The sequence below is a fragment of the Enhydra lutris genome, unplaced genomic scaffold, assembly GCF_002288905.1.
Source record: "Enhydra lutris kenyoni isolate GAN:26980312 unplaced genomic scaffold, ASM228890v2 scaffoldscaffold26, whole genome shotgun sequence".
NCBI lineage: Eukaryota > Metazoa > Chordata > Mammalia > Carnivora > Mustelidae > Enhydra > Enhydra lutris.
Window position 1 is genome coordinate 2,003,179 of NW_019154110.1, and position 118,557 is coordinate 2,121,735.

At 42.0% G+C, this 118,557-nt stretch overlaps 2 protein-coding genes across 2 annotated transcripts in view; one reads left to right on the forward strand and one right to left on the reverse strand.

Moving 5' to 3' along the window:
- The first annotated feature begins 36,099 nt into the window (after positions 1-36,099).
- Positions 36,100-92,646, forward strand: LOC111151387 (tyrosine 3-monooxygenase/tryptophan 5-monooxygenase activation protein epsilon). The gene is made up of 6 exons (XM_022509374.1): positions 36,100-36,495; positions 79,930-80,129; positions 82,510-82,616; positions 83,474-83,680; positions 86,025-86,161; positions 91,683-92,646. The coding sequence occupies exons 1-6, from the start codon at positions 36,432-36,434 to the stop codon at positions 91,733-91,735; spliced, it is 768 nt and encodes a 255-aa protein (XP_022365082.1). The 5' UTR covers positions 36,100-36,431; the 3' UTR covers positions 91,736-92,646.
- Positions 92,647-112,228: 19,582 nt separating this feature from the next.
- LOC111151510 (double C2 domain beta) overlaps positions 112,229-118,557 on the reverse strand; it is a 28,867-nt gene continuing 22,538 nt past the window's right edge. Inside the window, exons 7-9 of the mRNA XM_022509540.1 lie at positions 113,975-114,056; positions 113,044-113,140; positions 112,229-112,374 (exon numbers count right to left, since the gene is read on the reverse strand). Of these exons, the coding sequence (XP_022365248.1) occupies positions 112,238-112,374; positions 113,044-113,140; positions 113,975-114,056 (316 nt within the window). The 3' untranslated portion in view covers positions 112,229-112,237. The remainder of the gene's footprint in view (positions 112,375-113,043; positions 113,141-113,974; positions 114,057-118,557) is intronic.

The following is a 118,557-nucleotide window of genomic DNA, read 5'->3' on the forward strand; positions in this document are numbered from 1 at the left end:
TGAGTGTTGGGGTTCCTTCACATAACTTTGAATAATCATACTGACTCTTGTATTTATGACCCTGATTTTCAGATTAAATTCTATTCCTCTTACAGATATGAAGAGAGAAGCCCCCTCCATAGAAGAAAACGTGAAAATAGGCCTCTTAAGTTTGGCGGGAGGAGGCTAAGTATTTGGACCTCTATTGCCTTGCATACCCTGAAGATAAAAAGAAATGGGTGGAGGGCAAACGAGAACTAAACATCAAGAAGTGAGGTTCAGGGGCACCTGAGTGGCTCAGTGGGTTAAGCCTCTGCCTTCGGCTCAGGTCATAATCTCAGGGTCCTGGGATTGAGCCCTGCATCAGGCTCTCTGTTCAAGGAGCCTGCTTCCCCCGCTCCCCCCCCCCCCCCCCTTTCTTGTGATCTCTTTCTCTGTCAAATAAATAAATAAAATCTTTAAAAAAAAAAAAGTGAGGTTCAGGGGCACCTGGGTGGCTCAGTCAGCTAAGTGTCTGACTCATAGTTTTGGCTTGGGTCATGATGTTGGAGTTGTGGGATTGAGCCCTACATCAGGCTCAGCACTCAGTGAGGAATCTGCTTGAGATTCTTTTCCTCTCCCTCTGTCCCTGCCCTCAAATAAATAAGTCTTGGGGAAAAAAAAAATGGGGCACCTGGGAGGGTCAGTCCGTTGTGTCTGCCTTTGGCTTAGGTCATGGTTTCAGGGTCCTGGGATAGAGCCCTACATCGAGCTTCCTGCTCAGCAGGGGATCTGCTTTCTCTGTTTCTCTCCCTCTTTATCCCCCTCTGCTCCTTCCCACCGCTTGTTCTCTCTCTCTCTCTCAAATTAAAAAAAATAAATAAATAAAATCTTTAAATAAAAAATGAAATTCATAAAAAGAGCCATGCTTGAGGGTCCTCTAGGGATAGAGGATGAAAGCAAACAAAAATGAGCACTCAGCCTGGCTTTTAGTCAAGGGGACACTCCCAGTATTTCTGTGGTTGTCCTGATTTTCTTAGATTTGAGATCTGCATTAATCCTAGAAAAGTGAGCTTTAGAATATTGACTAAATGGTCAAAGGTAAACTGACTTGGACAGATTTTTTCTGCCTTCCCACTTCAAATGGGGAAGACTTTCGACATTTAGCTTTCTGGGAATGGGAGGAAGAATAGTTGTGTATCAGACATGTGGAGGTTGACTTGTTCAAAGCCTCTGTTTACTTGGGAAAATTTTACGGAGTTTCTAGCTTCATTTCAAGCTTGTGACCCAGGTAGGCTTCTCCAAGGTTCTGAGTACCTGCAAAGAAACTAGGAAAGTAGAACCCTGAGTTGAGATGTAAGATGGGCTTCTCCTCTCTTAAGCCAGGAAAGTCTGAGTGAAAATGAATTTGGTACTATATAAGGGTATAATACTGTTGGATACCTTTGGGCTGCCCTAGTGTTCTCCATGATGCAGGATTGAGCTTCCTGGAGTTGCTGTGCTACTTGTGCAGGTTTTCATGCTCAGTGCTACCTCCCTCTTGCCCTGCCTGCAGGGTTCCCATGAGTCCTTAACAGTTGGAAGCCCTAACACAAAGTCTTGGCTGCCTTGGCTGGTGTTGCTACAGGGTCTAAAGATCACCTACCGTAGGGTGACAGCCATCTTGCCCTTACTCATCATTTTGAAATTCTTTGTTTTGAGAGTGTATCACATGAACCCAAGGGTACCTCTATTGCCAGAGAAAGGGGCTATTCTAAATACGAAATATTTTAATAAATAAGTATTCATCTGTTCTCACCAAAGGGAGAAATTGACCCCATATATTGCGGCTATTTATGGCTGACTGGGTGCTTCTGTGACTAGTTTGATCAGGTTATGCAGTTCTAAGAGTGGTAGCTCCTACAGAATAGATCCTTGCCCTCGTGAATCTTATATTCTAGGAGTAGCAGGACAAAAGCCACATCTTGTAACCCCCATGGGGGCCCCTGGTGACTCTGAAGGTAAGTGTTCTGTCCAGGTCTCCAGACGCAGCTTGGTGGGCAGCAGCTTTTTGTGAATAACCTCTTGGAAAAGGCACCTCTTCCTCTATCTGGATGGGCTCATGGCTTGGCAAGTGCCAGTGAGAGAGTGATTCGGGTTACAACCCCTCTTGCCTACTACATGACAGCAAATAGCTTTGATTATTCTGTTCAAGGTTCCAGTTGCTTGCCCACTTACAGATGTGTCTCTCCCCTACATCCCCACCATTACCAAATTCTGTCAACTCTGCCTTCAAAATACTCCTTTTGTGCCTCTTACAGTGACCCAAGCAGCCATCTTTTGTGTGGACCACTGTGACAGCCTCCTTCTTGGCCATTCAGTTTTCCTTATCTGTACATCAGTGAGCAACCAGGATGGTCTTCCTTGGCAGACTTGATCATGGCATTCCCTTGCTTAAAAAATCCTTTAGTGGGGGCGCCTGGGTGGCTCAGTGGGTTAAAGCCTCTGCCTTCGGCTCAGGTCATGATCCCAGGGTCCTGGGATCGAGCCCCGCATCGGGCTCTCTGCTCAGCAGGGAGTCTGCTTCCCCCTCTCTCTCCGCCTGCTTCTCTGCCTACTTGTGATTTCTGTCTGTCAAATAAATAAATAAAATCTTAAAAAAAAAATCCTTCAGTGGTTCCTCTTAATCATAAAATACAATCTGCATTCCATAGAAGAGCCTACATGGAAGTGCTCACCTTTTCCTCAGCTTTTCTTTTTCTCTGCTCCTGGCAGGCTTTCCTTTCAGCTTTTCAGATGGGGGGCACCTGGCTGGTTCTGCATGCAACTCTTGATCTTAGGGTCGTGAGTTCGAGCCCCATGTTGGGCACAGTGGTTACCAAAAGAGGGGAGCAAATAAGCTCAGGTGAAAAAGCCCCTGCCCATTCTAGGACCTCCCTTTCCCCAACTTTGATCTACTGTCTTGGTTCCAGCTTAAATGTCACTTCCTCAGAGATGTCTTCCTGAACCCCTCAATCTCATAATCAGTCACATCATTTATCTTCATGGTGCTCATCTCATATTGTGATTATATATTTCTGTGGTAATTTCATTCCATCTCTGTTAGACTATAAGTCTGCTCCAGCAGGGCAGGAGCTACATGTGATTTGTTCATTCTATCTTGAGAGCCCAGCACAGAGCCTAGCTCACAGCAGACAGTACACATTTATTGAATGAAGAATGTTTCCTTCAGATTTTGTAGTCCTGAGGAACAGGGACCCAGATGATTACCTCTCAGCTGCTGTCTCTGGTTTTCCTGGTCTTGTGTATGCTCCAAGACTGTAGGTTCATTTTAATATGAGAGTAAAATCCGTTGAGGAATGTCCCGTTGCAGAAACATGAAATGCTTGTCAAAGCCTAGTCTCAAGGGTTTGGGTCCTTCTCTATGGCCATGTTCCTTTCCTTTTGCATAGGAGAGGTGACTGGATCACTTAGAGGGGACCTATATTCATAAATGAAGTTTTTCACTGCTTGTATCTTTTTAATTTTAATTCCAGTGTAAACATAGTGCTGCATGAGTTTCAGGTGTATGATATAGTGTCCAACAGTTCTATACATTATTCAGTGCTCATCAAGACAAGTGCACTCTTGGGGTGCCCAGCTGTCTCAGTCTGGAGAGCATGTGACTCTTGATCTCAGGATTGTGAGTTCAAGCCCCACATTGAGTATAGAAATTACTTAAAAAAAAAAAAAAAAAAACACATTCTTAACCCCATCCCCTTACCCATTTTACCCATCTCCACTCTCAGTTTGATCGTATAGTTAAGAGTCTGTTTTTTGGTTTGCCACTTTTTCCCCCTGTTCATTTATTTTGTTTCTGAAATTCCACATAAGATTGAAATCGTACAGGATTTGTCTTTATCTGACTGGCCTGTTTTACCTGGCGTTATACTCTCCAGTTCCATCCATGTTGTTGGGAATGGCAAGATTTCTTTATTTCTTTTATTTAAATAAAGATTTTATTTATTTATTTGACAGACAGAGATCACAAGTAGGCAGAGAGGCAGACGGGAGGGGGGGGAAGCAGGCTCCCAGTTGAGCAGAGAGCCGAATGCGGGGCTCTATCCCAGGACCCTGAGATCATGACCTGCGCCGAAGGCAGAGGCTTAACCCACTGAGCCACCCAGGTGCCCCAAGATTTCTTTCTTTTAAGCATCCAGACTTTTTTTTTTTTTTTTTTTTAAGAGAGAGAGTGAGTGAGCATGGGATCGGAGAGGGGGAGAGTGAGAGGGAAAAAGAATCTGAAGCAGACTCCGCACTGAGTGCATAACCCGATGCCGGGTTCAGTCTCACGACTGTGAGATCATGACCTGATTCAAAACCAAGAGTTGAACGGAAAAAAAAAAAAACAAAAAAAAGAGGTGCGCCTGGGTGGCTCAATGGGTTAAGCCTCTGCCTTTGGCTCAGGTCATGATCTCAGGGTCCTGGGATTGAGTTCAGCATTGGGCTCTCTGCTCAGTGGGGAGCCTGCCTCTCTGCCTACTTGTGATCTCTGTCTGTCGAATAAATAAAAATCTTAAAAAAAAAAAAAAGAGTCAAACGGTTAACCCAGTGAGCAACCAGGCATCCCCTCTTTTTTCAAGTGAAGATTTCATTTATTTTATTTTATTTTTTTAAAGATTTTATTTATTTGACAGATCACAAGTAGGCAGAGAGGCAGGCAGAGAGAGGAGGAAGCAGGCTCCATGCTGAGCAGAAAGCCCAATGCGGGGCTCGATCCCAGGACCCCGGGATCATGACCTGAGCCAAAGGCAGAGGCTTTAACCCACTGAGCCACCCAGGCACCCCGATTTCATTTTTCTTAATGACTGAATAATATTCCAGTGTGTGGGTGTGTGCACACACCCTGTATCTCACATCTTTATTTATTCATCAATCAATAGATACTTGGCTTGGGCTACTTCCGTAGTTTGGCTACTGTTAAGTAATGCTGCAGTAAACCTAGGAGTGCATATATCTCTTCAAATTAGTGTTTTTTTATTCTTTGAGTAAATACCCAGTAGTGTAATTACTGGATCATAGGGTAGTGCCACTTTAACTCTCTTGAGGATCTTCCATAAGGTTTTCCACAGTGGCTGCACCAGTTTACATTCCCACCGACAGTACATGAGGATTCTTCACTAGTTGTATCTTATTTTTAATTTCTAGTTTTAGGAATAGGTTTTTTTTTTCTTTTTTCAAAGAGTTTATTTATTTATTAGAGAGAGAGAGCAGAAGCAGGCAAAGTGGCAGGCAGAGGGGAGGGAGAAGTAGGCTCCCTGCCAAGCAGGGACCCCTATGTGGGGCTAGATCCCAGGGTCCTGGGATCATGACCTGACCTGAAGGCAAATGCTTAACCTACTGAGCCACACAGGTTTCTTTCTTTCTTTTTTTTTTTTTTTTTTAAGATTTTATTTATTTATTTTGACAGAGAGATCACAAGCAGGCAGAGAGGCAGACAGAGAGAGAGGAGGAAGCAGGCTCCCCTAGAGAGCAGAGAGCCCGATACGGGGCTCGATCCCAGGACTCCGAGATCATGACCTGAGCCGAAGGCAGCGGCTTAACCCACTGAGCCACCCAGGTGCCCCACCACACAGGTTTCTTTGGCAATACTTTAAAAAAGACCGAATTCCATTACCAGCAATGCCAGGATTACATCCAAATTATTTTGTCCTAAAATGCCAATTGTAATGTAAGTAGCTTAATATATCCTGAACACTAATCAAAGTAATTACTTCTTATCTTGCCATTTGGGTCTCAATAACTCAGAGGCAGCAAGTCAAGAATGCAGCTAACAGGGGCAAGGTCTTTGTGAATTCTTTCTGTAAATTATAGTAAAGAGTTGGAAGTAAAGAGAAAATTGGCCTGAGTTTGGGGCCTAAATCCTTTTAGGAGCCTTGTGATATAACAAGAAAGAAGGAGAAAGCCAGATCCCATCCCCAAAAAAGAATGTAACAAGAGGAAGTGGTTTATTTAAATTCTTTGGCCACATCTTTTCTCCCAGTAGAATCAAGTTCTTCCTCTACTTTCACTTTTTCTTTTGAATAAAAAATTGCCCCAGTTTCTCATTTCCCATGTTAGGCATGCCTGTGGGATTAGCTTTATGTTTGAACCAGTGAGTTGCTTCTTGTTTCTTAGCAAGCTCTGCCATATGATCAAGGGCAGTCTTCTTGTTGTCATGACAACCGGCATTTACATAAGCAAGAACTGGGGGAGAACATTGTTGTTTGGGATGATGTGTGGTAAATTTCATCATAATGGAAAGATAAAGCACCAACTTGGCAGGCTAGCAGCCAGAACTGAAACAACAGAGCAGACTTCTGTTCCTTTTGGTGAGATCTATTTGGTAGGTACCACTTTTGGCTATCATGAGTACTGTCATACCTGGAAAAAAAGGAAAGAATATGATCATCTTTAGTCACATTTTCAGTAGCAATCAGGATGTGTGCTTGTGGGAGGGGGGAGGGCCTGTTCTTCTAAAGCAAAGGTTATTGATCCAGAATCTTGACCCCTAGGGGGCCCAGTGATAGACCTCATAAGGGATATGGCAGAGATTACTCATTCAAATCCATGTTCTCTTCTATGCACACTGCCTGACTACATTAACTAGGCTCCCTTGCTGTTACATACAACCATGTGATTGAGTTCAGCCAATGGATTGTGTGTAGAAGTGCCTGCGTCCCTTTCTGGCCTGGCTTATAGAAACCTCCCGCAGGGACTCCTCCATGTTCTCTGTTTCCATCAGGCTGGAATGGAGCTGACACCGGGGCAGAGACTTCACCCACCTGACCCATCTCCAGCTTAGTTACCAGCTAGGTAGCAAGACATAAACTTCTGTTCAACTGTTATTTGGGGCACCTGGATGGCTTAGTGGGTGGAGCATGTGACTTTTTTTTTTTTTTTAAGAATTTATTTATTTATTTGACAGAGAGAGATCACAAGTAGGCAGAGAGAGATCACAAGTAGGCAGAGAGGCAGGCAGAGAGAGAGAGGAGGAAGCAGGCTCCCTGCCAAGCAGAGAGCCCGATGTGGGACTCGATCCCAGGACCCTGAGATCTTGACCTGAGCCGAAGGCAGAGGCTTAACCCACTGAACCATCCAGGCGCCCGGAGCATGTGACTCTTAATCTCAGAGTTATAAGTCGGAGCCCCATGTTGCCCGTGTTGGGAGTAGTGATTACTTAAAATCTTTAAAAATGTTTTAAATAAATGTTAAAAATCTTTTTTTTTTAGGGGCGCCTGGGTGGCTCAGTGGGTTAAAGTCTCTGCCTTCGGCTCAGGTCACGGTCCCAGGGTCCTGGGATGGAGCCCCGCATCGGGCTTTCTGCTCAGCGGGAAGCCTGCTTCCTCCTCTCTCTCTGCCTGTCTCTCTTCCTACTTGTGATCTCTCTCTCTCTCTCTCTCTCTCTGTCAAATAAATAAAATCTTTAAAAATAAATAAATAAAATAAAAAATCTTTTTTTTAAAAACCCATTATATGTTTTAAGGTCAAATAGTTGCAGCAGTTAACCTACTCTAATACAAAGGAGTTGAATTGGATAGGCAAGAGGATACCTAAACTCTTGCAAAGGGATAGAGAGCCCTTGTCTGTTCCACTTCCTGCTTCTCGCTCTGGCTTTAGCTCCCTTTGCTCTCCCTCCTGTACTCTGGGCTCTAGCCACACTGAATTTCTTGACCTTTCTTTACCTGACCCACCTACTTGTGCCTCTGACTCACCTTCTCTCTCATCTTCAATTACCAGTCTTACCTGACACTCTAATTGGGTGAGGTGTCTGTCCCATGTTCTCTGTTGGCTGTATGGGCTTACTGTTGTAACATCACACTGAACCGAAATTACCTGTGCATGCCTGTCACCAGACCAAGATTGCTCACTGCTATATTTCCAATATCCAGCTCTGCTTGAACATATAGGAGATACCCAGGGTATATATTTTTGACAAAAGAAAAAAGGAAAAACAGAAGATAGGCTAGAGGTCATCAAAAGCCAAGTGGGAGGGCGCCTGGGTGGCTCAGTGGGTTAAGCCGCTGCCTTCAGCTCGGGTCATGATCTCAGGGTCCTGGGATTGAGTCCCGCATCGGGCTCTCTGCTCAGCGGGGAGCCTGCTTCCCTTCCTTTCTCTCTGCCTGCCTCTCTGCCTACTTGTGATCTCTCTCTCTCAAATAAATACATAAAATCTTTAAAAAAAAAAAAAAAGCCAAGTGGGAGATGTGGGTAGTAATAACCCTAGAGACATAAGAAAGTTACTGTGTCGGGACACCTGGCTGGCTCAGTTGGAAGAGTATGTGACTTGATGGCCAGGTCATGAGTTTGAGCCCCATGTTGGGTATAGAGATTACTTTTTTTTTTTTTTTTTAAGATTTTTATTTATTTATTTATTAGAGATCACAAGCAGGCAGAGAGGCAGGCAGAGAGAGAGGTGGAAGCAGGCTCCCCGCTGAGCAGAGAGCCCGATGCAGGCCTCAATCCCAGGACCCTGGGATCATGACCCAAGCCAAAGGCAGAGGCTTAACCCCCCGAGCCACCCAGGTGCCCCCAAAGCTGCTTTTTTAAAGATTTTATTCATTTATTAGAGAGCGAGAGCATGAGAGAGGAGAAGGTCAGAGGGAGAAGCAGACTCCCTGTGGAGCTGGGAGCCTGATGCTCTAGGATCATGACCTAAACCAAAGGCAGTTGCTTAACCAACTGAGCCACCCAGGCACCCAGGTCTACCTAGCTTCTGATCGTGGGCTGGCTGGTCTTGGATGGCCTTCAGCTGACACAGTTTATTTCTGCTTCATGTGATCTCCCATCCTCCAGCAGAGTAGCCTGGACTGGTTTTCATGGCTATTGACAGAGTTTCAAAACAGGCAGAATCACACAGAGCCTCTTAAGGCCTGGCATTAGAGCTGACACAATGTTGGGGCACCTGGGTGGCTCAGTGGGTTAAGCCTCTGCCTACGGCTCCGGTAATGATCTCAGTGTCCTGGGATTGAGCCCCTCATCGGGCTCTCTGCTCGGCGGGAGCCTGCTTACCCTCCTCTCTCTCTGCCTCCCTCTGCCTACTTGTGATCTCTCTATCAAATAAATAAAATCTTTAAAAAAAAGAGAGAGAGAACTGACACAATGTCAATTTCACTGCATTCTATTGATCAAAATGAGTCTCATGGCCAGCCAGGATTCAAGGACTGAGGAAACAGCCTCCACCTCTTTTTTTTTTTTTTTAAAGATTTTATTTATTTATTTGACAGACAGAGATCACAAGTAGGCAGAGAGAGAGGAGGAAGTAGGCTCCCTGCTGAGCAGAGAGCCCGATGCGGGGCTGGATCCCAGGACCCTGAGATCATGACCTGAGCTGAAGGCAGAGGCTTTAACCCATTGAGCCACCCAGGCGCCCCAGCCTCCACCTCTTGATCGAATGAGCTATAAAGTCGTATTGCAAAGGGGAGGAGATATAGGAGGAGTGAGGATTTTGGCAATTTTTGCAATCTACAGAAGATACCCCATAAAATAAACTATTTGACTAAAATGTTGAAGCACAGATTAGTAGGAAGCATCATCACTAAACAAGTCAATACCCCAATATTTGTAGTTTTTCTTTTTCTTTTTTATTCTTTTTAAGTAGGCTCCAAGTGCAAGATGGGATTTGAACTCATGACCCTGAGATCAAGAGTTGCATGTTCTACAAGACTGAGCCAGCCAGACACCCTATAGTTTTTCTTTATTTTATAACTTGAATATTTTGCATGTGCGAGCATGATTTTTAATTTATTTTATTTTTTAAAATAATTTCTGCACCCAACATGGGGCTTGAACTCATGACCCAGAGACGAAGAGTCTCATGCTCTACCCACTGAGCCAGCCTGGCACCCCAAGCATGATTTTCAGATTTGCCAAAGTAGGTGTTTGGAGCGGAGACTTGGGGACTGTTTGAGAAGAAAGGCACATGGGAAGAGATGACTGAGAATGAAAAGACTGACAGCAAGCTTCTTCAGCTTAGAGTTGTGTCCCGTTTATTCACTTTTATCTGCAGCACCTCCCATGATTACCACATGGAAAACACTCAGCAAATATTTGTTAATGACTAATAGTAAACCTCTGCTTACGCCCATAAAGGAGAATCGAATGTCTAGTCTTACTACTCTGCTGCTGCATGTGGATATGCAGGTTATTACGCCCTCCCCAAGGACGCCTGGGGCACAGAAGAGTGGAGTTGAAACCCAGCCTGTGTTCTGCTAACCAAGACTTAGGCCTGGTTCCCGGCTTTACCTGCCTGCAGGGGGCATAGTTTTAAATCCAAACAGGGGCCCATTTTGCTTGCTAAGCCTCCAGCCTCTAAGACTGTGTGTTGGAGGGGCACCTATTTTATAAAGCTCAGGGCAGTTTCCTTTGGGCTGGCAGAGTCCTGATAATCTATGGGAGCGGAGAACTGCTTGCTGGGGAATGCAAGATGGCCCAAGATGCACAAAGCAAGAAAATTGAGCATAAAACTAGAGACACTGTTCTTAAAAATTGATCAACATAAATGAGTGAGGGATTGAGAGAAATAGCAAGGAAAATGAAAAAAGATAGTGCAGTTATATGCCTGAATCCAGAGGAGAAACCAGCAGAGAGTTAACAGAGAGACCAAAACAGTGGAGCACACAAAACATGATTTGTTTCTGTAAAAAGCAAATCTATGAGACAGAAAATAGATTAATGGCTGCCTGGGCTGGGAGTAGGAATGGGGACTGACTGTAAATGGGCTCAAAGTTTCATTTTAGTGTGAGAGGAATGTTCTAAAATTAGATGGTGCCAATGGGTATATAACTATAAATATACTAAAATTCATTGAATTTTAGACTTAAAACAGGTGGATTTATGGTGTGTAAATTATATCTCTCTCAATAAAGTTATTTAAAAATATTTGTCTTCAAAAAAATAAATAATAAACATATTTGTCTCAGCAAGAAATAACAAACATCGGGGCTCCTGACTGGCTCAGTTGGTAGAGCACGAGATTCTTTTTTTTTTTTTTTTAAGATTTTATTTATTTATTTGACAGAGAGAGATCACAAGCAGGCAGAGAGGCAGGCAGAGAGAGAGGAGGAAGCAGGCTCCCTGCTGAGCAGAGAGACTGATATGGGGCTCGATCCCAGGACCCTGAGATCATGACCTGAGCCAAAGGCAGCGGCTTAACGCACTGAACCACCCAGGCGCCCCGAGCATGAGATTCTTGATTTTGGGATTGTGAGTTGAGGTCACGAGCCCCACGTTGGGTGTAGAGATTATTTAAAAAAAAAAAAATAAGAAATTAAGAAAAAAAAGAAATAACTGTTGGTGAAGATGTGAAAGAAAGGAACCCTCGTGCACTCTTGGTGGGAATGTGGAATACAGTATACTGTATATACTGTGCATATATGGTATACACTGTGGAATACAGTATGGAGTTAACTCAAAAAAATTAAAAATAGAACTACCATATGATCCAGAAATTCCATTACTAATTACCCCCAAAATGAAAACACTAATTTTTTTTTTTTTTAAAGATTTTATTTATTTATTTGACAGAGAGAGAGATCACAAGTAGGCAGAGAGGCATGCAGAGAGAGATGAGGATGCAGGCTCCCCGCTGAGCAGAGAGCCCGATGCGGGCCTCGATCCCAGGACCCTGGGATCATGACCTGAGCCGAAGGCAGAGGCTTTAACCCACTGAGCCACCCAGGCGCCCTGAAAACACTAATTTGAAAAGATATATACCCCTATGTTTATTGCAGCATTGTTTACGATAGCCAAGATACAGAAACAATCCAAGTGTTCATCAATAGATGAATGGGTAGGGATGCCTGGGTGGCTCAATCGATTAAGCGTCAGCCTTTGACTCAGGTCATGGTTTTGGGATTGAGTCCCACATTGGGCTCCCTGCTCAGGGGGGACCCTACTTCTCCCTCGCTTGCTCCCCTTGCTTGTGCTCTCTCTCTCTCTCTCTGTCAAAGAAATAAAATCTTCTTTTACAATAGATGAATGAATAGATGAATAGAAATCTTCTAATAAAATAGATGAATAGGTGCCTGGGTAGCTCAGTGGGATAAGCCTCTACCTTCGGCTCAGGTCATGGTCTTAGGGTCCTGAGATCAAGCCCCACGTCAGGCTCTGTGCTTGGCGGGGAGCCTGCTTCCCCCCTCTCTTTGCCTGCCTCTCTGCCTACTTGTGCTTTCTCTCTTTCTGTCAAATAAGTAAATAGTCTTTCAAAAAAATAGATGAATGGATAAAGAAGATGTGTATGTAAATATATATATAGTGGAATTTACCCAGCCATAAAAGATTGAGATCTTCCCATTTGTGACATGGATGGACCTAAAGAGCATTATGCTAAGGGAAATAAGTCAGACAGAGAAGAACAAATAGCATATGACTTTATTCCTATATGAAATCTAAGAAACAAATTTAAAAAACTAGACTTTTTAAAAAAAGAATTGGTTGTTGTCTTTTTAAGATTTTAATTATTTATTTGACAGAGACACAGCGAGAGAGGGAATACAACCAGGGGAGTAAGAGAGGGAGAAGCAGGCTTCCTGCTAAGCAGGGAGCCCGATGCGGGGCTCAATCCTAAGACCCTGAGATCATGACCTGAGCTGAAGGCAGATGCTTAATGACTGAGCCACCCAGGTGCCCCAAAAACCAGACTCTTAAATACAGAAAACAAACTGGTAGTTGCCAATGGAGATAGGTGGGAACAAAATAGGTGAAGGGGACTAAGAGATACAAATTTCCAGTAATAAAAGAAGTAAGTCATGATAATGAAAAGCACAGCATAGGGTATGTAGTAAATAGTAAATAATGTGATAACACTGTGTGGTGACAGATGGTGACCACACTACCGTGGTGAGCAATGAATGATGTCTTGCCAAATCACTATGTTATATACCTGAAACGAATATAACATCATATATTGCATAATAATTATATTTCAATGTACAGAAAATTTTTTAAAAACATTGTTCTGAGTATATTAAAATTATTATTTGTCTTTTGTCAGTGTTAGCCACACTAAAAGTGAACAAGACATTGTGTGTCTCTGATGGATACAATAGGAAGCTCACAGCAAGCACCACCTCTGAGGCATTCAAATAAAAAAAAAAAAATTGAACCTGACTCTGATTCAGCTATCAGTTTGCAGGAAATGTGAGGAATACAGGAACAAGTCAAATAACACCATAAGGAAGTGAAGAAACAAATCCAGGATGTAAGATATTCTACAAGACAAATGGCCCAGTTTCTTCTCAAATAAATGGTAAGAAAAAGAAAAGGGACAGGAAGGGAGAACTGCTATGGATAAAAAGAGACTTAAGAGCTCTATCAAGTGATGTATTTTGTGAATTTAGTTTGTATCCTGATTCAGGTAAACCAACTGGGGAGGAAAAACCCATTTGAAACAACCATGGGAAATTGAACATGGGCTGAATATTAGATGATGTTAGAAAATAGGGGCACTTAGGTGGCTCAATCAGTTGAGTGTCCAGCTCTTGCTTTCAGCTCAGGTTATGATCTCGGGGTTGTGGGACTGAGTCCCATGTCGGGCTCTGCACTCAGCAGGGAGTGTGCTTGAGATTCTCTCTCCCTCTGCCCCTTACCCTGCTCATGCTCTCTCTTTCTCTCTCAAATAAATAAATCTTTATAAACGAATGAATGAATGAATGTGGGGCACCTGGCTGGCTTTGAAGGTAGGGCATTTGACTCTTGATCTCAGGGTGGTGAGTTCAACCCCCACATTGGGTGTACAGATCACTTTAAAAAATATTTAAAAAGGAATGAATGAGGGGCACCTGGGTGGCTCAGTTGGTTAAGCTTCTAGTTTGGCTCAGGTCAAGATCCCAGGATTCTGGGATTGAGCCTTGCTTCGGGCTCCCTGCTCAGCAGGAAGCCTGCTTTCCTTCTCCTTCAGGCCCTTGCCCCTGTTTGTGTTCTCTCTTTCTCTCTCTCTCAAATAAGTAAATAAAATCTTTAAAAAAATGAGTGAATGAATAAATGTTAATCTTGGGTGTAATAACGATATTGTGGTTATATTAACAAAGTCTGTTAGTGATACTGTGCAATACAAAGTAATGGTCCCCCAATGATGTCCACATCTTAATCCCTAGAACCTCTGAATATGTTACTTTACATGGCACAAGGGATTTTTGCAGTTGTGAAAAAGGATCTTGACATGGGAAGACTATTCTGGATTACCTGGTAGTTTCAATGCAGTCACAAGTGTCTTTGTAAGAGGGATGAGGACAAGTCAGAGTCAGAAAAGGAAATATGACAATGGAACCAGAGGTTCCAATGAGGTGCCTTAAAGATGGAAGAAGGAGCAATAAGCCGAATAAGGCAAGATGACTCTAGAAGTTGAAAATGTCAAGGATATAGATTTACTGCTAGAGGCACCAGAAGGAACACAGCCGTGATGACACCTGGATTTAGGACTTCTTTATCCCCCAGAACTGTAAGATAATATATTTGTGTTGCTTTAAGTCACAAAATCTGTTGTAATTTCTTACAGTAGTAATAGGAAAACATTACAAGTATCTTCATGAATACAGCCTTTGGTTCAACTGAATTATTTTTAGCAACGATTTCCAGGAGTAGGATTATTGGGTCATGGCTATCACATTTGAATATTTTGCTTTCCAAAGGGTGTTTATCCATTGTCCGCACTGCCAACAGAGTAAGCTGAAAAGCATGAAACACCATTCTGTTTTTTCTTTTCATCATTACACTAAAAAAATAATAATTTAGTAAATTTAAAAGTACATCTTGGGACACCTAGCTATCTCAGTCCATAGAACATGTGACTCTTGATCTTGGGGTTGTGAGTTCAAGCCCCACATTAGGTGTAGAGATTCCTTAAAAAAAAAAAAATCTTAGGGTTGCCTGAGTGGCTCAGTTGGTTAGATGTCTGACTCTTGACTTCATCTCAGGTCATGATCTCAGAGTCATGAAGACAAACCCTGCATTGGGCTTCATACTCAGTGTAGAATCTGCTTGTCCCTTTCCCTCCCCCTCTCACCTTCTACCTACTCTCACAAACGCTCTTTCTCTCTCAAATAAATTAATTAATTAAAAATTTAAAAACAAATAAAATCAAATCTTAAAAAATGGTTAAGACGGCTCAACTGCAATAAAAATTTTTTAATAAAAAATTAGACAAATTTCAAAAAAATTAAACGAAGTTCTAAAAACAAAAAAGGTTAATATGATAAATTTGTTGTGTATTTTACCATAGTTAAAATTTTTTTTAACATTTTATTTATCTGTTTGACAGAGCGAGAGAGGACAAGCAGAGAGAGTAGTAGAGGGAGAAGGAGAAGCAGGCTCCCCACTGAGCAGGGAGCCCGATGAGGGGCTCTATCCCAGGACCCTGGGACCATGACCTGAGCTGAAGGCAGTTGCCCAATCATCTGAGCCAACCAGGCACCCTTGCCATAGTTAAAATTTTTTAAAATTTTAATTTAAAAATTAATTTTTCAAAAAGTATATCTCAGGTACTTTATTTGTATATTTTTATTACCAGTGAGAATAAATAGATTTCCATTTACTTACCCTTTGAATTTTCTCATGTATGAATTAGCAGGTTATACCCTTTTTTTTTTGGGTTATACCCTTCTCTTATTTTACTTATTGGATTTACTACTTATTTTTTTAATTTTAAAATTATTTATTTATTTATACTTTGGGTTTACTATTTAAAGATTGATTTATTTAAGAGGGAGAGAGAGAGTTTAAGCTTTGAGAGGAGGGCCAGAGGGAGAGGGAAAGATGGTCTCCTAAGCCAGCTCCATGTTGAGCACTGAGCCCCATGCAGGGCTTGATCCCATAACCCTGAAATCACAACCTGAGCTAAAACCTAGAGTTGGACACGTAACTACCTGTGCCAGGATTTACTATTTATTCAAATAGTCAAGTCTTACTTTCAATGCTAAAAAAAACCTTCTTCCAGAGATCGGAAGATCTTTGATCTTATTTTATACTGGTATTTCTGTAAGTTGATTCTTTTTTAATATTTTATTTAATTATTTGACAGAGAGCACAAGCGGAGGGAGAAGTACGTAGAGGGAGAGGGAGAAGACCCAATGTGGGGCTCCATGTGGGGCTCAATCCCAGGACCCTGGGATCATGGTGCGAGCTGAAGGCAGATGCTTAAGGACTGAGCCACCCAGGTGCCCACTTTACTTCATTAAATTTGAAAACTAACTGACAAGTAGCATAAAGCGTAGACCTAACATCTCTCTAATTTAGTATTGTCCTCAAGCCACTTGTTAGATAATCTTCCCTTCTTCCTAAGTCATCGAAACTTGAGAGCTTTGTAACTGATGGTTTGATGGTTTGTTGGTTTTTGTTTTAAGATTTTATTTATTTGAAAGGGAAAGTTAGGGAGAAAGAGAATGAGCAGGGAGAGGAGCAGAGGGAGAAGCAGACTCCCTGCTGAGCAGGGAGCCTGATACAGGGCTCTATCCCAGGACCCTGGGATCATGACCTGAGTCGAAGGCAGTTAACGGACTGAGCCACCCAGGTGCCCCTGGAAGTGATGGGTTTTACTAGTGATTTGGAGAATAGCAGAATCTTGTTTGGAATCAGCCACAGAAGTAGAAGGAATGGATGTGGTGGATTGCTCATGTGCCCAAGCCTCTCCTTGGCGCTTGACAGGAGGACTGAAGAGAGATGGTGGGATGGAGAAGAGGGGCCAGGGGAGCCATCTGTACTCCCATCTTTCGGCACAATATAAATGTGGGTATTTTCCTGTGGGCCAAATGGACAAGACAGTAACTTGCTGGGCTGAACCCACTTGCCTATAACCTACCAAGGGGGGAAGCACTTCAGAACCCTCCCAACAAATTTACACAGGGGTCCCCAAGCAAGCTAGTCACTGGCAGGCTGCCATATATATATATAACTAAGGAGATGTTATCCCCCGCAATTTAAATATGAGTCCATATTAGAAGTTCTATTAATATAATTAACCATATTTACTCATTAAAGAAAAATAATTCATAAAAATAGAGCCCAAAAAGCATCCAGTAAAAAGTTAACACCCTTAAAAAAAAATATTCCTTAATCTCTACACCCAACGTGAGGCTCGAACTCACAACCCCAAGCTCAAGAGCCGCAGGCTCTACTGACTGAGCCAGCCAGGTGCCCCAACACTCAATTTTTTTTAAAGATTTTATTTATTTATTTGACAGAGATCACAAGTAGGCAGAGAGGCAGGCAGAGAGAGAGAGAGAGGAGGAAGCAGGCACCCTGCTAAGCAGAGAGCCCGATGTGGGGCTCGATCCCAGGACCCTGAGATCATGACCTGAGCCGAAGGCAGAGGTTTAAGCCACTGAGCCACCCAGGGGCCCCAACACTCAATTTTTTAAACTCATTCTTTTTCCACATACACAGCTCGTTTATTAGCACTGGTGCTGCCACATAATGATTTCCGGTGAAGATGCTGAGCTGCGTGGAGGTGGCAGAACAAGGTGAGGCTCAGATGGGTGAGTGGCAGGCTCCTGTTTCTTCCACTCGTTGTTGTCATCCCACTCGGCTGAGAAGCCCTGCATCGGGCTGACCTTCAGACAAGCTTGCTCTTGGTGTGCTTGGCCACCCACTCCTCTTCAAAGGTGTGCGGGCACACCTAGTACTTCCCCCAAATCAGAATGAGAGCGGTGAAGTCCATGACGATGCCCACAACCATCTTGCCTTTGTTCATGCTCCTGTTCCTTTCAGCAAAGCTCTGGTGGAACTGGATGTGGTACAACTTAACTTTCTCACTGGTGGAGAGGCTGCTCCAGGGAACCTTATTCACTTTCAAGGTCTTCTGGCTGGCTCAGTCGGTTAAGCGACATACTCTTGATCTCAACTCAGGTCTTGATCTCAGGGTCGTGAGTTCAAGAAAAAAACAAAACAAAAACAACAACTATTTCTCAGAAAATAATAGAAAATATTACTCTTAATGAGGAAATGTTAGACATTTCCATTAAAATGTGGAATTTAACAATAAAGGCCTATTTTGATCTCTTATTCAGTATTTCTCTGAAGCTCCATAGACACAGAGAAATGAGAAGTAAATAGGAGATATATATATATATATATATATATATATATATATATATATATATAGTAAAGGTAGAGACAAAATTTTCAGCAGTGCTCTCTGGAAAGCCAAGCCAGTTAACTGAAAAACTATTAGAATTGGAGCCACTGGGTTGCTCAGTTGGTTAAGTGACTGACTCTCGATTTTCGCTCAGGTCATGATCTCAGGGTTTTGAGATAGAGTCCCTCACTGGGACCGTGCTCTGTGGGGAGTCTGCTGGAGATTCTCTCTCCCTCTCCCTCTACCCCCCCACCCCACCCCGTGCTCTCTTTCTCTCTCTCAAATAAATAAATAGAAAACTGTAAGAATAAAGTCCAACGAGGCAGATGGATGTAAGGTAACTATTCAAAAATCCTTAATTCTCATATATATTAGCAGTGACGATCAGAAACAAAAAGCAGAAGGAAACCCCATTTATAATGTCAATAGCCTCCTAAGTACTTGGAAACAAAATTAACAGGAAATACATAAGATCTCTAGAGATCTGGGGCACCTGGGTGGCTCAGTGGGTTAAAGCCTCTGCCTTTGGCTTGGGTCATGATCCCGGGGTCCTGGGATTGAGCCCTGCATCTGGCTCTCTGCTCAGCAGGGAGCCTGCTTCCTCCTCTCTCTCTCTCTGCCTGCCACTCTACCTACTTGTGATCTCTGTCTGTCAAATAAATAAATAAAAATCTAAAAAAAAAAATCTCTAGGAATCTAACTATACAAAATAATTAAGATCATACCAAAGAGACTTGAAGAAAATTAGAGAAATGTGTTCCTAAATGGGAAGATTTATTTTTTAAAAGACTCCCAATTTTCCCCTAATCAATCAATAATCAATCTATAAATTCAGGGCAACTCGATTAAAATCAAAATGGATCTTGAGGGGCACCTGGGTGGCTCAGGCAGTTGGGCAGCTGCCTTCAGCTCAGGTCATGATCCCAGGGTCCTGGGATCCAGTCCAGCCTTGGGCTCCCTGCTCAGTGGGCAGCCTGCTTCTTCCTCTGCCTGCTGCTTCCCCTGCTTGTGTTCTCTCTGTCTCTGACAGATAAATAAATCTTTAAAACCCTGATTTTAACTTTCTTTTAATGCATTTTTTATTGTTTTCTAAGTATAATTGTATTTTTAACAATGCAATAATACTGAACATGTGATTTTATTTCTTGGCTTTTATACTTAATCACACATTGTGAGAATTTTTCATGTGTATCTAATACATACATCTATATTGTAAAGGTAATACATATATTTTAAAAATTTAAACAAATTCATAAGATTTAAAATAAAATAATTAGCTTATTTTTACAAATAAAAACACAATGACAACTTAACAACACACAAAAACACTAAACTGCCAGCTCCTGGAGGCAATGACTCATCGTATTTTTTTATGCCCTATTTCCTTCTTGTAGTGCTTAGTGCACTACCATGTATGGATACTGTACTCAAGACAGGTCAAGTGAGGTCTTGTTTCCATTAAAGGAAATTTTTCAATAAAGTTGGGAGAGTCCTAAGTAAGGGTGTGATTTAATGACCTGGTGATTGTTTTAAGGAATTTTCAATGGAACAGGAAGTACTCACAGAAGCTGTGAGAAGAGCAGTACCAAACTGTGAGAGGCACCTCAGTACGTCACCACGATTTTCTTTTTTTTTTTTTTAAGTAATCTCTCCACCCAACATGGTAATCAAACTCATGACCCTGAGATCAAAAGTCACAAGTCCTACGGACTGAGCCAGCCAGCGCCCTGTGCACCATGATTTTTTACATCTGTTTATAGCTCCAGATGCTATACCAAAAGTGCTTCTGCTTTTTTATTCAACATAGTACTGGAAGTCCTAGCCATAGAAATCAAACAAGAAAAAGAAAAAGAAATGAAAGGGCTCCCAATTGGTCAAGAAAAAATAAAACTTTCACTATATTTTTAACAGATGTAAACTACTTATTGACTGTTTGCCAGCAAATACTGTTAAATACATTATCTTGCAGCATATCACTTTCAAAGATTATTTATTTATTTATTTTTAAGATTTCATTTTTTTATTTGTCAGAGAGAGAGTGTGTACAAGTGGGGGAGCAGCAGGCAGAGGGAAAAGCAGGCTCCCTGCTGGGCAAGGAGCCCAATGTGAGACTTGATCCCAGGACCCTCAGATCATGACCTGAGCCGAAGGCAGATGCTTAACCAGTTGAGCCACTCAAGCAACCCAGCACGTGACTTTCAAGTTAAAATGTCAAATGAAGGGGCGCCTGGGTGGCTCAGTGGGTTAAAGCCTCTGCCTTTGGCTCAGGTCATGATCCCAGGGTCCTGGGATCGAGCCCCGCATCGGGTTCTCTGCTCGGCGGGGAGCCTGCCTCCCCCTCTCTCTCTGCCTGCCTCTCTGCCTACTTGTGATTTCTGTCTGTCAAATAAATAAATAAAATCTTTAAAAAAAATGTCAAATGAACACCAGTGTTTACAGTTCTTTTAAGGAATGTTATGTAATGACACATTAAGGCATAAAGTCTTTTGGCTTCTAATTCTTAAAAGAATAAAAGCAGTAAAAGTGATGCAAAATCTTCAGTGTGAGATTATGACTAAGCTACATTTTACAAAAATATCATATAAAATGGCGATAATCCAGGGCATCTGGGTGGCTCAGTTGGTTAAGCGTCTGCCTTCAGCTTGGGTCATGATCCCGGGGTCCTGGGATCAAGCCCCACTCTCCGGAGAGCCTGCTTCTCCCTCTCCCTCTGCCTGCCCCTCCCCCTGCTTGTGCACGCTTTCTCTCTCTCTCTCTGTCAAATAAATAAATAAACAAAATGAAATAAAATGGCAATAATACCATTCAACATCATGGATTAGATGCCTTTAAGGAAGGACTGATAATTTATACAATCAAACTTTAAAATTTACAGATAAAGACAGTTCAGTACTGCCACTGAGATAACCTACACAACTTTCAGGCCACAGCTTTGAAGATCTGAAGTATCAAGTTGGTTTGATGAATTAAACAGTTGGCAATCATGAACACATTTATTGCCTCGCCTCTTTCTTTCCTTTTTTCTTTTCTTTTTTTTTAAAGATTTTATTTATTTATTTGACAGAGAGAGATCACAAGTAGACAGAGAGGCAGGCAGAGAGAGAGAGAGAGAGGGAAGCAGGCTCCCCGCTGAGCAGAGAGCCCGATGCGGGACTCGATCTCAGGACCCTGAGATCACGACCTGAGCCGAAGGCAGCGGCTTAACCCACTGAGCCACCCAGGCGCCCTTCCTTTTTTCCTTTTTTAAAAGATTTTATTTATTTATTTCGAGAGAGAGCGAGTAAGAGAGAGCATGAGAGAGGAGAAGGTCAGAGGGAGAAGCAGACTCCCTGTGGAGCAGGGAGCCCAATGTGGGACTCGATTCCAGGACCCCAGGATCATGACCTGAGCCAAAAGCAGTGGTGTAACCCACTGAGCCACCCAGGCGCCCTGTGCTCTATTCTTTTATCACAAGAAGGAAAAGAAATATTGCAGTAGAGGAAGATTATTCTGAATTTTAGCACTGCATTTTCTACTGTAGTTGCCTTTTCAATGAAGATGGCAATGGAAGAGATGAAGAATGGAGCTTAGACCAATTCCATGGTTTCTATGCCTCTCTGTGCAGTCATGTGTCCTATATTTAATGAGCTAGAATGATGAAACCAATTCTTGGTTTCAGCTCGGGTCATGGTTTCCGGATCGTGGGATCAAGCTCCACTTTGGACTTTGTGTTCAGTGTGAAGAAGTCTGCTTGAGACTCTTTCCCTCTCCCTCTGCCCCTCCTCCCCACACATAAATAAATAAATAAATAAATAACCTTTTTAAAAAACCTTTATTTACAGAAGACATGATACTATATATAGAAAATCCTAAAGACTCCAAGACACTAAGGACTACTAGAATTGATAGGTGAATTCAGTAAAGTCACAGGATACAAAATCAATGTACAGAAATCCATTGCAGGGCCACCTGGTTGGCTCAGTCATTAAGCGTCTGCCTTCCACTCAGGTCATGATCCCAGGGTCCAAGCCTGCTTCACCCCCTACCACTCCCCCTGCCTGATCTCTTCTCTTGATATCTCTTTCTCTGTCAAATAAATACATAAAATCTTTAAAAAAAATCCATTGCATTTCTACACGCTAATAATAAAGTAGTAGAAAGAGAAATTAAGAAAAAAATTCCATGTATAATTGCACCAAAAATAATAAAATATCTAGGAATAAACTCAACGAAGGAGATGAAAAAACTATACTTTGGAAACTATAAAACGCTGATGAAACGAAGACAACACAAAGAAATGGAAAGACATTCCACACTCATAGATTGGAAGAACAAATATTGTTAAAATGTCCGTATTACCCAAAGCAATCTAGGGATTTAGTGCAATCCTTATCAAAATACCAACAGTATTTTTCCCAGAACTAGAATAATCCTAGAATGAAATTTTTAAAAATTTTAAAAGATTTTATTAATTTATTTGACAGACAGAGATCAAAAGTAGGCAGAGAGTCAGGCAGAGAGAAAGAGAGAGGGAAGCAGGCTCCCTGCTAAGCAGGGAGCCCGATGCGGGGCTCGATCCCAGGACCCTCGGATCATGACCTGAGCCGAAGGCAGAGGCTTTAACCCACTGAGCCACCCAGGTGCCCCTGAAATTTTAAAAAATATTTTATTTATTAGAGAGAGAGAATACAAGCAGGGGGAGTGGCAGGTGGAGGCAAAAGCAGGCTCCCCCCTGAGCAGGGAGCCTCATGTGGAACTTGATCCCAGGACCCTGGGATCATGACCTGAGCTGAAGGCAGATGCTTAACTGACTGAGCCACCCAGGCATCTCAGAACTAGAATAATCCTAAAATTTGTATGGAACCACAAAAGACTCTAAATAGCCAAAGCAGTCTTGAAAAAGAAAAACAAAGCTGTAGGTATCACAATCCCAGATTTCAAGACACCCTACAAAGCTGTAGTAATCAAAACAGTATGGTGGGGCATAAAAATAGACACATAGATCAATGGAACAGATTAGAGAGCCCAGTAATAAACCCACAATTATACGGTCATTTAATCTTTGACAAAGGAGGCAAGAATATACAACGGGAAAAAGACAGCCTTCTCAACAAATGGTGTCGGGGAAACTGGAGCAACATGCAAAAGAATGAAACTGGATCACTTTCTTATACCACACACAAAAATAAATCCAAAAATGGGGGCACCCAACCGGCTTAGTCACAGCAGTGTGTGACTCTTGATCTTGGGGTTGTGAGTTTTAAGCCTGACATTGGGTATAGTGATTACTTAAATAAATAAAACTTGAAAAAAGAAATCTAAAAATGAGGCACCTGGGTGTCTCAGTCGTTAACCATCTGCCTTCGGCTCAGGTCATGATCCCAGGGTCCTGGGATCGAGCCCCGCATTGGGCTCCCTGCTCAGCGGGAGCCTACTTCCCCCTCTCCCACCCTCCTCCCTCTGTTTCCTTTCTTGCTGTCTCTTTGTCAAATAAATAAAATCTTTAAGAAAAAATTCCAGGGTGCCTGGGTGGCTCAGTGGGTTAAGCCTCTGCCTTTGGCTCAGGTCATGATCTCAGGGTCCTGGGATCGAGCCCCACATCGGTCTCTCTGCTCAGCGGGGAGCCTGCTTCCTCCCTCTCTCTCTGCCTGCCTCTCTGTCTACTTGTGATCTCTGTCTGTCAAATAAATAAATAAATCTTAAAAAAAAATCCATTGTGGATAAAGGAACTAAATGTGAGACCTAAAATCAGAAAAGTCCTAGTAAGAGAGCATACGTGGTAATTTATCTGACATCGGCCATAGCATCAATGTTCTAGATATGTCTACTGAAGCAAGGGAAATAAAAGCAAAAATAAACTATTGGGATTATGTCAAAATGAAAGGCTCGTGCACAAGCACCAACCATCAAAATGAAAAAACAATCTACTGAATGGGAGAAATTATTTGCAAATGACATATCCAATAAAGGCTTAGTATCCAAAATATATAAATAACTTATACAACCCAACACCAAAAAACCCCCCAAATAATCCAATTAAAAAATGGGCACAAGACATGAACAGACATTTCTCCAAAGAAGACAGATGGCCAACAGATACATGACAAGATGTTCAACATCACTCATCATAGAAATTCAGATCAAAACCACAATGAAATATCACCTCATAACTGTGAGAATGCCCAAAATCAAAAACACAAGAAACCACGAGTGTTGGCAAGGATGTGGAGAAAAAGGAACCCTCTTACACTTTTGGGACTGCAAACTGGTGCAGCCACTGTGAAAAACAGTATGGATCTTCCTCAAAAAACCTAAAATTAGAACTACCATGAAATCTAGTAATTCCAATACTAGGTATTTACCCAAAGAACATCAAAACACTAATTAAAAAAGATATATGCAGGGCACCTGTGTGCCTCAGTCGGTTACATGTCTGCCTTTGGTTCAGGTCATGATCCCAGGGATCTGGGATTGAGTTCCGAATCAGGATTTCTGCTCAGTGGGGAGTCTGCTTCTCCCTCTGCCCCTCCCCCACTCCCTCATTCTCCTTTGCTCGCTCACACTCTCTTGCAAGAAATATATAAAATATTTTTAAAGATTTTGTTTATTTAACAGAGATCACAAGTAGGCAGAGCGGCAGACGGAGGAGGGGAGAAGCAGTCTCCCTGCTGAGCAGAGAGCCTACTTCCCCCCCTCTCTCTGCCTGCTGCTCTGCCTACTTGTGATCTCTGTCTGTCAAATAAATAAATAAAATCTTAAAAAAAAAAAGAAACGAAACAAGTAAGGGTGCCTGGGTGGTTTAGTCAATTAAAGATCCGATTCTTGATTTTGGCTCGGGTCATGATCTCAGGGTCATGAGATGGAGTCCTGTATTGGGCTTCACGTTGCACGGTGAGCCATCTTAAGATTCTCTCTCTCCCTCTGCTTCTGACACACCCAGCCCCCCAACCCGATCACGTATGAAATCTCTCTCTCTCTTAAAAATAAAACAAAACGAGGGACCTGGGTGGCTCACTTGGTTGGGCGACTGCCTTCGGCTCAGGTCATGATCTTGGAATCCTGCGATCGAGTCCTGCATCGGGCTCCCTGCTTGGCAGGGAGTCTGCTTCTCCCTCTGACCCTCTCCCTTCTCATGTTCTCTCTCTCTCTCAAGCGAATAAATGAAATCTTAAAAAAAAAAAAAAACCAAAACGAAAACTCCCTTTTTTTTTTCTTTTTTACATAGGCTCTTTAAAAAAAAAAACCAACTCTGTGAGTTTTTTGAAACTCGCAGCCCTGAGACCAAGCCCTGAGCTGAGATCAAGAGCTGGATGGGTGGCTCCAAAACACTCTTCGCTGTAGAGAACAAACTGAGGGTTAGCAGAGGGGAGGTGGAAGGGGTGGACTAGGTGATGGGGATTACGGATTAATTTACCACAATGAGCACTGAGTAATGCATAGAGTTGTCGAATCACCATATTGCACACCAGAAAATAAGGTAATACTGTGTGTTAACTATATGGAGATTAAAAACATTTTTAAAAAGATTTTATTTATTTATTTGACAGAAAGAGACACAGTGAGAGTGGGAATAGAAGTAGGGGGAGTAGGGGAGGGAGAAGCAGGTCTCCTGCTGAGGAGGGAGCCTGATGCAATCCTTGATCCCAGAACCCCGGGATCATGACCTGAGCTGAAGGCAGACGCTTAACTGACTGAGCCACCCAGGCGCCCCGGGGGGTATTAAAATTTTTAAAAATGTTTCTGTTTATATTTTTGTTGCCCTATCAATTATTTCTGTCCCTTGTGTTCTGTTTGTTGAGAGGACAGGCAGTACAGTCAGAGAATCAATCTCGGTTTAAGATTTCTTCCTTCTCAGCAGTTTCTTGGGAAGAGAGGCACCTTCAGACAGATCTCGGCCGGTCTCAGGAGACACTATTCAGGAGAGAATACCAAGTGGTTGAAAGGAGGTCACCTCAAATCTCTGCATGTCCGTGGCAGCCCTGTCATCATCATGGCAGCAAAGCTGGCTCTGGAGGCTGAGGTACGTTTTATGAAAACATGGGCCAGCTTGGCCACCTGTGTTGGCCACTCATTTCTCTGAAATGACCACTCTCTACCTCGTCACTGTTATTCTTCTCAAGAGAACTCCATACTTACCGTTCCCACTTTCTTGCCTCCTTTGCGCTTCAGTCAAAGACATTCTGGCCTCCAACATCCCTTCAAAACTGCTCTTGAAGGTCGCTCGTGACCTAATTGCTATTTCCAATGGCTTTTCATCGTGGCTTATCTCGATGTCTCTGCAGAATTTAATATGGCTGACAACCTCCTAGTTTTTGAACTCTTCTCATTGGTTTTTAATTTTCATTTATTTTTATTTAGGTTTTGTTGTTGTTGTTGACAGAGAGAGGGAGAGAGAGAGAGAGAGAGAGAGCTCAAGGAGGGGGAGCAGCAGGCAGAGGGAGAGGGAGAAGCAGGCTCCCTGCTGCACAGGGAGCCCAATGAGGGGCTCGATCCCAGGACCCTGAGATCATGACCTGAGCCAAAGGGAGGTGCTTAACCTACTGAGCCACCCAGGCACCCCTCATTCATTTTTTGTGACACTAACTTCTGATCCTCGCTCAAGCTTGAACCATAGAGACATTAATAAATGTAGCTAAACTTCATTGAGTATCAGGTTCTTTTCGTACAATCTCCCTTTCAAGTCTCATTTGTATGAGGAAAATATCATTTCCATTTTATAGATAAGAAAACAGAGGCTTAAAGAAGTTGAGTAATTTGCTTCCCTTGCACGGGTTATAGGAGCCACGGAACCCAAGGAGTCTGAGAACAGAACCCATGACCTTAATCGTTGTATTGTTTTGATTGAGCTGGAAAGGATTTCTAGGGGTCAGCAAATTCAGCCACTTTACTTCATTTCCAGAGTCGGGGGGAGCCTTGGGATTTTGGTAGGGATTGCATCAAATCTGTAGTATTGTTGTCTTAGCAATCTTGAATCTTCCAGAGTACCTGGCTATTCATTTGAATTGTTTTGTACTGTCCATTCACTACTATACAAAAATACAACTGATTTTTTGTCTTAATACTTTGTATTGAACTCTAATACATTGTCAGAAAAAAATCCAAGAACTGGGTAAATTAGAGATTCAGTGGGCGTCACACAAAGCGCCATTGTCATTCTCAGGAATTGAAAATGAGAAAGAAGCAGTCTTGAAGGTACAGACATTAAAAGAAACTAGAAAAATAGTTTGTTGTAGCTGTTAGGTTTTTTTTTTTTTATTATAAAAATAACATATGCGGGGCGCCTGGGTGGCTCAGTGGGTTAAAGCCTCTGCCTTCGGCTCAGGTCATGATCCCAGGGTCCTGGGATCGAGCCCCGCATCGGGCTCTCTGCTCAGTGGGGAGCCTGCTTCCCCCCCACCCCCACCTGCCTCTGTGGAAGTATATAAAAAATTAAAAATTTGGGGGCATTTGGCAAGCTCAGTTGGCAGGGCATGTGACTCTTGATTTCAGGTTTATAAGTTCAAGACCCACGTTGGCTGTGGAGCTTAAAAACAAAAATTTTTTAAATTAAAAAATTTGAAAGTTTCTAATTAAAAGTCATTAAAAAATACAACTGATTTTGCATGTTGATTTTGTATCCTTCAACTTTTACTGAGTTAGTTTAGGGTGGCTTAGTCATTAGGCATCTGCCTTCAGCTCAGGTCATGATCCCAGGGTCCTGGGATTGAGCCCCGCATTGGGCTCCCTGCTCAGTGGGGAGCCTCCTTCTCCCTCTCCCACTCCCCCTGTTTGTGTTCCCTTTCTCACTGTGTTTCTCTCTGTCAAATAAATAAAATCTTTAAAAAGAAAAAAGTTCAAACAGGGATGGCTGGGTGGCTCAATTGGTTGAGTGTCTGTCTTCAACTCAGGTCATGATCCCAGAGTCCTAGGTTTGAGTTCCACATTGGGCTGGTTTTTTTAAAATATTTTATTTATTTATTTGTCAGAGAGAGAGAGAGAGAGAGAGAGCACAAGCAGGGGGAGCAGCAGGCAGAACAGGCAGAAGCAGGCTTTCTGCTGAGCAAGGAGCCCGATGTGGGACTCAATTCCAGGACTCTGGGATCATGACCTGAGCCGAAGGCAGCCGCTTAACTGACTGAGCCAACCAGGTGTCCCAGTTTTTTGGTTTTTAAAATATTTTATTTATTTATTTATTTATTTGCGATAGAGAGAGCTCACACATGCAGGGGAGGGGCAGTGGGAGAGAGAGAAGCAGACTGCCCAAGGAGCAGGCAGTCCCATGCAGAGCTCGATCCCAAGATCCCGGATCATGATGGGAGCCAAAGGCAGCTGCTCAACCAACTGAGCCATCGAGGCATTCCTAAGCTCTCTGTTCAGTGGAGAGCCCACTTCTCCTCTCCCTCTGCCTGCCACTCTCTGGGCTTGTGTTCTCTCTCTCTCTCTCCCCCTCTTCCCCTCCGCCAAATAAATAAAAATCTTTTTTTTAAAGATTTTATTTATTTATTTGACAGACAGAGATTACAAGTAGGCAGAGAGGCAGGCAGAGAGAGAGAGAGAGGAGGAAGCAGGCTCCCTGCTGAGCAGAGAGCCCGATGTGGGGCTCGATTCCAAGACCCTGTTATCATGACCTGAGCCGAAGGCAGAGGCTTTAACCCACTAAGCCACCCAGGTGCCCCTCTGCGAAATAAATAAAATCTTAAAAAAAAAAAGTTCCAGCAGTTTTTGTTTTGTTTTGTTTTGTTGGAATCTTTAGGGTTTTCTACTTATAAGGCCAAGTCTGCAAACAGAAATCATTTTACCTCTTCCTTTGTAGTCTGAGTGCCTTTTAAATCTTTGTATTTCCTATATTCTCTGGCTAAATCTTCCAGTACTATACTGAGTCGCTGGGGAAAGGGAGGACTTTATCTCGTTCATGGTCTTTCACCACTGAGTATGCTGTTAGCTGCGGGTTTTTCATATATGGCCTTTTTTATGTTGAGGAAGTTCCCTCCTATTCCTAGTTTATTACCATGAAAGGTCATTGTTTTTAAAGATTTTATTTTATTTTTGGGGGTGCCTGGGTGGCTCAGTGGGTTAAAGCCTCTGCCTTAGGTTCAGGTCATGATCCCAGGGTTCTGGGATCGAGCCCCACATCGGGCTCTCTGCTCAGCGGGGAGCCTGCTTCCTCCTCTCTCTCTGCCTGCCTCTCTGCCTACTTATGATCTCTGTCTGTCAAATAAATAAGTAAAATCTTTAAAAAAAAGATTTTATTTTTTAAAGTAATCTCTATACCAAGCTTGGGGCTCAAACTTACGAACCTGAGATGAAGAGTCACATGTTCTACCAACTGAGTCAGCCAGGCACCCTGTTAAGTACTTTTTTTGGTATCAGTAGAGCTGATCATGTTATTTTTACCCCTTCATTCTATTAATGTAAGATATTCATTACATTGATTTTCTTAAAACATCTTTGCATTTCTGGTTAACTCCCACTTGGTCATGTTGTATAATACTTTTACTATGTTACTGAATTTATTGATTTATTTGAAGATTTTACTTTTTAAATAGATTTTATTTATTTATTTATTTATTTATTTATTTATTTATTTAGAGAACCAACATGGGGAGGGGCTGAGGGAGAGGGAGAGAGAGAATCCCGAATAGACTCCTTGCTGGGTACGGAGCCAGAGGCAGGGCTTGATCGAAACACCCTGAGATCATGACCAGAGCCAAAATCAAGATTCAGATGCTTACCCCATTGAGCCACCCAGGCGCTCTTCTATGTTGCTGTATTTAGTTTGCTATTATTTTGATGAAGATTTTTTTTTAAAGATTTTATTTATTGAAAGAGAATGAGTGAGAGAGAGCATGAGAGAGGAGAAGGTCAGAGGGAGAAGCAGACTCCCCAAGTTGCTGGGAGCCCGATGCGGGACTAGATCCCGGAAATCCGGGATCATGACCTGAGCTGAAGGCAGTCGCTCAACCAACTGAGCCACCCAGGTGCCCGATTTTGATGAAGACTTTTGCAGCTATTCATAAAAGATATTGACCTGCAGTTTTCTTGTCATGTCTTTGGTGTTAGAGGGCCAGGTAAAGCTGATGTAACAAAATGAGGTAGGATGTGTTCTTTCAGCTGGTTTTTGGAAGAGTTTAAGAAGGTTTGGTGTTAATTCTTCTACTACTTTTTTTTTTAAGATTTTATTTATTTATTTGACAGAGAGAGAGATCACAAGTAGGTGGAGAGGCAGGCAGAGAAAGATAGAGAGGAGGAAGCAGGCTCCCCGCTGAGCAGAGAGCCTGATGTGGGGCTCGATCCCAGGACCCTGGGATCATGACCTGAGCCGAAGGCAGAGGCTTAAATCCACTGAGCCACCCAGGCGCCCCATACACACAGCACTTCTGATACCAAATGCATGGGGTTCCCACACCAATTTTCCAGTTATCTATAGATGCCAACTTGATATCTTGCAGTGTAATTCAATTCTGGTACTACCCAGAGTTAGTACAGACCCATGAGACTGAAGTTAAGGTCTCAGTTCCCCAAGACTGTTGCGCACTTCAGATGCCAATTGTAAATAGTGGGTCTCCAGGTTATCTACACTTCTGTCCAACGTGGCTACAAATTGTGAATTATCATGATTTTTCAGGTTTAATAGTTTGCTCTGGTAGTTTACAGAATTCAGGGAAATGCTTTACTTATCTTACTGGTTTATTATAAAGAATACAAACAACCAGATGAAGAAGCACATAAGGTAAATTCTGGAAGGGTCCCAAGCACAGGAGCGTCTGAGCCTCTGTGTTTTAGGGTATGCCACCCACCTCCTGGCATGTGGATATAGTCACCAATGTGGAATCTCTCTAAACCCCATTGTTTGGGGGGCGCCTGGGTGGCTCAGTCAGTTGAGAATCCAACTCTTGACTTTGATTGAGGTCATGAACTCATGATTTGGCTCAGGTCACAATGGGCATGGAGCCTGCTTAAGATTCTCACCCTTTCCCTCTGACCCTCCCCTTGCTCTCTCCTCAAAAGAAAAAAAAAAAGAAGTGGGGAGATGCTCCTGGGTGGTTTGGTGGGTTAAGTGTCTGCCTTTGGCTGAGGTCATGATTCTGAGATCCTGGGATGAACCCCATGTCAGGCTCCTCCTTTAAATCTTAAAAAAGAAAAAAAAAAACATTTTTTTTATGGTGTTTCCATTATTTAAGGCATGATTAAATCATTGGCCACTGGTGATTAACTCCCTTCCCAGCCTCTCCCATCCCTAGAGATCAGGAGTAGTGTGGGTAGGGTTAAAAATTACATCTTCCAGATGTTTGGGTGGCTTAGTTGGTTAAGTGTCCCACTCTTGATTTCAGCTCAGGTTATGATCCCAGCATCCTGGGGTAGGGCAGAATGCTAGGCTCTCTGCTTAGTAGGGAGTCTGCTTCTCACTCCCCTTCTTTCTCTGCCTCTCCAGTCCTCTTGTGTTCTCTCTCTCTCTTAAATAAATAAAATCTTTAAAAAAAATAGAAAGGGACTTATTACAAATAACAAAAGAAGCTCCTCACCAGTTCAGGAAGTTTTAAGAGTTTGAGGAGCTCCATTCCAGGAATCAAGCATAAAGGCCAAATATGTTTGGTTTTATGTGTTTGTTTGTTTTTGTTTTAACTATATCACAACATCACAGTATGTTTCTAGGGATTTGTCCATTTGTTATCCAGTTTATTGGCATACCATTGTTCATAATAGTCATAATCCTTATTTCTGTAAAGTTTGTAGTAATGTCACCAGTTTCATTTCTGATTTTATACTTTTTTTTTTTTAAAGATTTTATTTATTTATTTGACAGAGAGAGATCACAAGTAGATGGAGAGGCAGGCAGAGAGAGAGAGAGGGAAGCAGGATCTCCGCCGAGCAGAGAACCCGATGTGGGACTCGATCCCAGGACCCTGAGATCACGACCCGAGCCGAAGGCAGCGGCCCAACCCACTGAGCCACCCAGGCGCCCTGATTTTATACTTTTTTAAAAGATTTATTTATTAATTAGGGAGAACGAGAGGATAAGCAGGGTGAGGGACAGGGGGAATCTTCAAGCAGACTTCCTGCTGAGTGCAGAGCCCTATGTGGGTCTCCATTTCACCACCCATGAGATCATGACATAAGCCAAAACCAAGAGTCAGATGCTTACCATAGTGAGCCACCCCACTGCCTCTAATTTTTTTTTTAAGATTTTATTTATTTTAGAGAGAGAGCATGAGAGCGAGTCCAGGAGGCAGAGGGAGAATCTCAAGCAGACTCTTTACCCAGCACGGAGGCTGATGCAGGGCTCAATCCCACCACCCCGAGATCATGACTTGATCTGAAATCAAGAGTCAATGCTCAACCGACTGAGCCACCAGGTGCCACTTGTTTGATTTTAATTTTGAGCTTTTTTTTTTTTTTTTTTTTGTCTATTTAATTAAAGGTTTTTTAGTTTTTCTTTTTTCAAAGAACCAGCTTTTGGTTGAGTTTTTTTTTTTTTTTAATTTTCTATTTCATCTCCACTTTAATCTTTATGTTTATTTCCTTCTGCTAATTTCAGGTTTAGTTTGTTCTTTTTGTAGTTCCTTAAGGTGTTTAATAATAGTTATTCATTAAACAAAGTTTAATGACAAAGTTATAAACAAGGTTTAATAACAAGTTATTACTTTGAAATCTTTCTTTTCTAGTGTAGGCATTTACAGCTACGAATTTCCCTCTTAGCACATTTTTGCTGCATCTCAGAAGTTTTGGTATATTGTGTTTTGGCTTTTACTCATCTCAAGGTATTTTTAAATTTCCCTTGTGACTTCTTCTTTGCCCCATTATTATTTAATTTCCACATATTTGTTAATTTTCCAGTTTTTATTTTTAGTTTCAATCCATTGTGATAGGAAATGATATTTTGTATGATTTCAGTCTTAACATTTATTAAATTTGTTTTGTAGACTATCATACAGTCTCCAGTTCTTTAACTTACAGAGGAACGCAATGTTTGCTGAAGGTCACATATTATAGAATAGAATTAGGACTGGAACCCAGATGTTTTCTCACCTTTACCATTAAAATTTTTTTTAAAGGTTTTATTTATTTATTTGACAGTCAGAAATCACAAGTAGGCAGAGAGGCAGGCAGAGAGAGTGAGAGAGAGGAGGAAGCAGGCTCCCCACTGAGCAGAGGACCCTGAGATCATGACCTGAGCCGAAGGAAGAGGCTTTAACCCACTGAGCCACCCAGGCGCCCTACCATTAAAATTTGATAAATGTTTAAAGTGTAAAGGGGCTTAGTTTAAAATGTCACCCAGTCTCCTTCACTACCTCTTCTGCTTTCACACATCTCTCAAAAGTAGGTATTCTTTTTTTTTTTTTTAAGATTTTATTTATTTATTTGACAGACAGAGATCACAAGTATGCAGAGAGTCCGGCAGAGAGAGAGAGAGGAGGAAGCAGGCTCCCCGCTGAGCAGAGAGCCCGACGTGGGGCTTGATCCCAGCACCCTGAGATCATGATCTGAGCCGAAGGCAGAGGCTTTAACCCACTGAGCCACCCAGGCGCCCAAAAGTAGGTATTCTTCAAGGTCTGTTTGGTCTTCTACCTGCACACATTCTCCAGCTGCTTCCATGGCAGCCTCCTTTCAGTTTGGAATGCCAGTCGCCTTTTCAAATTCCAAGTTTCTATGATCCGTGGGTGATCTGTGAGAACCTTAGAACTGAAACGTGCTAAAAGGAACTCATGTCTTTCTGTGGCATCCATCAGCAACTTTCCCCACCAATCTTGTTTTTTGTTAATGGTACTACCACTCATTATCCCAGGAACTCAGGGTGGGAAGATGGAAAGTCAATTTTAATTTTTGTTCCTCCTCACCAAATCTACATATCTGATCAGCTATAAGCTTTTTCCTTCCAAATCTTATTTACTATGTTTCATGATTTTTTTTTAAGATTTTATTTATTTATTTGACAGACAGAGATCACAAGTAGGCAGAGAGGCAGGCAGAGAGAGAGAGAGAGGAGGAAGCAGGCTCCCCGCCGAGCAGAGAGCCTGATGTGGGGCTCCATCCCAGGACCCTGGGATCATGACCTGAGCCTAAGGCAGAGGCTTTAACCCACTGAGCCACCCAGGCGCCCTGTTTCATGATTTTTTAAAAAAGATTTGACACAGAGCAAGCAAGAGAGAGAGAGAAAGAGAGCGAGCAAGCACAAGCAGGGGGAACAGCAGCCAGAGGGAGAAGCAGGCTCTCTGCTGAGCAAGGAGCCCAACGCGGGGCTCAATCCCAGGACCCTGGGATCATGACCTGAGCTGAAGGCAGACGCTTAACCGACTGGGACACCCAGGCGCCCCAAGTATTTTTTTTTAAAGATGTTAATTTTTAAGTAATCTCTACACCCAGAATGGGACTCAAACTCACAACCCTGAGATCAAGAGCTGCATGCTCTACCAACTGAGTCAGCCAGGTGCCCCCAGCTACAAACTCTTGCAGCTTTTCTCTGCAATACTATTCCTATTTGTCCTTTCCTTCCCATTTTCACCACAACCGCGTACTACCTTTTACCTGTATTATTATAGCCTGATAATTTAATCTCTTCTTTAATCATGACTGTGTGATCTTTTTCGTATAGTTTTTATTTTATAATCATAAACGTAACTCTGCAATCCAGCTAGACTTGGAAGGGAGTAAAGAAAGTATGTAATCTATAGAACTGCAACGAGAGCACAAAGATAGGATATTTCAACCAGATGGGCATGGAAGAGGTGCTCTCCTGAGCTACAGAAGGAATGTTGTGGTAGTCAAAACACAAGTCAAATTTGTTAGATTTGTCCACAGTCAGCAATGGTGATCATCGTGCTGATCTTGCCATTTCTGTACCCAAGGCTCTCCATGGCTTCCACAATAACCTTGCCAAAGACCACATGCTTGCCATCCTTCCAATCTCTCAATCTTGGCAGTGCAGATGAAAAACTTTGTGTTGGGTCCTGCATTTGCCACGCACAGATGCTAGAATCTATATGCTTCAGGATGAAATTTTCACCATCAAATTTTTACCCATAGATGGCCTTGCCACCATTGCCATTGATGGTGTGTGAAATCATCACATTGGCGCATACAATCCCATGAAAGCAGGAATCTTCGTAACCAAATCCTTTCTCCCCAGTGCTCAGAGCACGAAAGTTTTCTGCTGTCTTTGGAACTTTGACTGCAAACAATTTGAAGGAGGAGGGCCCAAGGGCTCCCCATCTAGAGCCTTGACGGAGGACACGGTGGCATTATCCTTCGCTGGGTGGCACAGATGGCTCTGGGGCAGCAGCTCTGCAAGGCCTGCTGTGCAATCTTTATTGATCTTTTCAGAGTCTATCTATGATGGCAACCTCCATGCAAAATCATAGAAACCTAACTCCCTTGTGCCCACAGAATAAGGTGCATCTAAGATTCTTCATAATTTGGTTCCAACCTAAGTTTTTTTTTTTTTTTTTCCCCTGGTGGTGGTGGTGTTTTTTTAAAAATAGGTTCCACGCCCAATGTGGGACTTGAACTCAGGACTCGGGATTGAGAGTTGCGTGCTCCAAAGACTAAGCCAACCGGAAGCCCCCAACCTTGTTTTTATTCCACATCTATTGCACACCCCACCACATGGTTTGTATTTTAACGTGAGCTCCAGCCTTGCAACCAATACTTTATTGGGTACAAGGTGCTGGGGATCCACTGGGAAGCAAAACAGGCCAGGTTTTTTCCCACTTCTGCCTCTTCAATCTCGATTAATCTTGGTCCCCCTCTTTCACAACTTGCGGTCCAGACTAGACTTCTCTAACTTCCTTGTTCCTATCCATGGCAGACCTAGGGTGAAAAGGAAGGCTAAAAGGGAGCAGACTGCAATATCTTTAATGTGAGTTGAGGTGCGAAAACTGCGAGGCCCCTTCCCTTACCATTTATAGCAGACCCCCACTCTTTACCCCGTGTCGAAAGGGTGTGAAAAAGGCCCAGGACTGGGCTTGGCTGAGAAAACGGGTTAGGTAGAGAAGTTGGTTTCAGTGAGGAAGGCCTGCCATTACAAAAACCGTTAGAGCTTTCTCTGCCCTCAGGTCTAGGCGTGGGCCCTCCGCACACTCAGGATCCCTCGCTCACTCTCTTCAGAATTGGTCCAGGCAGCTCCCCCCACCCCCCACTCTGTCTCCGGGCTGCTCTCCCTCCCAGCCGTCACAGTTCCCGCCTCAGCCCTCCAACGCCCTCAGAGTCCACGGAGGAGGGACGGCTAGCTGGTTCCAGCCTCTTCGGGCTCTGAGCTCCCGGACCCGCCCCCCGCGCCAGTTGCCAGGGAGCGGTTGCCATAGAGCTGAGCAGTTGTCCGCGTGCGCAGGCGGAAGTCCCGGATTGAGGCGCCGCCATTTTTGCTGCCCGGACACGGAGCGAGAGGCTGAGAGAGTCGGAGACGCTATCCGCTTCCATCCGTCGCGCAGACCCTGCCGGAGCCGCTACCGCTATGGATGATCGGGAGGATCTGGTGTACCAGGCGAAGCTGGCCGAGCAGGCTGAGCGATACGACGGTGAGTTGGGGGGGCAATAGGGGGTTGGAATTCTCGGACCCTCTGCCGCCGCCCACAGAGGCCGGGAGCAGGAGACAAAATGGCGGCATCGTCTCCGAGCTTGGCCGGGGACGTGGATTCGGAAAGTAGGAAATGCCCTGTGGGCTCCCGGAGCGGCGGGAGGCCCCAGACCCGGGAATTTGACCCCTTTGGCGTCTTCTGCTACACACACTCGCGGGCCAGGAGGCCGAGGGGAAAGGGTGGAGGAGTTGGTTGTAAAATGGCGGCTGGGGGGAGGGCGAGTCCCGGGGCGGGGGAGGGGGAGGAGATGGCGGGTGCTATCTCCGGGCGAGCGAGCCCCAAGGGAGCATCTGGGCCATGTTCGGATGTGGAGAACAATTGGGTGGGGTGATGGGGGGAAGAAACACCCTCCACATTAGGGAGAGTAGCACCAGGAGCTGCAGCGCGGGCGCCTTTCACAGAAATATGGCGGGTGGGGGCGGTGGCTTGTCCCCGGAGGCCCAGTGTGGGGCGGCGGCTGTGGAGTCTCACAAAGGAGAATCCTTGCGAGCGGAGGGCTGCTTTGGGTTTGTGGTGGAGGGCAGTCTTGGGTGAGGGTGGGGGAAGGACAGAGTGGGAATCACTGCAGTTCATCCTTGAGCGGAGGCCAGCTGAGATGCTGCGATCGGATTTCCTTTCTGTAGGCCGACACACCTTGTGTTGAGGGTTTTTTAGGCTTTCCGTTCAGCCTCGCCTTCTTCTGGGGAGGTCTAGAAAAACCTCACGGTCCCTTTCCTGGCCTTATCCTGGAGAGCTCGAAGTTCTTGTAATCATTTTCTGGCACCGTTAGCTGGAGGTTCTGGCGGATAGAGCTTTGAACAGGGAACAAGGAGACCGTGACTCTGAATCCCACAAATGCCCGTGTCTCAGTTTACCAGTGTGTAAAAATGTTGATTTTCCTATTTACACGAACCATCATGATAAATGGAAAGACCTATGGGAAAATAACGTTATTTCAAATAAGGTTTAGTAATTGTATCTTGGTCACTCCCCGGGATTGGAATGCGTGTTTGTTGTACTTCGTTGGGGGATCTTAACCTATCCCAGGCACTCACCCGACGCTTGGGTTTTTGGATTTTGAACATAGGGCATCCCGGCAGATCTATTTTCTTTTTTCTCTTTTAAATAAATGGCTCTGTGTACAGTTTTGAACAGTTCTTTGTTCATTGCTTCTTTGCCCCTCTAGGTTCTTTAGTCATTTTTTCAGAACTTGATCGAAATGTCCATTGTGTCCGTTTTAGTGATTCTCAGGCTGCTTTTTAAAATTAACCCCCCCCACTACCTTTAGTTTTGACCTAGGTACTTGAATTACCCCCATATCTGTTAAACTGTAGTATTATTTAAAAAAAAAAATTCTTAAATGTGGCTTCTGTGTTTCAGAGGCTCTCCAGGGTGAGACAAGCTTGGAATCCAGTGCCATCGATGTTCAGATTTTTTCGGAATTACTGAAGCCACTTACTTTCAAAATGCTTTGTAGGGCCCTTGCTTTCCTTGGATGCCTGGTTGGTCATGTGTATAGCCACAGGGGTAGTCCCAGTGTATCATACATTAGGATTCAGGAATTTGAAAATTAGGCCAGGGACTCAAATTGAAGAAAGGTGTAGTGCACTAAAATTTGTTTTTTAAATCCTTAAATGTCTCTTTGTATTGAACAAGATTCTTGGGAGGGGGAGGAAAATAAGATGGGGAAGTACAGCTCAAGGTCGTATTTGTCTTTATTTCAGTGTTTAAAAGTGAAACAATGTAGGTGTGCTGGTAGTGAAAGTTCTTTCTTTTTCCCCCTTATGCCCCCAGTGGGTTCCTCTCTTAATCTGTTAGTCTCCTTGGGAGGAAACCTGAAATTATATTTGAATGCTTCTGGTCTGTGAGAATTTAGGTTTTGAGTCAACTTGCTATGATAACCAAAAAGGATGTGGAGGAAGGGTTTTTTGTTGTTGTTGTTGGTTTCTTCTTCTTCTTCTTCTTTTTTTTTTTTTTTTTTTTAATTTGTTTTAAAAAGTGAATTGGAAGCTCATGGTTGTAGCTTCCAAGTGAATGACGGTTTAGTAGTAATATTTTGGATTTGGGTGTTGAGGAATTTTAATGAAACCCTTACTAGTTATTCAGCATAGCACTGTCTAGAGAGAGCCACATCGTTAATTGTATCTTCTTCAGGGTAGAAAGTGGGAGGGAAATAGGATCTACCCGGTGGGGAGGAACTCCACTGTCTGTCGGGCACAAGATAGGAATTTTTTGGAAGGGAAGAAAAGAAAGGCAGTCATCAGGAATCAGCCTCTACCTGTGTCCATTCTTTCATTGGGTACAACAGTTCAGTTTTGTTTGTGGTGACTAAAATTTCCCATAGTTTTAGTCACCGAACAGTATGTGGTGTGGGAGTGGAAGATAGGAAAAGTGAGTTTGAATGATTTGGTTTTGGGTACTTGGATGTAAATATCAGCTTTTCTTGTTTGCTGCAGTATCTTTTATTTTGCATACTCTGTTGAACTTAATACTTATTTGTAGCATTATTTAGTTATGTACTGGGGAATTGGAATCAATTTATATGGATCATTTAATGGTACTAGAGGAAGAGCTAAGCTGTGTTCAGGAAAAGGATGCTGGTGGGTTCCAGATAGGCTAGGACTGTTCACCTTGAAGATTAAATCTAGCCTCTCATCACTTAATAAGTCTGAAGTCTAAGGGATAGTTTTTACAACATTTGTAGCTGTATGATTCAAATCTACTACCTTTTAGCATTCCTTAACCAAGTCTTACCCTCTCATATATATATAAACCCCATTGGTAAAGAAAAGAGAAGATTTCACGTTTTTCAAATTAGAGGGGGTCAGCATAAAGTACGTTTGGGTTTGTGAGGTATTTGCTGGCTTTGTCCTTTCCTTACCTTTTCCCTGTGATGATTGCTCCATGTGGGGCAAGAGTAAAGTTTTGATGGTTGCTGTTGATTATTCATTCTCTCTCTGAATGCATCGATACTAGGAAGGCATTTATTTTGAGTCTACTTACTTGAGAGCTGTCCTTTTAAAACACCAGAGCCTTATCTCTAGCTTATTTTGGTAGTCAGTGAAAGGTGGGGAAATGTTTTAAAATAACTCCTTAATACATGTTATGGGGAAAATGGGTAAATAGTAAATTAACTTTATAGATTTACTTGTTTTAGAGAGGGAGTGAGAGCAAGGTGTGATCAGGGGGAGGGGTACAAGGAGAGGAGGGAGAGAGACTCCTAAGCAGGCTCCACAGCCATCTAGAAGCCTGGTGTAGGGCTTGATCTCACAACCCTGAGCCGAAACCAAGATCCCTACGCTTTTTTTTTTAAGATTTTTATTTATTTATTTGACAGAGAGATCACAAGCAGGCAGAGAGGCAGGCAGAGAGAGAGGAGGAGGCAGGCTCCCTGCTGAGCAGAGAGCCCGATGTGGGGCTCGGTCCCAGGACTCTAAGATCATGACCCGAGCCGAAGGCAGCGGCTCAACCCACTGAGCCACCCACGCGCCCCACCAAGATCCCTACGCTTAACCGCAATTGAGCCACCCAGGCACTCCAGCAAATTAACTTTAGTAATGAGTTTAAAACAGGTTGCTGTCAATTCTTTACTTAGGCCAGTAATTTTTATTACTGCTTTTTCAGTTAATGGAGTTAACTTTATTGTATATATTTTTTCTCCTGCCTAAACGTAAGCTGAATTGGATACTCTGCTCATTAAAGCAAATGCTCCTTTGTGTTTAGAAGGGTTTTTCTTTAAGCACTTCAAAAAATTTTTAAGTATACTACATCACATGTGGAGCTTGAACTCACTGACCCCAAGATCGAGAGTCACATGGTCCACCACCTGAGCCAGCTGGGCACCCCTATTTTAGACTTCCATACAATATTGTGTGTAATGAGCAAATTTCAGTTTATTTTGTTGGCTTCCCAAACTATGGAATATAATGAAATTGTAATCTGAGATGATGGGAGTAAATGCTTACTACTGTGCACATGCCTAGGTATCCTTTTCACCTTTATATGAAAAGGTCTCAACTTGAATTATATGAGAACACATAGTCTGAGCAAAATTTGGATTCAGTAAGTACAAGAAAACACACTGAAAGTTTATATAAACAAGCAGGCTTTTCATAATTGTCTAATAGTTCGGTCAAGGGAATATGAAATATTGGAAAAATTTCCTGACTTTAACCTGGTATAGCAAGTGAATTTTCAGTCTGGTAACTTAATGTACTAAATTTTACAAATGAGTTACCAATACTTTAAGTAGTTGAAAGCATGATTAAAAAAAGGCCTGTAGGCTGAATTTGCAGCAGATTTTCTTTTTACCTTACATTTGTGTATTTAAGCAGTAATGACAGAAGTAGGGTAAAGTTTAAATTTTTATTTTTTTATTTTTTTTAAAGATTTTTATTTATTTATTTATTTATTTGACAGACATCACAAGTAGGCAGAGAGGCAGGCAGAGAGAGAGGAGGAAGCAGGCTCCCCGCTGAACAGAGAGCCCGACTCGGGGCTCGACTCGGGGCTCGACGCGGGGCTCGATCCCAGAACCCTGGGATCATGACCTGAGCTGAAGGCAGGGGCTTTAACCCACTGAGCCACCCAGGCGCCCCTAAAGTTTAAATTTTTAAACTATTTAATGCCGCATTTATATAGACCTTCACTCATGAACCACTTTCACAGACATTTTTACCTATTTCAGGTATTCGTGAACTAGATAACGTTACTTCCATTTAATGGTTCAGAAACGTGAATTTGAGATGTCGTGATTTTTTTTTTTTTCTCTGCCACATGACTGGTAGGCTAGTAAATGGCAAAGCCAGAACTTGTCTGCTGACCTTTAGACGAGTACTCTTATTTTCCTAAGCCACAGACAAAAGACCTATGTGTAACTAAGTAAGGTAGTACCTTGGGAGTGTGCCTATTTCTTTAGCAGTTACTTCAAATAATATGTCTTGGTGTTTATGACTGGTATCCATCACAAATACTAGATAAAATATCTTCATGCTTTTCTGAAGAAACCTTGTACTTCCAGAACAATCCCACCTTGGGGCACCTGGCTGGCTCAGAAGAGCATGCGACTCTTGATCTTGGGGTCCTGAGTTCCAGCCCCAGGATGAGTGTAGCCATTACTAAAAAAATAATAAGCTTAAAAAAAAAATCCCATCTTAAGGCACAGTAAATGAAGTTAGAATGAGGGATTTTAGGTAATCTCAAAATGTGTGTTTGCATGCTGTTTTCTTGGTTTGTCATGGTGTTTGTGCTGGGGTATGGCTAATGAATGCATTTCTGCAAATTGCTTTTTTAAAAGCAATCCCCACCCCCCCACCGTTGTCTTGATGGATGCAGCCTTTTAGTTAATGGTATAGTCATAACACTTTCAGGAGGGGGAAATGTTGGCAAATAATTTGCAGAGGTTCCAAATATTAGCCTAGATAGCTATCAAAAAGAATCTGTTAAGGGGTAGTGAGGAACAGCTCAAAAAGTTTTGTCTGTTTCTGAAGTGGTCACGTAACAATTTGGTACAGTTAAATACCGATATACCCTAGTTGACAAATTGGTTTGCCAACATAATTGTATGTTTTGAGCTCATTAGCTAAATATAACTAAATAAAAACTAAAACATGTTAATGAGGTTACGTCATAATAACTGGGTCGTAATAACTGCCATAATAATTAAAGGGTCATCAAGATTTATCATTTGAATCAGGATGCCTTGAAACGAAGGGGTGCCAGTTCATAATAGTGCTGGGATAGCAAGCGTAAACTAGGATTGTCCTGAGCTGCAAACTTGCCTTATGGTTATCATACTTATGACCATTGGTTCTACTCCTCTCATTTGGGTTCATACAAAAGTTTTTTTTTTTTTTTTTTTTTTTTTTTTAAAGATAGTTATTTATTTGAGAGAGAGACAGACACAAGAGAGGAAATACAAGCAGGGGAAGTGGGAGAGGGAGAAGCAGGCCTCTTGCCGAGCAGGGAGCCTCAATACGAGGCTCAGTCTCAGGAAAGACCCTGGGATAGTGACCTGAGCCGAAGGCAGACGCTTAACGACTGAACCACCCAGGTGCCCCTAGATTGATACAAAAGTTCTTAAGCTTTGTCCATTCCCTCTACTACAGAAGTATCTTAGATTCAAGTCCCCCTTCTGAAATGAAGTTAACGTTTGGCAGAACATAAGAGAAATCAGAGGCAAAGTAAAAGATTTCCTCCTCCCCTCTCCCCCATTTGGGACCTTGAAAAGTCAAGGATAGTTGCTGAAAATAGAGCTTGCTGGCATACCAACTAGTCAACCTGACTGATAGTGTCCAGGCCAAGTATGTTGGTTTTATGTATGTCTACCTTGAGCTAGATCAGTGTTTAAAAATACTTAGAAGCAGTGTTTGTCCCTAAGCTCAGAACTTTTTCCCCAGATACGTGTTTATAGTCTCACCCATACCTTGTTAGGACTGTTTTGTTTAGAACACCGAATTCTGTTTTAGAAACATGGCCATGATCCTGGTTTATCTTGTTTGAAATTTAATCTTGAATTTATTGCCCCTCTTCCAGTGATCTAGCTCAGTAGTTGGGCAGATCTGTCATTGGTAGCCTTGTGATCAGGTCAGGATTTTATTCAGCTAAAGTGATAAGTATTTTTTTATATATAAAATTTGAAGGAGACACTTTATACTAAGGGTTATGGCTATTTCATACTTTGGCAGATGCAGTAGTGCAAAGGCCTTGGAATCATCTGGATTCTCTATCTTATAAAATGGCGATTCCGATAACGTGTGTTGCCTGCTGATTTACAGGGTTGTATTGAAATTAAAGGGTTTAGTAAAGGGCAGAGTATAATACTTGGCCAGGTAATATTACTTATTGTGAAAAACTCCTTCTTTCCAGTGTGAAAGATGGAAGTGTATGTTTTTGCTACTGATATACTATGGTTGTATTAGAAGATGACCTACCCGCCCCCCCCTTTTTTTTTTAAGATTCTATTTATTTATTTGACACAGAGAGAGAGATCACAAGTAGGCAGAGAGACAGGCAGAGAGAGAGAGGGGAAGGAGGCTCCCCGATGAGCAGAGAGCCCTATGTGGGGCTTCGCTCCCAGGACCCTGAGGCCATGACCCAAGCCAAAGGTAGAGGCTTAACCCACTGAGCCACCCAGGTGCCCCATGACCTACGATTTTTGAGTTATTCCTAGCAAGCATTCTCTTGTCATTTTAGTACCCAAGTTATATTTGCATAAAGAAAAGTTCTCAAAATAAAATCCTTAATTGTAATTCAGATGTGAAAATACTCATATCCTGAAAGTGAATGTGGCTAAATTAAATCCAATCAAGATAATCTATAATTTGGCCATGTTGAGCTGCTATGTAGTATTTTTGACACTAATTTCAGGTTAATATTCAGGAGAATATGCATGTGTCCCTGGCAGATACAACACTTGTTATATGTGGATTTGGAATGAAAGGTTCCATAGAATAAAAATATAAAGTAATTCAGGGTTAAAATATTTTTGTTAGCGGTCTCAGATTACTGACTAGGAACCTAGAACCAATTTGTGAATTGTGATTCTAAAGATGTATGGTAAGCCTTGGGTAGTGAATGGGTTCTGATTTAATAAAATATTACCAGTTAATACTACTTAATCCTTGGTGGTTAGTCATTTGAGGTCTTTGGAAAAGTTATTGTGAACACCTTTGTTTTGTAGAAATGTGTTCTGCTTAAGTTTGTGTGATTAATTGATTCTTTCATTAGTTGGTTTTTTAAAAAAAAATTATTTGAGAGGGAGGGGAAGGGCAGAGGGACTGGGAGACTCCCCACTGAGCAAGTAGCTGGACCCTGAGATCATGACCTGAGCTGAAGTCAGATGCTTAACTGACAGCCACCCAGGCACCCCTTAATTGATTTTGTTGTTGTTAATAGGTTAAATTTTATGTTACATAGTAAAACTTTATGAAAGTACTACCATGAAAATTTCAAAACATCTTGTGCTCTTTGACAAGAAAATATCCCTGACAGTTATGATACTATTTTTAGATTTTCCAAAAGGAATTCATTAATGAAATTTCTTTCTGTGCAGTATAGACTTCTTCCTCACAATTTTAAAACTGTTGAAATTTTGATGAGTTTTTTTTGTCTGTTCAGAGACTTAGGAAAAGTCAAATTGGTAATAAATCTGAATAAATAGTATAACTTACCTCTTAAAGTGTATCAGTACAAGGGTTATTTCTCTTCATTCCCCTCTCCCCATGTATTTCAAAACAAAATGTTAATGTTTCTTTTTTGTGTCTTCTAATTCTGTAGAAATTATGAGAAGAAATTTAGACCTTGAGCTCTTTTTTCCTTTTTCCCTAATATATCAGTGTCTTAGGTAACTTACCTGGCCAATCTTTTACTTTCTACCTCTATTTTCTTTGCACCTCATCTTTAAAAAAAATTTTTTTTTACTTTTAAGATTTTATTTGTTTATTTGACAGGCAGAGATCACAAATAGGCAGAGAGGCAGGCAGAGAGATGGGGGAAGCAGGCTCCTTGCTGAGCAGAGAGCCTGGTACGGGGCTTGAGCCAAGATCCGGAGATCATGACCCTATGACCCGAGCCGAAGGCAGAGGCCCAACCCACTAAGCTACCCAGGTGCCCCACACCTCATCTTTTTGTTTCTATCACAGCTAAACATGTCAACTGCCTGAGGGAATATCGTCTTAAACTCTGAAAGGAGAAATCTCCTGTTTTGATGGAGTAAGGGAATTCCGCACCTCCCCCAATATTGAGACTGATGGGAGAGGTAATTTTTGCAGTCAAAATTATAGAATCTGGGTAGAAGGTTGTCTTGTTTTTTACCTAACAGGATAATTGGAAGTTCTTTAGAAGGCTTCAACAAATTTTTTTCCTGTTTCTAGGGAAGTAAATTTTACAGTGAGAGGTAGTTCTGTTTAGGGTGGTACCAGAAGAAATAAATAGTATGTGCTTGAATGTCAAGATTATTGTGTTTTGAAAAGTTTTAGTATTCAGAGTATTAAAAGTAAGTTCCAAAGGCATTTGACAAGTACATATTGAGATCCAACTATGTACCAGGCACTGTTCCAGACACTTGGGATTCATCATTAAACAAAATAGACAAAGGGTCTCTTCAAGGAGCTTACATTGTAGTGAATGTTACAAATACTTTTAGAATTATTCTTCTGTTAGTATGTGTAATAGAGTTAATTTGAATTATTAACAACAGTGGTATTGGACATAATGCACTATATATACCTAATGCAGGTCCCTGTCCCATATCAAAGACTGTAGAAAACTTAAAAGTGTGCTTGTTTTCTCTTTTCTTTCTCTTTCTCTCTTTTTCTTTCCTTCTCTTCTCTTCTCTTCCTTTCGTAGGCTCCACGCCTAGCGTGGGGCTTGAACTCAAGACCTGAGCAGAGATCAAGAGTTGGATGCTTAGGGGCGCCTGGGTGGCTCAGTTGTTACGTGTCTGCCTTAGGCTCAGGTCATGATCCTGGGGTCCTGGGATTAAGCCCTGCATGGGGCTCCCCACTTGGTGGGAAGCCTGCCTCTCCTCTCTCACTCCCCCTATTTGTATTCCCTCTCTAGCTGTATCTGTCTCTCTCTCTTCCTTTCTCTCTGTCAAGTAAAATATTTAAAAAAAGAAGAGTTAGGGGCACCTGGGTGGCTCAGTGGGTTAAGCCTCTGCCTTCAGCTCAGGTCATAATCTCAGGGTCCTGGGATTGAGCCCCGCATCAGCTCTCTGCTCTGCGGGGAGCCTGCTTCCTCCTCTTTCTGCCTGCCTTTCTGCCTACTTGTGATCTCTGTCAAATAAATAAATAAAATCTTAAGAAAAAAGTTAAAAATTTTTTTTTCATGGACTTTATGATTATAAAACTCTATAATTACTACTAACGACTATATGCCAGGTGCTTATTATTTCTCTGAATCCTTAAAAAAACAAAACCCTGCATAGTAAATACAACACCCATTTTACAGGTAAGGATTAAGAATTTTAGGAAAGGTGACAGGTAATAGGTAACATCACTGGGATGCATCTGTTTTACTCCCAGGCTGATAAGACTTCCATACTTGTGTAAAATAAACATTAGTCTAAACTGCTTTTGAAGCTCTATTTCTGTTTCTTAGATTTTAATTTAATTTAATTTTTAAAAAGATTTTATTTATTTATTGTTAGAGACTAGTGAGAGACAGAACACAAGCAGGGGGAGTGGGAGAGGGGGAAGCGCAGGGTTCCTGCTGGGCGGGGAGCCCAATTCCGAGCTTGATCCAGGACCCTGAAATGACCTGAGCCAAAGGCAGCTGCTTAACGATTGAGCCACCCAGGTGCCCCTAGATTTTAATTTTATAACTTAAAAGTTGCCTTGAATGGTCTTTTGACTTCATGTCTCTTTGTAACATTTTCTTTCATACGAAGGAGACAGAAGGGTATGTAGATTGAGTATATTTTCCAGTGAAGAGGCAAAAAGAGATGGTAGAAGAAACACTGGACCAGAAGTAATTAAATTTAGGGAAGGTCTGTCCTGTCCAGATTGGTTTTCTTTTTTTTTTTTCCCCCTAAAGATTTTATTTATTTATTTGACAGAGATCACAAGTAGGCAGAGAGGCGGTATTTGGGGGGAGGGAAGCAGTCTTCCTGGAGGGAGCCTGATGTGGGGCTTGATCCCAGGACCTCGAGATCATGACCTGGGCCAAAGACAGAGGCTTAACCCATTGAGCTACCCAGGCGCCTCTCATGTCCAGATTTTATCTCAATTACTCTTCCTTTAGACATGTTACTTTCAGGGCTTGTTTTTCCCATCTGTATATTAAGAAATTTCTGAAAGTTATTTTATGAATTTGCAGGTAGATTATTTTAAAAAATATTTGCCTTGTGAGTAGTGGATGGAGAGCTATGAAATCTAAATTCAGCTCTGGGATTACATCTACGCAGTTTTGATTCTATTCCAGCTAATTTAGCTACTGGTTTGTTGAATAGAAAAGTTGCGTTCTCCAAATTTGCATTTATATTTCTACTTGTGTTGAATGAGTTATAAGGTTGAACAATATGAAATTACCAGTTTCCATCATTTTTTTAGTCGAAATGTAGTTAACATATGATGTACAGGTGTACAATGTAATGATTCAATAATTCTGTACACTGTGCAGTGCTCAGCACACATGTGTAGTTAACTGTCTCTAACCATACTAAGTTATTACAGTATATTTGACTATATTCCCTATGCTGTATGTACTTTTTATCATGGTGACTTTTTTATAACTGGAAGTTACCTCAGTTTCAGTCATTTTTGACCTACAAAAATGATCATTTTCTATGGTACAACCTAAGTTAAGTAGTGGTTGGAAGGTCTGGAAGGTGAGGCCTCAATATACCCCAAAAGGCATTAAGGTTTTAAGGAAGTACCAGGGTTATTGAGGTACCGTACATGAATATTTTCTGAGGTTGGTTTTGCTTTTTTGTAATTGTGTAATTTTTTTTGTTGTTGTTATTTTGTAATTCTGTGTTGGCTGGTTTATTTATTTTTGGTAATTGATTTTAACGTATTTTCGTTTTCTAGGTCTGCCGTCTTTTTTTTCTTTTTCAGGATAATAGATTAAATTTGTCCTGTTTGCAGGGTTTTTGTTTTGTTTTTGTTTTTTAAGATTTTATTTATTTGACAGAATTAAGAGAGAGAACACGAGAAGGGGAGAGTCAGAGGGAGAAGCAGACTCCCCACAGAGCAGGGAGCCTGATGCTAGACTCTATCCTGGGACTCACGGTTCATGACTTGAGCTGAAGGCAGTTTTCTTTTTCTTTTTTTTTTTTTAAAAGATTTTTTTTTTTTAAGATTTTATTTATTTATTTGATAGACAGAGATCACAAGTATTCAGAGAGGCAGACAGACAGAGAGAAGGGGAAGCAGGCTCCCTGCTGAGCAGAGAGTCCGATGCGGGGCTCGATCCCAGGACCCTGGGATCGTGACCCGAGCCGAAGGCAGAGGCTTAACCCACTGAGCCACCCAGGCGCCCCAAAGATTTTATTTATTTATTTGACAGAGATCAAAGTAGACAGAGAGGCAGGCAGAGAGAGAGAGGAGGAAGCGGGCTCCCTCCTGAGCAGAGAGCCCAACGCGGGGCTCGATCCCAGGACCCTGGGATCATGACCTGAGCTGAAGGCAGAGGCTTTAACCCACTGAGCCACCCAGGCGCCCTGAAGGCAGTTTTTTAACTGAGCGTCCCAGCTACTGTTTTTTTTCCCCCAAATATTTATTTATTTATTTGAGAAAGAGAAGGAGTGTATGTGAGTGGGGATGGGGCGGGGAGGGGGAGAGAGAGAGAGAGAGAGAGAGAATCCTAAGCAGACTCACCACTGAGCATGGAGTCCCATCTCACGACTAGTGAGACCACAACCTGAGCTGAAATCATGAGTTGGACACTTAACCATCTGAGCCACCCAGGCGCTCCTCTTTGCAGTTTTTTTTTTTTTTTTTAAAGATTTTATTAATTTTTTGAGAGAGAGAGAGAGGGCACAAAGGGAGAGTGAGAGGGAGCAGCAGACTCCCTGCTGAGCAGAGAGCCTGGTCCAGAACTGGATCCTAGGACCCTGAGATGGTGACCTGAGGTGAAGGTCAAGCCATCCAGGTGCCCCTACAATTAATTAGTATTAACATATAATTTGTTCTTTCAGGGGTACAGGCTTGAGATCCTTCAATTTTATACAACACACAGTGCTCATCCCCCCCCAGTGCCTGTCACCCAGCCACCCTATTCCCCTACTCCCCTCCCATTCAGAAACCCTCAGTTTGTTTCCTGAGATTAAGTGTCTTATGCTTTGACTCCCTTTCTGGTTTTATCTTGCTTCCTTTTTTCCTCTCTTTTCCTTGATCCTCTGTCTTTTTTCTCAGATTCCTCATATCAGTGAGATCATGTGATAATTGTCTATCTCTGATTGACATATTTTGCTTAGCATAATACCCTCTAGTTCCATCCACGTTGTTGTAAATGGCAAGATTTCCATTTTTTTGATGGCTGCATTATACTCCGTAGTGTATAATATACACCACATCTTCCTCATCCATTCATCTGTTGATGGACATCTAGACTCTTTCCATAGTTTGGCTATTGTGGACATTGCTGTTCTAAATATTGGGGTGCACATGACCCTTTGGATCACTACATTGGTATCTTTGTGATAAATATCCAGTAGTGCAATTGCTGGGTTGCCCCTACAGTTCTTTTGATGAATCACTTTTAGGGTCACTGTGTAGTACAACTTCTGGAGCTATGTAACAGGGACTGCAGATACATTTTGAAAATTTTGGAGAAAAGGTGGCACATAAAATTCTTCCCCTCTCAAACTGAATTTTTTTAAGAAAAAGATTTTTTAAAAAGATTTTATTTATTTATTTGACAGAGACACAGCGAGAGAGGGAACACAAGCATGGGGAGTGAGAGGGGGAAGCAGACTCCCTGCTGAGCAGGGAGCCCGATGCAGGGCTCAATCCCAGGACACTTAACGACTGGGCCACCCAGTTGCTCCCAAATATTTTGTTTTTATTTATTTAGATTATTTGAGAAAGAGTACACAAGTTGGGGTAGGGGCAGAGGGAGAGAGGGAGGGTAGCAGATTCCCTTCTAAGCAGGGAGCCTGACTTAGGGCTGGATCTCACAACCCTGAGACGATCTGAGCGAAAATCAAGAGTTGGATGCTGAACCAACTGACCCACCCAGGTGCCTGTGAAGATTTTAGTTTTAAGTAGTCCCTGAACCTAAGAAGGGACTAGAACTCTCAACTCTGAGATCAAGAGTTGCATGCTCCACCATCTGAGCCAGCTGGGCAGCCCAGAATTTATCCTTTTTGGCTAGTTGTCAGAATAAAGAGAATGGAAAAGACCATGGTGCTCTCTTTCTTTCTTTCTTTTTTTAAAGATTTTATTTATTTATTTGGCAGAGAGGCAGGCAGAGAGAGAGGAAGGGAAGCAGACTCCCCCCCGCCCCCCCTCGAGCAGAGATTCCCTATGTGGGGCTCGATCCCAGATCCTTGGGATCATGACCTGAGCCGGAGGCAGAGGCTTTAACCCACTGAGCCACCCAGGCGCCCCTGGTGCTCACTTTCAGAAGAAAATTGGTCTTAGTGATATATTTCGCAGTTGGTAAACTACAATTGTAAAAAGATATTTGGATTTATTAGATTATGCAGTAGTAATACGCTTCCTTGACTGTAACCAGTAGAATCTCATTTATAAGTTTGGAAGTTATCTTACTATTTTATTTATTTATTTTTAAAAGATTTTATTTATTCGAGAGAGGGGGGAGAGTATACAAGCAGGGGGAGGGGCAGAGGGGGAGGGGCAGAGGAAGAGGGAGAAGCAGGCTCCCCCTCTTGAACAGGGAGCCTGATGTGGGCCTCCATCCCAGGAGCCTGAGACCGTGATCTGAGCCAAAGGTAGCTGCTCAACCAACTGAGCCACCCAGTAGTGCCCTCCCCCTTTTTAAGTAACTGGTGTTCTCCCTCTTTCCCCTCCCCCATTGTGAGATTCTTTGTTTCTAGCTTTGAAATCTTAGAAATCCTTGACATGTTTCTTACCCTTCTGGCTTTCAACATGGTCATTGAATATGTTCAAATGTTATTTAATCAAGGCATAGAGAAATTAAAATGTCGAGTATAAGAAAAATACCACTGCTTGTAACTTTTTAATATCCAAGACAAAAGCTTTATAAAGGGCTGGCTAGGAAAGTAGTTCTGGGAACTTAATGATACAGCAGTATGGCCCTCTGCTTTTTTTTTTTTTTTTTTAAACTTTTTCTTTTTTTCTTTTAAGTTTTATTTATTTAAGTAATCTCTACCCAAAGCAGGGCTTGGAACCCCTAGATCAAGAATCAAGTGTTCTGACTGAACCAGCTGGGTGCCCCTGGCCCCTCTACCTTCTCTTTATGTACCTTTTCAGTGTGTGACTTTTTTTTTTTTTTTTTTTTAAAGATTTTATTTATTAGAGCGCTCGCGCGCACAAGCAAAGGGAGTGGCAGGGAGAGGGAGAACCAGGTTTTCCACTGAACAGGGATCCCAGTGCGGGGGCCTATCCCAGGACCCTGGGATTATGACCTGAGCTGAAGGCAGACGTTTAACTGACTTAGCCATCTAGGCGCCCCCCGGTATGTGACTTTTAAAGCATGTAATTTGGGGGTGCTGGGGAATGGTCAACGAGGACCTTGGTTTTTTACTAGACTAGATGCTGTTAAGTCTGTTTTTCCTCTTCCCAGCAATTGACAGATAATTCACCATTAACATGGTTCGTTATACCTTCATCTTTTAGACATCGTTGCTGCAGCTTGCTTAGAAATTTGTTGATTTTAGCCTTCCTCGTTTCAGAGTGCTGTTTGCCAACATTTTTTTTCTTTTTAAGATTTTTATTTATTTGACAGAAACACAGCGACAGAGGGAACATAAGCAGGGGAAGTGGGGGAGGGAGAAGCAGGCTTCCCACTGAGCAGGGAGCCTGATGTGGGGCTTGATCCCAGGACCCCTGGACCACGACCCAAGCTGAAGGCAGATGCTTAACTCTAAGCTACACAGGTGCCCCTTACCAGTATTTCTTGAGTCATTTCAAATTTACCTTTTATTCTTTCTTTTTTTAAAAAGGTTTTATTTATTTATTTAACAGAGAGAGAGAGAGAGAGAGAGAGATCACAAGTAGGCAGAGAGGCGGGGTGGGGGGGAGCAGGCTCCCTACCGAGCAGAGAGCCGGATGTGGGGCTCGATCCCAGGACCCTGAGATCTTGATCTGAGCTGAAGGCAGAGCCTCAACCACTGAGCCACCCAGGCGCCCCTTTACCTTTTATTCTTACCTATCAGACTGCATTAACATTGTTTCCCAATTTTCTTTCCTCCGCTTCTAAAAGCTGAAAGAGTTTTGGAACGCTAGTATATGTAGAGCAGTCTATTTTATTTTAGTTTTGTATGGCTTTGAAGATAATTAGATTAAAAGAATTCTTTATGCCTATTTTAGGGACCTTCAGATGAAGTCTAGATCAAATAGATTTATTTCACTAATCAAGATGGGATTTAAAGAATCAAAATTACTTTTTTCTCTTTTATTTGACGTTCAGGTTTTTAAGCTTAAAAATCTGAAACTGATTTTTTTTTTTAAGTTTATTGACACTTGCGAAGCAGAGGAATTTAGGAGGACAGTCATTACTAAAAATAGTAGCTGGCTAAATTGCATTAAAATTAACTTGAGCCACTTGGATATTTTCCAGCTTACGTATCTTTTCAGAATATTTTCTGTATTTTTTTTTTTTTTTTCAGTTTAGATGTATTTATATATTTGTGGAAAATTTGTGAAAAATCAAAGGTGGGAAGAAAACTTGTATTAACTGGTGTTTTCTGCACAGTAGTTTTTTTGTTCTGTTTCATTGTGGGGTTTTTTTGTTTGTTTTATTTTTTATTACATCTTTATGTCTGGTTTTACTTAATTTTGCACTTAATATTTTTTACATTTGAAAATACTTACTTAAAGTGAGCTGTATGCCCAACATGGAGCTTGACTTTAGAACCCTGAGATGGAGAGTTGCATGCTTATGCTCCACCAACTGAGCCAGCCAGGTACCACTGGTTTTACCTAGTTTAAGGAGTTATTGTTTATATATTAGCAATAAGTATTTTATTATTTATTTATTTTTATTTATTTATTAGAGAGTGCAAGCACAACAAGCAGGGGGAGCAGCAGGCAGGGGAGAAGCAGGCTCCCCACTGAGCCATGAGCCTGACATGAGGCTCAGTCCCAGGACCCTGGGATCATGACCGGAGCCAAAGGCAGCCACTTAACTGACTGGGCCACCCAGGTGCCCCTGGTTTTACTTAATTTTGTATCATGGACATTTTTCTTACACATGAACTATTTGTAAAGATTTTTTTTAAAAGAATTTGTTATTTATTTATTTTTAAGATTTTATTTATTTATTTGACAGAGATCACAAGTAGGCAGAGAGGCAGGCAGAGAGAGGAATGGGGGGGAAGCAGGCTCCCTGCTGAGCAGAGAGCCCGATGTGGGGCTCGATCCTAGGACCCTGGGATCATGACCTGAGCTGAAGGCAGAGGCTTTAACCCACTGAGCCACCCAGGTGCCCCAAAAAGAATTTGTTATTTTAGAGAGAGCGAGCAAGCTGAGTGCTCATTTAAGAGGGGAGGGGTGGAGAGAGAGGGAGAGAATCTCAAGCAGACTCCTAGCTGAGTGCTGAGCCCCGCGTGGGACTCAGTCTTAGAGTGACCTTAGCTGAAATCAAGAGCTGGACACTTAACCGACTGAACCACCCAGGAGTCCCTGTTTGTAAATGTTTTTTATTGGCTATGGATCTATCCACTAAAAAACTACTGTAAGTTTTTGGTTAGTATATTGCTAGTGATAACTGCAATGAAATACTTCTATCCAAAATAGATTTTTCTGTAATTTGGGCTATTTGCTTAGGAGAGATTCTGAGGAGTGGAATTTATTCGTCAAAGTAAATAAACCTGTAGCTTTTGGCTTCTTTGCTTTCACTGTTCTCTGAAAGGATTTTTTCATTTTACAGTACCACCAATTTATGAAGGTGCAGTGCATAATTTTTTCACTATAAAACTTCATGTATTGAAGTATTTTAAATGTTACTTAAAATGTGAAATGTATACTTTAAATTTTTGAATTACAAAATTTAAAATAAAATGTAAGAAAGTTAGGGTGCCTGGATGGCTCAGTTGGTTGGGCGAGTGCCTTCGGTGAGGTGGTGATCCCAGGATCCTGGGGTCCAGCCCTGTGTCTGGCTCCCCGCTCAGTGGGGAGCCTGATTCCCTCTGCTGCTCTGCCTGCTTATGCTCCCTCGCTCTCTCAAGTGAATAAATGAGATCTTAAAAAAAAAGTAAGAAAGTTAAATTGTACAGCCCCATGAAATAAATACTGATAGCTACTCTGCCCTGCCAGTAGTTAATATTGTTATTGCTAATGTTTTGAATATACTTTGAGAATTTTCTTTTTGTTCAAGTGCCAGTGCATGTATAAGTGCAGAAACATACATCACTTTATAGACACCAGCATGCTATTGGTTTAACATGCATTATTATTTTAAATAACACTAATAAAGAAAAATGCTGCCAATCACACCATTGACATAAAATCACTAAGAAAAATCTGGATTTCATTGATGTGAAAAAATGTTTCCTGAAACGGCTGATGCAGACATCTGTATTATATTTTTTTGTGGAAACATACACATTATTTAGCAAAATGGGATTTTCTTTTTTCTCTCAGACATTATGAATGTAAGGAAATACTTTGGGGGTGCGTGGGTGCCTCAGTGTGTTAAAGCCTCTGCCTTTGGCTCAGGTCATGATTCCTGGGATCCAGCCCCACATCATGCTCTCTGCTCAGCAGGGAGCCTGCTTCCCCTTCTCTCTCTGCCTGCCTCTCTGCCTACTTGTGATATCTCTCTCTCGTTCTGTCAAATAAATAAATAAAATCTTAAAAAAAAAAAAAAGATTCTCTTTACCCCTCCCCCCTCTTAAAAAAAAATCTTTAAAAACAAATTGGATGGTTTTAGCCAGACAACATGAAGGTTAAGGTCAATCTAATCTCTAAAAAAGAAAAACTTCTTAAGGAATTTTAGTGTGCAGCTGGGGTTGAGAACAACTGGAATCAATCGTTGTTTCTCATATGCCTCACTGAGTGTGCTTATTAAAAGTTTAAGCATTTGGTCTGTACTCTAAATTTAATGTGCGTCCTGGTTATACAGCTGGGTTTGACTAGATGACCATGTAATGTTCCTTGCTGCAGACTATCCTGTCTCGGCTGTTTTTTTCAGCAGTTAAGTAATTGCCAGGGATTGAGTTTTAGAATATTGGAAGCTATGTAGTAGTACTGCATAGCTTCTTGTCTAATTTTTGTCTGTTAAACCTTTTAACAGACAGTGGTTAATGGTTATGGATATAGTTGCCCAAGCGTGCAGTATTAAGAGTTAGTTACTGCCTTGCAAATGATAGAATGAATATTTAACATAGCTTCAGCTTTACTTTATTTTTAAAAATAAATTTATTTTGATTTTTATTTATTTATTTTAAAGGTTTTATTTATTTATTTGACAGGGATCATAAGTAGGCAGAGAGGCAGGCAGAGAGAAAGGAGGAAGCAGGCTCCCCACTGAGCAGAGAGTCCAACGAGGGGCTCGATCCCAGGACCCTGGGATCACGACCCGAACTAAAGGCAGAGGCTTTAACCCACTGAGCCACCCAGGCACCCCTAAAAATAACTTTATTTTTAAAATAGGCTCCGTGCTTAGTGTGGAATTTGAACTCACAACCTTGGGATTGAGAGTTGGGTGCTCTACTGAATGAGCCAGTCAAGCAACTCCATATAAGTTTAGGTTAAAGTTCAGCTATAAATGCTAATCAGATTTAACCTGACTTTAAAAATAGTATTTATCTTGTTTTGTGGTTGCACTGCATGCCTTATGGTCTTCTTAATGTTTTTTCCCTTCATTTTACTGTAGCTTGTTGATTTTTGTCATTTTTTCCCCCCTGTGTTGGCTTCTGTATTTTTTTCTTTAAGATTTTTATTTATTTATTTGACAGAGACTGCAGGAGAGGGAACATAAGCAGGGGGAGTGGGAGAGGGAGAAATAGGCTTCCCATTGAGTAAGGAGCCTGATGCAGAACTTGATCCCAGAATCCTGGGATCAGGACCTAAGCCGAAGGCAGACGCTTTAATGACTGAGCCACCCACGCACCCTGGCTTCCTGGCAACCCTGGTATTTTTTTTTTTTAAGATTTTACTTATTTTAGCAAGTGGGAGAGAGAGTTGGTGCCTGTGCAAACAAGTTGGGGGAGGAGCTGAGGGAGAAGAATAGAGACTCCTTGCTGAGTGTAGAGTGAGTGCAATATGGGACCTGAGCGGCAATCAAAAGTTGGGTGCTCACCTGACTGAGCCAATAAGGTGCCCTCAGTCTTGGGCTTTGTAATCAATAGGTATTTTAGTGAATTTGGGGAGTTTTCCCATTATGAATGATAAAAGAATTTATTATACCTCATGCAGAAGAGCTTACAGTCTAGTTTAAGGAAAACTGTGTATAAAAACAATGAGGGACACTTAAGTGGCTCAGTTGGTTAAGCTTCTGCCTTTGGCTCAGGTCATGATCGCAGAGTCCTGGGGTCAAGCGCCTTGTGGGGCTACCTGCTGGGTGGGGAATCTGCTGCTGCTTCTCTGTCTCTCCCCCCTGCTCATGTCCTCTGTGTCTCTCTCAGATAAAATCTTTTTTTTTTTTTTTAAGATTTTATTTATTCATTTGACGGACAGAGATCACAAGTAGGCAGGGAGGCAGGCAGAGAGAGAGGAAGGGAAGCAGGCTCCTTGCTGAGCAGAGAGCCTGACGGGGTCGGGGGGCTCCATCCCAGAACCCTGAGATCATGACCTGAGCCGAAGGCAGAGGCTTTAACCCACTGAGCCACCCAGGCGCCCCCAGATAAAGAAAATCTTAAAAAAAAAAAAAAAAAAAAAAAAAAGATGATTGCTAACTTTGTGATACAGGAATTTCAGAAAAGGGAAACTGAAGGCATTACAGGCTCTGGTTATCAGGGAAAGCTTTGAGTAATAGAATTGAATAGATAGAATGAATTCATTGGGGTGGGTAAGATTTGGGTAGTAGGAGAAGGAGGTTCTTTCAGATATAGCATCAAAAGTACAGTATTGAAATTAAGCATATGAGGCTTAAGAATGGAGTTTCCAGGGGTGCCTGGGTGGCTTAGTTAAGCGGCTGCCTTCAGCTCAGGTCATGGGTCCTGGGATCGGGCCCGGCATCGGACTCCCAGCTCAGCAGAGAGCCTGCTTCTTCCCTCTCCCTCTGCTTGCTCCTATGTCTCCTTGTGTTCTCTCCGCATCTCTCTGTCAAATAAATAAATAAAATCTTACAAAAGGAAAGAATGGAGTATCTGGCCTAGAAAGAAGAAGTGGAGTCAGATTATGCAAAAGGTTGTATTAGGTTTAGATTCTAAACTATTCTTTATGTAGCTCATTACTGCATCAAGCACATTGTTAACATTCCTCTAAAGGGCTTTTGTCCTCCTGGATTCCTCCTTCTCCTTTTTTTTTAAATCTTGGAAGATAGACAAGCAAAGAAAAGCATTTTAACATATTGTCAAGTTCTCTTATGTGCCAGAAGATTTGCCTATGCACTCTTCATTTTAACTCTAAGAACCCAGTGAGAGATGGGTATCTCTTAAGTTGTAGATGAGGAAACAGGAAACAGTCTGATAGAGGTTATGTGACATAGGTCAGATAGCATGTATGTAATACCTAAGCCAGAATGAAAGTCTCATCTAAATCTTTCTGGTTGTAAAGGTGGTGTTTTCATAGCATGCTGTGTTTCTCACAGTGTGTGTGTCTTTTGGTTCACCTAATAAGAAAGAGTTGAAGTGGTACGTATATTTGACAAGAACAGTGAAACGTACTGGAGTACTACCTCTTTAGAGAGGCTTCCCAGTCCTCCTATTTTCTGTTTCAGAAATCTTGTTTCGTGGTACTCAACACAAAGTATGCTTCTTTTTTATATTTAAAGTCTTTATTTTATTTTATTTTTTTAAAGATTTTATTTATTCATTTTACAGACAGAGATCACAAGTAGGCAGAGAGACAGGCAGAGAGAGAGGAAGGGAAGCAGGCTCTCCCCTGAGCAGAGAGCCAGACGCGGGGCTCGATCCCAGGACCCCGAGATCACAACCCGAGCTGAAGGCAGAGGCCTTAACCCACTGAGCCATCCAGGTGCCCTAAAGTCTATATTTTAGAGAGAGCACGTTGGCCGTGGAGGGGGAGGGGCATAGGGAGAGGAAGAGAGAAACCCAAGCTGACTATGAGCTGAGTGCAGAGCCGGATGTGGGGCTTGATTCCATGACCCTGAGCTGAAAGGGTGAGTTGCGTAACGGACTGGGCCACCCTGGTGCCCCCCACAAAGTGTACTTCTGAATCAGTTTGTAGTCCTGTCCACCTTAAGCCATGTAAACATTTGCTTAGCCGGGCGCCTGGGTGGCTCAGTCAGTTGGGAGTCTGCCTTGGTTTCAGGTCATGATCCCGGGGCCTGGGCCCGAGCCCTATGTAGGATTCCCTGCTCAGCGGGAAGCGCTACTTCTCCCTCTGCCTGCAACTCTCCCTGCTTGTGCTTGCTTGCTTGCTCGCTCACTCTCTCGGACAAATAAATATTTAAAAAAAAAAAATTTGCTTAAAAATCCCAGGAGCGGTTTCCAAGCCTTGCCGAATTGTTCACTTCATTATAACTCTTCTTTTTTAAGGTAATTTTTACATACAGTGTGGGGCTCGAACTTGCGACCCTAAGATCAGGAATCCTTTGCTTTAGTAAGCCAGCCGGGCTTTATAATTCTTTGTTTTGTTTATAAAGATTTTATTTATTTATCACAAGTAGGCAGAGAGGTGGGCGGGGCGGGGGGGGGGAAGCAAGCTCCCTGAGCAGAGAGCCCAATGCGGGGCTCTGTCCCAGGACCCCGAGATCCCGACCTCAGTGGAAGGCAGAGGCTTAACCCACTGAGTCACCCAGGCTCCCCAGGCTTTATAATTCTTAACCGACTCTTAGATACATATGCTGGGGTGCCTGGCTTGCTCAGTTGGTAGAGCATATGACTCTCGATTTCAGGTTGGGGGTAGAGCCTACTTAAAATGCATGCATGCATGCATACATACATACATACATATTATCCTAATATTTTGAGGATTTTAACCAAACATGTGTAGTGATTATTACAATGGCATTTTTTTTTTTTTAAAGATTTTTATTTATTTATTTATTTGACAGAGAGAGAGAGAGAGAGATCACAAGTAGGCAGAGAGGCAGGCAGAGAGAGGAGGAAGCAGGCTCACTGTTGAGCAGAGAGCCCGATGCAGGGCTCGATCCCAGGACCCTGAGATCATGACCTGAGCTGAAGGCAGAGGCTTAATCCACTGAGCCACCCAGGCGCCCCTGCAATGGCATTTTATCTTCCCAGGAAAATATAAGTGATACAAGACCCCAAAAAGCTTACCTCAGGTTTTCATTGTAATCTTAGATCCTTTCTACATTATTTGCTATTTTCTGGGGGTGGGGATTGCCTGGGTGGCCTTGTTGGTTAGGCGACCAGCTCTTGATTTCAGATCAGGTCACGATCTTGGGGTCCTGGGATCAAGCCCTACATTGGACTCTGTGCTCAGTGGGGAGTCTACTTGAGAATTCTCTCTCCCCCTCTCCCTCTACACCCCACATCCCCATGCTTGCTCTCTCAATCTTTTTTTTTTTTTTTTTTTAAGATTTTATTTGTTCATTTGACAGAGGTCACAAGTAGGCAGAGAGGCAGGCAGAGAGAGAGGAAGGGAAGCAGGCTCCCTGCTGAGCAGAGAGCCCAACGCGGGGCTCGATCCCAGGACCCTGAGATCATGACCTGAGCCAAAGGTAGAGGCTTTAACCCACTGAGCCACCCAGGCGCCCCAACAGATTTTTTTTTTTTTTTAAGATTTTGTTTATTTATTTGACAGAGAGAGAGATCACAAGTAGGCAGAGAGGCAGGCAGAGAGGGAGGGGGAAGCAGGCTCTCCACTGAGCAGATAGCCGGATGTGGGGCTCAATCCCAGGACCCCGGGATCATGACCTGAGCTGAAGGCAGAGGCTTAACCCACACAGCCACGCAGGCGCCGCCAAATTTTTTTTTAAGTGTTTTTTTTTATAGATTACAGTTTTGAGTAATGTTAAATTTCAGACTGTGTTTTAGTATCCCATAGAGCTCTTAAGTGATTTGGAAGCACACTCATACCAGTGCAAATAGCCTTTAAAATGATGGTACCACCACCTTTGAGTGTACCTGAGCAGACAAATTATTTATTAAGAATGTATTTGAGAGAGGGAGATTGAGACTGTGAGCAGGGGAGGGGTGGGGGAGAGAATCCCAAGCAGACTCTGCTGAGTATGGAGCTTAAATTGGGGCTCAGTCTCACGACCCTGAGATCACCACCTGAGCCAATACCAAGAGTCAGATGCTTAACTGGGGTGCCTAGGTGGCTTAGTCAGTTTAAGCTTCTGACTTTTTTTTTTTAATTTTTAAAGATTTTATTTATTTATTTGACAGAGAGATCACAAGTAAGCAGAGAGGCAGGCAGAGAGAGCGGGGGAGGCAGGCTCCCTGCAGAGCAGAGAGTCCAATGCGGGGCTCAATCCCAGGACCCTGAGACCATGACCTGAGCTGAAGGCAGAGGCTTAACCCACTGAGCCACCCAGGTGCCCCCCTACTATTTTTTTTTTTTTTAATTTTTTTTTAAAGATTTTATTTATTTATTTGACGGAGAGAAATCACAAGTAGGCAGAGAGGCAGGCAGAGAGAGAGGAGGAAGCAGGCTCCCTGCTGAGCAGAAAGCCCGATATGGGGCTCGAACCCAGGACCTGGGATCATGACCTGAGCCGAAGGCAGCGGCCCAACCCACTGAGCCACCCAGGCGCCCCAACCCCCCTACTATTTTTAAGTAAAGATTCAGATGGTAAGTTCCTCTTACATCCCCCCCCCCAGAAAATTTGCATACATTTTGATAAAAATAAAAACAATTTAACGTCAGACTTTTTTTTTTTTTTTTTTTTAAAACAAATTTCATTTATTTTAGAGAGAAAAAGAGAGCACAGGCAGGGGGAGGGGCAGAGGGATAAGCAGACTCCCCGCTGAGCGGAGAGGAGAGCAGGGTATGGGGCTGGAACCCAGGATCCTGAGATCATGACCTGAACCAAAGTCAGACACTTAAATGACTAAGCCACCTAGGCGCCCCATAACTTCTAAGTTTAAAGTTGTTTCTTTAATTGCTGTTAACCATAGACAAAATTTGTGGACTTAATTGCTTACAATTCCTGTGTTTATCTCTTAACTAATGTTCGATTTGACTTGACAGCCCCATTTTTTTTTTTAAAAGATGTTATTTATTTATTTATTTATTTATTTTATTTGTCAGAGAGAGAGAGAGCACAGGCAGACAGAGTGGCAGGCAGAGGCAGAGGGAGAAGCAGGCTCCCCACAGAACAAGGAGCCCGATGTGGGACTCGATCCCAGGACGCTGGGATCATGACCTGAGCCGAAGGCAGCTGCTTAACCAACTGAGCCACCCAGGCGTCCCTAAAGATGTTATTTATTTGACAGAGATCACAAGTAGGCAGAGAGGCAGGCAGAGAGAGAGGAAGGGAAGCAGGCTCCCGCTGAGCAGAGAGCCGGATGCAGGGCTGGATCCCAGGACCCTGGGATCATGACCTGAGCCGAAGGCAGAGGCTTTAACCCACTGAGCCAGCCAGGTGCACCCCCATTTTTTTTTTTAAAGATTTTTTTTAATAAAGATTTTATTCATCTATGACGGAGAGATAGCAAGAGAGGGAACACAAGCAGAGGGAGGTGGAGAGGGAGCCCGATATGGGGACGCTGGGATCATGACCTGAGCCTAAGGTAGATGCTTAACGACTGAGCCACTCAGGCTATTCGAGAGCGAGAGTGAGCACTAGCAGGAGGGGCAGACGGAGAGGGGGAGAGTCTCACGCTGATTCCACACCTGTGCCCAACTCAGGGCTCAGTCTCACAACCCAGAAATCACTAGCCAAGCTGAAACCAAGAGTTGCCGCTTGACTGGCTGTGCCACCCAGGCACCCTGACTTGACAGCCATTTTTTTTTTAGTGTGGTTTCATTGGCTTTTCTTTTTCTTTTCTTTTGACACACTGCAGTGCTCCCTCCTCTCTTTTCCCAACTTCTGTACTTAGGTGGAAGGGCCATGAGCCATTCTCATCAGTGAAACTTAAGCAGAACTTTTATAACTATAGAGGCCTTGAAAACCCTTCCTCATTATTTTGTTTTTCCTTCTGCTTTGTCGAGGAATCCTCAAACACCAAAAGGCATAGATCCTCACTTAAGAAACCTTTGTTGTGTGAAGTCTCTGAAATTTGGGGAGTAATTTGGTTCTCAGGCATTCATATCCTAACCTTTCAGAATACAGAATTAGCAGTCAAAATTTAAGGTTCTATTCCCCTTCCCCCAGGTTTATCAGTTCTTTAGAAAAGGTTTAAAACATGTTTACAGCCTGTTTTGTGTTTTCAGTTTTGAGATGCTAAATAGATTACATTCAGGCTGTTTTGCTTTCCAGAATCTTAGGGGATTGTTTAAAATTATGTGTTAGCTTCTTTGAAGATGAAAATCGTCCTTTGATTTAGGTTAAATATGTGCATGCTATATGAAGGATACTTTACTTCCATGGCAGCCTCAGAACATGAATGAATCATAAAGGGGCATGACACTTAACCTCTGTATAGAGTAAGTCTCTGGTGGAGTTCCTTCTTTTTATTCCTTAATTTCCAAACTGCATCTCTTTAGAACTATGTACTGAGATTTAAAAAGAGACATCACATTGAAGGTCTCTGGCCAGCCAGAGCTCTTTTAAAAGACTCTTAGGTCTTTTAGTTCTCCCATTGGCCCTCAGTCTAGCAATTCTCCGATTTATTTGCTGGCACAGGTCTGGGTTAATGTTTTTTATTCATTTGGGACTCCCCCATGCAGACATCAGGTTTTCCCTTGCTACTGTACTTACTCCCTTTTTAGCGCAGAAGATACAAGTATTTTTTCTATGTAAGGTGCAAGATACATTCATCTTCATGCAGGGATCTCTCTTCTCACTGTTAATAGTATCTTTGATAATCATAAGATGGGAACATTGCTGAATTTAAGGTATTGACACTCTTCCTCTTAAGTTCAACTGTTTTTTATCATCAGAGGATAAAATACCTTTTTGCAGCAGCTGGGAAAATGCTGGAAAGATGTTTTTTCTCTTCCTTCTTGCTGTTTTCTTCTAGTGCAAATGACTTTCTGTGATGGTAAGTCCTCTCTATTATATTTGTTCTTGTTTTTAGGTTTTTAGTTACTTGTGAAGGGTCTGTATGGTAATTAATAATCCTCACATGATAAACTCAAGATTTTTGGAGATTTATTGGAATGTACAGGTCTTAAACTGCCACTTAAAATTGTATAGTAGATTTTCCTTTTTTCGTAGAACTGCTTTTCATAGAAATATTTAATTATACCAAGGTGAATTTTACAGTTTTATAATTTACAGAGGTAGCTTGTTTTTTTCTCCCTCCCTCCATGGTAGTTCTGCCTCATCCCTGAGATAGCTTTGCATTCTTTCCATTTGACATAGTGATTTGGGAAACTTGCCCTCATGCAAGCCAGCCTTTGGAGAAGTTTCTTTTCAGCAAGTCTCTAGTCCAACTGAAGATTGCACTGTCGTCATCATGTCTTTCATCCAAGTTACTTTTCATTGAGAAGGGGACTAGAGTTTGGGACATAGCTGTGTAATTCATCTTAGTTTATCTTTTTAATTTGTGTTAAAATACACAACAAAATTTAACTTTTTTTTTTTAAGATTTTATTTATTTCATACAGAGAGAGACAGTGAGAGAGGGAACACAAGTAGGAGGAGTGGGAGAGGGAGAAGCAGGGAGCCCAATGTGGTGCTGATGTGGTGCTCCGATCCCACGATCCTGGGATCATGACTAGAGCCAAAGGCAGCTACTTAACCAACTGAGCCACCCAGGCACCCCGATTTTTACCTTTTTTTTTTTTTAAGGTCTTATTTATTTCTTTTAAAGATAGATAGATAGATTGATTTAGGAGAGTGAGTGAGCAGGGGGGAGGGGCAGAGGGAGAGAGAGAGAATCCCAAGCAGGGCTCCCCCCCCCCCCCCCCCCCGCAGAGGATATAGCCTGACCCCAGGACCCTGGGACAGTGACGTGAGCTGAAACCAGGAGTCAGATGGCTTAACTGACTGAACAACAAAGACCCCCCCCCCATCCCACTGCCCCAGTATTTTATTTATTTGAGAGAAAGCGAACAGTTGCGTGCTGGGGGAGGAGGGGCAGATGGAGAGAGGGAGAGAGAGAGAATTCCAAACGGAGCTTGATCCCAGGACCCCAGGATCATGATCTGAGCCAAAATCAGAGAGTCTGATGATGAATTGACTGAGCCACCCAGGCATCTCTGTCTTAAACAGTTTTTTTTTCTTTAAGATTTTATTTATTTGATAGAGACAAGAGCAAGAGAGGGAACACAAGCAGCGGAATGAGAGAGGGAGAAGCAGGCTTCCTGCCAAGCAGGGAGCCTGATGGGGGGCTGGATCCCAGGACCCTGGGATCAGGACCTGAGCCGAAGGCAGATACTTAACAACTGAGACACCCAGGCACCTGTCTTAACCATTTTTTTTTTTTTTTAAGATTTATTTATTTGACAGACAGAGATCACAAGTAGGCAGAGAGGCTGGCAGAGAGAGAGGAGGAAGCAGGCTCTCTGCTGAGCAGAGCCCGATGCAGGGCTCGATCCCAGGACCCTGGGACCATGACCTGAGCCAAAGGCAGAGGCTTTAACCCACTAAGCCACCCAGGCGCGCCCCATTTTTAGACGTTTTTAAAAAAATATTTTATTTATTTGAGAGCACGTGAGTGAGAGTACAAGCAGGGAGAATAGCAGAGGGAGGGGGAGAAGCAGACTCCCCACCGAGCAGGGAGCCCAAGTGGGGCTCTGTTCCAGGACCCTGAGATCATGACCTTAACTGAGGCAGCTGCTCAACTGACTGAGCCACCCAGGCACACCCCTGTTTTTAACCTTTTTTGAGGAACCTCCATAGTGTCTTCCACAGTGGGTGCCCCAGTATGCATTCTTAGTCATTTATTTGTTTTAAAGATTTTATTTTATTTGACAGAGACACAATGAGAGAGGGAACACAAGTAGGGGGAGTGGGAGAGGGAGAAGCAGGCCTCCCGCAGAGCAGGGAGCCCAACATAGGACTTACCCGAGGACCCCAGGATCACTACCTGAGCGGAAGGCAGATACTTAAGGACTGAGCTACCCAGGCTCCCCCTTTGTCTATTAAAGAAAGACCTAGGATTTTTTCTTCACTCTCTTGGTCTAAATGAGGCTCTTGATTGGGAAAAGTGGCATTTTTCCAACCCTCTGTTATAGATTGATGGGCTTATTTTCCCACGCACCCTCCTTTTTTATGCTGGCCAGTCACTTTCCTGTGTAAAAGACAAGTTACAGCCCTATTCCTTCTGCCTTCTATTTTCTTACTCCTTCCATAGCAGAGGAATTGGTAAGGCTTCTGGACCAGGTTCCTGGAATATCCTTAAATGCTTTGACTCCTGTAAATTACGAAGTGGTATTGGTTCTCCTTTAGTCATTTGGTGTATAGGATTGAAGGTCAAATCTCTGTATATAGTTTAGTCTTGTTAATTTTTTTTTTTAAACAGTGAGGGACGGGGGAGGCAGAGGGAGAGGAGAGAGAATCTCAGGGTCAGTGCCCAGGTTGCTCTTCCACGATCCTGAGACCATGACCTGATCTGAAATCAAGTCAGATGGTTAACCGACTGAGCCACCCCGGTGCCCTGTTAATTGGGGATATTATTTGAATGTATAGGCACTTTACCAAAGTGTGTTAACATAGGACACTATTAAATTTCCCTTTATATCTTTAATGGACAGGCCTCAGGTCGTCTTGGGTCTCAGGGGACTTCTTTAGGGACAAATATAACAAAATTTTCTGCTAAATTATACTGGGTGCAGGTAAAACAGTTCTGTTGAAACTGCTGAGAAAGGACTGTAGACTCTTTGGTCTTACCTAGAGAGGAATCCTTAAAGATTCATTTACCTCTAACCTGTTCACTCAACCCCACCAGAATATATTTGTCAGTCTTTCATTTAACATAATTTGTCTTAACCATCTTTATTCTTTCATCAAATGTTTATGTGCCTTTTGTGGCATTTGATACTGTGCTCTTTTGGGAATATACAGATGAAGACACCATTGATGCCCTTTTAGATAATTTTTTTTTAGGAAGGTAATATTTGATGGGGAGAAAAACATTGATCCTCAATACAGAGAAATGTGAACACGGATTGGAAGGCACAGGAAGGCTTTACAGAAAAGATGTTTGAGTTTGATTCAGAGAGATGCAGAGGAAGGGTCATTGGCCAACTGATTGACCTTTACATAAAGCAAACCAAAGATCCCTCCAGAACTTTGAGTGATAAAACCTTTTTAAATCAGTGTCTGGTGCTCTGACCCTTTTCTTTTCTTCTCTCGGGGTGATTACTCTCAGTGTTCTTGGACTTAAGAATTTGTTTCTGTGAGCACTTGGAAAGATTGTCTGGGTTTGAATTGGTTTTACCACTTACTAGCTATGTGGCTTGAGGCAAGTTATTCAGCCTTAATTTTTTTTCTTTTTGTCTTTAAAGTCAGGATTACGATTTGTAACAGCAGTATTTTTTCTGTGTTGGATGTAATTACGGTTATAACCCTGTATGCTTCTTGAGTACAAGGTACATTAATTCTGTCAGCCAGTACTGTGCCTGCTCATTTTCCCACGACTGATTCTGAACAGTTTGCTTCCATCCTGACTCTGGGTCTCATTAGGAACTGTAGAATTAGGCTTTGTGGTAACTTAAAGTCAGTCTAATAGGTGGAAACACACCCTGTGTAGATTTGTACTTTGTCTTTATAATATTACAAGAGTATTGAATCTCAGCAGAGACTTGCTTTACCAGCTGTCAGAGACAGTTTTGGGAGAATCATGTTTACTGGGATGTTGATGTGGAAATACTATTGGCATGGGAGTATCTGCTCTAGTAGGCATTGGCATTACGCTTTTTGGAGATAATTGTTCTGGAGTGTTAACTTGATGGAAAAGATGTGTTTTAAATGGGACTAAACCATGTTTTAATGTGCTAAGCTTGTGTCTCTTGTCATTGCAAGCATTTATTGCATCTGTTCTTAGAAAAGCAAAGGGTCCTGGGGCGCCTGGGTGGGTGTCCCAGTTGGTTGAGTGTCCGACTCTTGGTTGACTCTTGGTTTCAGCCCAGGTCCAATCTCGGGGTCCTGAGATGGAGCCCCCCATGTCAGGCACCTCACTCAGTGGGCAGTCTGCATGAGGTCCTCTTCCTCTGCTCCTCCCCCTGCTTGGATCTGTGCTGCCTCTCACGCTCTAAAAATAAATAAATCAATCTTTAAAAAGTAAAAGCAAAGGATCCTGTCAGTTACATTTTCAATTAAAAAAAAAAAAAAGATCCCCCATTCAGAGGAATTCAGATACTCTGATTTGAGGTAATGTGATTAAATCAGAGTACAGCTCTGGAGTCAGATTATCTGGGTTTGTAATCTACTGAATTTGTGATTTTTTTTTTTTTTAAGATTTTATTTATTTATTTGACAGAGAGAGAGATCACAAGTAGGCAGAGAGGCAGGCAGAGAGACAGGGGGAAGCAGGCTCCCCGCTGAGCAGAGAGCCCCATGCGGGGCTTGATCCCAGGACCCTGAGACCATGACCTGAGCTGAAGGCAGAGGATTAACCTGCTGAGTCACCCAGGCACCCCGAATTGGTGATTTTTGAACAAGTTTAATTTTCATATTCCACAGTTTCCTCATAAAATGGGGATAATACTGCTACCTACTTCAAAGGTTCATTGAGAAGAGTAAATGCATTAATACATGCCAAGTATTTGGAACAGTGCCTGAACTCATTCAATGAGTTTATTGAATGAATGTATTTATACAAATGCTTCAAAGAGCAAAACCAAGAACCAAAGCTAAATTAAGGTCAGGATGAAAAATAATGGGACTCTCCTTCTGGCAGGATAGTCCAGTAATGAATAGAGGCAAGCTGGTTTAACGTAATGGATGTCTAACTAGGGCTGTTACACAGTGAAGGGGAAATGACCTGGAACTAAACAGGCTTATTAGTATGTTTGATTAAGATGTCTTTTCAGTTGTGGATATTATAAATTTCAGAATTCTTGTAACTGGTGATTTTCAACCAGCCACCCATTGTCCCCAAACTGATTGGAAGTCCCCTGTGAAATTTTATTGCACAGACTTTATGTAACAAACGGCCTGTGCATCCACATGTAGCCGTTGACTCTCCATTCTCTGGTTCATCTAAGTTGTGATCATACCTGTTGGCAAACAGATTTGACAGCCATCCTCCAACCCAGAAATGCTTAGGTTACATTGATAAAATAGTTGTTGCAAAGATTTTATGAGGGGTGCCTGGATGGCTCAGTCAGTTAAGCGTCTGAGTTTGGATCATGTCATGATCCCCTGGGGTCCTGGGATCAAGCCCTGCATCGGGCTTCTTAGTTGGGAGCCTGCTTCTCCCTCTGCTTGCTGCTCCCCCTGATTGTGTCCTCTCTTGTCAATAAATAAAATCTTTTAAAAAAGATTTTATGAAATACTAGTTACGTTGAGAATTTTATGTGAATATAATTGTATTAATCCTCTGCTGATGGTGGTTTTGAGGGTGTGGCCAGTTTTGGGTAAATCTGAGCTTTCATATAAAGTTTTGGGATAAGTTATAGTTAGAATCATGTTTCTGTTGCTGGTGTTAAAAGGGTAATAAGGATGACACCAGAGTTTTCATAAGAGCTTCATTATAGTTGTATTTTGTGCAAATTGGTATAGAATTCCTAGGGGATCGTAGGAAGTGCTTTCCTTTTCTGACTTAGGCTACTCCTGTCCTTTAATCTACTACCCTTAGGAATGGAGAAATTCCTGAAGATGAAGGACTAAGAGGAGGAGTAGTTAGGGTTTTAAAAGTAAGTAAATCCTGAAGCCCCTGGATGGCTCAGTTGTGTAAGCACCAGACTCTTGATTTTGATCTCAGGGTCATGACCTCAGGCTCCATGCTGGGAGTAGAGTCTGCATAAGATTCTCTCCCCTCCTCTTTCTGCACCTCCCTTCATAAATAAATAAGTAAGTAAATAAATAAATAAATGTAAATAATTTCTAAAACTCAGTAATAAAAAGGCAAATAAGCCAATTAAAAGGTTGGTAAAGCAGGGTGCCTGGTGACTCTTGGTTTTGGCTCAGGTCATGATCTCAGGGTCCTGGGATGATCCCATATCCGGGTCCTTGGATGGTCCCACATCCAGTTTCCTGAGGAGTCTGCTTGTAATTCTCTCTCCTCTGTCCCTCCCCCGTGTGTATGCACACACTCACTCACTCTCAAATAAATATTGTTTAAAAAGGCAGAATGTCTGAATGTTTTCCAAGTATTTTCCAAAGAACACACACAAATGGCCAATACATTGCACATGAAAAGATAATTGATGTCATTAGCCATCACAGAAATCAAAATCATGACGTATATAACTTTACATGCACTAAGGTGATTTTTTAAAAAAAGATTTCATTAATTCATTGATTTAGTTTTTATTTATTAATTAGAGCATGAGAGAACACAAGCAGGGGGAGCCAGGAGAGAGAGAGGGAAAAGCAGGCTCCCTGCTGAGCAGGAACCTGATGCGGGGCTCCATCCCAGGACCCTGAGGTAGGACCTGAGCCTGAGGCAGACACTTAACCCACTGAGCCACCCAGGCCACCAGGTGCGCCCCCCCACCTTTTTAAAGAAACTAACAAATGTTGGTGAGAGTATAGAGAAATTAGAATCTTCCTGTATTGCTGGTAGGAATGTAAAAATAGGGCATGCCTTGTGAAAAAGAGTTTGGCAGTTCCTTCTTCAAAAAGTTACTATGATGACCCTGCAGTTCCACTTCTACGTATATACCAAGAGACCTGAACGCGTACTTGCATAAATTTACGTTCATAGCAGTATTATTCGTAATAGCCAAAAAGTGAAAATTCAATTCAAATATCCATTAGCTGGTAAATGTATAAATAAAATGTGGTATATCCATGTAGAATGTGAAGTATATTGTTAGGTGCTACACTCTGGGTGAACATGGAGACATGCTAAGGGAAAGAAGCCAGTTATAAAAGACAACATATTACAGGCATACTTGGAGATATTGAGGGTTTGGTTTCAGACTATTGCAATAAAGTGAACATTGCAATAAAGCGAGTCATGAAATTTTTGGTTTGCCAGTGCCTATAAAAGTTACCTTTACAATATACTGTAGTCTATTAAGTATGCAATAGCATCATGTCTAAAAAAATTTACATACCTTCATTAAAAATACTTTATTGCTTAAAAAATGCTAACCATATCTGAGTTTTCAGTGAGTTTTCATCAGAGTTTTGCTGATGGAAGGTCTTTCCTCTGTGTTCATGGGTGCTGACTGATCAGGGTGGTGGTTACTGAAGGTTGGGGCAGGTGTGCCAGCAATGAAGTTTTTCTGCATCGATTGACTTTCTTTCAGGAGCTGTTTCTGTGTAGTACGGGATGCTGTTGGCATTTTACACAGGGTAGAAATCCTTTGAAAGTTGGGAGCCGGGCTTCTTAAATTCTGCCGCTGCTTTATTAACCAAGTCTAAGTAAATTCATCTCAAGAAAACACTTTCTTTGCTCTATTCATAAGAAGCAACCTAACTTCTTGTTTGTTAGTTTTATCATGAGGTCAGCTTCAGGCCCACTTAATTTTGTTATTTGGCTTGGTTGGTAGGGCATCTGCCTTCAGCTCAGGTCATGATTTCAGGGTCCTGGGATCAAGTCCCACATCGGGCTCCTTGCTCAGTGGAGAGCTTGCTTCTCTGTCTACTATTCCCCCTGCTTGTGCTTGCTCTTCCTGCCTAATAAATAAATATTACAAAAAAAAATATTTTATTTGAGAGCAAGAGAGCATGCATGTGAGCTCGAGAGCGTTCACACAGTTGGGGAGGGGCAGAGGGAGAGAGAGCAGCAGACTTCCAGCTGAGCAGGGAGCCTCATGTGGGGCTTGATCGCACCTGAGCCAAAGCAGATACTTAACCAGCTGAGCCACCCAGATGCCCCACCATACAACACTATTACAGCACCAATGACTGTATTCCCTGTGCTGTAGCGTTCATCCATGTGACTTAACCCATTCCAAAATTGGAAGCCCATACCTCCCATTCCCCTTCACTCTTTTGCCCATCCATCAACATCCCTTTCCTCTGACAACCACCAGTTTGTTCTCCGTATTTATGGGTCTGTTTCTGCTTTTTTGTTCATTTGTTTTTTGGATTGCATGTATCGGTGAAACCATATGGTATTTGTCTTTGTCTTACTTCACTTAGGACAATACTCTCTGTGTCCATTCATGTTATTGCAGATGACAAGATCTCATTCTTTTTTATGGCTGAGTAATATTCCATTGTAAGGGTTTAGGGGTGTATGTATGTTTGTACACATATATCTTCTTTATCCATCTGTAGATGGACATTTAGTTGCTTCTCTGTCTTGGCTGTTGTAATAATGCAATAAACAGGGGTGCATGTGTCTTTTCAAATTAGTGTTTTCATTTTCTTTAAGTAAATGCTCAGTAGTGGAATAACTGAATCATGGTATTTCAGTTTTTAATGTTTTGAGGAATCTCCATACTGTTTTCCACAGAGGCTGCACCAGTTTACCTTCCCACCAAAGGTGCATTAGGGTTCCTTTCTCTCCACATAGCTTACCAACACTTGTTATTTCTTGTTCTTTTTTTGTTTGTTTGTTTTTGATACTAGCCATTCTTACAGGTGATATATCTTATTTTGGTTTTGATTAGGTCCACTTTTTAAAGTATATTTATTTAAGTAATATCTATATCCCACATGGGTCTTGAACTTATCACCCCGAGATCAAGAGCCTCATGCTGTACTGACTGAGCCAGTCAGGTGCCGCAGGTTAGGTCCACTTCTAATTCTAGAATTAGAATTCTAATTCTTTTGCTGTTTCTATCACATCTGCAGTTAACTTCCTCCACTGAAGTCTTGAAGCTCTCAGAGTCATCCAGGAGGGTTGGAATCATCATCTTCACAAACTCCTGTTAATGCTGATATATTGACCTCCTTCCATCAGTCATGTTCTTTTTTTTTTTTTAAAGATTTTATTTATTTATTTGACAGAGAGAGATCACAAGTAGACAGAGAGGCAGGCAGAGAGAGAGAGAGAGAGAGAGAGCGAAGCAGGCTCCCTGCCGAGCAGAGAGCCCGATGTGGGACTTGATCCCAGGACCCTGAGATCATGACCTGAGCCGAAGGCAGCGGCTTAACCCACTGAGCCACCCAGGCGCCCCCGTCAGTCATGTTCTTAATGGCATCTAGAATTATGATTCCTTTCCAGAAGTTTTTCAGTTTATTTTACCTGGATCTGTCAGAGGAATGACTATGTATGGCAGCTGTAGCCTTACAAAATTAATTCCTCCCTTACTCTCTTCCTTCCTCAGTAATTTCTACATCCAGCGTGGGGCTTGAACTCATGACCCCAAGATCAAGAGTGGCATGTTCTGCTGACTGAGCCAGCCAGGCACTTCTCAAGTGTATTTTTTAAATAACATTTTAAAGTCAGAATTACTCCTTGATCTTCGGGATGCAGAATGGATGTTGTGTTAGCAGGCATGTGAAAACATTACTCTTGTCCATTTCCATCAGAGCTCTTGGGTGACCAGGTGCATTGTCATTGAAAAGTAATATTTTGAAAGGAAAAAAAAATTTTTTTTCCTGAGCATTATGTCTCAACAGTGGGCTTAAAAAAAATACTCGGTAAACTGCTGTGCCTGGGTGGCTTCGTTGGTTAAGCCGACTGACTCTTGGTTTTATCTCTGGTTGTGATCTCATGGTTATGGGATTGAGCCCCATGTTGGGCTTCTCACTTGGGAGGGAGTCTGCTTGGGATTCCCTCTCTCCCTTCCCCCCTTCCCCCCCAAAATAAATAGATTTTTAAAAAATACTTAGTAAACCATGTTGTAAACAGATGCACTGTCATCCAGGCTTTGTTCCCTTAAACAGCACAGGTAGAGTAGATTTAGTCTTATTTGTTTTTTCCTTTTTTAAAGATTGTGTTTATAAATAATTGCTACATCCAGTGTGGGGCTTGAACTCAGAACGCTGAGATCAAGAGTTGCATACTCTACAGATTGAGCCAGCCAGACACCTGGATTTAGCATAATTCTTAAGGCCCTGGGTTTTCAGAATGGTCAGTGAGCATTGGCTTCAACTTAAATTCACCAACTGCATTAGCTCCTACCTAACAAGAGAGTCAGCCTGTCCTTTGAAAAAAAATTTTTTTAAGATTTTATTTATTTATTTGACAGAGATCACATGTAGGCAGAGAGGCAGGCAGAGAGAAGGCAGGGGGAAGCAGGCTCCCTGCTGAGCAGAGAGCCAGATGCGGGGCCCAATCCCTGGACCCTGGGACCACGACCTGAGCTGAAGTCAGAGGCTTTAACCCACTGAGCCATCAGGCGCCCCGTCCTTTGAAATTTTGAAGCCAGTCGTTGGCTTTTCTTCCGTTCTGAAAGGCTTAGATAAGGCTGTTTCTGTTACAGTGAGAATCTCTTAGTGTAACCACCTTCATTAATGATGTTAACTAGATTTTCTGAATAACTTGTTGCAGCTTCTACATCAGCACTTGCTGCTTCCACTTGTTAGGGAGAGGACTTCTTCCCTTGAACCTCAGGAATCAACCTCTGCTGTCCTGACCTTTTCTCCTGCAGCTTCCTCACTTCTCTTAGCCTTCATATAGTAAAGTTAGGGCCTTGCTCTGGATTAGGTTTTGTCTTAAAGGAATGTTGTGGCTGGTGTGATCTTCTATCCAGACCACTGAAACTTTCTCCCTGTTAATGATAGGGCTGTTTGCTTCTATTCCTGTGTTAACTGGTGAAGTACTTTTCATTTCCTTTAAGAACTTTTACTTTGTATTCATAACTTGGAGGATTGTTGGCATAAGAGGCCTAGCTTTTGGCTAGTCTCAGCTTTCAGCACACCTTCCTTACTATAAGCTTAATCATTGCTAGCTTTTGATGTATAGTGAGAGATCTGTGAAACTTCCTTTCACTTGACTTAGGGGCCATTTTAGTGTTATTAATTGAGCTAATTTCACTATTGTAGAGTCTCAGAATAGGGAGGCCCGAGGGAAAAGAGGGAGAGGACAGTGGAGGGTGGGGAGACATGACATGGCACTGAATGTCAGGCAGGTCAGTGGAACAGTCAGAACACAACATTTATATTACTGAAATTTGACACCGAAACATGAAATGAACAAATGGTATTGGAAATAAGATGCCAATAGACTTCTTTCACCTAGGGTTGCCACAGATGTTCAGTTTGTAAAAAATACAATTCTGTGAAGCATAGTAAATGCCTGTATATGGTTCTTTTTATATGGAATGTCCAGAATGGACATAAATCCATAGATATGAAAGTAGGTGGGTACCTAGGATTGAGGAAATTGGGGATAGATGGGGAGTGACTGCTAATGGATATGGAGTATTTCTTTTTCAAGTGATGAAAATATTCTAAAATTGGTTGTGGTAATGGTTGCACAACTTTGTGAATATACTGAAACTATCACTACATTTTAAATGGGTGAATTGTATATGTGAATTGCAGATCAGTAAAGCTGTTATTTACTAAAACTGGACAACTGCTGCTTCTGTAGTTGTACCATAGTCTTTTTTGCCTTGTTTTTGGCTTTCCTTTTTTTTTTTTCTCCTTAAAGATTTATTTATTTATTTATTTGACAGAGATCCCAAGTAGGCGGAGAGGCAGGCAGAGAGAGAGGAGGAAGCAGGCTCCCCGCTGAGCAGAGAGCTGGATGTGTGGGGCTCAATCCCAGGACCCTAAGATCATGACCTGAGCCGAAGGCAGAGGCTTTAACCCACTGAATCACCCAGGCGCCCCTGTTTTTGGCTTTCTAAATGAAGAGAATACTGAATTTAATCTGGGATAGAGTATTATTGAGTGCTTTAAATATATTTCTCCTCTTTCCCCCATATTGTAAAAATATTGTTGGAATGTTGAAAACTTTGGGGGTGCCTGGGTAGCTCAGTTGGTAAGTGTCTGCCTTTGGCTCAGGTCATGATCCCAGGGTCCTGGGATCAAGCCCCACCTTACGCTCTCTCCTCTGCGTCCGGTGGGGTGGGGGTGGCCTGCTTCTTCCTCTCCCTCTGCCCACCATTTCCCCTGCTTGTGCTTGCTGTCAAAAAAAAAAAAAAAAACTCTCCAAAAAAAAAAAAAAAGAAAGAAATGTTGAAAAAAAATTTTTTTTAAGATTTTATTTATTTATTTGTCAGAGAGAGAGAGAGAGCACAGGCAGGTGGAGTGGCAGGCAGAGGCAGAGGGAGAAGCAGGCTCCCTGCAGAGCAAGGAGCCTGATGTGGGACTTGATCCCAGGATGCTGGGATCATGACCTGAGCCGAAGGCAGCCGCTTAACCAACTGAGCCACCCAGGCATCCACAGAAATGTTGAAAAATTTTAAAGCACAGAAAAGTGAAGGAAATGTAAATTATCTGGAATAGTACCCAGAGACATACTGTTAAATTTTTGGTGGTATTAGATACTTGTGTATAGTTTTTTCATATATAATGTTGCAGAGTCTTACAGTTTAAAAGGATTAATGGTGTGCTAGGTTACTTTTTAAATTGCTTTGTTAGGGCCAGTTTAGAAAAGTTTACTGGTTCACTTCTGAGGAATGTTTAATTTGTTAGTTTTTGAAAATACAAACTAGTATGGAAGTGAGCTTGAAATTACCTTCCGACTTCACTGCCCCTGAATTTAGACTTTCTTTTCATGACTATTAAAAAAAAAAAGGAACGCTTTCAGGCTTCCACAAATGAATTAATGGTCTTACTGCTGTACTTCCTAATACTTCTTTTATTTTTTTTTTTTTTTAAGATTTTCTTTATTTATTTGACAGACAGTGAGAGAGGAAACACAAGCCAGGGGGAGGGAGAGAAGCAGGCTTCCTGGTGGGCAGGGAGCTTAGTGTGGATCTCCATTCCAGGACCTTGGGATCATGGCCTGAACTGTAGGCAGACGCTTAATGACTGAGCCATCCAGGTGCCCGCAATATGTCTTTCCTTAATTTTCCAGAACTACATTAAAAAATCTTTCTGCTTTATTGGGGCGCCTGGGTGGCTCAGTCAAATAAGCGTCTACCTTCGGCTCAGGTCATGGTCCCAGGGTCCTGGGATCCAGTCCCATGTCAGGGTCCCTGCTCAACAGAGCGCCTGCTTCTCCCTCTCACTCTGCTGCTCTGCCTGCCTGCGCACGCGCTCTCTCTCTCTCTCTCTCTCTCTCTGTCAAATAAATAAAATCTTGAAAGAAAAATCCACCTTATTAAAGTATTTGTATATGATCTCTTTTACATGTATAGTTGGCTTTTTTTTTTAAGATTTTTAAAAAAAATTTATTTATTTGTCAGAGAGTGAGAGAGAGAGCAAGTACAGGCAGACAGAGTGGCAGGCAGAGGCCGAGGGAGAAGCAGGCTCCCTGCTGAGCAAGGAACCCGATGTGGGACTCGATCCCAGGACGCTGGGATCATGACCTGAGCCGAAGGCAGCCGCTTAACCAACTGAGCCACCCAGGCGTCCCTGTGCAGTTGACTCTTGATGAACAACATGGGTTTGAACTGTGTGGGTCCACTTAAATACAGATTTTTTTTTTTTTTTTTTCAGTGAATACCGTGAATATTTTTTCTCTTAGGATTTTCTTTCTAACAATTTCTTTCTCCTAGTTTGCTTTATTGTGGAATACAGTATATAATACAAATACAAATGACATAAAAAATAGGTGTTAATTACCAGCAAAGCTTCTGGTCAACAGTAGATCATTAGTAAAGTTTTGGCGGGGGGGAGTCAAAAGGTATGCTTGGATTTCTGACTGACTGCTTGGCGGGTCTGCTCCCTCTGTTTTCCTGTGTTATTCAAGTTTTAGGCTGTACAATTCAGTGGGTTTTTGGTTTTGTTTTTAAAAGTCAGTGTTTGATAAATCTGTTCAGTTGTAGAACCACTGCAGTAGAGCAGTTCTGTTATTCCGCACATTTTCTTTGCACACAAGCTCCCCTCACTTCACCTCCATACCTTGGTAATCACTTATTTGCTGTCTTTATAGTTTTCCATTTTCTGTAACTTAAAGTGAATCCGTGTTTTTGGCCTGACTTTTTTCAGTTAGCATGATTTTGCAACTCATCCATGTTACTTGAATCCTTGGTTTATTTTTTGTTCTTGAGTAGTATTCCATTGTATACATGGACTTTTGGGTTGTCATCTTAACTATTTTGAATAAAGTTTCTGTGAACATTTGTGTAAAAAGTCTTTGTGAAGATGTATTTTCATTTCTTTTGAATAATGCCTAGTAGTGGAATTGCTGAGTCTTAGGGTGTTCTAACAGTATAGGAACTACCAAACTATTTGCCAAAGACCTTACCATTTTAAAGTTTCTCTTAGTTTCCTGATATTCCCGAAAGGATGATGTTTTTTAAACATATTTCCTTGGGATTACACATAATTTAACTATTAAGCAGTGTGTCATAAAGTTACCATCTGCATCATACCTTAAGGTATTGCTTATGTTTAGAGTGTTAATGTATGCTAAGGGTGCTTATTAAAATGCAGATCCTTGGGTCTTAGTACTAAAGATTCTGAATCAGTAAAGTTGGAGAGCCATATGGTAATACAGCACTTAGTTTTTTCTAAAAGCATAGTTTTCATTAATATATTAGGTTAGTGTTCATTGAGCTGTTGTTTTTGGTTCTTCCTCTGCATTCACATGTATTGTTTTTATTTTTTTTTTAAGTTTTTTAAAGAAGATTTATTTATTTATTAGAGAAAGAGAGATCGTGCACACATGCACAGCGGATGGTGCAGAGGGAGAGACCTCCATCTCACGATTCTGAGATCATGACTTGAGCTGAAATCAGGAGTCAGATGCTTAACTGACTGAGCCACCAAGTGCCGCTTGTTTTAAGTGGGCCCCATGCCCAGTGTGGGGCTTGAACTCATGGCCCTGAAATCAAGACCTGAGCTGAGATCAAGAGTCAGATGCCCTTTTTTTTTTGTTTGGTTTGGTTTGGTTTAAGATTCTGTTTATTTATTTGACAGCTAGAGAGGGAACACAAGCAGGGGGAGTGGGAGAGGGAGAAGCAGGCTTCCCGCAAGCTGAGAGCGAGATGTGGGGCTTGATCCCAGGACACTGGAATCATGACCTGAGCCTAAGGCAGATGCCTAATGACTGAGCCGCTCACTTTCATTATGTTACCTATTTTTTCCTTTACTTGGGGATCGGCTAAGATTTATCTGCTCCCCTTTCTTTGGTTGCCACCTAGTGGTAACAGATAGGAACCATCAGAAGTTTTGCCGATGAACTGAATTCGTAGGAGGTGGACAGTGCCCTTCTAAAGAAGGAGGGATGGAAACCAAAGATAAGTTTGGTTTGTGTTTGTGACTAACCAGATGCTCAAATGTGTATGCTTCCTATATGAATGCTCTTTATTCTCATGACTTGGAAATACAGTTTATTTGTATTTACTTGGGAAATTATTTGTAAGAAAATAATTTTCTTACAAATTATTGTAACTTTGTAACAGGGCCTATAACTTTTTTTTTTTTTTAAGATTTATTTATTTTAGAGAGAGAGTGATATGGGCAGGGGTGAGGGGCAGAAGGAGAGGAATGAGAAACACAAGCAGACTTCCTACTGAGCGTGGGGCTTAGTCTTATCACCCTGCGGTCACAACCTGAACTGAAAGCAAGAGTCAGACACTCAAATAACTGCGCCACCCAGATGCCCCTAGAGCCTATAACTTTTTAATCTTTGTCTAAACTACCAACTCAATTATTTGTACTAGGAAATGGGCAGGTGTCTTCCTAGTTCTCTTATTTTTAAAAAGATTTTTTTTTTTAAGATTTTATTTGTTTATTGTCAGAGAGCAAGCACAAGCAGGCAGAGTGGCAGGCAGAGGCAGAGAGAGAAGCAGGCTCCCTGCCGAGCAAGGGGCCTGATGTGGGACTCGATCCCAGGATCCTGGGACCATGATATGAGCCGAAGGCAGCGGCTTAACCATCTGAGCCACCCAGGTGTCCCTAAAGATTTTTTTTTTTATGTGTTCGACAGAGCAAGAGAGCACAAGCAGGGGGAGCAATAGAAGGAGAGGGAGAAGCAGGCTCCCCGCCAAGCAGGGAGTCCTATGCAAGGCTTAATCCCAGGACCTTGGGATCATGACCTGAACCGGGGGCAGATGCTTAACCATGTGAGCCCACCAGGCACCCCCCTAATTCCCTTATTTAATGAGATAAATCTTTCCAAACCATACCGTGAGTTACAGTTTTGAAGTGTATGAAGTTTTGATTCCATACATCTTTTATTATCGATTCTCTTGTTCTAGGCTTTTAGTTTGTTTTCTTTGACATGTTTTTTAGTTTTTTACTCGTGTTTTAAAAGATTTCATTTATTTGTTTGAGAGAAGGGGCAGGGGAAAAGAGGAGAGCCCCCAGTGCGGGACTCTATCACAGGATCATAACCTGAGTCAAAGGCAGGTGCCCAACTGAGTCACCTAGGCACCCCTACTCATATTAGTTTCAATGATTGTATTTTTGTTAAGATTCTTGACTTTTTGTGCTAGCTTGACAGGGAAAAAAAGATGTATTGTGAAGGAATATTGTATAACAAAACTTACTTGTGTAAGATCTGATTTTACTTTTACCTTATAGAAATGGTGGAATCAATGAAGAAAGTAGCAGGGATGGATGTGGAGTTGACAGTTGAAGAAAGAAACCTCCTATCTGTTGCATATAAAAATGTGATTGGAGCTAGAAGAGCTTCCTGGAGAATAATCAGCAGCATTGAACAGAAAGAAGAAAACAAGGGAGGAGAAGACAAACTAAAAATGATTCGGGAATATCGGCAAATGGTAAGATTATCATATCCTGGGCATCTTTAAAGAAAGATGCTTTCTTGGCATCTGGTTTTGGATATTTTATTTTAAAGTTCTATTTGTTTAATCTCTGCACCCAGTGTGGGGCTTGAACTCATGACCCCTAGATAGGAGTCACATGCTCTTTCTGACTAAGCCAGCCAAGTGCTCCAGGTTTTGGACATCTTTTTAAAGATTTATTTATTTATTTGAGAGTCAGAGTGCATGAGTCGGGTGAGGGGCAGAGAGGAAGGGAGAGGCTGGCTCACCACTGAGCAGAGTCTGTGACATGGGACTCCATCCCAGGATCCTGGGATCATGACCTGAGCTGAAGGCAGATGCTTAACCGACTGAACCACCCAGCCGCCCCGGTTTTGGACATTTTGGATCACAGCCTAGTGCACATGTGTTGTGTACATGTGTAATAACATTGTTCTATTTTAATGAATTTTCATTTTAACGTATCTGGATTATGGTAGGCCATACAGTATTTCAGGAAAGAGGTGTGAAGAATTTTTCTCTGGAAGCTGTAGAGGGTGTTTAGTTTTCAACACCACACAAGTAGAGAACTATTTTTTTTTAAGATTTTATTTATTTATTTGACAAAGATCATAAGTAGGCAGAGACAGGCGGAGGGGGGGAGCAGGCTCACTACTGAGCAGAAACTCCATTTATTAATTATCTCTACCTCTGTTAGACACTGTTTTGAGTGGAGAGATATTTATTAGTACATGTAATTGTGCATGGTAGGGTATTTATTTAAATGACCCTGTAAAGACTAGGTTATTGTTCTGCTTGATAGATGGGAAAACTAAGGTTCTGAGTGATTAACATACCTGGGGTCGCATAGAAGGATATCAATGTGTCCGTTAACCTCAGATATGTTGGAACAAGAATATGGATTGTAAGTAGAAAAGGTTTGTGTCTTCAGCAGGAATGGGATTTGGACTAAGTAGGAAAGGAAGCAGGAAGTAAAGAGAGGGACTGATAAATTGGGGGAAGATGAAAGATTCAAGTGGCTGGGTGTCTTGATGTGTCCCTAAGTAGGAATAACAGGAATAAAGGAAGTAAAAAGGAAGTTACAGTCCAGTGGTGAAATAATTTAAGACTTCTTGGATAAAGCAACGCAGTTAGGGATATTGACAAAAAAGGTCATGTAGTTGAGGTCAAGGAACTCTGTTGAAAGGAACATGGGTGTGATACCTTGGTCTGATACTAGGAATTGGTGAGGTAGGCTATGAATATGGATGAAAGGCATTTAGAGATCCACTGATGACAGAGCCTTAGAAATTGGAATGTAGAGGATGAGCTTCCACGGGGGAGCCATTTGGAATAATAGCAGCCAGTCATAGTGGGGAGCTAGGAGAATTCAGAAGGTGTCTTAGTCCTACAGTAATTGCCACTTGAAAAGCCACAGGGAGGTAGTTTATTCAGGAAAGAGCTAGTTTAACCTAGCACCAGAATGAGATTAGGAGAAGAGAGAGTGGGGGAATTCTTTACAATGGAAAGAAAGTTCCAGAGGGCGTAAGAAGAACTTGGGACGGTTCAGCAGTGTTACTGTGTATTAATGGAAAATAGAGAACAAGATGTGTATGTGTGTTGGGTGGTGGTATGCGTTTTAAGTGTGATAAATTTTAGGTAAGTAGCAATATTTACTTGTAGTATACAGATTTTGGTGCCATAACTGCTGTGGATCTCAGCCACTAAAGTGATTGCCTATTGAGCATAGTAGTGGTTAGGAATGTGAACATTGGAGGCAGATTGCCTGGGTTTGAATTTTTATTCCATCCCTTAAAAAATGTGACCTTAGGCTCTATAGCCTTTCTGGGTTCAAATCCTAGCTCTCCCTCTTGAAGGTCTTTAAATTGGTGATTTTTGGCCAAATACCATATTCTTTGTTTCTCCATGTACATGATAGTTTCTACCTTATATGCTAATTAATAGAAGTGTGCAGCTCTCAGTAAGTAGTAATTAGTGTTACTTTCAGGTTTGTAGCTGAATCATGAGGTTGTTGGTATGGGTTTTGTTTTGTTTTTAGGGTTTTAATTTTAAGTAGTAATCTCTCCACTCAACGTGAGGTCAAGAGTCAACATGCTACACCAGCTGAGCCAGCCAGGTGCCCCGTATGGTGGTGGTGGTTGGTTGGTTGGTTGGTTGGTTGGTTGTTTTAAAGCACTAAACTAACCGCATGCAGAAGGAGGATAATTTCTATAGCCTGGAGGCAACTATACTTTGCTTTTTAAAATCAAGAGTGGGGAAGAAGGTTTGATAAAGAAATGTATTATGTTTACTATGACTCTTTCTAAAAACTAGAGGGAGAATATGTCATAGTTTATGCAGTTTCTTAGACTTAAACAATTTTTGACTTTTTTTTCAGGTTGAGACTGAGCTAAAGTTAATCTGTTGTGACATTCTGGATGTACTGGACAAACACCTCATTCCAGCAGCTAACACTGGCGAGTCCAAGGTTTTCTATTATAAAATGTAGGTTCTATACTAGAAGGGAAAATGTCAGATTAAATGTTGGCCCCCTTGGAATTACTACTTCTTCTGTGTTAGGTGTTCAACTTTTATTTAAGAATAGTTGTTTAATGTTAGGAGGATAGTTACATGGGAGGGATGATTTTTAAAACTTAATTTTTGAGTGCTCATTTGCATATTCACTGCTAATGAACAATTATTGTTGCACTTAAGATGGTTAGACTATTTAGTGTAAGAGTACTAGGTTTTATCTATTTGCCTTTTTTTTTTTTTTTTTTTTTAATTTATTTGTCAGAGAGAGAGGGAGTAGCAGAGAGAGCAGCAGGCAGAGCAGGCTCCTTGTTGAGCAAGTTCCGAAGAGGGACTCAATCCCAGGACCTTGGGATCATGACCCAAGCTGAAGGCAGCCACTTAACCAACTGAGCCACCTAGGTGTCCCTGTTTACATTTGTTTTTTGTGTAGAGTTACCCGCCAGCTGTAGCAATGTATTACAGAGTTCAGTTTTACCATTTTATGTCAAAGTTTTATTTCAAAATTAAGAAACTGCCATGCCATTTTTTTTTGGAACCACTTTTTTGTGTTTAATTTTAGCCAGCGAAAAACATACTGATTTTTGAGGCTTTGCAGTTAATTTCGCTAGGTTTTTGCTTATATTTGGTATTCTGAACTCTGAGGAGGAAAACTGAATAGATTAGTCAGTCTTTGCTGAAAGAGACTTTGTGAAATTATTGAAGTATCCATGTTAATTATTAAATATATTTCTGTCACATTTCACATTACAGACTACAAAATTTTAAGTTTACTTTCATTTAAAAAGTATTTTTCCTAATTCTGTTTGTTTTATTTTGTTTTGTTTTAGGAAAGGGGACTACCACAGGTATCTGGCTGAATTTGCCACAGGAAATGACAGGAAGGAGGCTGCGGAGAACAGCCTAGTGGCTTATAAAGCTGCTAGTGATATTGCAATGACAGAACTTCCACCAACGCATCCAATTCGCTTAGGTCTTGCTCTCAACTTTTCCGTATTCTACTATGAAATTCTTAATTCCCCCGACCGTGCCTGCAGGTAAGTCATGGAAGAGAAACAAAAGCTCTCACTGTGAAAGTGAAAAAAGTTACAAAAGAGACTTGTCTTGTTTCCTGGGATTGCCTTTGCAGCATTGGCCATGTAACAGAGAATTCTTTTAGCTCTTAATGAAACTGCTTTGGATGATTTTAAGACCAACCCTATCTCAGTTCACTAGGATAGCAGTTTTGGATTATGTTGACAGGGAAAATTTTTGTTGGTAGGTTGCATTTTAAACTTGTTAGTGGGAGAGTGGAATTACAATAGACTTTTTTTTAAATATTAGCTTTTAGTCTTTGTAGGCATGTTCACATAGTTAGGCTCTTAGTGTACGTATTTTATGTTTTCTATTTTAATATGAGCAGTTCTCCATCTTTGTATGTTGATTCCCCCATTTATATTTTAGGTTATTCCCAATTTTTTGATACAGATAGAAAATTTAAAGGATAGCTTTATGTACATAGCTTTTTACTTGAAAAAAAAATTATTGTAAACTATAACATGAGGTTTATCATTCTAACCCTTTCTAAAAAGGATTTATTATAGAATGAGTAAATGGGGGGACAGAGGGAGAGAATCTGGCAGACTCCCTGCTGAGCGTAGAGCTAGACGTGCGACTTGATCCCTGATCATGACCCTGATCATGACCTGAGCCGAAATAAAAAATCGGCTCAGTTGACAGAAATTGGCTTAACTGAGCCACCTAGGCACCCCTCATTCTAACCATTTTTAAGTTGTACAGTTGAATGGCATTGAATATACCCACAATATTGTGTAATTGCCACCATGAAGGTATTTCTAAAATTTTTTCATCACCTGAAACCAACTAACCACTACCCAGTAATTCTCTAGATCTCCCCACCCCTGCCCCCACTAATCTCTACTTTCTTTCTTTGTGAATTTGCCTATTTTAGTTTCCTCATATAATTGGAATAATGTGTATAGTCTTCCTGAGTATATAGGAGCCAGATACTCCATGAAAGAGATTTTCCTGATATGAGGTGGATTCATTTGAATGCAAACCATTATTTATTTATCTAAAAACATTCTAAATTCCTAGTTAAGTTTGTCCAAAGAGGTACAGGTCTTAACTGAAGAAGTTATAGCTATCTGTTCAGCTAATAGTATTGACTGGATCTTTCATTGTCATTCTCCAGTGTAGCTCTCCATCACTTTGATTTAAGTCTTCTCCATGCCTTTGCTCTTAAGCATTTGCTTAACTTAATTATTTTTTAAAGATTTTTATTTATTTTTTGACAGGACATAAGCAGGGTGAGCAGTAGAGGGAGAGGGAGAAGCAGGGTCCTCACTGAGCAGGGAGCCCAATGGGGGGATCGATCCCAAGACCCTGGGATCCTGACCTGAGCCAAAGGGAGACGCTTTAACCTACTGAGCCATCCAGGCGCCTCTGTGAATTTACTTTAATTTTTAGCATTCCATTCATGCTCTTCTCCTTCCCTTTTGGATGAGTTCGTATTTGACTTCCTGATTTGCTCATTCTCTAGGGTTTCTTAAGTACTTTCTCCAGAGTAGCACTTCATACTTGTTTTATAATAGTTTTGTGTATCAGTCAGTCCTCTATTCCTAGATATTCATTGTGGACTGAGAGTGTTTCTTTCCTTTCTTCTGTTTCTCCCCTAGTGTCCTGCATCACTTGGTGTACATCATGCACCATACATAGTAAATGTTGATTTTGTTTCTTTTAAATTCTAGTAAAATGGCTTATATAACCACATTTCTGTGGGTTCTATACCCTCCCCCTTTTTTTTGCTTCTGTTAGCATTAAAGTCTTTGGAATTAAACTGAGCTGTTCAACATTTCATCTTTTTACCTTAAAATTTTATTAAATAAGTGAGCTGTTGACTAGAACTTGGTAATACTTTTATTATGCATATATTTTGGTGGTGGTTCAGGATAGAATTTGGTCTGTGTATTGTTTACTGATAGGCTTGTCTAAAGCCTGGTAAGAAATGGTGCTCTAGGGTGCTTGGCTGGGTCACTTGGTAGAGTGTACAACTCTTGAACTTGAGGTCATGAGTTTGAGCTCCACATTGGGAGTGGGTTTTTTGTTTTTGTTTTTGTTTTTTTGTTTTTCTTTAAAAAGTAATAGTAGTAGTGGTGCTCCAAAAATTTTATTGCCTCCAAATTTGCTAGATTACAAAATTAAATAGTTTTCATAAGTTGTATCTGTTGTTCCTTTATTTCAGTATTTAAACCCAAGATACTCAGTGTCACTATTAACATACTACAGGATAACTTAAGAAAAAGATTGATTTCTAACATGTCATTTCTGTTTTTAAAGGGCTTATTTTTGTAATATATTTATGTATGTAAATACTTTTAGGTTGGCAAAAGCAGCTTTTGATGATGCAATTGCAGAACTGGATACGCTGAGTGAAGAAAGCTATAAGGACTCTACACTTATCATGCAGTTGTTACGTGATAATCTGACACTATGGACTTCAGACATGCAGGGTGATGGTAAGGAAACTTGGACGTTAAATGCATCTCTTTGAATTGTTGGGTCTTTTTACTTCTAGGATTTCCTTGGTATTTCTTCACATTAAGCTATAGTTTATACTCAGCCTACCCTCCAGACTATCAAATTTTAATACTGCCTTTACAGCAGATGATCTCAAAGTACAGTTTTCCGTTTGGGGCTGTACAATGATAATGTAAAAGACTTGTTTGGAAAGGGGACTCTTTTTTTAATATTTGAAGATTTAAAAAATTTTTGTCTCTAATGTTTGCTAAACTTAGTTTGCTTCTCTCACTGTTTTGGAAGTTGGAGGCAGGAACCATCTCATTTTATCTTTCTCAGATTAAATTTTAGGGATCTGCGTAATTGCATGTCATGATCACTGCTTTGGATGACTGGTATCCTCAGGTTAAAACTAGATGGTGTCAGTAAATATTTATGAATCAGCTTCTCTGTGGAAATCTTTAAAGGAAATTTTTCGTGTCTGGATTTTATAGAGCAAATGGAATGTCCTGCTCTTAGTCCTTATTTTTAAGAGGTCTGGTATAGGCCCTGTTGTTGTTGTTTATTTTTAAATATAAGTAGTATTTTACAAAACTTAGTCTTGTGATGGGGGTTAATATTTATTTTAAATGCCCAAATTTGTCATAATTGTTGATTTTTAAAAAAAAAAGATTGTATTTATTTATTTGACAAAGAGAGATCACGAGTAGGCAGAGAGGCAGGCAAACAGAGAGGGGGAAGCAGGCTCCCCGCTGAGAAGAGAGCCAGATTCAGGGCTCGATCCCAGGACCCTGAGATCATGACCCGAGCCGAAGGTAGAGGCTTAACCCACTGAACCACCCAGGTGCCCCCATAATTGTTGATTTTTTAAAGGAGATTTTATGCTGCTTATTGCAGAGAATCCTTTTTATCCATGATAGAACATTGAAGAGTGACATGACCATTTTATGAGCTAGCTTTACAGTTGGTGGTGGTGGTATGGGAAGTGGAAACAAAAAGTTTGTCAATTTTAGTTGCAGATCCTTTGAGTGTTTTGGTTTTTTTTTTTTTTTTAAAGATTTTATTTATTTATTTGACAGAGATCACAAGTAGGCAGAGAGAGAGTGGGAAGCAGGCTCCCTGCCGAACAGAGAGCCTGATGCGGGGCTCGATCCCAGGACCCTGGGATCATGACCTGAGCTGAAGGCAGAGGCTTTAACTCACTGAGCCACCCAGGCACCCCCCCTTTAAGAATGTATTACCCAGACTGGAGCATATGTTGCATTGCTTGAGGCTAGCTATGTGTATTGGTTAAGCCAGCATGCTGGACTGTCCTTGGAAGCATTATATTTCTTTTTCTTTTTCTTTTTTTTTTTTTTAAGATTTTATTTATTTATTTGACAGAGATCACAAGTAGGCAGAGAGGCAGGCATAGAGAGAGGGGAAGGGAAGCAGGCTCCCTGCTGAGCAGAGAGCCCGATGCGGGGCTCGATCCCAGGACCCCGAGACCATGACCTGAGCCGGAGGCAGAGGCTTTAACCCACTGAGCCACCCAGGCACCCCGGAAGCATTATATTTCTTAAATGTACATCTGAAAATGGGTTTTCTGGGCATGTATATTTCAAGTTTCCTTACTCTGGAAGGATAGAGTCAGATTTTAGACTTCTTTAGGTACTGAAGTGAGAATTAGGTGACTCAGCTTTAAATCTAACTAGCTTTATGAAATATTTAGATACCTGACTAGGGTTGGCTTAAGATATATGGCATATGAGACCTACTTGCACACTTACTGAACAAAGCCAGATGGAGACACAGATTACTTTCCAACACAGCACTTCAGGAAACCACTGCCAGTCTGTGGGACTGAAAACCAATTTACTATCTGAACTAATGAGTTGAGGTTCCTTCCAGCTTTAACATTCTGTTGTATTCTAAACAATAACTACTTAGAAGAATGGCCAAACAGCTATGGACTCTTCATAGTCACCCTCAGCTCAGAGATGATTAATATCTCTCTGCCTGTTTGAGGGAATAAAAGAAAACATGTGGAGAGTTTGGTAAGCGGTATGACCTAAAGTAAGGTTTATACCCCTTTGACCTCTGTGGGCATTTTTCTGAGGGTGAAATAACAAAGATGATGACCTGGGTTGCAACCCTGCCTTTTTTTTTTTTTTTTTTTTTTTTTTTTTAAAGGACAGTTCATTCCAATTTTTTTAACTAAGCTTGCTAGATAATTAAATGGAAATATATTTTTATATTTTCTTCTTTTTTAAAATTTTGTTTATTTATTTAATAGAGATCACAAGTAGGCAAAGAGGCAGGCAGAGAGAGGCGGGTGGGGGGCGGGGAGCAGGCTCCCCGCTGAGCAGAGAGCCCGATGCGGGGCTCGATCCCAGGACTCTGGGTTCATGACCTGAGCTGAAGGCAGAGGCTTAACCCACTGAGCCACCCAGGTGCCCCTATTTTTATATTTTCTAATGCTATTCTTACTTATCACTGGTAACCAGTAAAGTAAACTATATGTCATTTTGTTTTTACATAGAGCCGAAGATTGTTGGTTTTGTTTGTTTGTTTGTTTGTTTGTTTGTTTTTTGGTTATCAAACATTTTATGAAATAGATTGCCTTCTGCAATAGGATATTTTCTTGAAACTACTTTACATAGTTGCAAAGGTTCTTTGTACCAGGGATGTTTTATTACATAGATTTTTCTTTAGTCCTAAGATAGTTTTATTTAAATCTAGTAAAATCCACTTGCTTTAGTTCTTACCACTGTAATGGACCGTTTATTAAATTTGGTTGAAACAGACTAATTTTCATTTAAGAGCTTTGGCGATAAAATATTTGAAATAATGAAACAAGTTTAACAGTGAAAAATTCCAAGTAGTCTTTGGACATTTTGGTAATTTTGGTAAAATTAACAAATTATCTGAATTTACAAATTGTTGTGGGTACTAGTCATTTATTCGCCATTTTCCCTAAAAAGTATAGTATTACATGTTTTATTAACTTTGGTTTTGTGACTTAGAATCTGTGCAAAATTGCAGTCATGGAATTGGCAGTTTCCCAGGATATTGGATTTAGTTGAGCATTATTTAGTTTTCTCCTTTTTAAATTTTATTATGGAAAATGGTGTTTAAAAAAACACTTGAATTAAGGGTTTCTAAAGGAAGAAATGTGTATGCAATTCCCGAGCTTTTACTGAGATGTTTTCATGTTTGTTTTATTTTAAACTGCAGAATATGTTCACTTTTGTCTGTGTTGGAACATCTTTATAAACATTACCACTTTTTCTCATCAGGTGATTTCAGTCCTTTTCTCTTAACCTGTTTTCAGAGGACTATTTCATAAACAAGTCCATAGAAAGGAAATGTGTGTTCTCTTCCTGTCCCCTTCTTCCCCCCCAAATCAGGAAACAGTGGGCAAAGAAATACCTGTCCAAAGAAACGCCCCCTCCTTCTGTATACCTTTTAAGAGGATATTATTTCATCCTTTTAAAGGTAAAAGAAATAGATACTTTGTAGAGTGAAGTGTATACAAAGTAAAAAGACCCGAATCTGACTCTCCTAAATCATTGATGTTTTCTTTCGTCCTGCTCTCTCGGTTTGTTTTTCTTGTAATGTTGCTTTCATATGATTGTTCTCCCTCCCTTTTTCCTTGCAATATAGATTCCTAAAGGATAATCCAACTCTTCCTTTCCTAAAAACTCTACTTTGTAAGTCATTATCATGGCACAGCGAATTCTGCTTTTTCGTTTTGGTTCTTCACTAATCATGCCTGCATATACCATCATCCCTTTTGCTTACAAAACTGCCTGTTCTACATTCTAGGATGTGAAACCTTCCAAGACATTTATGATCTGCTACCTCTGTCTACCTCTGGTTGGGTGTGACTCATCTGACAGTATTCTATGCCAAAGTTACTTGGAACTTTTGGCAAATCTAATGGTTGCTTATAAGTGAATTAGAGTGTGCTCTGTTGTTTGTTAACCATATTTTGGCAGTGTATTGCTGTTAAAAATGAGCGTGAATGTTCATTTCCTGAGTTTGAATACATTATTTTGGGAATCATTGGGTGGTGCATCATTTCTTTCCTCTGTAAATGGTTTTTTTGGTCTGTCTTTGCATGTCTTTTTCTATATATATGAGTCAAAACTCTTTATGTGCCTTAAGAACTTTTTTTTTTAAGATTTTATTTATTTGACACAGAGATCACAAATAGGCAGACAGGCAGGCGGGGGGGCGGGGGGGAAGCAGGCTCCCTGCTGAGCAGAGAGCCCGATGCGGGGCCCAATCCCAAGACCCTGAGATCATGACCTGAGCCAAAGGCAGAGGCCTAACCCACTGAGCTACCTGGGCACCCCACCTTAAGAACTTTTTAAAAAGAGTCACGTTTCAGTATCAAACATTTTGGTCAGAGAAGAAAATTTAAAGTGTCTAAAAATATGCTTACCTAATCCTCGTTGCCGTAACAGCATTGTTTTATCATATCAAGGTCTTTCAGGCTGCTTAAAAAGCACTCCTCAGATTAAATGCTTTATGTTGGTAGGCACCCAGTCTTAGTGTCATTTGTCCATCCTAATTAACAAGCGTATCAATGGATGGATTGTCTGAACCGAAATGATTGTTGGATTAGTTAACTGTTTATTTTGATTCACACTGTTAACTATGTAGGAATTGTAGTGATTTGTTAAAGCACAAAAGAATGTAACTTTTAGCTCTTTGGTTATTTTTTAGCAAAAGCCTGCATGCTTTTTTTATTATGGCTGACTTATTTAATGCTTTTTAATAGGTAGATGATTCTCCAGTGAATAGGCTGGCTTTGTGTTGCATGTCATAGTACAGCTCAAATTCCTCAGGCCAATCATCATGTTTTAAGGGAAAAGAAAAACCGGCATGAGAGAACTGGTCCAAATGCCCTTCTTTAATAACCTCAGCGGTCTGGTTTACTTTGAGCATGCTGTTTCACTCTGGAGTAAGAAACTTGGTGTTTGGTGTGACTGGCTAAGATACAAAATGTAAACTCACTTAAAAAAGCAGAACCCTCCCTCTAAAATTGTAGAACTTCTTTGGAGCATCTTACTGCTCATTTCTCTACTGAAGCATTTCACATGGAGCTTGTGGGTAGATTTTACCAAAAAAACCCTAATAATAAGTACCCTTGATTCTTAAAGAGGTGAGGTTATTGAGAAAGAGTATTTTGACCCCAGATACACATGAAAGCTTGAAAATCATTTAACAATATGGTTACCTTGGCTGTCTACTTTTAAGAGCTTATTTAGCATAAAAATAGTTTTACTGTGCATTGGTTTTTTTTTTTTTTTTTTTTTTTTTTATCCTATTGACCATTCAGGACCTTGATCCAGCAGCACTTCTTGGCTTAGGCATCTCAGGTGTCAAGGATGGTATAAGTCCTTTGGCTGTCTGTGTTTAATATCAGTTGTAGCAAATGTAAGGCATCTGTGCTTGGAATGATACCTTTCTTTGTTACTACAACAGTCTAATTTAGTCAGTGTAAAATAATTAACTCGTTCTTCTTTGCAGGTGAAGAGCAGAATAAAGAAGCGCTGCAGGATGTGGAAGATGAAAATCAGTGAGACATAAAAGCCAACAAGAGAAACCATCTCTGACTACCCCATTCCTTCCCATCCCACTCCCATTGGAAATTCCCCCATTGTCACTGAGAACCACCAAATCTGACTTTTACATTTGGTCTCAGAATTTAGGTTCCTGCCCTGTTTTTTTTTTTTTGTTTTTGTTTTTGTTTTGTTTTTTTTTTTTAAACAGTTTTCAAAAGTTCTTAAAGGCAAGAGTGAATTTCTGTGGATTTTACTGGTCCCAGCTTTTAGGTTCTTTAAGACACTAACAGGACTGCATAGAGGCTTTTTCAGCATTACTGTATTGTCTCCTGCCAGATGTGGCAAGATCACCATTAGAAATGGAAATTACATTTGAAATCCATTAGACTTCTAGGTGATGCAAGCATCCAAGAGAGAGGTTAATCGCACTATAGAGGCATTGTGGTATCATTTTTCCTTTTTCTAATTGTTTAAATTGAATTTTATACCAATGTTTAAAATTAATTGGGTGTTAGCTTGAAGTGGTTAAAGATTGTTTGGAGAGTTGTAATGGTTTTGCTGTAAAGTGTTTCAAACTCTGCTGAAACGTTGCTGAAAAGCATGGTGCTGGTAACAGTTCAACAATCCGTGGCTGCTCATTCTTGCCTACTTATACTCTCCCTCTAAAGCAGGTTAGCATTGAAGGTGGTATGGAAAAGCCTGCATGCGTGTTCAATTCTTTGTTTCTTCTCCTTCCCTTTCCCTTTGGGCCCCCCCCCCTCCTTCGCTCGCTCAACCTCTTTTGTTCAGTATGTGTAACTTGAAGCTAATTTGTACTACTGGATATCTGACTGGAGCCACAGATACAGAATCTGTATTGTTCTTACTGAAACACAGCATGGAATTAACATTAAACTTAAATAAAACAAACCTAAATTAAAAATGCCAAATATTATTGCGCCTCCATCCTTTATCTTTCTAAAATAAACTCTAGTCCAAACACATTGACAGTATTGTTTGCCTAAATGTGGAAAATTCCCCCCTCTTCTTCCACAAATCACTTGTGTTTCCCAAAGATGACACGTATTTTTAGAAAAACCTTTTTCTTTGCCGGTAACCTGGTTGTTGAAGAACACTGAGTAAGAACACTCAAGTCAATTCATTCCCAGTCTTGTCTTAACCAGGTAACAACACGGTGTTTATTTTAATCATTAAAGTACAAACTCATACTCACACAAGGTGTAATTATGTATCATTTTCTAGCATGGAATTTGGGTTGTACAACCAAATAAGGCTGAATGTGTCAGAATGATCTTCCTTAGGCTGAAGTAAAATTAACCCCCATTACCACTTCTAAAGGTCAGTGGCAGGAACAGAAAATAATTATATCCATTCTCAGTAGTACATGTACACACGGTAGAACTATGTAGCCACCCCCCTTACTAGAGACACTCATTGTTACATAGTTTTTTCAAGAAATAGTCTACATCAGTATGTATAGGTATTTATTCACCATAGACCATCCTGTATCAGGCATTTAGATCTAATTTGAGTGACTAATATGGATGGACTTCTGTTTTTTCATTTTTTTTTTTAAACCAGTTGACTCCTTTTGGACAGATTATTTCCAGACTTGCTATTATAAATTATGGTGCTGCATTAAACATCTTTGTAACTGTCTCCACTTAATTATTTGCATTTCTAGATGTCCTGTGGGAGAGAACATACTTTTCAACTGATAAATACTGCCCATTTCCTTCCAAAGGGGTGGTTCCACTTTTAGAGTGCCCCCCAGTCCCGTCACCAGTGTCTGAGAGTATCCGCTCTATCACCACACTTGAGTCATTGCTAAATGAGATCTTGACACCAAAAATATACCCTGGCTTAATTCTCAGTAGTGAAGACTTAGGAAATTAGCAGAAGAGTGATGTGTCCTAGTAGTTGATATCTTTTTTTTCCCCTAGTAGTTTTTACTTTATTAAAATATGTATGTATGTCCATAATTAGGATAAACAAGATTTTTTTGTATTGCTCTTCCATTAGATAGTTGTGGAGATGTGGAGCTATGTCCAAGAGGTTTTCAGGTTGATCGGTTCTTTTTCCAGCAGTCAGGTGGCCAAAAGTGTGCTACATCAAGGTCCAAAACTGAAGGAATTCTTAAAATTCGATCAGATTTTTAAAGATAAGGGGTCTCAGGGTTTTGTAGTCTGCTCCCATACTAAACACAAATGCACACGTGCCTGGACTTAAAGAGTCAAACACGTGGGTAATGTTTTTACATAACAGTCTGGCTTGTGGAGAGGATTTCTGTCAAGTTATGTTGTTACAGGCATGTGTTTAGTGAAAGGGGTCTCTAGTTGGCTCTGTGGATGGGCTTGTATTCAGCAAACTCAGGATCCCATGAGTATGCTCAAGAATGTGGCAGTCTTGGAGAGCGAAGAACTTGCCACCCAAAGAAGGCATTAAAGGCACTTGGGGAAGTATTGTGACTGGTACAGGTCTTCAGATCCTTGTAAAGTATGGAAGACAGGCAACCAGGAAGACTGCAGAAAGGTGACAGCCCTGTAAGAACTGTCTCTCCCAATTCTATCTGTGGTCTGAAAAGGTGGAGTTGTTTCAGCTCTGTTCAGTGCTTGAGGATCAGTTGGTTTCAGTAGAAACTCGAGTTAACATTACAATTTGAATGCAATGTATGTTTCAGTTATAATAGTGCTTGCTTTGAAAAAAAAGTTTTAAACCCAAAGGTTTTTAAAAATGTTGGAAGCACCAATAAATATATCTGTGACTCGCCTGGGTTCTAGAACTGGTGGCCAGAAAAACATCCAAAGTTAGGTTTTGCTGCTTCAAGGAAGATGAGAATGAACTTTAAGTTTGGTTATTTTTAAGGGGAATTTGATGGAATAAATGTGAACATCTAACTTGGCTTCTGCCTCGGACAAATGCCACTTGAGAGTTTAGTAAGATCCCAAATCAGCTGCTTTGCTGTTAATCCTAGGACAGTAGGAGAGTGAGCATGCTGAGATGGCATTTTGAAGATGAATCTTGCTTTGTTTTGAATATTGTAACAAGTAATAGGGGTCACTGGTGAATTTCTAGGATGGGTCATTAAAGGAATTGTGAGCTTTTAGAGGAAGTGATTCTGGATCCAATTGGCTAAGCAAAATCAAACCTTGTTTTATGTATCAGTTGAGTTACTAATCCTGTAGTTGATAGAACAACTAATATTTAGCAAACATTCAGTATTGGCTGTGTACCAGGCACTGTGCTTATTTTTTTAGTTTTAAAGATTGTTACTAGAGAGTACAAGCATGTGGGGGGGAGGGGCAGAGGGACAGGGGACAAGCAGACTCCCCACTGAGCATGAAGCCAGAAATGGGGCTCCATTCCAGGATCCTGAGACCATGACCTGAGCCATAGTCAGGGGCTTAACTAGCTGAGCCACCCAGGTGCCCCAGCACTGTGCTGTTATTAAGCAGTGTCTGTAAACTAGCACATAAATATTCAATAGTTTGATGAGTTGTCGCCTGCATTTTGCAAATAGGAAAACTGAAAAGTTGAACTTGGCCAAAGCCACACAGCTAGTTCAAACAGTTAAAAGTAGTTCAAACAGGATTCAGAGTTGGGTTTGTATGACTACAGAGCCCATGTTCTTAACTATTAAGCCGTTCTTTTTGCTCTTTATCAAAACTAATGTTTCATTGAAATGTTTCCTCTAAAGTGACTGTTTAAAAAATACATTTCTGAGATCATCTTACAATTGATAAAATTGTACATTGATACATCCTTTTCAAAAGCTGTATTATGCATATTAAGAAATGGGCCCTGTGCTATCTGTTAAACCACTCTGGGGAAACATTAGGTTGGCATTCTGTTATGTGTAAGGGAGGGCTGAAAATTGTTTTTCTTAAAGAGTGCATTGCATTTTGGACATTTACTTCTTTCATAATTGAAGTAAGAGTGTGTCCTTGCACAACCTGGGCAGTATGAATCCTATCCAGGGGCTACTTCCAAAGCTGCAACTGACCAATCTTCCTGTTAACGCTGAAACTCCTGGTACTCGTGCTTCCATTGTATATTGCTTGTTTCTAGGTCTTCCCCCAGACACTTTTCTTTTCTGTTTTAATTCCTGGTGGTTCTAGGTTTGGGAGAGGGCTTACTACAGCACCTATGGCTTCTTTCTATTAATAGCACATTTGTAGCCATGATATCAGGCCACCATAACTGCAGAGTTCCCTCAGAATTTGCTTTTAATGGAATTCTAGGAACTAAAGAGCATTTTTTCCCCACTAAGCCTCGTTCCTCATTAAGATGTAAGCCAGAACATTTAGTAGGTATTAATTTTGCCTAGGTAAATATTACAATTGTTAATTGGCAGAGATAAGATTTATAGAATAATCTGTTGTGAGGATGTAGAGAAACATTGTCATTTTTGGCATTCCTTTAAGTTTTATATTCAACTATAAAGAAAGTACTTGAGAAGCGTACAGCTTAGTAAGTTCCCACAAAGGGAATACACTGTTTAAGCATCACTCACATCAAGATCTAGAACAAGACCAGCATCCTAGAAGACTCTCTAATGCCCCCCTTCTCGGTCTGTAATTACCCCCTTATTTCTGCAACTGAAACCAATCTCCTGATCATTGCCATCAGTTAGTTTTGCCTGTTTTTGAACTTGAAACAAAAGGAATCATACAGCATTTTCCCCCCTCAGTATTATGTGCTGTCCCTCCACAATAGTGTTTTCATGGCTATATAGCCTTCTGTTCTATTAGCATACCACTGTGTATTCTCTGGATGGACACTGGATTATTTTCCATTTTGGGAGGTTACCAATAATGATATTATGGACATTCTGGTACATAAGTTTTGGCATATACATATATGCATCAGTGTTGCATATATACCTGAGAATGGAATTACTGGGTTGTGGGGAATATATATGTTCAGCTTTCATAGATAATTGCAAGACAGTTTTCCAAAGTAGTTGTGCTGTTTTGCAGTCCTGCTGGCAATGTATGAGAATCTTAGTTGCTATACATCCTCACTGGCATTTAGTTGTAGGCTTCTGGTGGGTATGTTGTGGAATCTCATCCTGGATTTAATTGGCAATTTCCTGACGACTAAAGAGACTGAACACCAAAATATGTCTCCTGGACGTTTGGATATCCTCTTTTGTTAAATACCCACTTTTGCCTGTTTTTCTGTTGAGTTGTCGTTTTCTTACTAATTTGTAGGAAATCTATATATTAAGAATAGAGAATGTTTTTGGAGTTGTTACTGCAATTCTATATTTCTGTGCCCTGCTTTTTCATTATCTTAGTGTCTTGACAAACATCTTAATTTTAATGTAGCCTAATTTATCCATATTTTCTTTTAAGGTAAGTGTTTTATATATTTTATTTAAGAAATATTTGTAGACCCCGAGATCATTAATCTTTTATTTTTGTGGAAGCATTGTTTGACCTAGCATATCTAGGTCTAGAATCATCTAGGATTTGTTTTGTATATGGTAGTAGGAAGATGTTAAAAAAAATAATTTACTGTGTGGATACTCAGAAGAGCCAGCGCCACATACTGTTTCATTGGTCTATTTGTCTTGGTGCCACTGCAACTCTGTGTTCGGTACCTGGTGACGTGAGTCCTCCAGCTTTTTGTTCTTCAAGATTGCATTGGTTATTCTTGGCTCTTAGCATTTCCATATATTTTTTAGAATTGGCTTATCCATTTCAGTAGTAAAACAGCAACAAAACCTGCTGGGATTTTGATAGCATTTTATTCCATTAGTAAATTTGGGAGGAATTATTATCTTCACACAATTACGTCTTTTTGATCTATGAACATAGTATATTCCTCCATTTCTTTAGATGATTAATGCTTTTTTCAGTAATGTTTTGTAATTTTCTTTGTAGCAGTCTGATGCCTTTTGTTGGCCTTACTCCTAGTTTTTTAAATTTTTTGATGTTGTTTTAAATAGTATTTAAATTGTTTCATTTTCATATTGTAGCTACTTAATTTGACTATTATATATTATCTTGTATTCCATGGCCTTCTTAATTTATTGATTTCAACAGTTTGATGTAGATTCTGTGACTTTCTCTTCTTTTTTTTAAATTTTATTTTTAAGTAATCTCTACACACAGCATGGAGCTCGAACTTAAAACCCTGAGATCAAGAGTCACATCCTCTGTCAACTGAACCAGCCAGGTGCCCTGAGACAGGTTTTTTAGAGGATTATTTGACAACATAAATGAAAGTTTTAAACACATGCATCCTTTGCTCACAAATATATGCTCACAAATATATGCAGAATATGTCCACTTCAGCATTATGATAGCAGATTAGAAATAACCTACATGCCCATCAGTCATGGTACATCCTTACTATGTACAAAAATGAGATAAACCATTTCTGCTAATACAGAAAAATGTCTGCATATGTTAACTGAGAAAAGGAAGATAACATTCTAAGATATATAATCTTGCATGTAAAACAGGAAAAATACTCTTGTGTACTTGCCTAGAAATTTCTGAAAGGTACACCTCTTTAAAAAACCCTCCAGCTTTATTGAGGTACAGTTGACATATAAGGTGCATGTACGAAACTGTACAGTTTGATAAGTTTTAGCATGTGTATATACCTGTGAAACCACCATCGTAACGAAGATAGTGTAGCCTTCGCCCTCACAAGTGTCTTTTGTCCTTTGTTATTTGCCCTCCTCCATTCCTGATCAAACATTAATCTGTTTTCTGTTATATTAGTTTGCATTTTTTAGAGTTTGATATAAATGGAATCATATAGTGTGTATTCTGTGTTTTTAGAGGGTGTGTCTGGCTTCTTTCAGCATAATTGTTCTGAGATTCATTCATGTCACATGTATCAGTTCATTCCTTTTATTGCTGAGAAGTATGCCATTGTTACGATATACCACAATTTGTTTATTCACCTACTGTCGGACAGTTTGGTTGTTTCCAGTTTTTGTCTGTTACAAATAAAGCTGCTGTGAATGTTTGTGTACAAGTCTTTATGTGGGCATGTATTTCCCTTTTTTTGTGGATAAGTAGAAGTGGAATGGTTGTATAGTATGATAGGTGTATACTTAGCTTTTTAAAAGAAACTGTCAAACTGTTCTTCAAAGTGATTGTACTATTTTATATTTCCACCAGCAGTGTCTGAAAGCTGTTTTTCTTTGTCCACATTCTCTCCAGCACATGGTATGGTCGGTCTTTAATTTTCCCATTCTTAAAGGTATATAGTGACATCTCATTGCGTTGTGGTTTGTTTTGTTTTGTTTTGTTTTCTTCCAAGCAGGCTCCAGGCCCATCAAGGAGCCCAGCTCGAGGCTTGAACTCACAATCTTGAGATCAAGACCTGAGCTGAGATTAACCAACTGAGCCATGTCGGCACCCCTCATTGTGTTTTTTATTTGTATTTTCCTAATGACTAATGAAGTTAAACATCTTTTTATGTGCTTATTTGCCATCTGTATATCTTTGGTGAAATGTCTTTTTTTTTTTTTTAAGATTTTTATTTATTTATTTGACAGTGAGATGCAGAGAGCACAAGCAGAGCAGCAGGCAGAGGGAGAGGGAGAAGCAGGCTCTCCACTGAGCAGGAAGCCCAATATGGGGCTCGATCCCAGGACTCTGGGATCATGACCTGAGCCGAAGACAGCCACTTAACCGACTGAGCCAGGTGCCCCAGTGAAGTGTCTTTTAATATTGAGTCTTTTGATCCATGAACAAGGTATATCTAGTAATTAAGTCATTCTTTAATTTCAGCAAGTGTCCAGGTCTTTTCACTTGAGTCAGATTTATCTCTATTTCATAATTTTGGATGTTTTTGTAAGTTTCTTTTTATTTTTACTCTCTTAAAGATTTTATTTTTTTGATAGCACATGCAGGGGGAGCAGCAGAGGGAGAGGGAGAAGCAGGCTTGCCGCTGAGCAGGGAGCCTGATGTGGGGCTCGATCCCAGGACCCCTGGGTCATGACCTAAGCCAAAGGCAGGTGCTTCACCAACTGAGCCACCTAGGTGCCCCAGTTCCTGCTTTTTAAAATTCAATTTTTGATTGTTCATTGCTAGTATATAGAACAAAATTTTATATTTGTGTATTGATACTATACCCTGTAATCTTGGTAAAACTCACTTCTTTTAGTAGGTTTTCTTTTTTTTTTTTTTTTTTTTGTAGATCTCATCAGATTTTCTTCATAGACAATCATATTTTCTGTGACTATAAAGTTTTCACTTAGTTTTTGCTCCTGTCTGGAGACTTTGTTTATTTTGCCTGGTTGCACTCTGGCTGGAACCCCCACTCAGTGCTGAACGGAAGCTGTATAGACGTCCTTGTATTGTTCCTGGAAAGCATTTGGTGTTTCACCATTAAGTATGATAGTCTTAAGTTTTTTATAAATGCCCTTGATTAGGTTGAGGAATTTAGTTTGCTGAGAATTTTTATCAGGAATGGAAGTTGGATTTGTCAAATGCCTTTTCTGGAGGAAAAAAAATACCTTTTCTGTATTATTGAGGTGATCAATATGAGTTTTCTAGTTTGTTAATATAATTAAATTGGGGTGCCTGGGTGGCTCAGTGGGTTAAAGCCTCTGCCTTCAGCTCAGGTCATGATCCCAGGGTCCTGGGATTGAGCCCCACATCGGGCTCTCTGGTCGCTGGGGAGCCTGCTTCCTCCTCTCTCTCTCTGCCTGCCTCTCTGCCTACTTGTGATCTCTCTCTGTCAAATAAATTTAAAAAAATAATTAAGTTGATTGCTTTTTTAATATTAAGCCAACCATTCCTGGGATAAACTCCAGTTGTTATTATCCTTTAAAAATATTTTTGGATTTGATTTGCTAGAATTTTGTTTATTGTTTTGTTTTATTTTTTTTGTTTATTATTTGTATTATATGTTCATGAGCCCATACCTGAAAGTTCTGAGGTGATGAAATGTTATTAGCACCAAAAGTTTTTCTTCTGTGGCACTGTGGACAAAATAGAACAGTAGGCATTTACAGTGGCTCAGCATGAAGGAATGGAAGAACACTTTACACTTGATCTTAGCCAAAAGGCCGAGAAGCGATGGAAGGACACTTTAAATGGTAAATACGAAGGTAATATAAAAGACTTAAGAGATTTTTGGGGCGCCTGGGTGGCTCAGGGGGTTAAAGCCTCTGCCTTCGGCTCAGGTCATGATCCCAGGGTCCTGGGATCGAGCCCCGCATCGGGCTCTCTGCTCAGCAGGGAGCCTGCTACCTTTTCTCTCTCTCTGCCTACTTGTGATCTCTGCCTGTCAAATAAATAAATAAATCTTAAAAAAAAAAAAAAGATTTTTAAAGAAATTAAGTGTTTAAGAAAAAAACTTTAACTATAATATGGGGTTTATAACATCTGTAGTTACATCATACATATGGTTATGATAGCATAAAAAGGCAGCCAGAGGGTGGTAAGTGGATCCATTTTGAATGCAAGTTTCTCACATTTTACTTGAAGTGATGCAATATTAACTCCGAAGACCTTGAGATGTTAAGGATATATGGTATCTGGCAAGCACAACATAAAAAAGAGGTATAGCTAAAAATATGTAGATACACTAAAATGTAATCGTAAAAAGTATTCATTAATCCAAAAGAAGGCAGGAGAGGACAACAGCATTTGTGCTGCCAAATCGCTCCAGGAGAGATTGAAAACGCACTAAGACCTAATTTTGACAGCTGGGAACATTTGTTCTTTGTTATTTTGATGGCTGGAGACTTCTCAACAGTGTTGACATTTGGAAATGAATCCTCTGAGCAAATTACAGAATAGTTCTGCAGATTATGCCCAGTGTTGTGCTTTTTGAAACAAAGTCAACATTAAAAAATAAGCCCAAATAATTTCCTTATCTAAAAATCTCTTTGTTGACTGAACTGACATTTCAGCTGCCACCCACTGCTGGTGATACAGAATTTATAGTTTTGATTTCAGCCAAGTAATTGCCCAATAAAAATTAAGTCTTTAGAGGAACATAACAGAATCTAGAGTCTCATGATTTATAATAAACTTGGACACAGTCCAAACCTCAGCATATGAAGAAACAAAAACGTGACCCATACTGGAGACAACCACTTGGGATTATTCCTGAGATGACCTAGATACGTAAGCAGAGTTTTATTGTTGTTATTCTCCCACTATAGCAGACAAGGATTTTAAAGATGTTTTATCTATTATTATAATTATATTCAGGAAGGAATGGAAAATGTGTTTGTGACCAATGAAAAGAAATTGTTGCAGAGATACTGAAACCATGATAAAGAACCAGGGGCACTGGGGTGGCTCAGTTGGTTAAGCATTTGACTTCAGTTCAGGTCATGATCTCAGGGTTCTTAGATCTATTGAGCCCCACATCAGTCTCCCTGCTCAGTGGGAAGCTTGCTTCTCCCTCTCCCCCTGCTTGTGTTCCCTCTCTCGCTGTCTCTCTGTCAAATAAATAAAAGGTCTTTTTTTATTTATTATTTTATTTAAAGGTCTTTTAAAAATAATGAAATCTTAACCATGTGGACATTTTGGAACAGAAAAATAGATTATCTGAAATAAAAATTCACTGGATGACCTTAAATGATGGAAAGATCACTGAACTTGAAGTTAGCTCAGTAAAATTATCCAGTCTGAACGAGAAAGAAAAATGATTTTTAAAAAATGAGGGGTGCCTGGGTGGCTCAGGTCATGATCCCAGGGTCCTGTGGGCTCCCTGCTCAGCTAGGAGTCTACTTCTCCCTCTGCCCCTCTCCCCAACTTGTGTGTGCTCTCTTGAATAAATAAAATACAAAAACAAAAACGCAGCATTAGGGCACTGGTGAGATAATATGAAAAGGTCTAGCATACATGTAAATGTAGTTGGAGAAGGAAAAGAGAGCAAAAGGGGATGGAAAAAATATGTGAAGTATGACTAAAGTTTACTCACATTTTTAGAAGACAGATATATAGTTGAAGTCCAATGAAAATTAAAGAAAATGAACAATTAGACACATGAAACTGTTAAAAATTTAAAAACTATTATAAATAGAATACATATTGACAAATAGACAAATAAAAGAGAATAATGATTCAAATCACTGACTTCTCATAAGAAACAACTGAAGCCAGAGGACAATGGAACAGCAAAATTAAAGTGTTCAAACAAAAACAGCCAATTCAGAATTCTATAGTGGAAACATCCTTAAGAATGAAGGTGAGATACATTTTCAGATAAAAGAAGGAAGAATTCACAATAGAGAACGCTGAAGGAAGGCTGAGACAAAATGATACTAGATAGAAATGTTGATGTTTAGGAAGAAGTGAAGAGTATTTAAGATAGTAACATGGAAGTAACTATTCTCTTTTGATATGTTTAGTTTTTAGTTTTTATTTAAGTAGGCTTTATGTGCCGCATGGAGCCCAATGCAGAGCTCAGCACGTGGCTTGAACTCAGTACCCTGAGAACTAGACCTGAGCTGAAATCAAGAGTTGAATGCTAGGGTGCCTGGGTGGCTCAGATGGTTGAGTCTGCCTTTGGCTCAGGTCATGACCCCACGGTCCTGGCATCGGGTCCCACGTCAGGCTCCTTGTGCGGTGGGGAGCCTGTTTCTCTCTCTGCCTGCTCTTCCCCTGCTCTCACACACACTCTCTCTCTCTAACAAATAAATAAAATCTTTTTAAAAAAAAGAGTTGAATGCTTAACTGACAGAGCCACTCAGATGCCCCCCTTTTGGTATCTTTAAAAGAGCCTATCAGTGTTTAAAGTAAATTTATAACATGGTATCATGGGGTTAGTAGCTACATATGGCAACGATAACAAGTACGAATAACTGAAACACTGGAGGGGTTCAACAGAAGATGTGAGCAGAAGGAAGGAAGGATCAATGAACTTGCAGAAAAGGTAGGAAAACTGGATATCCACATGCAAAGAATGAAGTTAGACGTTTACCATACAGAAAAACTGAGGAGAAAACAAACTTAGGAGCTAAAACCATAGAACTCTTAGAAGAGAGTCACCTGGGTGGCTTAGTCAGTTAAGCATCTGCTATAAGCTCAGGTCATGATCCCAGGGTCCTGGGATGGAGCCCTGTGTTGGGCTCCCTGATTAGCGGGAGCCTGCTTCTTCCTCTCCCTCTGCCCACCCTGCTTGTGCCCTCGAGTGCTCTCTCAAATAAATATTAAAAAAGAAAACAAAAAAAACTCTTAGGAGAACATGGGCAAACTTCATGATGTTGGATTTGGTGATGATACCTTAGCAAAAACCTCAGGCAACAAAAGAAAATAAATTAGAATTTTTAAAAAAGATTTTATTTATTTGACAGAACCTGCAGGGGGACTGGCATGGAGAGAGGAAGAAGCAGGCTCCCCACTGAGCAGGGAGCCGGATCTGGGGCTCAGTCCCTGAGTCCTGGGATCACGACCTGAGCCAAAGGCAGACACTTAACTGAGCCACCCAGGTGCCCCTAAATTAGTCTTAAAATGAAGAACTTATTGTGGATCAAAGGACACTATCAAGAGTGAAAAGACAACCCATGGAATAGGAGAAAACATTTAAAAGTTATATATCTGATATGGGATTAATATCCAGAACAAAGAACGCCTACAATTCAACAATGAAAAGAAGTTAATTCAAAAATGGGCAAAGACTTAAGTGGACATTTCTGCAAAGAAGGTATAAAAATGGCCAATAAGCACATGAAAATATGCTCAATCTCACCAGTCATGAGGTAAATGAAAAAGCCACAGTAAGATACCACTCTACATCCGTTAGGACAGCTATTATAAAGGCAAACCCAATAGTAAGTTTTGGTGAGGATGTGGAGAAAATGGAGCCTTTGTGCATTGCTGGTAGGAATGTATTATGTAGCCACTGTGGGAAACAGTTTGGTGGATCCTCAAAAAGTTAAATGTTGGTTCACCATATGTCCCAATGATTCTACATCTAGGCATAGACCCAAAGAACCAAAAGCAGGGACTTAGATACCTGTACAATGTTCCTAGCAGCATTATTCATAAGAGCCAAAAGATGGAAACAACCCAAGTATTCAGCAATAGATGAATGATGGGTTGACTGGCTCGCTCAGTCAGTAGAGCATATGACTCTTGTTCTCAGGGTCATGAGTTCAGGCACCACTTGGGGCACAGAGCTTACTTAAAGAAAAAAACCATACAAGTGAATACGGATAAACACAATGGGGTATATTCATATTTTTCAGTCATAAAAGGAACAAAGTTCTGATAAGTACTACAGCATGGAGGAGACTTGAAAATATTATGCTGAATGAGATAAGCCAGTCAAAACAAGTATGTGATTCCAATTATATAAGGTACTTAGAATAGGCAGTTCATAAAAGACAGTAAAATAGAGGATACCAAGGGCTGAGTTGGGGGGGTGGGGAATAGGGAGTTCTTTTGTTTAATGAGTACAGTGTATCTGTTTGGGATGATGAAAAACTTCTGGAACTAGTTGTGATGGTTGTACCAGATTATGAATGGACTTAATACAAGTGAATTGTCAACTTAAAAATGGTTAAAATGATTTTTTTTTTTTTTTCCCTAAAGAAAGGCAGACTGCCACATGCGGCGCCTCATTTGGATGTGTCTGGAGTCTTGGAAGCCTGACTACCCTACGTTTTCCTATGAATGGATCTTGAAAGCTAGTTTGGAGGTTCCAGCAGGTGAGCACAGCTACTCATATACCCTTGACTGAAGAACGGGCCTCCTCCATCAGGGAAAGTTGTCCTCTTTGGGCTCACAGCTTTGGAGGGACACACATGGAGCGGTGGAGGAGGAAGGAGACACCTGCCTAGCCAGCCAGATCAGCTGAGTCAACTTTGGTGATCAGTAGGGTGACAGATGTCACAACCAGACTGCCCTCACAACCTAAAATGAAAAATTTTATTTCTATCTTACCACAATGAAATAATTTTTTTCACAGTGAAATAATTGAGAAGGATTGTCCTCTACACTCAATTTTGTTTATTTATTTTGCATTTTGAATCATTTTTTTATCAACATATAATGTATTGTTTCAGGGCTACAGGTCTGTGATTCATCAGTCTTATACAATTCACAGCACTCACCACACAACACATAGCCTCCCCAGTGTCCATCACCCAGCCACCCCATCCCTTCCACCCCCCCCTCCACTCCAGCAACCCTCAGTTTGTTTTCTGAGATTAAGAGTCTCTTATGGTTTGTCTCCCTCTCTGGTTTCTTCTTGTTTCATTTTTTCCTCTCTTCCCCTGTGATCCTCTGCCTTGTTTCTCAAATTCCACGTATTAGTGAGGTCAGGTTATAATTGTCTTTCTCTGACTTATTTCACTTAGCATAATACCCTCTAGTTCCATCCATTGAGTTGCAAATGGCAAGATTTCATTTTTGATGGCTGCATAATATTCCTGTGTGTGTGTGTGTGTGTGTGTGCGTGTGTGTGTGCGCGTGCGTGAGCGTGCGTGCGTGTACCACATCTTCATCCATTCATCTGTTGATGGACAATTGAGGCTTTTTCCATATTTTCACTGTTGTCTACACTCAATTTTAATTTTGCTTTGTTCCCTTCACTTTCTATTATGCGTTTCCAAGACATTTCACCATGTTCATAATTAAAAATGGAAATGACTGCATGACTTTCTAGCCTTCAGATGGGCCATAATGGAAGTTAGGTCAATTCCTTGTTTCCTTAGTGTTTTGGTTGTTTACGAGTCTTTGCTTTTTGAATGGTTACTGCCCTAGAATACTATGGTGATGCTTTTTCACTTTTGTCCCCCTTTCTTCCCTTGGCTGGCACCTCTTCCTCTTTTCCTACTGACTTACGGACTTCTTTTGAAAGACTTGCTTGACCCTGTGTGCCTTACCCATAGCCATGGTTTTATCATGTAACCTCACTCCCTGGCCCTTTGACTCCAAGGAGGTGAGTTATAATCTGAACTGAGCCATTTCTCTACTGAGAAGCTAAATAGGAGTCAGAAAACTTTCCTAGGTAGCAGTGGCTGAAAAGCTACCCTGACTTGGGGCTGAGGCCACCATTTTGGATCGTTTATGTACTGATGAATCAGAAAGCCTGTGCTGACGGAGGCAGGATGGAGGAAGGTGCAGAGCAAGTGAAGAAAACCCAGGAGGCTCTGAGAGATCTTGATTTCCCAGTTTTCTGATTCTCACAAAGTAGTAATTTCATTGGCTTACAGTTAGCTCCTGGAAGGCCACACAAGTGCTGTGCTCCCAGTTAGCAGCATATTCTCCAGAAAAGTGATCTTGCCTACCTGTGTCCAGGTCACACACAGAAGGGAATTGGGGCTATGACAGATAGGGACCCACTGGGTAGAGGTGAGCATCACATTTGGTCAAGATGACAGCAAGGACCCTGAGAGAGAGCCCTGGAAAATCTTTCCTGGCCAAGCAGGACCCTGTTAGTTCTGGGAGCTTGGGGAGTGGATAAGGCTGAAACTTCAAGAAACCTAGTGGGACCTGGGCATCTTCCACTAGACCTAGCAACACCATTTTCTTCTTACAGCAGCACAGGGTAGAGATTGATAGTATGAGTTCTCAGGCCACAAGGCTTGGGCCCAAACCCCAGCTCTACCTTTTATTTATTCCTTGAGCATGGTCCTCTGTTCCTCAGTTTTCCTATAAAATGGGGATTGAAACAGTGTCATGATCATGAGGATTAAATGGGTGTAAAGTAGTCTGCGCGTCTGAGAGTTCTCTATGGGTGTTATGGCTGCTGATATTTAAGTTCTGGCAGCTTCTTTCCGGTTCCTAATATTTTCTTAGAGTCCTTAAGTTCCTTCCTGCTGAAATAGCGTAAGAACTAATTGCCCTTCCTCAAATGATTCTTAAAGATTTTATTTATTTGAGAGGGGAAATGACAGAGAGAGAAAGGGAGAGGAGAGAATATGAGCAGGAGAGGAGCAGAGGGAGAAGCAGACTCCCCGTTGAGCAGGGAGCCAAATGTGGGGCTTGATCCCAGGGCTCCAGAATCATGACCTGAGTTGAAGGCAGACGCTTAACTGACTGAGCCGCCCACGCATCCCTGAGCCTTCTCTTCTCTTCTCTTCTCTTCTCTGGGCTTGTGTGAGGTTTGCTGCTTTCACTGTGGTGAAATAGCCCAGAGACTATTGGTTTGTTCTCTGCCAGAACTGAAATAAGCTCTCATCTCACACACAGGGAAAACCAGTCTTTATAAAGTCATCTGCTCCCCTGTTCTGTGCCCTCATTTAGGGCTCTTCCCTTGCCCCACCCTGCTCTGGCCCCACTAGCCTCCTTGCTATTCTCAGTCATGCCACACCTGCCCTCATCACTAGGGATACTGGCCATTTCCCCCTGCCTAAAACATTCCACTCCAGGTATCTCCACAGCTCCGTCCCCCAACCCTCTATGTCTTAGCTCAAAAGTCACCTTTGGAGAACCGCCTCACTTACCTGTTTAACCCCGCCCCAACCTTTTTTTTTTAAGTAATTTCTACCTGCCATGTGGGACTCAAACTCATGAGCCAGAGGTCGAGTTACATGCTCCACTGATGGGGCCGGCCAGGTACCCCTATTGCCATCTTTTAACAGGCTAGATTTATTGTCTGTTGGCTGTCTTGCTGAGGAATCTGCCCCAGGTGCCTGGACCAGGGCCTGGTGGTAGTTAATACTCCACAGCTGTTTGTTGAATGAGTGGATGATACCATGGCGCGCTGATCCGGGTATAAAAAGTCTTGGCATTAGTTGAATCCTGGTTGTGTCACTTACCAGTTGTGTGCTTCAGCATGGATATTTAACCTCTCTGAGCCTTAGTTTTCCTGTTTGTAACTTGAGACCCACCTCTAATGAGTGTTTGGTGAAGAGTTAAGGGAGACCATGTGCTGAGTAAGCCTCAGTTGCCATTCTCCCGTTCTTTCCGGTCCTTTCATTGAAATCTTTTTTTTTTTTTTTTTAAGATTTTATTTATTTATTTGATAGATTACAAGTAGGCAGAGAGGCAGGCAGAGAGAGAGTGGGAAGCAGGCTCCCTGCGGAGCAGAGAGCCCGATGCGGGCTCCATCCCAGGACTCTGGGATCATGACCTGAGCGGATGGCAGAGGCTTTAACCCACTGAGCCACCCAGGCGCCCCTCAACTAAATCTTTTTAAAGGAGTCTCTCAAGCCAATGAGATTGCAGTGAACGTTTTCATTTACTTTTGAATTATAGGTCATTATAAATATTAACAAATAAGACTTAAAAAGGACACCTCGAGGTCAGACGAAAAGTACAAAAATTGTGTGTGGGGCTGCAGTTTAAGGACGTTTTCTGCAGCCGCCACGTGGTAGCAAAACGGTGTTAAGCAGTGCACGAGTCTGCGTCGACGACAGCCAGAGTCCATGCATCGGGAGGTTGTCTCGGTTTGGGAAGAAAACGGTGGGACATGCACGGGCCGGGAGGGGCAGTTCCTCGCTCTTGCCGCTAGGGGTCAGGAGGTTACCGCTTCAGGGTGGAAGATGGGCCCGTCTGGGATTGGCTAGTGTGGCGGTGGGAGGCGGGGTTGGAGGAGGATGCAGCGCGCCGTCGGCGACTTCCTGGTGAGGGACACCAGACTTTGGAATTACTTTTTCCTGGGGGTGGGGAGGGGCATCAACGATCCCGTCTTTGTGTGGGGCTGACAGACCAAAGAAAAGATGCCAGTTTGAGGTCAAAGGCAGAGCTGATGACTGGAGCTTCCAAAAGAGCTTTAACAGAAATACAATCTGCAAGGGGTCAGGAGCAGTGCCAGAGTCCTGGTGAAGATTCCCTCACTCCCTGGGGAGTGGGGGGGGGGGGGGGGGGGGGTGGTGCTCCTCTCTAAATGCCCCACCCTCCACTTAGGCTGGTTGTCCGGAAGACCCATCTTCCATCCTGTCCCTGTGGTCTGCGGGACCATCTTGCAGGACCAAGTCTACCCTGGCACAGCCTGGGGCAGTAGGGAGCCCTAAATGGGCTTCTTACACCCGCTGGGCCCGTTTCCCCCGTAGACTCATGGTCCCTTCTAGCCTTGTCATTCAACATTTCGGTATCTTCCCAAACCAGCGCTGCAGCTCCTTTCCTAATGAGGCCCTCCAAGAGGCAAAGCTAGCAGGTATCCAGGGCTCACAGGCAGGAGGTCCCTCAAAAATAGGCTGTCTCTTCTTAGTCCCCCAGAGGTTCCCCCCATTCCGGCATTGTGGAGAAAAGAGGAGCCCTTGCCTCAACCCCCAGGAGGAGGAAGGCCTGACCCACAGACGCAGAGGTTAGGGAGGGATAGCTGAGTTCTGGGCCTGGACGGTGGGGACCTCTGGGAAAGCTCCAAGTGGATCAATGATTTCAAAGCCATCTAGGGGATGAGGCAGCTCTCATCAGACATCCCCTTCATCAGGCACCAGAGCTTCCCAAGTCTTCTGTTTGCTGAGCCCTCCACAGCCCAGGAGAGAGAGGACTGGGGAGTATGATCTCCCAGACAACCAGAGGGTGTGGCAGTCACAGGGCCTGGGCTGAGGCCTGGTTTGCCCTTTCCCCGCTGTGTGACGTTGACAAACTACTCAGCCTCTCTGAATCTGTTTCTTCATCTGTCAAATGAGGAGGACAGACAAACCCACCTCCTAGAATTGTGAAAAATTCATTAAGACAGTGCATGTAAAACCCTTAACATACACAAAGCCGCCTCAAGGACAGGAAAACCAAGGTTCTGTGGCCAGCCAAGTTGCCAGGTGCAGTGTGGGGGCCGGAGTGCTGTTGTCCCAGCAGACTGGGAAAGGGCTGATGGGCACTTGGTGGGATTTGAATCATCACCCTAGGCCTCAGATGGTGATGAGATTGTGTCTGCAGCAGACAGGGCTGAGCCCCAGGCAGGCAGCTAACAGGACAGACCTCTGGTGCAGGAGCCCAGCACCCTCCTTCACTTGAAGCATGGTGTCCAGAGCTCTGGGCTGGGGGTGAGGCAGGGACCTGGAAGCCTGGCCTACCCCAGCTGTGGCAGGGTGGGGAGGCCTCACTCAGGAAGGTCACTTTCCCTCTCTGGGGCTCTGTTTTCTGTTAGTGCAGTGCTGGGGCAAACAAAGAAATTCCTTGGTTCTGCATTTGTTCGTACAGCAGTCTTGAAGGCCCCTTGGTAGGCAGGAAAAACTTGGGGCTTCACATCTTGGCCCCCAAATTCCGATGCCCTCAATCTGACTCAGGGTGCCAGGCCCACCAAGCAGGGTGTTTCTCTCAGTTCTTGGAGGTAGGAGCCAGCCTCACAGGCCTCTCAGAAAGGAGGCGCTGGACTGCCACCCAGCACTCCTGAAAGGGACATCAGGGGCCACAGTAAGGCCAGGATATGTGGGCATTCATCTGGATTTCTCACTCCCCAGGCCTGAACTCAGATGTGAGGGGTGGTTGAAAGGAAGAAGAGGGTCAAGATGAGGACTTTTTGCTTCTTTTCATGAAAAAAAAAGGGGGGGGCTGGGGACCCTTTTCTTGATTACAGCTGACCTCATGCTTAAGCTGAGAGGCAGGATCCATCCTCCAGGTTCCTTGGGAAGAGAAAGATTAAAGGTGGGAGAATTGGGTCTGAGGACTGAACTTAACCCTGCCCCAAGATCAGTTTCACCACAGTGCTTCCCTCAGTTCCCCCAAAGCTATGAGCTGGGGCTGGCCTGGCAGGCAGGGGTGGGCGATGTCACCTCTAAGCTCCACTCCTGTCCTAACACACTGTCTCCAGCATGAGTCCCCAGGTCTTGCACAATGACCCTAGCCCATTCACCATCCTCTCCTCTCTAGGCTTTTACAGATCATTCCCACGGCACACATTGCCCTTACACTTCGGCTGCCCAGAAACTCCACTCACCCTTCAAGACCTTGCTGAAGCATCACTTCCTCGGGGAAGCCCTCCCTGCCTCTCAGCAGAGTTGGAGTCCATGGCACTCACAGGTATGTCAGCCTGGCCTTGGTATTCCTCATTCCCCATTGTAGTGGTTTGTTCTTAGCTCCTTGATTAGACAAGGAACTCAGAGGCAGGCCGTGGGTCTCATTCATCTCCAACGGGTTGTTGCATCATTGAGTGAAGTGCTTGCCAATTGCCCATGTTCAGTAAAATTGGAACTTTACCATACTCCCTGCTCTTGGGTCAGCTTTTTCCCACCTGCCCAGTAATGCCAGAGATGAACAGATGTAGTAAGAACCTCCTTTTGGGAACGCTTTCCCAAATCTCCTTCCCCCCCATGCCCCTCTCCCTAATGTCTCTCTCGAGAGTTCTCACTGGCCCTGCCAAAGCGCCCCTGCACTCCTGTTCTCTCAGCCTGGGGTCCCCGTGACTTACTGCTGACCTCCAGTAAGGCCCTCACCCCCTGGACGACCCCATTCCCTTCCCTGGGGTGGGTGCCAAAAGCAGGCCCAGCTCTCTGGCCTTGCTGTCCCTAGGAGTGGCTGAGCCCTCCACAGCCTCCAAGCAGGGGCCGCAGTGGCTCAGTGTCCGAGCAGGCACCCCGGCTCTCCCCCGAGATGAGGGCCGAGGCCCTTGGTGGCAGCTGAGGAGGCCCAGGGCCAGGCCGGTGCTGGGCCAGGAGACAGGCAGGGGTGGGTGCGGCAGCAGGTGGGGGGCTGGTCAGTCACTGAGCACAGCCCCTGGGAGCTCGTTGGTGAGCGTGTGCCAGCGCTCTATCCGCTTGTCCTTGTTTTTCAGGCAGTCAAACCAGTGCTTCAGGCGCTCACCCTTAGCGTTGATGCCCAGAACCACGCCGCCTGCAAAAACAGAGCCAAGTGGGTAGCGGGGACACGGTGACTCCCAGGGGCCCGCAGACAAGTTCTCCCGTAAGACTGTCCCTCTGGACCCAGTGCCCCTACCCCAAAACCACCCTCTCCAGATCCTGTATGCCAAGGCTCTACTCTCCACCCTGCCCACCAGACTCTGAGGGTGGGCAGTGGTCTGACCACACGCCACACTCTTAGCCTGCCTCCTCTTCCCCTGCCCAGTCAGGGCCCTGGGATCTTGTCCTTCCCCTCTCCCGGACCAGAGTGATGCATGGGCGGGGGGAGAGGGGGTGAAGGACAATGTCCTATGTTAAGGGCCAAGGGCTGGGCACAGTTCTACTATGCACAGCCATGAAACTGACCAGGAGTTCAGGGCCACAGGGGCTGAGTACAGGCCAAAGCACTGACCATCATCACCTCTCACCACTGCCCCACCACAGACTTCTGTGTGACCTTCCCAGGCCTCTCTATTCCTCTGTCACATGGATTTAGGCTGGATAAGGTCTGAGGACCCCTGTGTCTGAGGGCAGATAGTCTAGGGAAAGCTGGGGCCGTAGAGGCCAGGAAAGGAGGGGCTATGGCCTGGATTCAGGGCCACTGCCCTCTATGAACCCAGAACAGGCCATGAAGCCAAACAGCATTCTCACTGTGTGCTCTTACCAATGAAATCGTTGGATTTTCCAATGTCATAATCCCAAACAGTGACTTCCAGGGTCTTCTTGGCCAGGTCCCCATGCTTAATCTCATAACAGAATTCCTGGTGGCCAGAAGAAGAGAGTCAGGGTCAGCACCACAGGGCCTGGAACTTGGACAGGAAGGCTCCGAGGTGTGGCAAGGGGATACGTGAGTGGAAGGAGAGAGGAATGGAGGGGAGGGTGGTCAGACAATGGTAGATTCTCACCCACTCCACCCGCTTCTGCCTGAGAGTCTGGTTGGGGTCCTCAGAGTCCCCTACCCTCCTACCTGCTTCTCTGTCAGTGAAGCTGCTCTCTCCAGATCATCTCCCAAGAGCCTGGTTATTGGCAGATCAATACACACGTGCTGGCCTTGGTGTGCTTGATCTCTCTTGGGTCTGACTCTGCTCACCACTCCCTTCTTTGTGCAACTCTGTCTTCCACAGGCTCCTGGGATGATCTGACATCTGGTATCCCCTTCACTCAGTCACTCGGCTCTGCCCTAGGCCCCTCTGCTCCTCTCCAGATGTATCTGCTCCCCAGGCTGAGGACCTGTGGATCCATCTGGACCAGACCTCAAGGCTCTGGAGCATCTCACATTCTCCCATCCCACCCAGAGCTTTCTCCATCTCGTTTGCACCTCCCTTCTTGCTGTTGGGTGCCCTCATCCCCCCTCCACATCCTACCTTGCCACGTCTTATTAATTTGGTCCTCGGAAGAGCTTTGCAGGCTTCCCTGCCCCTCCATCTCTACCACCCTGGCCTGTCTCTCTCCTGCCCCAGGTGGCAAGTTCTCTCCTGGTGACCCCTCCCACCTCTGGGTTCCCACAGTAGCCCTTGGAAAACCCAGTCCCCTCAGTCTCCCCACCCCTAGGGGAGAGCAAGCAGCTTCCCAGCAGCTTCACCAGCCCCTTGTACCTCATTGAATTCAGGGTTCAGGGTCTTCTTCTTTACTGCTGTCTTATGTTTAGATTTCTTGTCCACATCTGGCTTCAGGTATCTGGAATTATAACCAACCAATGAGAGTGTGGGGAGAAGCTATGGGTACAGCTGGAGCCAGCAGGGCTTGGAAGAGCTTTTTGTTCCCTGGGCCTCCTGTTCCTACTTGTCATAAGCTACCCCAGCACCACTCTGTGGCAAAGGTTAGTGGTCAGCTGCCGTGGGAGAAGCAAGTGGTTCCTTTGTCACCTAGACTTCTGTCCACACCTATTTCTGAAGTTAACCACGGAGTCCCCTTCTTCCCTGGAGGTTTTTCCTTGTTTCTGGAAGTCTAATTTCATAAAGCTTTCGTTTCCCACCAGAAAAACATTTTTAGCAGAGTTGGTCCCTTGTTAGAGAGGCTCAGAGAGGTAGAGGGACTTGCCTGAGGTCACACAGCTGCTCAGCATAGGGCTGGTACTCAGAAGCCGGGACAGGAGTTCTTTGCAGAACTTCTTACCCTGTCCCTGAAGAGACACTAGAGAGTGCTTTGGGGGTGGGGAACTACACCTGGCACCCTGTTGGGGGCTCAGTACACTGGGTAGGTCAGCAAATATCTGTTGAATGGCTGAGTCCCTAGAAGTGAAATTACCCACTCTAAGGCACACATGTATCAAACTTCTTCCTTCATTATGCAAAACTGTCTTCTGAAAAGGCCATATAAATGAGGCACAGTGCTGTCAACAAAGCTGAGTTATCGTTGCCTTAAAAATCCTTGCTGGTTTGCAGTAATCTCTTGAACCTCAGCCTTAGTAACATATTTATGGATGGTCTCCGCAGGCAAGGGAAACAAAAGCAAAAAATAAACTAGTGGGGATACACTAAAATGAAAAGCTTTTGCACAGCAAAGAAAACCAATAAATTGAAAAGACAACTTAACGGATAAGAGAAGATATTTGCAAATGTTTTATCAGACAAGGGGCTAATACCCCAAATATATAAAGAACTTATACAACTCAACATCAAAAAACCCCCAAATAATTTGATTTAAAAATGGGCAGGGAACCTGAATAGACATTTTTCTAAAGAAGACATACAGATGGCAACAGATACATGAAACCAATAATCATCAGGGAAATGCAAATCAAAACCACGATGAGGTACCAACTCACACCAGTTAGAATGGCCGGTATCAAAAAGACAAGATGTCAGTGTTGGCGAAGATGTGGAGAAGAGGAGGGGTGCCTGGGTGGCTCAGATGGTTAAGCATCTGCCTTCAGCTCAGGTTATGATCCCAGGGTCCTCTGATCAGGCCCTGCATTGGGCTCCCTGCTAGGCAAGAGCCTGCTTCTCCCTGTCCCTCTGCCTGCTGCTTTCCCTGCTTGTGCTCATTCACTCTGTCAAATGAATAAATAAAATCTTAAAAAAAAAAAAAAGGTGTGAAGAAGAGGGAACCCTCATTCACTGTTGTTGGGAAATGTAAATTGGTGGAAAACCACTGTGGAAAACAGTATGGAGGCTCCTCAAGAGATTAAAACTAGAAGCACCAAATTCCATTACTGGGTATTTATTCAAAGAAAATGAAAACACTAATTCAAAAAGCTGTATCTACTCCTGTGTTTACTGAAGCTTTATATGTAACAGCCAAATGATGGAAGCAACCCAAGTGTCCAATGACGGCTGAATGGATAAAGAGGATATGGTGCATATGTGCATGTGTGTATACATGTATGTGTCTGTACACACAGAGCATATGTAGGTGTGTTTGTATAAGCACATGTATACACACATGCACAGCCACTGCAGCAGTAACCGTAAGACCGGATGAGATACTGCTATTTGTGGCAAAATGGATGGACCTAGAGGGTGTCATGCTAAGTGAAATAAGTCAAACAAATACTATGATTTCACTTCTGTATGAAATCTGAAAAACAAAGCAAATGCACAAAAAAGCAGAATCATCCTCATAAACGGAGAACAAACTGGTGGTTGCCAGAGGGGAGGGAGAGGATGGGGAGGGGATAGTGACATAGATTAAGGGAATTAGAGGTACAGACTTCTAGGTATTTAAAAAAAAAAATCCTTGCTGGTTTGAAAGGCAGAATGTGGTATCTCGTTACTGATTCTTGTTACATAAATAACACTAGTTCAATATAAACACACTACAGAATAGGTACTGAAGGAAGCTGGGGTGGGAGAGAGAAATGAAGACAGATCCACACAAAAACCTGTTCTTTAGCAGCTGTAGGCAGTCATCAATAGCTGGGAATTCACAAAAACCGATAGGAAATGCTTAACAAAATGGCAGTAAGTGCACACCTACCAGCAATGGCTTTAAGTCTAAATGGTCTAAATGCTCCGATCAAAAGACAGGGTGACAGAATCGATAAAAACGACTTGACTCATCCATATGCTGTTTACAAGATACTCAGTTCAGATTTAAAGACAGAGACTGAAAATGAAAGGATGGAAAAAGATATGCCATGCCAATGGAAGCAGGGCTGAGGGTGAGCAGGAGTAGGGGGGAAGGTGGGGTAGCAATACTTACTGACAGACAAGATAGATTTTAACTCAAAGACTAACGAGAGACAAGGACATTCTAAAATGATGAGGGGGGTCAATCCAACAAGAAAATACGATAGTTATAAATATCTATGTAGCCAACATTGTAGCGTCTAAGTGCATAAAGCAAATATGAACAGACATAAAGAAGAAAGTAATATAATAATAGTAGGTGACTAACACCCCAATTACATCAATGGGTAGATCGCCAGGCAGAAAATCAATAAGGAAACAGTGTCTTTTTTTTTTTTTTAAAGATTTGATTTATTTATTTGACAGAGAGAAATCACAAGTAGGCAGAGAGGCAGGCAGAGAGAGGAGGAAGCAGGCTCCTTGCCGAGCAGAAAGCCCGATGTGGGGCTCGAACCCAGGACCTGGGATCATGACCCGAGCTGAAGGCAGCGGCTCAACCCACTGAGCCACCCAGGTGCCCGGAAACAGTGTCTTTGAATGGCACATTAGACCAGACAGACTTAATAGACATGTACAGAGCTTTCCATCCAAAAACAAGGCAACACACATTCTTTTCAGATGCACATGGAACATTCTCCAGGACTGATCATCTGTCAGGCCATAAAACATTTAAGGGGTGCCTGGGTGGCTCAGTCAGTTAAGCATCTGACTCTTGATTTTAGCTCAGGTCATGCTCTCAGGGTTGTGAGATGGACCTCCATGTCAGGCTCCACGCTCAGCATGGGAATCTCTCTCTCCTCTCTCTCCCTCTGCCCCTCCCCCTGCTCTCTCAAGTTAAAAAAAAATACTTAAAAAACTCTACATTTAAGAAGACTGAAATCAGGGGTACCTGGGTGGCTTAGTCGTTAAGTGTCTGCCTTCTGCTCAGGTCATGATCCCAGGGTCCTGGGATCGAGCCCCACGTGGGGCTCTCTGCTCAGCAGGGAGCCTGCCTCCCCTCCTCTCTCTCCCTGCCTCTCTGCCTACTTGTGATCTCTCTCTGTCAAATAAATAAAATCTTAAAAAAAAAATCATGGATCACTACATCAAAACTAATGATGTATTGTATGGTGACTAACATAATTTTTGAAAAAAGGAAAATAAAGAAATGAAGGAACTGACCACAGTACAAATGATTACAAGAGATTACTATGAAAAATTACATGCCAACAAATTAGACAACCTTGCAGAAATCAATAAGTTTCTGAAAAACATACAATTTTCCAAAACTAATGAAAAAGATAAAAATCTGAACAGACCGATGGCTAGTACTGAAGTTGAATCAGCAATCAAAAAAACACTCCCAACAAACAAAAGTCCAGGACCAGATGGATTCGCAGGTGAATTCTACCAAACATTTAAAGGGGAGTTAACACCTATTCTCTTTAAACTATCCCAAAAAATGGAAGAAGGAAAGCCTCCCAATACATTCTGTGAGCACTGTATTAGCCTGATACCCTAACCAGACAAAGACACTCCAAGACAAACCCACAGCTAACATCACGTTTGGTGAAAACCTGAGAGCACTTGTTCTTAGATCAGGAACAAAACAAGGACACCTGCCATTTTTATTCAACACAGTACTAGAAGTCCTAGGCACAGCAATCACATGAAAAATGAAAAGGCATCCATACTGTTATGGAAGAAGTAAAACTGTCACTATTAGCAGGTGACATGACACTATACAGAGGAAACTCCAAAGAGTCCAGCAAAGAACCGCCAGAACAAGTGAATTCAGTGAAGTTGCAGAATGCGTAATTAATATACAGAAATCTGTCGCATTTCTACGCACTAATAGTGCATTAGCAGAAAGAGAAATTAAGAAAAGAATCCCAGGCGGGGCACCTGGGTGCTCAGTGGGTTAAAGCCTCTGCCTTCGGCTCAGGTCATGATCCCAGAGTCCTGGGATCGAGCTCCGCATTGGGCTCTCTGCTCAGCAGGGAGCCTGCTTCCTCCTCTCTGCCTCTCTGCCTACTTGTGATCTCTGTCTCAAATAAATAAATAAAATCTTAAAAAAAAAAGAAAGAAAGAAAGAAAGAAAGAAAGAAAGAAAGAAAGAAAGAAAGAAA

What these genes read in the sequence shown, in the direction of transcription:
- LOC111151387 (XM_022509374.1), top strand. Translation starts at nt 36,432, where the DNA reads ATGGATGATCGGGAGGATCTGGTGTACCAGGCGAAGCTGGCCGAGCAG. An exon ending in GCAGGCTGAGCGATACGACG is followed by an intron (nt 36,496 to 79,929) that starts GTGAGTTGGGGG and finishes TTTACCTTATAG; the next exon opens with AAATGGTGGAATCAATGAAG. An exon ending in TCCCCCGACCGTGCCTGCAG is followed by an intron (nt 83,681 to 86,024) that starts GTAAGTCATGGA and finishes AAATACTTTTAG; the next exon opens with GTTGGCAAAAGCAGCTTTTG.